The sequence below is a fragment of the Salmo salar genome, chromosome 03 (assembly GCF_965601325.2).
Source record: "Salmo salar chromosome 03, fSalSal1, whole genome shotgun sequence".
Lineage (NCBI taxonomy): Eukaryota > Metazoa > Chordata > Actinopteri > Salmoniformes > Salmonidae > Salmo > Salmo salar.
The window spans coordinates 28,624,467-28,765,914 of record NC_138293.1 but is presented as its reverse complement, the minus strand read 5'-3'; the positions used below and the strand labels follow the sequence as shown (position 1 = coordinate 28,765,914).

The 141,448-nt window shown below is 42.8% G+C and overlaps 3 protein-coding genes and 1 pseudogene across 7 annotated transcripts; 2 read left to right on the top strand and 2 right to left on the bottom strand.

The window, feature by feature from the left end:
* The first annotated feature begins 2,906 nt into the window (after positions 1–2,906).
* Positions 2,907–6,658, top strand: LOC123741835 (myosin-7-like; annotated as a pseudogene).
* A 21,581-nt stretch (positions 6,659–28,239) lies between these two features.
* Positions 28,240–32,060, top strand: myh7 (myosin, heavy chain 7, cardiac muscle, beta). The gene is given in 7 exon segments (NM_001141238.1): positions 28,240–28,263; positions 28,365–28,405; positions 28,731–28,943; positions 29,202–29,345; positions 31,236–31,392; positions 31,521–31,548; positions 31,804–32,060. Coding segments are annotated over 5 exon segments (612 nt in total). The 5' UTR covers positions 28,240–28,263; positions 28,365–28,405; positions 28,731–28,742; the 3' UTR covers positions 31,886–32,060.
* Positions 32,061–56,787: 24,727 nt separating this feature from the next.
* LOC106599272 (uncharacterized) lies at positions 56,788–99,634 on the bottom strand. The gene is made up of 18 exons (XM_082973084.1): positions 97,117–99,634; positions 96,167–96,345; positions 88,320–88,439; positions 87,661–87,747; positions 86,730–86,739; positions 85,868–86,502; positions 82,739–84,004; positions 69,590–69,972; positions 69,073–69,282; positions 68,576–68,708; positions 68,337–68,399; positions 67,448–67,692; positions 66,416–66,460; positions 63,343–63,435; positions 62,286–62,367; positions 61,965–62,080; positions 60,674–60,839; positions 56,788–60,404 (listed from the first exon to the last, which is right to left on the bottom strand). Exons 1-18 carry the CDS (start codon positions 97,125–97,127, stop codon positions 60,400–60,402), a joined length of 3,849 nt encoding a protein of 1,282 aa, XP_082829210.1. The 5' UTR covers positions 97,128–99,634; the 3' UTR covers positions 56,788–60,399.
* An 8,342-nt stretch (positions 99,635–107,976) lies between these two features.
* Positions 107,977–135,211, bottom strand: LOC106599276 (voltage-gated inwardly rectifying potassium channel KCNH2). Of its 5 annotated transcripts, XR_014391874.1 has the most exons (14): positions 125,475–125,891; positions 125,145–125,335; positions 124,199–124,348; positions 115,486–115,908; positions 114,881–115,277; positions 113,534–113,733; positions 113,088–113,340; positions 112,443–112,636; positions 112,188–112,287; positions 111,149–111,430; positions 110,655–110,856; positions 110,080–110,281; positions 108,916–109,545; positions 107,977–108,751 (listed from the first exon to the last, which is right to left on the bottom strand). XR_014391874.1 is itself a non-coding variant. In XM_045714693.2 (11 exons), the coding sequence occupies exons 1-11, from the start codon at positions 134,601–134,603 to the stop codon at positions 109,195–109,197; spliced, it is 2,721 nt and encodes a 906-aa protein (XP_045570649.2). In that variant the 5' UTR covers positions 134,604–135,211; the 3' UTR covers positions 107,977–109,194. The 5 variants fall into 5 exon arrangements, 1 of the variants encoding a protein (XP_045570649.2); XR_014391875.1 differs by lacking the exon at positions 125,475–125,891 and having other exon boundaries at positions 125,145–125,467; XR_014391873.1 differs by lacking the exons at positions 124,199–124,348; positions 125,145–125,335; positions 125,475–125,891 and adding an exon at positions 134,487–135,211.
* Between the last annotated feature and the right edge of the window lie 6,237 nt (positions 135,212–141,448).

Sequence of the window (141,448 nt, the reverse complement as noted above, 5' to 3'; positions counted from 1 at the left end):
GCCTGTAGTGATGATCCATGGCACGAAGCCTCTGGTGATAATCCATGGCCCGGAGCCTCCGGTGATAATCCATGGCACGAGGCCTCCAGTGATGGTCCATGGCCTGGAGCCTCCAGTGATGATCCATGGCACGGAGCCTGCGGCGACAGTTCCCAGTCCAGAGCTTCTGGCGACAGTTCACAGTCCGGAACCTCTTGACGTTTTATCACATGGGCTTTCATTTTAATTTCTACATGACAATTAGCCGAGATACACAGTCCGGAACCTCCTGAGACGGCCTGCAGTCCGGAACCTCCTGAGACGGCCTGCAGTCCGGAACCTCCTGAGACGGCCTGCAGTCCGGAACCTCCTGAGATGGCCTGCAGTGCGGAGTCTCCAGCGGCGGCCTGCAGTCCGGAGTCTCCAGCGGCGGTTCCCAGGTCAGAGCCTCCGGCGACGATCCATGGTCCGGTTACACAAAAGCGGAAGGATCAGCGGGCGGAGCGGGGGTGTGATGTGGGGTGGGCATTCTATGTTGCATATTTCTTTGTTGTGACCGAGTAGGGTTCCCAATCAGAGGCAGCTGTCTATCGTTGTCTCTGATTGGGAATCATACTTAGGCAGCCTTTTCCCGCCTGTGTTTTGTGGGTAGTTATTTTCTGTTTAGCTTATGTGCCTGACGGAACTGTGTGTTTTCGTTTTTCCCCTTTTGTTATTTTGTTTGAGTGTTTCTTGAAAGTAAATATCATGAACACTTACCACGCTGCGTTTTGGTCCACTTCTCCTTCAACTACAAACGACAAGGGTTACACAACCACATATTACAGTCTTAGTAGGTCATAAAAAGCCTTTAAAGATACATGTCTTTTAGCACTCAGCAGTAATGAAGAGTGTTCCGCCAAAACGGCACTCTTTCTGATGTGTATCTCGGCTAATTGTCATGTAGAAATTAAAATGAAAGCCCATGTGATAAAACGTCAAAGGTATAAAAAAGGTAGCAAATATGTGGCAAGCTGTGTGTCTGTTTCCACTGCGCAGGAAAATGTCCAGCATAGTAATGTTGGCCATCATGTATGCACCAACTGTACTGACAGCTGGTATCTGCATTTTAAATAGTAAATATTATTTTGTGAAATAACTTGGGTAAAGACAGTTTATTGCAAAATACACTGATACCTTCAAGTTTGATTGTTTGAATTGTGAAAAATGTCCATACAGTCAATATTATTCAACCCTAATGTGATACAGTTCTACATTTGACAAAAATATATTTCTGGATACTTGTCCACCTTTTGATACCAGCATTATAAACCAGCAGGCATACAGTATGTGATCAAGACATCAGTCTATGGTGGCTGGCAACGAGCACTCTGCTGGCAGGCTGCCCTCCAAAGTGATGGCGTGGTTCTGCCAGAAAGAACATCCTTTCCATCTGTCCTGCATCGTCCGCTACAAGTAGGCCGTATGATTTTGCTTGCTCTGGACTCCAGGGAAGTGACATATCCCTAGTTGATGATATTGGCTGCTAACATGAATGACTTTCAGCTCCAAATGCTGCTGTAAAACGCATTGTATTTCTGTAACCTATCTTGCTTTTTGAAAATGCATCATTATTTATGGCTGTAATGATAGGCTACATTTGCGCAGCAATTGTGCAAGCATGTTCGCATGTGCAGTGTGTACCTCTGGATTGTGGAAACAAATGGGCTTGGGAGGTATATAGGAATGGTGGGCTACAGTATTAATTACAATTTTCTATTTTGACTGGAATTGTTTTGGTCGTTGTTAATAAGTGCAGCATTTATTCCTATTCAAAATATTTACTCATCAGATTGTGCTACCTTCCCTTCTTCTTGCAATAATTGCTCAAAGAGTCTGTGACTGTGGTTGCGGGAACTTTGCCCCAAAAGGTCTGTGCATGGCCCGGGTTGGCAAGCACAGTGAGCATGATTGGCTTATGAAGAGTTCATGCCTGGTGTTCTAAGCAGATAACACTGAGGCAAGTGTTAATTTAAAGTTATTGCTCCCTTAGCTCTGCTATCATTGGACGAGTGAGAGTCAAGATTGTATTTCCTATGTAGCATTTCAGAGAGGAATGGGAATGTTCCAAATCACATTGCTATAAATAATGTAGAGTCATAATAACAAGATCATAGCAACACTTTAACGCAAGTGTATGTGTTGGATCAGCTAGGTGATTCAATCAGTCAATGTGACCTTTTCAAAACAAATAGTTGGATGAGTGATAATGAGGATTTACACCAGCACTGTCACATGCACATTCAGCTGTGAACGCGGCCATCCCTGCCGTTCCCCTTGGGTTGAGACAGATGGAGATATAGAAAGGTGGATGGGCCAAAATGAGACTTATATTAAACCCTAGATAACAAAGAAGATGAAAAGAGCAATACTGACAGTGACAGATGAAGTGTTGGGGATGGTAATGAGTGCTTGTATATATATGTGACTCACAGCATAGACATCTGCATTTCCCTGGATATTATCTCATACAATCACAATGGAGCTGTGGAATGCTGGCCAAGGGAGGTAGACAGACAACAATGCACTCCTCTGGGCAAGAGTGGCATGTCCCTCTGGAGTCAGGAGTAGTTTGTGTCTCAGTGGGTGATTGTGAGGTTTGTGCGTGTGTTTGTTTTGTGCGTAGGGGGGGTCATGGGTTACAGTGTCCTTGGCCTTTGAGGGCAGGGCCTACAGAGGTTATATATTTGATCTCCGCTATTGCAGGAATACAGTTCTGAAGCATCCATCCTTATCCACCTCTTAGCAGTGTTCAAGGTAAATTAACACTCCATACACTTTTATTGTGTGATTATTGTTACATACATCGGAATCTAATTGTATGATTTATTGCTATGCTTTTGACAAAGGATTAGTGATGTAATGAGACACGGGAATGTATGGTGGAAATGCCGAAGAAGTTTGTCCAGGCGTCCGTCACCAGCCACGAAGGCGACTCGGTCACTGTGCAGACCAGTGGCAGTCAGTGCCATTTAAGATGAGAGAGGACAATTTTTTGTCATGAGCATGGCCTTATTTCAATTACAGCATATTGGATGACTCATTTATATTTCATTCACCCAGCTCAATGTAACAGCGATGGGTTTAGGCTACTACATGATACTCAAATGTTCCTATACCCATCACGAGGTTGCTACAACCTAGCCTATGAATGAAAGTTTACAATGTAGAATGCACACAGGTTGAGAGACAAATTTGAGGTGTAATCATTAGTCCAACAGTTGCAAAGGAGAGTTTATTGGACAAATTCAGGTAGGTTTATCCCCGTTTAAGAAACGTTTTTCAACAGAATTGGAAAATGAATCACACGTAAACAGAGTTCACTCTCATAGCAGCCACGTTGTATTCCTTCTCGTCCCTTGTAGACTTCAGTGCACAACACAACAGTTGTATGTGACGAGGCGAAAAAACCTTTCCAAGCCAAACCACCACACACAGCCTACATCGTTGTCACCATATTAGTTAAAGTAACATCATAGTCAGCATAGCTAATAGAACTAACCTGTTAGTAAACCTGCTACAATCATGCAGTAAAGTTAGTGTACAGTCAGTAAATAGTTACACCGGCGGGCCCTGGTGGCAATACATTTCTAATACCAAAAGCTTACCTTGACTTGGAAGAGTTCCAGTGTTGTTTTGGAAGGTCATAGCCAGCTAGCTAACATAGCATCCCTCTGTTTGAGCAGGATGTTTCAGTACGCTAAACTAGGTCGCTGCATTTGCTAGCTAAGTAAGTAAAAGTGAGAAAAAAAAGACTCTTGCTTCTTCTTCATTTTGGAAGAAATGAATTTGTTCAAAACTGTTCAACTATTTTCTCTCTTTGAGTCTACTACTCACCACATTTTATACACTGCAGTGCTATCTAGCTGTAGCTTATGCTTTCAGTGATCCTTTCATTGGGTGGACAACATGTCATTTCATGCTGCAAGAGCTCTGATCGGAGGACGTCCTCTAGCCTGAAGTTGTCATAATTACTGTGTAAGTCAATGGAAGGGGGTGAGAACCATGAGCCTCCTAGGTTTTGTATTGAAGTCAATGTACCCAGAGGACGGAAGCTAGCTGTCCTCCGGCTACACCATGGTGCTACCCTACAGAGTGCTGTTGAGGCTACTGTAGACCTTCTTTTAAAAATAGTGTGTTTTAATCAGTTATTTGGTGACATGATTATATTTAGTATAGTTTTATCTAGAAAGTATAACGTTTTGAATGTTTTACAATTTAAATTTGTATGAAATTCACTGAGGATGGTCCTCCCATTCCTCCTCTGAGAGCCTCCACTGGTGCAGACCAAGAATGGGAAGGTCAGTGCTTTACTTCAAGTGACCAAGTTGAACATGAGCCAAGTTGAACTCATGCATACAGTACAAGGTTGATCAGAACAAGGTGTTAAAGTGATGAAGAGGTTAATAACTGTCTACACCATCTAATTTCTCACAGACTGTTTCAAAGGCTCTCAGAGTACACAAAAGAATCCTCGCAAGTTTGCCGAGATCACTGTGTTTCCAGTGGAGAATCAGGTGCTGGAAAGACGGTGAACACCAAGAGATTCATCCAGTTTGCAAGCATTGCAGCTAGTGGTGGGAAGAAAGATACAGCCGTCCAAAACAAGGTGTTCAATCTGTTACAGGTTTTGCCTGCATATTTTGACGATTGAGTGGTTCTGTAGCCAAGTATCTAATTATCAAGGCACAAGGTGAGACCCAAATGCAGACACAGGAGGCAGATGGTTGGAGTCTTACAATGTTTATTAATCCAAAGGGGTAAGCAAGAGAATGGTCGTGTACAGGCAAAAAGGTCAAAACCAGATCAGAGTCCAGGAGGTACAGAGTGGCAGACAGGCTCGTGGTCAAGGCAGGCAGAATGGTCAGGCAGGCGGGTACAAAGTCCAGAAACAGGCAAGGGTCAAAACCAGGAGGACTAGAAAAAGGCGAATGAAAAGGCAGGAGAACGGGAAAAACGCTGGTTGACTTGGAAACATACAAGATGAACTGGCACAGAGCGACAGGAAACACAGGGATAAATACACTGGGGAAAATAAGTGACACCTGGAGGGGGTGGAGACAATCACAAGGACAGGTGAAACACATCAGGGCGTGACGCTAATATGTGTTTCTGTAACATTCTAAGGAAACTAAGGACCAAATCATCCAGGCTAACCCAGCTCTGGAGGTTTATGGTAATGCCAAGACCATCAGAAATAACAACTCCTCAAGATTTGAGTTTCTGATAGATATGATTTATTTAATACAGCATTAATCACCTGAAAATAAACTAACAAACATTTTATGTTTTAGGTACATTTATCAGGATTAATTTTGACACTTTAGGAAAACTGGCTTCTGCTAAATTGAGACATGTCCAAAGAAAGTGGCTAAAAGAAATGTAATTTTCTACTGTTCTAAATCTCCTTCTTTCCAGACCTTCTGGAAAGTCTTGACACGTTTGAGCTGAAGGCTGAGAGAGACTACCACATCTTCTATCAGATCTTGTCAAACAAGAAACCTGAATTACTGGGTCACTACCACAATTAGATAACAGTGGTGCATTGACTACATTCATTTGGGTTGTGTAATAATGATGTAATAGCATGTCTACATTTGTCTTTCTATGTCTCTCTTCCCGCTCTCATGGGAATACGGAAACGCTGCTGGTGACAGCTAATCCATATGACTACACCTTCATCTCCCAGGGGGAGACAAGTGTTGTCTATTGATGACGCTGATGTTGGGAACAGATGTGTTACTTTACCATCACTCTGGCCCCTGAATTTAGGTATTACAGTCGTAAATTCTTTGGTTTGGGAAAACAAAGTGTTGTCTTGTTGAATTTCAAGCCAGCTTGTCATGTTGTCAATCCAAAAGATGGATTTATGTTGCATATGTCAAATAAACATTGTAGCCTACCTTGTTCTTGGTTTGAAATAATAATATCCACGATAGCAGAGCATCATTGCATCATGAAATATCGGTGTTGTTTTTTTCAGGACCAATTCTTACTTCTAAATTGATGTGCTTTTCTCATCCTCCACAGAGTGCTTTTGATTTGCTGGGCTTTACCGTGGAGAAGAAAAACTCAGTGTATAAGCTGACTGGTGCCATCATGCACTATGGCAATATGAGGTTCAAGCAGAAACAGTGCGAGGAGCAGGCAGAGGCTGATGGAACGGAATATGAGAGCAGGCTAAAAGCCAAAAGCATAGCATTGGATAGTTCTGTGAATCCATAGGTAGAGCATTACAACTCACTGATTTTCTTTCCCAGGTGCTGACAAAGTGTCATATCTTATGGGCCTGAACTCTGCTGACCTCATAAAGGGTCTCTGTCACCCAAAGGTAAAAGTAGGGAACGAGTGGGTCAAAGGGCAAACTGTCCAAGAGGTGAGTGATGGGATATTTCACACAGGGGAGAGCAACAAGTTGATGATGTGAGATCCTATATAGAGATTAGATAGCATTTTTCCATTCTAACAAACCACTAACTAGCAATTTTTGTTTGCTTATTGTCCTCTGCAGCTTGAAGGGTCCCTTGAGCAAGAGAATAAGGTGCGAATGGATCTTGAAAGAGCCAAGAGGAAATGGAGGGAGACTTGAAGTTGTCCCAGGAGAGCGTAATGGACCTGGAGAATGACAAACAGCAGCTAGAGGAGTGCCTCAAGAAGTAAGATTTAAGCCATAACAAAATATTACTATATTACTACTGCAAACAAATGCATAAACATTAATAAGCAATTTGTCTTATCGATCTACAAATGAAGGATTCCACTGATTACACAAGAAGGACTTTGAAATCGGTAATCTGATCTGTAGGATTAACAATGAACAGGCCATAATAATCCACCGTCAAAATAGGTTGAAGGAGCTTCAGGTAATGAAGTACAATGTCCTTTTTAACTCTTCAACCATACATACGGAAGAGGCTCTTGAAAAAGTACTGCTCGAGCCAAGGTGGAGAAGCAAAGAGCAGATTTAGCCAGAGAGCTGGAGGAGATTAGTGAGAGGCTGGAAGTAGATAGAGATCCAGAAACTTTGCAAAGACCTTGAAGAGGCCACTCTGCAGCACTAGGCTACAACTGCCACAGGAAGAAACAAGCTGACAGTGTGGCCAACCTAGGGGAGCAGGTAAACAACCTGCAGAGAGTGAAGCAGAAACTGGAGAAGGTAAAAAGTAACAAAGCTTTTTCCATTTGGTCACTGTTTACCTCTTGAATTTACCTCCTGAAGATTAAATTGGAGAAGTTGAGCAGAACTCTAGAAGACCAAGCCAATTAATACAGGACCAAGTATGAGGAAACCCAAAGATTCCTCAATGACATTACAACTCAGAAAACCTTCAATCTGGTAACGACAGGTAGAATAACTGCTGTCTCTGGATATTGCAATAGAAAAGCTGAATGAGGTTGTTGTGGAAATTCTTACACAGGGACACTCGAAGTCAATCTTAATATACATTTTTGTTTATTGTCAGCACGCTGGAGAGGTTCCAACCAACTCAATGCGCCGTAGTACACATGTATAATGGCTGTCTTTGGAGAGAGTGAACCAAGGTGCAGCGTGGTTAGTGCTCATCATGAATTTATTGAAGATAGAACACTATAAACACAAAAAACAAGAAACCGACAGCCAAAACAGTTCTGTCAGGTGCAAAACACTAAACAGAAAATATCTACCCACAAAACCCAAAGGAAAAACATGCTGCCTAAGTATGACTCCCAATCAGCAACAACGATGTACAGCTGTTCCTGATTGGGAGCCATACCCGGCCGAAACAAAGCAATCCCCAACATAGAAATACAGACATAGAATGCCCACCCAAATCACACCCTGACCAAACCTAAATAGAGACATAAAAAGGCTCTCTCAGGTCAGGGCGTGACAACATGTCAATCAGGAGCTCTCCTTGGGCAGTCCCAGCAGTTGTCTTATATACACGACTATACACAGACAAGTTATGTTTGCATGATTCAGCATAATTAATTAATCATTACCGTTTTGTTTAATTCAAGTGACCGAAAAATATTGGTTCATAACATGTGACAGACCAATACCTCACAAGGCTTCTTCTCTCTAAGCTGAGACCTTGAAACTGAGATATCTTTCGTCCTCAAAACAAGGTCTGGGCGTACTGCCAAATTGCAGTTACTGATAGTGAGGATTGGTTCAGTCAGCCACTTGCATGAACATGAAAATTGGTTTATAGAATAGCACATGAATGGAACCCAGAAATGAGTTATAAGAAAAGCACAAACATTAAAATTCCCATTACAAGGTGACAAGCTAAGGTTTATTCCTCAACCTGTTACTTTTTAGATGAATTTGGTAGACAGTTGGAAGAAAATGAATATCTTGTCTCAGCTAACCAGAGGAAATAATTTGTACAGTCAACAGCTTGAAGATCTAAAGAGACAGCTGGAGGAGGAAGTCAAGGTAATTTAGACAATACATTTTCTTTATTTGTGAATGAAGATACCCTCATCATAATATGAATGCCCTCTGTCCTTGCTCATCTCAGGCAAAGAATGCACTAGCCCACGCATGCAGTCTGTTCACCATGACTGTGACCTGCTTAGAGAGCAGTATGAGGAGGAAAAGATTCTCAGAATTCAGCTTGAGTTAAATCAGGTCAAGGCTGACATTGATCGCAAGCTGGCTGAGAAGGATGAGGAGATGGAGCAGTCCAAGAGGAACCTGCAGAGGGCCATTGATACCCTGCAGAGTTCTCTTGAGGCAGAGTGCCGGAGCAGTACTGAGGCCCTCAGGCTGAAAAAGAACATTTAGTGATACCTCAATGAGATGGAGATCCAGCTCAGTCAAGCCAACAGGCAGGCAGCTGACGGCCAGAAATAGCTGAAGAGCATTCATGCTCATCTGAAGGTCAATTAAAAACAGATTGCCATGCTGTGCCTAGTAGATACTGCTACAATGGTGCTATCTAAAATACTACAGTTTACTATAGAATACTACAATACTTACTAAAGAATTATGTAGCAAACTATAGAATATTATTGTTTGTTGTTGTTATTGTTTCCTGAAGGAGAAAGCCACACACTTATGTAAAAGACAATAAAACAAAAACACTTTAAGTAAATATTACAGTAATGTCCCCAAAAACACTACAGTAAATACTACAGTATATTACAGTCCAGAAAAACCCAACAGTACATTTTCACGCCTGCTCCCGCTCCCCCTCTCTGGCGCTCGAAGACGCCAGGCTCCCCAGCATTACTCACACCTGCCTTCCCCCGTCACGCACATCAGCAATTATTGGACTCACCTGGACTCAGTCACCTGTGTCATTACCTCTCCTATATCTGTCTGTTCCCAAGCTGTGTTCCCCGCTTCAGGATTAATTGTCGTATGTCGTTGTGTTACCCTGTTCCTGTCTTGGTCCATGTCTGTTCCTTATTAAATATTGACTCCCCGTACCTGCTTCTCTACTCCAGCATTGGTCTTTACAGTAAATACTACAGTATACCATACTACAGTTCACAAAACACTACAGTAAATACAACAGTATACTGTCCCCATAGGAGAACCCTGTATAAATGTATAAATGATTGGAGACAGGTGCAGGAATTCATAATAGGGGGGTTTAATACTCCACCTAAAATATACGACATGCCATGAAAAGGCACGGGGACGAAGCCCAAAACAAACACGTATACAAAAACACAGGAATGTAACCCAAACAAAAGAGCGAGGTAAAACCTGTAATAAATACACGGGACAAGACCCATAATACACTACAGAGGGCGAGACCCGTAATAACAAATGCACAACAATACACGGGACGAGACCCATAATAACAAGTGCACAATACACGCAGCACGAAAGCCAAAATAACAAAGCACAGGTACTCACAGACCAACGGACATGGGAACAATAACTGACAAGACAATTGCGAACAGAGGGCACATACTGTATATACAATTACTAATCAGGGGAATTGGAATCAGGTGTTCGTAATGAGACAATTCAGTGACTCCTAGAGGCTGGTGACGTAGACCTCCAAAAGGCAAAAAGGCCTCCTGCGGGGACAGGGGATGGAATAATTTTTTAAAACATTTAATAAAAATCTAGGACAAAACACACATCACAACAAGGGAGACACCACAACACTACATAAAGAGAGACCTAAGACATCAACATAGCAAAGCATCAACACATGATAACACAGCACGGTGACAACACAAGATGACAACAACATAGTAGCAACACAACATGACAGCAGCCCAACATGGTAGCAGCACAAAACATGGTACAAACATTATTGGGCACAGACAACAACACAAAGGGCAAGAAGATAGAGACAACATTACAACACGCGAAGCAGCCACAACTGTCAGTAAGAGTGTCCATGACTGAGTCTTTGAATGAAGAGATTGAGTGTTTGTTGCAGCTCGTTCCAGTCGCTAGCTGCAGCGAACTGAAAAGGAATGTGTGTGCTTTGGGGACCTTTAACAGAATGTGACTGGTAGAACGGGTGTCGTATGTGGAGGATGAGGGCTGCAGTAGGTACCTCAGATAGGGGGGAGTGAGGCCTAAGAGGGTTTTATAAATGAGCATCAACCAGTGGTTCTTGCGAGATGACCAGTTTACAGAGGAGTATAGAGTGTAGTGATGTGTCCTATAAGGAGCATTGGTGGCAAATCTGATGGCCGAATGGTAAAGAACATCTAGCCGGTCGAGAGCACCCTTACCTGCCGATCTATAAATGATGTCTCCGTAATCTAGCATAGGTAAAATGGTCATCTGAATCAGGGTTAGTTTGGCAGCTGGGGTAAAAGAGGAGCGATTATGATAGAGGAAACCAAGTTTAGATTTAACCTTAGCCTGCAGCTTTGATATGTGCTAAGAGAAGGACAGTGTACCATCTAGCCATACTCCCAAGTACTTGTATGAGGTGACTACCTCAAGCTCTAAACCCTCAGAAGTAGTAATCACACCTGTGGGGAGAGGGGCATTCTTCTTACCAAATCACATGACCTTTGTTTTAATGGTTAATGGTTAAGGTTAAGGGCAGAGAAAGCTTGTTGGACACTAAAAAAAACTTTGTTGTAGAGCGTTTAACACAAAATCCAGGGAGGGGCCAGCTGAGTATAAGACTGTATAATCTACTTAAAAATGGATGAGAGAGCTTCCTTCTGCCTGAGCTATGATGTTGATGTAAATTGAGAAGAGCATGGGGCCTAGGATCGAGCCTTGGGGTACTCCCTTGGTGACAGGCAGTGGCTGAGAAGCAGATGTTCTGACTTTATACCAGAGGTGTGGACTCGAGTCACATGACTTGGACTCGAGTCAGACTTGAGTCACAAATATGATGACTTGCAACTCGACTTTGACTTTAACACCAATGACTCGTGACTTGACTTGGACTTGAGCCTTATGACTTGACCTGACTTGATACCCTCCCCAAGCCCAAATATTAAAAATGATGCTATTAAATAGAGTGTGCAGCACATCAACTCTTCATTTAACGGATTACAGTTTGAATCGGACAGCAGCCAATGAAATTGTGCCAGCTGAGAAAAAGTTGTGCGTGCCAGTGCAGAGGAACGTTGCCGGGTGAATTCAGATGGAGCCCTTGGAAAGATGATACCCAAAATTATTATTTTCGGATATAAAGATGACGCCTTATCAACAAAAAACAGGTTGCAACTTGCAAAACATGCAGGAAGAAAATTACAGACAGAGGCGCAACAATTTCCAACTTTGTTCGACATTTGAAGCTGCACGAAGAACGGTAAGTAGTGGCTAATATAGAGGACAGCTATATATTTTATTACTTTACTGGTGTATCATGTAAGCTAACATAACATTAAGTCAATGAGCCTCCACACAGTCAGTCAGTGCGAGAATGTGATCATTGCACCCAAGATTGAGCTACAACTGGCTAGGCAGTTGGTAGCCTTAATCCTGCCTGATGTTATTGCTGTTCCTAAAACCATTGACATACGTTAGCCTACTGTAACCACACAGAGAGAGTGTGTGTGTGTGTGTGTGTGTGTGTGTGTGTGTGTGTGTAAGGCTGGGCGATTGTGTACCAGCCTACATCGCCGATTGCGCCCCATAGCGATCCTCGATAGTCTATCACTATTGGGGGGGGGGGGTCTTTCTCATGGCTACCCATGTATTTCCATGGAAATATAATGTTTATTTGGAAAGTAATAAATATATAGATATTTTTAAAAGCATTTATGATTTGCGTAAATGTAACATACTATTACTCTTGTTAAAAATATGAAATGGTATTACATTTGGTGAAGGCACATTATGACTTGTTTAGGACTCGAAATTTGACTTGATACTTGACAGTCTTGACTTGGGACTTGACTCTGACTTGCCTGTCTTGACTTGGGACTTGACGTGGGACTTGAGTGCTAAGACTTGAGACTTACTTGTAACTTGTAAAACAATGACTTGGTCCCACCTCTGCTTTATACTGTCAGCGTGTGTAAAAGAGGCGAAGTCAGGTGCAGGAGAGTAGCGTGATGTAAACAGGCGCACTTTATTAAAGTTCCAAGACGAGAGCACAACATAAATCAAATGTGCTCAAAAACATAGAACATAACAAATGTAAAGCGCGTAAAAAGACACCACAGCAACATGAAACAATTACATACAAAACATGATGGGAACCAGAGGGTTAAATACAAGTAGCTTAATTGGGGAAATGAAAACCAGGTGTGTATGGAAACAAGACAAGACAAATGGATATGTGAAAAATGGAGCGGCAATGGCTAGAAAGCCAGTGACGTCGGTCGCCGAACGAACAAGGAGAGGAGCCGACTTCGGAGGAAGTCGTGACATATACACTGCGCTCTTTGAGAGAGGTAGTTAGCAAACCAGGCCAAAGACCCCACAGAGACACCAATACTCCTTAGCCGGCCCACAAGAATGGAATGGTCTACCGTATCAAAAGCTTTGATCAAGTCAACAAAAATAGCAGCACAACATTACTTAGAATCAAGGGCAATGGTGACATCATTGAGGACCTTTAAGGTTGCAGTGACATATCCATAACCTGAGTGGAAACCAGACTGCATACCAGAGAGAATACTATATATAGACATCAAGAAAGCCAGTCAGTTGATTATTGACAAGTTTTTCCAACACTTTTGATAAACAGGAGAAAATAGAAATTGGCCTATAACAGTTAGGATCAGCTTGATCCCCCCCCCCCCCCCTTTAAATAAAGGATGCACCATGGCTGCCTTCCAAGCAATGGGAACCTCCCCAGAGAGGAGAGACAGATTTAAAAGGTCAGAGATAGGCAATGATAGGGGCAGCAACCTTAAAGAAGAAAGGGTCTAAACCATCTGACCCAGATGTTTTTTTGGGGTCAAGTTTAAGGAACTCCTTTAGCACCTCAGATTCAGTGATTGCCTGCCTTTGTAGCGGGGCAGAGGAAAAAGAGGGAGGAGCATCAGGGCTGGTCGCATTAGAAGGGGTGGGAGATGAGGAAATGTTGGACGGGCAATGAGGAATGGCTGGGTCAAATAGGAATCCTGACTTAATGAAGTGGTGATTAAACAGCTCAGCCATGTGCTCCTTGTCAGTAACAACTACATCATCAACATTAAGGAACATGGGCAGCTGTGAGGAGGAGGGTTTATTCTCCTGGTCTTTAACCGATTTCCAGAACTTCTTGGGGTTAGACCCACAGAGAGAGAACTGCTCCTTAAAGTAACTAACTTTGGCCTTCCGGATAGTCTGAGTGCACTTATTTCTCATTTGCCTGAACTAGAGCTAGTCAGCCTGGGTATGCGTGTGCCGAGCCTTTCGCCAAATGGAATTCTTGAGGCGGAGTAACTCTGCAAGATCACGGTTGAACCAGGGGCTGAACCAGTTTCTAATTCAAATTTTCTTTATGGGGCGTGTTTGTGAACAATACCACGAAAATATAAAAAAAATAAGGTCCAAGCATCTTCGACAGAGCTGATTCTATACAAATTTACAGAGGCCAGGTCATGAATGAAGGCTTGCTCATTAATGTTTTTTAGCAAGCGCCTATGACAAATCAGGACAGGTCGTTTCACTGAGCAGCCATTACGAACACAGGCTGTAAAACAGTGGTCATTACAGAAAACACCAGACTGATACCTATCAGGATTATTTGTGAGGATAACATCAAGGAGAGTAGCCTTTTCTCGGTGTTTGGAGTCATACCTTGTGGGATTGGTAATAATCTGAGAAAGATTTAGGGTGTCCCATTGCTTTAGGACTTGGTGAGGTGGTTTAAATATGTCCTAGTTTAGGTCACCTAGCAGGACAAATTCAGACTTAGTGTAAGGGGCCAGGAGAGAGCTTAAGGCGGGTAGGGTACAGGCCGGTTATAACCAGAAAGGTTAACAGTGTTCAAAATACTCTTCCTTAACCACTTCTCAGTAATGACCAACACATCTGGATTAGAGCTTCAGAAACCCCAGGCTTTTACGAGAGTAGAAATCAGTGAAGCAGATATCAGAGCACAAGTCAGAAATGGGGATAGCAACAGTAGATGGGCCAGGGTGTACATGCACATTTCCAGATTTCATCAGCAGTAATACAGTGGGGCAAAAAAGTATTTAGTCAGCCACCAATTGTGCAAGTTCTCCCACTTAAAAAGATGAGAGAGGCCTGTAATTTTCATCATAAGTACACTTCAACTATGACAGACAAATTAAGAATTTTCTTTCCAGAAAATCACATTGTAGGATTTTTTTATGAATTTATTTGCAAATTATGGTGGAAAATAAGTATTTGGTCAATAACAAAAGTTTATCTCAATACTTTGTTATATACCCTTTGTTGGCAATGGCACAGGTCAAACGTTTTCTATAAGTCTTCACAAGGTTTTCACACACTGTTGCTGGTATTTTGGCCCATTCCTCCATGCAGATCTCCTCTAGAGCAGTGATGTTTTGGGGCTGTCGCTGGGCAACACGGACTTTCAACTCCCTCCAAAGATTTTCTATGGGGTTGAGATCTGGAGACTGGCTAGGCCACTCCAGGACCTTGAAATGCTTCTTACGAAGCCACTCTTTCGTTGCCCGGGCGGTGTGTTTGGGATCATTGTCATGCTGAAAGACCCAGCCACGTTTCATCTTCAATGCCCTTGCTGATGGAAGGAGGTTTTCACTCAAAATCTCACGATACATGGCCCCATTCATTCTTTCCTTTACACGGATCAGTCGTCCTGGCCCCTTTGCAGAAAAACATCCCCAAAGCATGATGTTTCCACCCCCATGCTTCACAGTAGGTATGGTGTTCTTTGGATGCAACTCAGCATTCTTTGTCCTCCAAACATGATGAGTTGAGTTTTTACCAAAAAGTTCTATTTTGGTTTCATCTGACCATATGACATTCTCCCAATCCTCTTCTCGATCATCCAAATGCTCTCTAGAAAACTTCAGACGGGCTTGGACATGTACTGGCTTAAGCAGGGGGACACGTCTGGCACTGCAGGATTGAATCCCTGGCGGCGTAGTGTGTTACTGATGGTAAGCTTTGTTACTTTGGTCCCAGCTCTCTGCAGGTCATTCACTAGGTCCCACCGTGTGGTTCTGGGAATTTTGCTCACCGTTCTTGTGATCATTTTGACCCCACGGGGTGAGATCTTGCGTGGAGCCCCAGATCGAGGGAGATTATCAGTGGTCTTGTTTGTCTTCCATTTCCTAATAATTGCTCCCACAGTTGATTTCTTCAAACCAAGCTGCTTACCTATTGCAGATTCAGTCTTCCCAGCCTGGTGCAGGTCTACAATTCTGTTTCTGGTGTCCTTTGACAGCTCTTTGGTCTTGGCCATAGTGGAGTTTGGAGTGTGACTGTTTGAGGTTGTGGACAGGTATCCTTTATACTGATAACAAGTTCAAACAGGTGCCATTAATACAGGTAACGAGTGAAGGACAGAGGAGCCTCTTAAAGAAGAAGTTACAGGTCTGTGAGAGCCAGAAATCTTGCTTGTTTGTAGGTGACCAAATACTTATTTTCCACCATAATTTGCAAATAAATTCATTAAAAATCATACAATGTGATTTTCTGGATTTTCTTTCCTCATTTTGTCTGTCATAGTTGACGTGTACCTATGATGAAAATTACAGGCCTCTCTCATCTTTTTAAGTGGGAGAACTTGCACAATTGGTGGCTGACTAAATACTTTTTTGCCCCACTGTACAATCAGGGCACGGCAGAGAACAGGGAGAGCTCTGCAGTGTTGATTTATGACATTTGAATGTTCATTAGAAGGCAACAAGATCATATTGTACACAATTTCATCAGGTAACATGAATACAAACCCGGCGAGAGGTGGTTAGAATAGCATGGGAGGCCAAGAGTCCATGCTACCAATAGAGTGTCAGAGTCCCGAGTGTGGGAACAAACATAGTATGTCCCACGGTTGGGTAAACAAGCAAGTTCATAGTCAATAAAGCATGCAGGAGTCTTGAGGCAAATAGCATAAAGCACAAGAAAACAATATAACGACTTGGGGCTAGCCATTGTAAGTTCAGAGTCACTCGCCCCAACAGTGCATGTGTCCTGGAGGCGAGCGAAAACTCGGGAGAGAGGGGGGAGTGTGGTGGGGGTACCTGTACCAGACAGGGGGAGACAGGCCAGGGCAGACGGTGAACAGATCGCCAGGTGGAATCCAAGCAGCAGTGCAGCAGGCAATGGGAGTAGGTGTCACACCCACTTGGTAGAAGCTTTTTGTTCTGTAGGCAGATTCCTTGTAGAAAATGCCCAGGGATGGTCTCTGAACAGCGGGAGTGGGCTTCAAAGGCTTCTGGATTTGGGTGGGGTATTAATATCTTTAGGATGCCCAAATCCAGTTGAATGACTCTCTCCATTCCAATGATGATCTGAAAGAGAACATTGCCATTGTAGAGAGATGTAACAATCTAATCCAGGCAGTGCTTGAGGAGCTAAGAAGCTGTCTTGAACTGAGCTGAGCTGGCTGAGCAAGAGCTACTGGATGTCAATGGAGGGTGCAGCTGCTGCACACTTTGGTAAAGTAGAACTACTGACTATGGAGTTTCTACTTTAGCTATAGCTGAACATTGTAAAAAATATATATAGTTAGACATCTCTTCACCACACCCATCTTGGTTCACCCGTCAGTTCGTGGTGGAGGCCGATGCTTCTGATGTCGGAGTGGGGGCGGTCCTGTCCCAGCGTTCTGCCCTGGATCTCAAGCTACATCCCTGCGCCTTCTTCTCCCACCGCCTCAATGCCACAGAAAAGAACTACGATGTGGGGAATTGTGAGCTTTTCATGGTGAAGATGGCGTTGGAGGAATGGAGACGGTGGCTGGAGGGGGCGGAACACCCATTCATCATGTGGACCGACCACAAGAACCTGGAGTATCTCCGCACCACCAAGAGCTTCAACTCCAGGCAAGCCAGATGGGCCCTGCTGTTCACACAGTTCAACTTCTCCCTCTCGTACCGGCCAGGATCCAAGAATATCAAGCCGGATAAACTGTCCCGCCGCTATAGCCCCGCGGTTACCACCCCAGAGCCCGGGATCATCCTTTCCACCTCGTGCCTGGTGACGGTACTCAACTGAGGTATAGGGAATCAGGTCCAGGATGTGCAGCGGTCCCAGCCGAACCCTGGGGGGGGGGGGGGGGGCCCTGATAATCGGAGGTTTGTGCCTGACGCTGTCCGCTCTGCGGTCCTGGAGTGGGCCCATTCCTCCAGGCTTGCCAGCCACCCGGGCTCCCATCGGACCCTGGCCTTCGTGTGACAATGCTTTTGGTGGCCTACGATGGTTCCCGGATGTCACCGCGTTTGTCTCCCCCTGCACGGTCTATGCTCATAATATGACTTGAGTATGCCTGCAACACCCTTCCCTGCTCTGCCACAGGCCTATCTCAATTTGAGTGTGCCCTGGGGTATCAGCCCCCGCTCTTCCCGAACAGGAAGAAGAGGTCGGCATACCTTCTGCCCAGATGTTCATCTGCCACTGTCGTCGTACCTGGAGGAGAGCCCAGTCGGCCCTCCTCAAGACCACCTCCAGGTATCGATGACAAGCGGTATCGTCTTGGGCAGAAGGTATGGCTATCCACCCAAAATCTGCCCCTTCGGGTGGATTCCCGCAAACTTTCCCCCCGGTTTATCGGCCCATTTCCCATCTCCAAGATTATTATCCCCTCTGCTGTTCGTCTTCTGTTGCCCCGTACCCTCCGTATCCACCCCACCTTTCATGTGTCCAGAGTCAAACCTATGTCTCACAGCCCTTTGTCTACTGTTTCCATACGCACCCACGTGTTGAATGCTTGCTGACATTTTTAAGATGTTAATAATAATAATCATAATTTTACCATTTATAATATTTTCCTATTTTCACATAAATAAACAAAAGTGTATAAGGTTGTCACACCCTGATCTGTTTCACCTGTCCTTGTGATTGTCTCCACCCCCCTCCAGGTGTTGCCCATCTTCCCCATTATCCCCTGTGTATTTATACCTGTGTTCTCTGTTTGTTCGTTGCCAGTTTGTCTTGTTTGTCAAGTCAACCAGCGTTTTTGTTCTCAGCTCCTGCTTTTCCCAGTTTCTCTTTTTCTTGCCCTCCTGGTTTTGACCCTTGCCTGTCCTGACCCTGAGCCAGCCTGCCAACTTGTATCTTTGCCCCAACTCTGGATTGTTTGACCTCTGCCACCCTGACCCTGAGCCTGCCTGCCGTCCGGTAGCATTGCCCCACCTCTGGTTTACTGACCCCTGCCTGCCTTGATCTGTCTATTGCCTGCCCATGTTGGAATATTAAACCATTGTCAATTTGACGTGTCTGCATCTGGGTCTTACCTTGATTTCTGATAAAGGTAGGACATTACCTAGTTAATTAGCCAACTCTTACCATAGTCAGTTATCTATATCCTTGACTATCTCAGAGAGTTGGAGGGTGATGAGGCTATCTGAGATCCTGAGGTCAAGCACCCTTTTTGACATTGGCATTGGAATAAGGTTTGAGTTAGCAGGGAACCCGAGAGAGGCCAAGCAGGGGTGGACAGACAGAAAAGCCATGGGGTGTGGGATGGGCAGGAGGGTTGGGTGAGTGGGCTTAAGTGTTTGAAATGTGAGGTGATGATAGCTAAAATAGAGAGAGAGAGATAAAACAACTCTCTTGTTCTCAAAATAGAGCATTAAGGAAAGCTCAAGAGTCAGGGTGTCAAATTCATGCAATAAACCACCTCAGATAGTTAGGCATCTCACAATGCCATGCAGCATAATTACACTAGCAGCTGGTCTGTCACAATAAATCCCTATGCCACTCCGCAACAACAATACTTCTCGATTGTGGCTGTGTTTGATACAATGTTTTTGGAAAAGTGCCATTAAAACAATGTTTGAGTTTTTATGATAAAAAAATAATTTGGCAAACTTTATATAAATTGGAAATAATATACACTGAACAAAAATATAAAAGCAAAATTTAAAGTGTTGGTTCCATGTTTCATGAGCTGAAATAAAATGTCCCAGACATTTTCCATACACACAAAAAGCTTATTTCTCTCAAATTCTGTGCACAAATTTGTTTACATCCTTGTTAGTGAGCATTTCTCCTTTGCCAAGATAATCCATCCACCTGACAGGTGTGGCATATTAAGAAGCTGATTAAACAGCATGATCATTACACAGGTGCACCTTGTGCTGGGGACAATAAAAGGCCACTCTAAAATGTGTAGTTTTGTCACACAACACAATGCCACAGATGTCTCAAGTTTTGAGGGAGAGTGCAATTGGCATGCTGGCTGCAGGAATGTCCAGCAGAGCTGCAGGAATGTCCAGCAGAGCTTCTACCATAAGCCGCCTCCAACCATAAGCCGCCTCCAGTAAAATCTTAGAAATTGTTGCATGTTTCGTTTATATTTTTGTTCATTAAAGATCTGATCATCTAGTCCACACTCTTACAGTTTAATATTTAAGAAATAGTATAGCTGTTAACAAACATACAGTGTCTGGATCATGATAATAGAACAGCTAGATATATTATCTCCCTCTGCACCTGCAGATATCCTCATGCTGATAGCAAGGTTGGCATCCTCTAATAGGAGTATACAATAAAAATAATATTAATTTTATGTCATTTCATTTTGTGCATATTGATTTGTACATCATAGTCTCTCATAAAATACCATAGTGAAAATACTAAGTAGTCAGTGCCTGTTGGCGTCTGCAGAGGCTCTGTCCTGGTGCTGTTTGCTGTCCCTCGCCAAGGTTCTGTCACTTCTGTCAACACAGTGTTGTGGCCATCAGAAACTCCCATTGGAGAAACAGGAATCCATCAGCAGTGAACATGCTGACACCTGGTACAGTAGCTGTGGGGAGAAAATATCTGTTGAGGATTAGTGTACAGAGATGTATTTGATAAGTGATTAGGAAAAATAAATGTGGCATGACATGATGACACATTGATTGACATTTAAACGACTAAACAATCTAACATGTTTTTTTCCCACTATGGTCGCTATTGTTGCTATTCTTAAATAACATGCTTGATAATGGTGCATTTTCACACCTATCTGTGGTGACTTGTAGCTCCCTGCTATTAAAATATATGATAACTATTTGCCCTTAGGAAGTGTTTACAGATTCATTGCACTGCATTCATTCTTTGAGTTTGAGGGTATTTACAAGGCAGTCCTATAAAATACTTGCCTGGCTACCCACACTCCTTGCTCTGGCCAAACACTACGCCACGCCCACGGACGTTAGTTTCTTCTCTGCAATGACTTTGGATCTGAGTACCTCCCCGACCCGTCTCCCAATGTGAACACATTCGGGGCTGTCTGATTGGTTCAGAAACCGATGGGTTTAGCCAGAGCTAGAACACGTGGGTTTGAAAATGTGTCATTGGCTTTGATTGGTTACAGACGATCCAATCGCTGATTACTTTGTTTTGTACAATGCCCCTTGTGCCTATCGTCACCACAAACAACTTCAATGATGGCAGTCTCAGACTGAAGTATGTAGAGAATGACAGCAAGTATGGGTAACTTCATACCTGGAGTGGGTCTGAAAGTGGGCGTTGCAAAAGTAGTGGGTGGATCAACAGCGATGTGTGTAACATTACATTTACATTACATTTAAGTCATTTAGCAGACGCTCTTATCCAGAGCGACTTACAAAATGGTGCATTCACCTTATGATATCCAGTGGAACAACCACTTTACAATAGTGCATCTAAATATTTTAAGGGGGGGGGGGGGGGGGGGTTTAGAAGGATTACTTTATCCTATCCTAGGTATTCCTTAAAGAGGTGGGGTTTCAGGTGTCTCCGGAAGGTGGTGATTGACTCCGCTGTCCTGGCGTCGTGAGGGAGCTTGTTCCACCATTGGGGTGCCAGAGCAGCGAACAGTTTTGACTGGGCTGAGCGGGAACTGTGCTTCCTCAGGGGTAGGGGGGCCAGCAGGCCAGTGGTGGATGAACGCAGTGCCCTTGTTTGAGTGTAGGGCCTGATCAGAGCCTGAAGGTATGGAGGTGCCGTTCCCTTCACAGCTCCGTAGGCAATCACCATGGTCTTGTAGCGGATGCGAGCTTCAACTGGAAGCCAGTGGAGAGAGCGGAGGAGCGGGGTGACGTGAGAGAACTTGGGAAGGTTGAACACCAGACGGGCTGCGGCGTTCTGGATGAGTTGTAGGGGTTTAATGGCACAGGCAGGGAGCCCAGCCAACAGCGAGTTGCAGTAATCCAGACGGGAGATGACAAGTGCCTGGATTAGGACCTGCGCCGCTTCCTGTGTGAGGCAGGGTCGTACTCTGCGAATGTTGTAGAGCATGAACCTACAGGATCGGGTCACCGCCTTGATGTTAGTGGAGAACGACAGGGTGTTGTCCAGGATCACGCCAAGGTTCTTAGCACTCTGGGAGGAGGACACAAGGGAGTTGTCAACCGTGATGGCGAGATCATGGAACGGGCAGTCCTTCCCCGGGAGGAAGAGCAGCTCCGTCTTGCCGAGGTTCAGCTTGAGCTGGTGATCCGTCATCCACACTGATATGTCTGACAGACATGCAGAGATGCGATTCGCCGCCTGGTTATCAGAAGGGGGAAAGGAGAAGATTCATTGTGTGTCGTCTGCATAGCAATGATAGGAGAGACCATGTGAGGATATGACAGAGCCAAGTGACTTGGTGTATAGCGAGAATAGGAGAGGGCCTAGAACAGAGCCCTGGGGGACACCAGTGGTGAGAGCGCATGGTGCGGAGACAGATTCTCGCCACGCCACCTAGTAGGAGCGACCTGTCAGGTAGGACGCAATCCAAGCGTGGGCCGCGCCGGAGATGCCCAACTCGGAGAGGGTGGAGAGGAGGATCTGATGGTTCACAGTATCAAAGGCAGCAGATAGGTCTAGAAGTATGAGAGCAGAGGAGAGAGAGTTAGCTTTAGCAGTGCGGAGAGCCTCCGTGACACAGAGAAGAGCAGTCTCAGTTGAATGCCCAGTCTTGAAACCTGACTGATTAGGATCAAGAAGGTCATTCTGAGAGAGATAGCAGGAGAGCTGGCCAAGGACGGCACGTTCAAGAGTTTTGGAGAGAAAAGAAAGAAGGGATACTGGTCTGTAGTTGTTGACATCGGAGGGATCGAGTGTAGGTTTTTTCAGAAGGGGTGCAACTCTCGCTCTCTTGAAGACGGAAGGGACGTAGCCAGCGGTCAAGGATGAGTTGATGAGCGAGGTGAGGAAGGGGAGAAGGTCTCCGGAAATGGTCTGGAGAAGAGAGGAGGGGATAGGGTCAAGTGGGCAGGTTGTTGGGCGGCCGGCCGTCACAAGACGCGAGATTTCATCTGGAGAGAGAGGGGAGAGAGGTCAAAGCACAGGGTAGGGCAGTGTGAGCAGGACCAGCGGTGTCGTTTGACTTAGCAAACGAGGATCGGATATCGTCAACCTTCTTTTCAAAATGGTTGACAAAGTCATCCGCAGAGAGGGAGGAGGGGGGGGGGAGGGGGAGGAGGATTCAGGAGGGAGGAGAAGGTAGCAAAGAGCTTCCTAGGGTTAGAGGCAGATGCTTGGAATTTAGAGTGGTAGAAAGTGGCTTTAGCAGCAGAGACAGAAGAGGAGAATGTAGAGAGGAGTGAGTGAAAGGATGCCAGGTCCGCAGGGAGGCGAGTTTTCCTCCATTTCCGCTCGGCTGCCCGGAGCCCTGTTCTGTGAGCTCGTAGTGAGTCGTCGAGCCACGGAGCAGGAGGGGAGGACCGAGCCGGCCTGGAGGATAGGGGACAGAGAAAATCAAAGGATGCAGAAAGGGAGGAGAGGAGGGTTGAGGAGGCAGAATCAGGAGATAGGTTGGAGAAGGTTTGAGCAGAGGGAAGAGATGATAGGATGGAAGAGGAGAGAGTAGCGGGAGAGAGAGAGCGAAGGTTGGGACGGCGCAATACCATCCGAGTAGGGGCAGAGTGAGAAGTGTTGGATGAGAGCAAGAGGGAAAAGGATACAAGGTAGTGGTCGGAGATTTGGAGGGGAGTTGCAATGAGATTAGTGGAAGAACAGCATCTAGTAAAGATGAGGTCAAGCGTATTGCCTGCCTTGTGAGTAGGGGGGGAAGGTGAGAGGGTGAGGTCAAAAGAGGAGAGGAGTGGAAAGAAGGAGGCAGAGAGGAATGAGTCAAAGGTAGACGTGGGGAGGTTAAAGTCACCCAGAACTGTGAGAGGTGAGCCATCCTCAGGAAAGGAACTTATCAAGGCGTCAAGCTCATTGATGAACTCTCCAAGGGAACCTGGAGGGCGATAAATGATAAGGATGTTAAGCTTGAAAGGGCTGGTAACTGTGACAGCATGGAATTCAAATGAGGAGATAGACAGATGGGTCAGGGGAGAAAGAGAGAATGTCCACTTGGGAGAGATGAGGATTCCAGTGCCACCACCCCGCTGGCTCGATGCTCTAGGGGTATGCGAGAACACGTGGGCAGACGAAGAGAGAGCAGTAGGAGTAGCAGTGTTATCTGTGGTAATCCATGTTTCCGTCAGCGCCAGGAAGTCTAGGGACTGGAGGGTAGCATAGGCTGAGATGAACTCAGCCTTGTTGGCTGCAGACCGGCAGTTCCAGAGGCTGCCGGAGACCTGGAACTCCACGTGGGTCGTGCGCGCTGGGACCACCAGGTTGGAGTGGCAGCGGCCACGCGGTGTGAAGCGTTTGTATGGCCTGTGCAGAGAGGAGAGAACAGGGATAGACAGACACATAGTTGACAAGCTACAGAAGTGTTGTTTCTTGTATTATTGTCTCCTGTGTCTTTAGAGAACTGTTTCACTTTGATATCCTTTTTCTTCTGTCCTGATTTTCTCTTTCTTTTCTTCTGTTAACTAGATATTCTTTGTTGTTCTTCGTTAGCTAGCTAGCTTCTTCCAAAAGAGTCCCTAGCAACTGCTTAGCAACTGGTAAACAATTCAGCTAGCTAAGATAAATAACTATTTTTCATAAAATTGTAGTTTTCAAAAGCCTATCTTCTTTGTTTGTTGCTTGTTTTTTCTCCTATTCAGTCTTGCAGTTTTCTTTTGCTTTTTTCCGATGTACTTCACTCTAAAAACCATGTAAATTTCAATATTTGTAGGAGCTCATTTTTCAGCTGCTGCTGCTCAAATTGGAGTTCCGGAACACAGTACATCAGTGGGTGGATCAACAGCGATGTGTGTAACATCAGTGGGTGGATCAACAGCGATGTGTGTAACATCAGTGGGTGGATCAACAGCGATGGGTATAACATCACCGGCCATAGTCAGGTGCACCGCGGGTCAACTTAATGTTTACATAGTAGGTTAGGAGAATTAACGTAGCAGGTTAGGAGAATTAACATAGCAGGTTAGAATAATTAACATGGCAGGTTAGGAGAATGAGGTTAAGGTTAGGAAAAGGGTTAGGGTTAGTCTTAGCTAAAATGCTAGTTGCAGTTGTCAACATTCGACTCATTGTGTAGCCCAATCAGCTACGCAAAACTGTCTTGAGTGGCAACAAATCTTCCCAATTAGCAGATTCGCTTTCTATACACCCACTTCTGTTTATCCTCCCACTTCTGTTGACGCGCCCACTCTCAGACACACTCCATGTATGCAGTTATCCATGACTCAATGACAATGCAGAGCCGTCAGGCTAATAAAATACATGGTGTTGTTAACCTGCCAATATTTCATATAAGGTTAAAATGTCAAGAGGTGTCTGGACTGCTGTGAATAGGCCTCAAAGAGCACTCAGGAACAGAATGTTACAAGTGATAGGCACAATTAAGGGGTTGGACAAGTGGAATATTAAAAACCTTTGAGTGTATGAACGTAAATATATGTGTGTAGGAGGTAGGTATGGTGACTCATTTTAATTAATTCAACTAACTAAAATGCCCCATTTGCATCTAGCTGTCTTGTATTTTCTCATGTTTCCTTTAATCTGTGCTGGTTTGACTTTGGGCAGAGTGATAGGAAGGTCAATTTTATCTTCACAGGGTCTTTAGCAGTGGCATGGCATTTCTCACTTCAATTTGCCACCCTAACGCCAGCTGTCATTTGCAGGCCTGGGGAAGCTATCAGAACATAAATAATCTTAAAACTTGTTACCAGCACTTGACTCATCTTTAACCTCTTGACCTTTTGAAAGGCTGTGACGATTAGTGGAAGTTACTAACATTCTATTTTACTTTTAGTAGTTACATTTCATTGCTTTTCCTCACTTTGGGAGTACTTTATTCTTTTGATTTCTTTGACACGTCATCAAATGTGATGGACAGAATTCCCGGGATGTAAATATTTTGACTCAGATAAAACCAGCCATAACCCTGACCGTACACAGCTCAGCATTAACTCCACACCATAAATGTAACATAGCATATTGATGTGTTGTCACTGTCACTCTCTATTTATGTGAAAGAAACCTTTGTTGGGTATGGTCATCTGCTACAGTTGATCCTACACGTAGGTAATGGCTGGACACTGAAAGCTTAAAACCCACCATGACTCACAAGCTGTCCTCCTCAATCAGTGAGAGGCACTCTGCAGGAATTTGACATGGTTATCTTTGTCCTCAGACACAATGCCATGTCAACAAGACTGCCGTTAAGGGGAAAGAGTTTTAACTGGCTGTTGGTAGGTGATAATGGAGAACCTATGGAAGCCCATTCCAGTCAACATTTTGTTCATGCTATCTAAATGTTAGATTTTTATCCCAATTTTTTTTTTTACTTACGTATATCAAAATGTTAAGATAGTATTAACATAAACATCAACAAGGCCAATGACCTTGGCCTCGTATTGATCTGCAGTTACTGCCTCCGTCTCCATTGTGTATCATTATTGTTATCTTTCAGCTAAATCTAAAGCTTGTCACCTGTGACCGACCTCTGTCTGTGTTGCCTGACACTTGCCGCCTGGTTAATCTCGCTGCCTAAATGTTCTTTATTTAGACCGGCCCATTGGCTATTTTATATTGCTGCTTATGTTTCCACAAAGTCTATGGCTATGATAACAAAACACAATATGTTACCAATGTCGAACACGAACTCCTCTTAAGCCCTCTGGGAAATTGAAAACCCTGTCATGACATCTTTTTCTTAAATATCCCGTTGTGAAATCCAATATCTTCTTTTGTGTTTTCCAAAAAATACCGGTAGTCAAATGATTATCTTTGTGCCACGGTAAGACATCTGAGACATTAAATATTTGCTCTAGTTCTTTAATGCAGGGGAGACTGGGGGCAATTGTAACAGTTTTTATATTTTACTCTATTGCTCAGAGACCACTTGAACTAGGCCAGTCATTTTATGGATATAGGAAATTTACATCTGTCTCCTAATCATTCATACCACTTATATGTCTGTACATAAGATGGTCAAATCACAATATTGATTTTAATCCGAAATGTCCAGACTGGGGTCAAATGGAACACCTAAAAAATAAACCAAATAAATTAACTTCACTTCAAAAACATTAATGTTTATGAATTATCATATTATCATAGAAGTATGTAATGATTTTGCAAGAAATATGCATATTTCTATGTACTGTACATAATAATTACAGTAAAACCCATGTGTGTGCATGGCAATTCGATTCCTCTCAAAACATCTGAATAATCTCACATTGCCCAGATTATATCTGTTTACAACTTCTTTGACTCTCTACAGGACCCCAAGGCTATTTAAAGATAGTATTTCAATAATTAATGTATAATTCATACATTCTTTAAGTTAAAATCCCTTGTTTTCATAATTTGGCTGCTTGGCTCAGGGACATTTTAACAAAGCGTTACAATTGCCCCCAACCCAGCAGCCATGACATAACCTCATGTGACTAACAAGAGACAACAGTAGTGACACATGTCATTCATTAAAATGTGTAGTGATGAAAATTATGCTCGTTTGAATTATTGGACATTATTGCGCAGGGCAGTATAAGAAAAATACAGCCGGTGGAAAAAACGACTTTCACCCCTAAAAAACAAACATTTGCCCATAAAAATAATAGTGAGATGTATTTGGCTGTAACTTGTTAAGCAGGAACAGAACGTAAATGGGCATGCACAGTGTGCATTTCATCACTATAGATGGTTTCTGTTTGGAGAAATTCAAGGTGATACAATTGCCCCCTGTTACAATTGACCCCAGTCTACCCTACAATTACTAGCATCTGTTCATCTTATTTCTTCATATTTTTCTTTTCAAAACAGATTAACATATTGATAAAAATATATATATATTTGTTTTCTTCTTCCTTTAGAAAGGAACATTATAATTGTAATTTAAGTAACATCATTAAAGCAAGATCTGCTCAGCAGTTGGAAAATGTAGACCACCCAGCTGCTATCTGACATGTACATTTTCTATTTTCAGTTCAAGCTTTGAATTTCAGTTGAGATGGTATTGATTCCAACAATGCAAGTGAACCAGTTAGACTACAAGGGATTTTCTGTTGCAAGATTGTATAACATGAAATAAACTACATAATCTGCTATTTATGAGTGAATTTTGAGATTGCTGCCAAAATCCCTTGACTATTTAAAGATGGAGTTGACTTCCTCTCACTGCTTGAATATATTTATGATTAACTACAACACTCCACGAAGCACCTAATATGGAGCCTTCAGGGACACCCTCACTGATAAGACTACCTCTACCCGGTGATTTCTACAGTACATGGCTTTCCGACACTCATTAACCCCCACCACTCTTGTACCCCAACCAAACACAGACACAATAACATTCCTGGCCCCTGAGATGCATATCCATATTTGGCAGAGAGGTTTCATTTATAAAGAGGACACATGGTCAGGACCACAATAGGCCACCATACTACTGCAAGGTAAGACGTGATGCTGGAGCTATAATCTTCCTTTTTGTGTGAAGAAGGTGAGTGCTAGAAAGGGTGAATATGGTTTAAAATGTGTGTTTTTGTTTCCACAGGATCATTACCTGCATCAGTCTTCTATAAAGGGGTTGGTGTGGTAAGGGCATTTTAACATCATATCAGGGTGTTATTGATTCTGCATTAACCTTTGTTAAAATGTTTTATTTTAAATCAAGTCATACTGTTTCAGAAATAATGCCTTAGAATCAATTGAATACGTGGAAATCAGAAATGAAATAAAGTCATTCAAAATTAACAAAAGGAATAAAAAAAAATCTAAAACATTTTATTAAATTCTATTCTGTTATTTCAGTGATGACTGATATAATATGGAATAAATGGAAACCCGCAACAAATAGCTCTTTAATTTCTTTAAATAAAAATAAATAAATAATGGAGTTGATTTCCTCTTCTTTCTCTAGACACAGTAAATCATGGGAGACGCTCATATGGCGGAGTTCGGGCCTGCAGCCCCTTACTTGAGGAAGTCAGACAGGGAGCGTCTGGAGGCCCAGACCCGTCCCTTCGACATGAAGAAGGAATGCTTTGTGCCTGACACCGAAGTGGAATTTGTGAAGGCTTCCATCACCAGCAGAGATGGTGACAAAGTCACCGCTGACACTGCGAATGGGAAGGTTAGTAAGCTGTGAGAGATGCTCAACCAGGATTATATTTTAACAAAATATGACTTTATATGTAATATGACAACATTTATGCCAGAAACTACTGGATCTAAACACTTGTGTGTTACATTACTGTAAGAAATTATAATTGTGAAATCTAACTGTCTAATACTCTTTTTTGATGTACTGTTGGTGAACAACTGTTTTAAAATGACTGACAAATAGTTCAACAGTACTTGCTTTTGTGACACTGATCATTTCTTTTTACAGACTGTGACTGTGAAGGACTGTGATGTCCACCCTCAGAACCCGCCAAAGTTTGATAAAATTGAAGACATGGCGATGTTTACCTTCCTTCATGAGCCAGCTGTGCTGTTCAACCTCAAAGAGCGTTATGCAGCATGGATGATCTACGTGAGTTCACACATGCTGGATTTATTCTTAATTTCTTAACACTGTGGAATAAAACAAAGTAGATATTCTGACCTGAAGAGTTACTATCTCTAATAAATCAAAATCCAATTGAATAGTCTACCAGCCAAACACCCAACAAGCATTTTGTTTTTAAACCATGTTTTTGATATTTGCCACGTTTTTGGTATTCTTAAGACTCATACAGAGTATTCGGAAAGTACTCAGACCCCTTCCCTTTTTCCACATTTTGTTATGTTACAGCCTTATTCTAAAATGGATTACATTGTTACAAAATTGTCATCAATCTACACACAATACCCCATAAAAAAAACATTATTTACACAAGTATTCAGACCCTTTGCTATGAGACTCGAAATTGTGTTCAGGTGCATCCTGTTTCCATTGATCATCCTTGAGGTGTTTCTACAACTTGATTGGAGTCCACCTGTGGTAAATTCAATTGATTGGACTTGATTTGAAAAGGCACACACCTGTCTATATAGGTTAAATAAGTTAAATAAATGTTAAATAAATAAAAAGTCTATATCAGGTCCCACAGTTGACAGTGCATGTCAGAGCAAAAACCAAGCCATGAGGTCAAAGGAATTGTCCGTAGAGCTCCGAGACAGGATTGTGTCGAGGCACAGATCTGGGGAAGGGTATCAAACATTTCTGCAGCATTGATGGAACCACCATGACTCTTCCTAAAGCTGGCCACCCTGCCAAAATGAGCAATCGGGGGAGAAGGGCCTTGGTCAGGGAGGTGACCAAGAACCCGATGGTAACTCTGACAGAGATCCAAAGTTCCTCTGGGGAGATGGGAGAACCTTCCAGAAGGACAACCATCTCTGCAGTACTCCACCAATCAGGCCTTAATGGTAGGGTGCCCAGATGGAAGCCACTCCTCAGTAAAACGCACATGACAGCCCACTTGGAGTTTGCCAAAAGGCACCTAAAGACTCTGAGACAATGAAAAACACGATTCTCTGGTTTGATGAAACCAAGATTGAACTCTTTGGCCTGAATACCAAGCGTCACGTCTGAAGGAAACCTGGCACCATCCCTACGGTGAAGCATGTTGGTGGCAGCATCATGCTGTGGGGATGTGGGAGACTAGTCAGGATCGAGGGAAAGATGAACAGAGCAAAGTACCGAGAGATGCTTGAGGAACCTGCTCCAGAGTGCTCAGGGCCTCAGACCGGGGTGAAGGTTCACCTTAAAACAGGACAATGACCCTAAGCACACAGCCAAGACAACGCAGGAGGGGCTTCGGGAACAAGTCTCTGAATGTCCTTGAGTGGCCCAGCCAGAGCCCGGACATGAACCCGATCTAACATCTCTGGAGAGACATGAAAATAGCTGTACAGCGACGCTCCCCATCCAACCTGACAGAGCTTGAGAGGATCTGCAGAGAAGAATGGGAGAAACTCCCCAAATACAGGTGTGCCAAGCTTGTAGCGTCATACCAAAGAAGACTCGAGGCTGTAAGCAAAAGGTGTTTCAACAAAGTACTGAGTAAAGGGTATGAATTCCTATGTAATGCTATATTTCCGTATTATTATTATTATTATTTTTTACATTTCGAAAAACCTGTTTTTGCTTTTTCATTATGGGGTATTGTGTGTAGATTGGTGAGGGGGGGGGGAAATTATTCAATACATTTTAGAATAAGGCTGTAATGTAACAAAATGTGGAAAAAGTCAACGGGTCTGAATACTTTCCGAATGCACTGTATACCCAACCAATCTTAGATTCAACTGCACAACAATCTGGTTAGGCCAAGTATTCAGAATAATAAACGTAGGCCTAATATCATACTCTGTATTTTATCATACTCTATTAAATATGTACTTTCAGTTTTTCTATTTTGACTCCTTCCTGTTTCTACAGACCTACTCCGGGCTGTTCTGTGTCACTGTCAACCCCTACAAGTGGCTGCCAGTATATAACCAGGAGGTGGTCTCAGCCTACAGAGGCAAGAAGAGGAGTGAAGCTCCTCCTCACATCTTCTCCATCTCCGATAACGCCTATCAGTACATGCTGACAGGTAAACTCACTAAGATGACTTAGAATATCTTATTCAACTTTCACCCTAAAGATATTCAAACATTACGGTACTAATAATAGTGTATTCTTTAAAAAAAATATGTGACCTTGTCCTTATATCTATTTCAGACAGGGAGAACCAATCCATTCTTATCACGTGAGTTTTCTCTCCTTTTCATCAAGCTGAATTTGTCTATTTTTAGGTCTTACATTGTCTGACAGTGACATCAAAGTGTTGCTACTGTATAGAAGCTTAATGTGGCTGTATACTGTGATAAATGGATGGATTAATTGGAAAGTATTGCATTGACAAATGACATGTAAATATTTGTGTTATTTTAACTACCTCAATTTGGACTGTTGTGTTGATACATCTGATTAACAGTGGATAAAACATGCACTTTGAATTTAGTGACAGGCATCCTGTGATTCCTGATAAGAAGAAGGAACATAAAAACGCATTGAAGCCTGGTTTGGGGCTGAGGGCAAATTAAAGTTGAACAGTCAGTTCATGCCAGCATTGGTGGATAGAGGCAATACTAATGGTGATATGACGGGCCATGGCTTTTCACAAAAGCTGGTACGGTCTTACACAGCTCACCAATTGAAAAGGACTTGGCTGAGATCAATGAGATTGAGCATCCATGCTAAAATAAAAGCACATAGAGCTAACATTGTGTTTGCATTGGACTTCTTGCTCTTGTTTGATGTTGGGCGTCAGGAGAAAAGTGATATTATATCTTGAAAACTTGAATGTTGACATGCAACATTTGTGGGATTGTATCAAAAGTAGACTAATGAAGAATATACAAGATTTTTTTCTTGTATGGCTGGTTTTTAGGGGATGAGGGAATAGTGAGCTGAATTGTTGCACTTTAGGGTAGAGCATGGCTTAGCTGGTAGGGCATGGCTCAGATGGTAGAGCATGGCTCAGCTGGTAGGGCATGGCTCAGATGGTAGAGCATGGCTCAGCTGGTAGAGTATGGCTCAGCTGGTAGAGTATGGCGCTTGCAACACCTGGGTTGTGGCTTCGATTTCCACAGGGGACTAGAATGAAAAAAGTATGAAAATGTATGCACTCACTGCTGTAAATCACTCTGGATAAGAGTGTCTGCTGAATGACTAAAATATAAATGTAAAATGTACAGCATTCTGATTGCTCTGGAATCTTTTTTAATCAGTCAGAAGGCAGCCTTGAACCAAGTTATTAGTTTAATTTATTTCATGATGCATCTATGTTCAGTTCTAAAGCCTGGCCATTTGAGTGTGAATTTTTCATTTTGAGATACTTTCCATTTGTTTTGAGCCTATTTTACTGTTATATACTGTATTTATATCCTCAGCGGAGAATCTGGTGCTGGGAAGACTGTCAACACCAAGAGAGTCATTCAATACTACGCCAGTATTGCAGCTGTAGGAGGAAAGAAGGACACAGCCTCTGAGAAAAAGGTTAACTTGTTGAATAAACAGATAACATGTTCTCTAATGGCACTTTACCCTTCATTACTGTAATCAAAGCACTGCTATGAATACTTCCAGGGGACTTTGGAGGATCAAATCATCCAGGCTAACCCAGCTCTGGAGGCATTTGGTAATGCCAAGACCATTAGAAATGACAATTCCTCAAGATTCGTAAGTTTCTGTCCACAGACCATTGTGATCACACTACCATTGAAAACATACAACATATGATACAAGGCACATAATATATTCACTATGTATGTTAATTGTATGCCAAAATGAATGATTGGCTCTCTAACTTTTATTCAGGGCAAATTCATCCGAATTCATTTTGCTGCTAGTGGAAAGCTAGCCTCCGCAGACATTGAGACCTGTAAGGAATATTCAAATCAACTATCAACTATTCTCATATATACAATAATGTTAAACTGCTTCCTTCAATAAACTTTTCCGCCTTGCATTTTTACAGATCTGTTAGAGAAGTCCCGTGTGACTTTCCAGCTCAAGGCTGAGAGAGACTATCACATTTTCTACCAGATTCTGTCCCAAAGGAAACCAGAGTTGCTTGGTAAATAAAGAATACTGTCATCCATGTACTAACTAAAACATATCCTTGCTCGGACCTCACTGGATTTTACCGAATCTGACATTTCTGTTTGCTTTTCAGAGATGATGCTCATCACCAACAACCCCTATGACTACCAATTCATCTCCCAAGGAGAGACAACTGTAGCCTCCATCAACGATGGTGATGAGTTGTGTGCCACTGATGTGAGTAAATATCGATGGTTGGTTCATCTGGTGCCAAATCTGTTTTAACTATATTACCTTCATGTATTTATTGGTGCACTGGTAGCATACTATCTCTCTCTTTTTCTAATTTAGGAAGCTTTTGATGTCCTGGGCTTCACTCAGGAGGAGAAGAATGGCATTTACAAGCTGACTGGTGCTATCATGCACTATGGCAATATGAAGTTCAAGCTGAAACAGCGCGAGGAGCAGGCAGAGGCTGATGGCACTGAGGGTGAGGGGGACTTCATTAAGCAAACAAACCTCGATGTTGATGATACATCTTAAAGACAGTACGTTAACAAATATTCTAATGTATCATTTCATTTTATTTATCCTAAGATGCTGACAAAGTGTCATATCTGATGGGCCTGAACTCTGCTGACCTCATCAAGGGTCTCTGTCACCCAAGGGTCAAAGTAGGGAATGAGTGGGTCACCAAGGGGCAAACTGTCCAACAGGTGAGCCAGAAATAACTTATAACAAAGATCTGCAAAAAACAAAGAACTCAAAGCTCAATGTTAATCAGGAAAGGTTCATAACCATAACAAGAATGTTTTTTTTCTATTTCATTAAAGGTGAACTATTCCATTGGTGCACTGTCAAAGTCAGTGTATGAAAAGATGTTCCTCTGGATGGTGGTGAGAATCAACCAATCCTTGGACACCAAGCAGCCTCGCCAGTACTTCATTGGTGTATTGGACATCGCTGGGTTTGAGATCTTTGATGTGAGCTGAAGTGATATTCAATATGATACTTAAATCCCCCTTTTTTTTTACCTCAATCTATTAGTGATACTTCCAAGTTGTAAAACTAAGTTCACCTTTCTGCTGCAGTACAACACCTTTGAACAGCTCTGCATCAACTTCACCAATGAAAAGCTGCAACAGTTTTTCAACCACCACATGTTTGTGCTGGAGCAAGAGGAGTACAAGAAAGAGGGAATTGAATGGGAGTTCATTGACTTTGGCATGGACTTGCAGGCTTGCATTGACCTTATTGAAAAGGTAAGGAATAGTTATGTTTTTCAATAAGACAAGTGCACCTACACACATCTAAATGTTATCAGGTCATCAGTAACACTGCTCATATTTGTCTTCCCCTCAGCCAATGGGTATCATGTCCATCCTTGAAGAGGAGTGCATGTTCCCCAAGGCCAGCGATGCTACCTTTAAATCCAAGCTTTACGACAACCATCTTGGAAAATCCAATAACTTCCAGAAGCCCAGGCTTATGAAAGGGAAACCAGAGGCTCATTTCTCCCTGATTCACTATGCTGGTACTGTGGACTACAATATTTTCAACTGGCTGGTGAAGAACAAGGATCCACTGAATGAGACTGTGGTCGGACTGTTCCAAAAGTCTAACCTCAAATTATTGACCGTGCTCTTCCAGAATTATGCTGGAACAGATGCTGGTATGCAAATTATGAATTTTTATATAAACCAGTTCTGAAAGCACCTAGATCAGTCCTTTTCAATAGGCATTGTCCCAGTCAAATAAACCTAATAAGATAAAGTACATTTTTAAGACGTTATTTTATATCCATTGTACTTCTCAGCTGATGATAGCAAGGCTAGTGGAAAGAAGAAGAAGGGATCATCCTTTCAGACTGTGTCTGCCTTGCACAGGGTGAGTATGAAAAACAAATCAAACTGTGGTGTCTATTTATTCAGATTTACAGTTACATGCATGGTTTTATTGCTTCTACAGGAAAACCTGAACAAGCTGATGACCAACTTGAGGTCCACTCACCCTCACTTTGTGCGCTGCATCATCCCCAATGAGACCAAGACTCCTGGGGCCATGGAGAATCCTCTGGTCATGCACCAGCTGCGCTGTAACGGTGTGCTGGAAGGCATCAGGATCTGCAGAAAAGGCTTTCCCAATAGGGTCCTTTATGGAGACTTCAAGCAGAGGTATACAATACATAGGTTCAACTGAATTGGGAAACAGGTCCTCTTTTGTAATATGTATTATATTCAAGACTATGTAATACTTCAAATAGATACCGTATCCTGAATCCTGCTGCCATCCCTGAAGGACAGTTTATTGACAGCAAGAAAGGAGCTGAGAAATTACTTGGGTCTTTGGATATTGATCACACTCAATACAGATTTGGACACACTAAGGTATAACTTTTATGAGGATGATCATGCACAATATACACATATTCTGATGAAGAGGCAAATATACATAGATTTTCCAATTTAATATTTCCCTAAAGTGAAAGTGCCCAAATGTCATTAATTCATTCAACAATATGGGTTGATTCTGTATAGAGGTGATTTTGATATGCTCTACTTGAAATCCCTTTAAGGTGTTCTTCAAGGCTGGTCTACTTGGTCAGCTGGAGGAGATGAGAGATGACCGTTTGTCCCTCATTATCACTGGAATCCAGTCCAGAGCACGTGGTCTGCTGGCTAGAGCTGAATTCCAAAAGATTGTTGAACGAAGGTAAGCATAAACAGTCACAAATTACTTTGATATCTATATCGAATTCACATTGTAGTTCCATGCAATATCTGCTAAACTATATTTGTAATTGTTCACAGAGATGCATTACTTGTGATCCAATGGAATGTACGTGCCTTCATGGGGGTCAAGAATTGGCCCTGGATGAAGCTATTCTTTAAGATCAAGCCTCTGCTGAAATCTGCTGAGTCTGAGAAGGAGATGGCCAACATGAAGGAGGAGTTCTTGAAGCTAAAAGAGGCCTATGCAAAGTCTGAGGCTCGCAGGAAGGAACTAGAGGAGAAAATGGTCTCTCTTCTCCAAGAGAAAAATGACTTACAGCTTTCAGTTCAGGCGGTGAGTTAAATATATTCCCATAAATGAAGTAATTTGCATCAGAATTGTGATCCTTGCAATAATACTTGAAAATTGTCATTAAGCTAATGAAACCTTTCAAAATAGGAGCAAGATAATCTTTGCGATGCCGAGGAAAGATGTGAACAACTGATCAAACACAAGATTCAGTTGGAAGCTAAATCCAAAGAGCTGACTGAGAGACTGGAGGATGAAGAGGAGATGAATGCAGAACTGACCGCTAAGAAGAGGAAACTGGAGGACGAGTGCTCTGAGATAAAGAAGGACATTGATGACCTGGAGCTCACTCTGGCTAAAGTGGAGAAGGAGAAGCACGCCACTGAGAACAAGGTCACTATCACCTTCATATTTATAAAACAAATAAAAATGGTGTTTATGTTGTTGTTTGCTCAACCTACACTTCCTATTCACAGGTGAAGAACCTGACTGAGGAAATGGCAGCTCTGGATGAAATCATTGCCAAGCTGACCAAGGAGAAGAAAGCTCTCCAGGAGGCTCATCAGCAAACGCTGGACGACCTGCAGAGTGAGGAGGACAAAGTCAACACTCTAACAAAGGCAAAGGCTAAGCTGGAGCAACAAGTTGATGACGTGAGTACTTGATGTTGTATTGCGAGCAATAAAGGATAGAAATACAGCATTCGTGTAGCCATCAGAAGTTGAATGAATAAAATAGTAGTGAGTTTTATGATGATGTTCCCCAGCTTGAGGGTTCTCTGGAGCAAGAGAAGAAGGTCCGTATGGATCTTGAAAGAGCCAAGAGGAAGCTCGAGGGAGACTTGAAGTTGACCCAGGAAAGTCTAATGGACCTGGAGAATGATAAACAGCAACTAGAGGAGCGTCTTAAGAAGTAAGTTAAAAAAAAATCCCAGTTTATATCATTCATGCCTATATTTGTTAATTTGCAACAACAAAAAATGCTTTTCGGCCACAGGAAAGACTTTGAGTTCAGCCAGCTGAACAGTAAAATAGAAGATGAGCAAGCAGCTAACATTCAGCTGCAGAAGAAACTGAAGGAGCTTCAGGTAATGAATCATGTGTAATTGAATGTGTAACCATGAATGTGTAACCATGAAAATACACATTATTTTGACTTAAGTCACCTCAAAAGAATCTTTCAATCAATTTCCCCTCGCTAGGCTCGAATTGAGGAGCTGGAGGAAGAGCTTGAGGCAGAAAGAGCTGCCCGAGCCAAGGTGGAGAAGCAAAGAGCAGACTTGGCCAGAGAGCTGGAGGACATCAGTGAGAGGCTGGAGGAGGCTGGTGGAGCCACATCTGTCCAGATTGAGATGAACAAGAAGAGGGAGAATGAGTTCCTGAAGCTCCGCAGAGACCTTGAAGAGGCAACTCTGCAGCACGAGGCTACAGCTGCCACACTCAGGAAAAAACAAGCTGACAGCGTCGCTGACCTTGGGGAACAAATAGACAACTTGCAGAGAGTGAAGCAGAAACTGGAGAAGGAGAAGAGCGAGCTCAGGCTTGAACTTGATGATGTGGTCTCCAACATGGAACATATTGTGAAGTCCAAGGTATGGCCCCATTTCATTATCTGGTCTTTACGTTTCTCATCAAATGTGATGCATGATGGATTATTTAAAAACTCACATTTGTCTTTATATCATGCACTTTATTTCAGACCAATTTAGAGAAGGCATGCAGGACCTTGGAAGATCAGATGAGTGAATATCGGGCAAAGTATGAGGAGGGCATGCGCAGTATCAATGACTTCAGCATGTGTAAAGCTAGGCTGCAGACAGAGAATGGTAAGTTTGTTATCTCGTATGACAAATGATCATCAATATTAGAAAACAATGCCTTCCTCCACATGGATCAAGGCGGTGAAATTGTTCTTAACAATTTCGTAATTTACTTCACTAGGGGAGCTTTCCAGGCAGCTTGAGGAGAAGGACTCCCTTGTATCTCAGCTAAGTAGAGGGAAGCTGTCCTACACTCAGCAGATTGAGGACCTCAAAAGACAACTGGAGGAGGAGACAAAGGTGAGAGATAAATATGTTCACCCAAAGCTATATAATATACTGTAATCTATCACGTCATCCTTAGCTAATGATACAAAATGGGTGAAAATATTTGTCTTCCAGGCAAAGAATGCACTAGCCCATGCAGTGCAATCTGCTCGACATGATGGTGACCTGCTCAGAGAGCAGTATGAGGAGGAGCAGGAGGCCAAGGCTGAGCTGCAGCGTGGCATGTCCAAGGCTAACTCTGAGGTGGCTCAGTGGAGAACTAAGTACGAGACTGATGCCATTCAGAGGACTGAGGAGCTGGAGGAAGCCAAGTAAGAAATCATGGCAGTAATTTATTCACTCTTTTACTAAAATGTTCTCCAAAGAAAGATACTGTTTCTCTTCTAGCAGATAGGCTTTCTGTTTGTATTATGTTTCTTCAAAAATGTAAGACGAACAAAAAGTTTGTCTGATAGCTGACCACGCAGCTATTAGTAGGGAGGTAAAGTATCATCCAAGGTTCCTATGAAGCAAAACAAATGTCACTGCAGGCACCAAATATCTCCTGTTTATTATTCTTTAATCCAGGAAGAAACTGGCTCAGCGTCTGCAGGATGCTGAAGAAGCTGTGGAGGCAGTGAACGCCAAGTGTTCCTCCCTGGAGAAGACCAAACACAGACTGCAGAATGAGATTGAAGATCTCATGGTGGATGTGGAACGGTCTAATGCTGCTGCTGCTGCTCTGGACAAGAAACAAAGAAACTTTGACAAAGTAAACTCTTTAAGCCATAGATAAATATGCTAAATTATAGGTTCATGATCCTTTCTTTCAAATGACATTTTTGTTTGATTGTTTCCAACAGGTTCTGTCTGAGTGGAAGCAGAAGTATGAGGAGTCTCAGTGTGAGCTAGAGAGCTCCCAGAAAGAGGCCAGGTCTCTGAGCACTGAACTCTTCAAGCTGAAGAACTCCTATGAGGAATCTTTGGATCAGCTCGAGACAATGAAGAGGGAGAACAAGAACCTCCAAGGTAAGCTGTCAGGCTATCAGTATAGGCATGTATATATTTAATTAATGTCAACAAAGCAATCTAAATGCCACTGTATGGCCTTAACCTCACAGAGGAGATTTCCGACCTTACTGAGCAACTTGGTGAAGGAGGAAAGAGCATCCACGAGCTGGAGAAAATAAGGAAACAGCTGGAACAGGAGAAAAGTGAGATCCAATCTGCTCTGGAGGAAGCTGAGGTAGGTTCCCTCTGTCCAGAATCAAGTCATAATATATTGTACATACTTATACTGTATGCCTTTATAATAAACCTGAACCATTATGATCTAACAGGCTTCTCTGGAGCATGAGGAGGGTAAGATTCTGAGAGCCCAGCTAGAGTTTAATCAGGTAAAGGCTGATATTGAGCGCAAGCTGACTGAGAAGGATGAGGAGATGGAGCAGTCCAAGAGGAACCTGCAGAGGGCCATTGATACCCTGCAGAGTTCTCTTGAGGCAGAGTGCCGGAGCAGGACTGAGGCCCTCAGGCTGAAAAAGAAGATGGAGGGAGACCTCAATGAGATGGAAATCCAGCTCAGCCAATCCAACAGGCAGGCATCAGAGGCCCAGAAACAACTTAAGAGTGTTCATGCTCATCTGAAGGTAAATTATTTTAGGTCTATATCTGGATAGGAGTGTTGGCTAAATGACTAAAATGTAAATGTTAATTTAAGGAGCAATTGACTAATTCATTATACAAATGTCTTCTCTTCTAGGATGCCCAACTCCAGTTAGATGACTCTCTTCGTTCCAATGATGATCTAAAGGAAAACATTGCCATTGTAGAGAGACGCAACAATCTGATGCAGGCAGAGCTGGAGGAGCTAAGAAGCTGTCTTGAACAGACTGAGAGAGGCCGCAAGCTAGCTGAGCAAGAGCTACTGGACATCAGTGAGAGGGTGCAGCTGCTGCACTCACAGGTGTGAAAATGATTATTTAGGGTGCTTATTAATAGTATGCTACTGATGTATTGTAAATTTCCTCTGGACTGTCCCACTGTTTAACAGTGCAAACATCTTCCATCTGTAGAACACCAGCCTGCTGAACCAAAAGAAGAAGCTGGAGAGCGACACAAACCAGCTTCAGACTGAGGTGGAGGAGGCAGTCCAGGAGTGCAGAAATGCTGAAGAAAAGGCCAAGAAGGCCATTACTGATGCTGCCATGATGGCAGAGGAGTTGAAGAAGGAGCAGGACACCAGTTCTCACCTGGAGCGAATGAAGAAGAACATGGAGCAGACCATCAAGGACCTGCAGCACCGCCTGGATGAGGCTGAACAAATCGCCATGAAGGGGGGCAAGAAGCAGGTTCAGAAGCTGGAGAACAGGGTGAGTGTATGCTTTTTATAGTAGATGTACATACTGTGCATTAGAGCCATATGCAAAACAACAATAATGGACCCTGTTACATAGCCTAGATGTTATTTTTATGTTTTGACAGGTGAGGGAGCTGGAGAATGAGGTCGAGGGTGAGCAGAAGAAGGGTGCTGATGCAATCAAAGGAATTCGTAAATATGAGAGGCGGATCAAGGAACTCACCTACCAGGTGATCTTTTATTTATATTGTTGTTACCATGACAGGCATGCATAGATGTGTGCTTTACATCTACTGACTGCTATTCGCTATGGCTTCTATCTTTACAGACTGATGAGGACCGCAAGAATATGACTCGCCTCCAAGACCTTGTGGATAAGTTGCAACTGAAAGTGAAAGCCTACAAGAGATCTGCCGAGGAAGCTGTAAGTGTGGATCTTCTGCTTGTATGATAGTATCGGTCTCTGCTTTTGCTGTGATGCTTGTTGTGTTTCCGTGTCACAGGAGGAGCAGGCCAACAACCATCTGGGCAAGTTCCGCAAAATACAGCATGAGCTGGACGAGGCTGAGGAAAGGGCCGACATCGCTGAGTCTCAGGTCAACAAGCTGCGTGCCAAGAGCCGTGATGTTGGTTCCAAGGTTAGTGAGGCTAAGTTCATTTTCTGATTCTTGAATATCTTAATTTTTGGTGTGCATAATATAATTATGTAAAAACACGTGTTGTTTTAATTGTAGTATATCAATATCATAAGCAAAAGTGGAAAAATATTTTTTGTAAGTGACTATGTAAGCAGATGTAAAAATTAATACTGAAAAAGTCTTATTGGACAAACAAAATCATACCAAACCTGCATTCAAATATATTTTATTATAACAGTATTATCATAGTGCATCAGACTTTGTCAAGATAAAGCCTGTATTTGTCATATAGTATTTGTATTCTGTATTTGTAACGCTTGTTCGTAATAAGACTTTTAAGGTGAATTGGTGGTCAGTTGGTTAGTCAAAGTGATTCCAAATTACACTGTTTACAGTATTCTGTTATGAGAGATGGTTCCCATATTTAGGTCTTGATAAGTCTACACCTTTATATTGTGTTACTTACCTTGTGAAATGTTACTACAACATTTTAAAAGTACGTAGCCATCCAGTCTAACAGTTACAGTAAGTCCCAGTTATGTCCCTTGACACGTGGGATTGGTTTCCCCATAAATATGCAGCCTAGGTGATTGGTTAGTGATTGGATTAAGGAGGTAATGAGGATGTAGCTGAAGGCTCATCAACTGTTACACTTATGCGAAGTGACAAAATATAAAAATCGGGGTAATTTATCAGTGTTTTAAAATGTATTAAGTGACAAATCTAGGGCCTTATATTAAATAATCCAGGACGTCTGATTTAGGACACATTTTCATCATTGAACCTGCAATTGTTTTATCACGGTTGTGAAATGAAAACACAGAATAGTGTTGGGCACTGTAAAAACCCACTATTACTATCTACTAGGTAGACTCCCTTCACATGTAGATGCTTTTCGTTTTCAGAAAGTGGAAGTGTTTGTTCATAGGCAGTAGTTTGAAAACAAAGACACTATTATATTGCTATGGCAGGTTTGATTGAATACAGTCTAGATTTCCACTGTATCTATATAAAGCTTGACCAGTGCTTACCAATATCTTTTGATCTGTCTCTCTCTATTCCCTAATTCTTTATCATCACAGAAAGGGCACGATGAAGAGTGAAGCTCTCATATGGACCTCTGAAACCTTCTGCTGTGGTGAAGTCTTTCCAAAGCCCTAAAGTAACTCTGTATAATAAAGTCAAATCACAATCAGATTCACATCTATTGACTGTGTCTTTATTCATTGTATGTGAGTGATAGTCTCACTCCTTTCAAATAATTGTTGTTGTCATTATTGGTCATCAAAGCTTGGCAATCTGATTATTGGCATATATTGCTCTGTCATCATATTGATCTTCACTTGGTTAAATGTAGAACATTTTAACAAGGAGACTACCAATATCAACAGTTTACAAAGAAAAACTCTTGTCAATACATTCGTCAGAGCATTCGGAAAGTATTCAGACATTTTAGCAAATGTAGTAAAAATAAAAAACGTAAATATCACATTTACATAAGTACTCAGACCCTTTACTCAGTACTGTGTTGAAGCACCTTTGGCAGCGATTACAGCCTAAAGTCTTCCTGGCTATGACACTACAAGCTTGGCACACTTGTATTTAGGGAGGTACTCCCATTCTTCTCTGCAGATCCTCTCAAGCTCTGTCAGGTTGGATGGGGAGTGTCGCAGCACAGCTATTTTCAGATCTCTCCAGAGATGTTCGATCGGGCTCTGGCTGGGCCACTCAAGGACATTCAGAGATTTCCCGAAGTCACTTTTGCGTTGTCTTGTCTTGGCTGTGTGCTTAGGGTCATTGTCCTGCTGGAAGGTGAACCTTCGCCCCGGTCTGAGGACCTGAGCACTCTGGAGCAGGTTTTCATCAATGATCTCTCTTTACTTTCCTCCATTCATCTTTCCCTCGATCCTGACTAGTCTCCCAGTCGCTGCCGCTGAAAAATAACCCCACAGCATGATGCTGCCACCACCATGCTTCAATGTAGGGATGGTGCAAGGTTTCCTCACGATGTGATGCTTGGCATTCAGGCCAAAGAGTTCAAATCTTGGTTTCATCAGACCAGATAATCTTGTTTCTCATGGTCTGGGTCCTTTATGTTTCTTTTGTCAAACTCCAAGTGGGCTGTCATGTGCCTTTTACTGAGGAGTGGCTACCGTCTGGCTACTCTACCATAAATGCCTGATTGGTGGAATGCTGCAGAGATGGTTGTTCTTCTGGAAAGGTTCTCCCATCTCCACAGAGGAACTCTGGAGCTTTGTCAGAGTGACCATTGGGTTCTTGGTCATCTCCCTGACCAAGGCCCTTCTCCCTCGAATGCTCAGTTTGGCCGGGCGCCCAGCTCGAGTACGAGTCTTGGTGGTTCCAAACTTCTTCCATTTAACAATGATGGAGGCCACTGTGTTCTTGGTGACCTTCAATGCTGCAGAAATGTTTTGTACCATTCCCCAGATCTGTGCCTCGACACAATCCTGTCTCGGAGTTCTACCGACAATTCCTTTGACCTCATGGCTTGGTTTTTGCTCTGACATGCACTGTCAACTATGGGACCTAATATAGACAGGTGTGTGCCCTTCCAAATCATGTCCAATCAATTGAATTTACCACAGGTGGACTCCAATCAAGTTGTAGAAACATCTCAAGGATGATCAATGGAAACAGGATGCACCTATTTAATCGATTTCACAATAAGGCTGTAACAACAAAATGTGGAAAAAAGTCAAGGGGTCCGAATACTTTCCGAATGCACTGTATCTACTCTTCTGTTACCTTACCTGCTATTGTCTGCAGGAGCACGGTCCTGAAGCTGTTTCTCTCACCTTACACTGGCTAACTCACCCTCCTGTGGTGTCAGATGTCAGAGCTCTCAGACTGTCCACATGACCTCACTGCAGTATATAGAGAAAGAGAACTTAAGAATAACTACACTACCATTCAAAAGTTGGGGGTCACTTAGAAATGTCCTTATTTTTGAAAGAAAAGCACGTTTTTTTGTCCATTAAAATAACATCAAATTGATCAGAAATACGGTGTAGACATTGTTAATGTTGTGAATGACTACTGTAGCTGCAAACTGCAGATTGTTTATGGAATATCTACATAGGCGCACAGAGGCCCATTATCAGCAACCATCACTCCTGTGTTCCAATGGCACGTTGTGTTAGCTAATCCAAGTTTATAATTTTAAAAGGCTAATTGATCATTAGAAAACCCTTTTGCAATTATGTTAGCACAGCTAAAAACTGTTGTTCTGATTAAAGAAGCAATAAAACTGGCCTTCTTTAGACTAGTTGAGTGTCGAGCATCAGCATTTGTGAGTTCGATTACAGGCTCAAAATGGCCAGAAACAAAGGACTTTCTTCTGAAACTAGTCAGTCTATTCTTGTTATGAGAAATGAAGGCTATTCCATGGGAGAAATTGCTAAGAAACTGAAGATCTCGTACAACGCGGTGTACTACTCCCGTCACAGAACAGTGCAAACTGGCTCTAACCAGAATAGAAAGAGGAGTGGGAGGCCGGTGCACAACTGAGCAAGAGGACAAGTACATTAGAGTGTCTAGTTTGAGAAACAGACGCCTCACAAGTCCTCAACTGGCAGCTTCATTAAATAGTACCTGCAAAACACCAGTCTCAACGTCAACAGTGAAGAAGCGACTCCGGGATTCTCGCATGGAATAGCCTTCATGTTTGTAAGGGAATGTTGATCAGATGCATTTTTCCAAGTATAAATGTAAAGCATATTCTGCATGTCACATTTACGACAGCAGAACTCTGCCTGATGCCACACAATCTCTAAACAGACAATGCATGGTCATTTATGGTATTGTTCAAGAGTGCCAATGAACTAATAATAGGACCCCTCTGTGTCTTGGGTCTTTAAACCCAAGGCCAATGGAGTCGGGTTGCAGCAACTGGGAATGAGTTGGCTTAAAGTGTCATTGAGTAGCCAGGAATGGAATGTTCATCCCCTCAACAGAGCTCAGTGAAGGACCTTTGTTGGTGCAAAGGTTGAATGTTTAAATGTAGAATAACTTGAATAACATAGGGTCACAGGAGTTAACGAGTTCATTAAAAAAAGAGTAAACAGCTTGCTAGTAAACCTAACACCTGTTTTATGAACAAGATGCCCCCTATCATTCATATGTTCCTGAACATACATGACTTGCTGCACTGTGACTGAATACAAGTGCCCTAAAATGCCACAGCCACAAATACAAACAGAATAGCAAAGAATGGCCTAATCATTGTTGAAACAAACATACAGCTCATTACTTACTACATAGCTAGCTGGATCTGGTTTCTTAGGTTTCAGGATGGATCATGCGGTAGCAAAGTTGAACCTGCAGGTCAAAAATATAGTTATTGCTTTATGATAATAATTTCATTTATGATCACAAGCAGGTTCTCTAGAGGTGGTCCCTGATCAAAATTTCTTCCAGTAACTAGCTAGCTATCAAATATATAACCCAGACACTGCAGTCTCACTAGCTGACGAAACTCAACTCCACGATTTAAGATGGACTTGAGTGGCGACTCGTGTCAGCGGACAGGACCCCCGACATCACATAAAATGAAGTTTTTATAAAACCCTGCGGATTTCAAGACCAAAATAATAGCCCAAATTTACACATGACATGGTCCTTTTTTAAATTTTACTTCACCCAGTTGGACTAGCTAGCTAGTCTCAATAAATAGCTACTATAGCAGTTCTATTATGTTTTAAGCTTGTTCCGCCCAAAGAGAACTAAAACGCAAACTTGCTCAAGTAGCTAACTAACTTATATTTTAGTAAATCTGACTCAGAGATCTCAGTTTTTATTTTTCCTGGTTTTAGATTATTATTATGGGGGTCACAAATTACAATTGTTCATAGATAAACTATGACATTTTATGTTCTGAGTCCATGTTAATGCTTAAATCACATCAGAAGACCATTTTTTTAAGTTCTGGACATATACGTACACATTTTGATTTTTGAGTCTAATTCCCCCTTAATTGTGCGTCTGTTGTCTATCAACAATGACAAGACACCTGGGTCTGACAACCTGGATGGAAAATTACTGAGGATGATAGCGGACGATAATGCTTCTAATATTTGCCATCTCTTCAATCTAAGCTTACGAAAAAGTGTGTGCCCTCAGGCCTGGAAGAAAGCAAAAGTAATATGGCTACCCAAGAATAGTAAAGCACCCTTTATTGGCTCAAATAGCCAACCAATCAGCCTGTTACCAACCCTTAGTAAACCTTTGGAAAAAATGTGTTTGACCAGATACATTGCTATTTTACAGTAAATGAATTTACAACAGACTTTCAGCACGCTTATAGGGAAGGGTATTCAACATGCATGGCACTTACACAAATGACTGATCATTGGCTGAGATAAATTGATAATAATTTATGGGGAGCTGTTTTCCAGACTTCAGTGTGGCTTTTGACATTATTGATCATAGTCAGCTGCTGGACAAAACATATATGTTATTGCTTCACACCCCTTGCTATATTGTGGATAAAGAGTTACCTGTCTAACAGAACACAGAGTGTGTTCTTTAATGGTAGCCTCTCCAACATAATCCAGGTAGAATCAGCCCAGTCGTGTGGTCAGGTGCCACAAAGAGGGACTTGGGAAAATTACAACTGGCCCAGAACAGGGCAGCATGGCTGGCCTTTAAATATACATGTAGAACTAACATAAATAATATGCATGTCATTCTCTCTTGGCTCAAAGTGGAGGAGAGACTGGCTTCATCACTACTTGTTTTTGTATGAAGTATTGACATGTTGAATCCCCCGAGCTGTCTGTTTAAACTACTTGTACACAGCTCAGACACCCATGCATACCCCACAAGACATGCCACCAGAGGTCTCTTCACAGTCCCCAAGTCCAGAATAGACTATGGGAGGTGCACAGTAATGCTTAGAGCCATGGCTACATGGAACTCTATTCCAAATCAAGTAACTCACGCAAGCAGTCAAATCAGATTTAAATAACAGATAAAAATACACCTCATGGAACAGCGAGGATTGTACAGTCGTGGCCAAAAGTTTTGAGAATGACACAAATATGAATTTTCACAAAGTCTGCTGCCTCAGTTTGTATGATGGCAATTTGCATATACTCCAGAATGTTATGAAGAGTGATCAGATGAATTGCAATTAATTGCAAAGTCCCTCTTTGCCATGCAAATGACCGGAATCCCCCAAAAACATTTCCACTGCATTTCAGCCCTGCCACAAAAGGACATCATGTCAGTGATTCTCTTGTAAACACAGGTGTGAGTGTTGACGAGGACAAGGCTGGAGATCACTCTATCATGCTGATTGAGTTTGAATAACAGACTGGAAGCTTCAAAAGGAGGGTGGTGCTTGGAATCATTGTTCTTCCTCTGTCAATCATGGTTACCTGCAAGGAAACACGTGCCGTCATCATTGCTTTGCACAAAAAGGGCTTCACAGGCAAGGATATTGCTGCTAGTAAGATTGCACCTAAATCAGCCATTTATTGGATCATCAAGAACTTCAAGGAGAGCAGTTCAATTGTTGTGAAGAAGGCTTCAGGGCGCCCAAGAAAGTCCAGCAAGTGCCAGGACCGTCTCCTAAAGTTGATTCAGCTGCGGGATCGGGGCACCACCAGTACAGAACTTGCTCAGGAATGGCAGCAGGCAGGTGTGAGTGCATCTGCAGGCAGGTGTGAGTGCATCTGCACGCACAGTGAGGCAAAGACTTTTGGAGGATGGCCTGGTGTCAAGAAGGGCAGGAAAGAAGCGACTTCTCTCCAGGAAAAACATCAGGGACAGACTGATATTCTGCAAAAGGTACAGGGATTGGACCTGCTGAGGACTGGGGTAAAGTCATTTTCTCTAATTAATCCCCTTTCCGATTGTTTGGGGCATCTGGAAAAAAGCTTGTCTGGAGAAGACAAGGTGAGCGCTACCATCAGTCCTGTGTCATGCCAACAGTAAAGCATCCTGAGACCATTTATGTGTGGGGTTGCTTCTCAGCCAAGGGAGTGGGCTCACTCACAATTTTGCCTAAGAACACAGCCATGAATAAAGAATGGTACCAACACATCCTCAGAGAGCAACTTCTCCCAACCATCCAGGAACAGTTTGGTGATGAACAATGCCTTTTCCAGCATGATGGAGCACCTTGCTATAAGGCAAAAGTGATAACTAAGTGGCTCGGGGAACAAAACGTTGATATTTTGGGTCCATGGCCAGGAAACTCCCCAGACCTTTATCCCATTGAGAACTTGTGGTCAATCCTCAAGAGGCGGGTGGACAAACAAAAACCCACAAACTCCAAGCATTGATTATGCAAGTATGGTCTGCCATCAGTCAGGATGTGGCCCAGAAGTTAATTGACAGCATGCCAGGGCGGATTGCAGAGGTCTTGAAAAAGAAGGGTCAACACTGCAAATATTGACTCTTTGCATCAACTTCATGTAATTGTCAATAAAAGCCTTTGACACTTAGAAAATGCTTATAATTATACTTCAGTATTCCATAGTAACATCTGACAAAAATATCTAAAGACACTGAAGCAGCAAACTTTATGGAAATTAATATTTGTGTCATTCTCAAAACTTTTGGCCACGACTGTACACACACGTACACCTGGATAGTGTGCTGTAGTAGAGTAGTGGTTGGAGGGCACACACTTAATGTATAGTGATAGATGTTTTTAAAATGTATTTTAATGTTTACACATTTTATTATAATGTACTGTATATTACTGCTTTAATTTTTGCCGGACCCCAGGAAGAGCAGTTGCTGCCTTGGCAGCACCTAATGGGGATCCATAATAAATACAAATACAATGTGCCGGTTTAGTGATAGTTCTGTACTGCTGCAAATAAACAAGTTTGCAAATAAACAAATACTTGATATTTATTATATACTTCTGCCAGGAAAGCTTACTTTGCAGTTAACATTTCATTGTGAAGGTTTTAGAGAAAATATTTCTGCCAACCCACAAGATGGTTATCACATCAACACACGCAGTGCTAGACAAACACATGCACAACACTGACAGACAGGGGCAATATTGCTGGAAATGAATTGGCAGATGTTGTCTTAAGTTTGCTTTTTAAGACAATAGTGGCTAACCAGGGGTGGGATAATGTCAATGCAGCGTTGATTCGATAGTAGCTGGGTGCTTTCAGTGTCTAATATTTGTGAGATTTGTTTATCACATGTTTGTGGTGGAACACATGAAAATTCCATGTACTTTCAGAATTCCTTGGCGAGCTACTGGTAGATCCCGATCGACCAGTTGGTGACCCCGGGTCTGAATGTAGGCCATTGCTTCGCTTCCTAGCTGCAGCTAGTACTTACTTGGGAGAAAGGACAGAACATCATCAGACAGCAACGGCTCGCTGCACACCCTAGTAACTACACTGATTTTAGGAGGGATTCTGCGGCGCATGGCTGATTTGATAGCCTGCTTGTTAATGTCCCAAACTTGGCTATGGCCTAAACTCACCAAAGGTGAGCATGCGAGGAGTGTGTGTGATTCATTTTAGAATGCGTTGTCTTGAATTATAAATATATTCTTCCCACACCATTTTCGGATTTTTCATTGGTATTTGCTTTTGTCGCTCTGAAATCTGGTAGCAAATTAACTTTTAGGGTTTTTACTTTTCAAAATAAATTGAGAGTTGAAAAATGGTGTAGGCCTACATTACACAGTTGAAGTCGGAAGTTTACATACACTTAGGTTGGAGTCATTAAAACTTGTTTTTCAACCACTCCACACATTTCTTGTTAACAAACTATAGTTTGGCAAGTCGGTTAGGACATCTACTTTGTGCATGACAGAAGTAATTTTTCCAACAATTGTTTACAGACAGATTATTTCACTTAATCACAATTTAGTGGGTCAGAAGATTACATACACTAAGTTGACTGTGCCTTTAAACAACTTGGAAAATTCCAGAAAATGATGTCATGGCTTTAGAAGCTTCTGATAGGCTAATTTTAATTTTAATTTATTTATTTCACCTTTATTTAACCAGGTAGGCAAGTTGAGAACAAGTTCTCATTTACAATTGCGACCTGGCCAAGATAAAGCAAAGCAGTTCGACAACATACAAAAACACAGAGTTACACATGGAGTAAAACAACATACAATCAATGATACAGTAGACAAAAATAAGACTATATACAATGTGAGCAAATGATGTGAGATAAGGGAGGTAAAGGCAAAACAAGGCCATGGTGGCAAAGTAAATAAAGTATAGCAAGTAAAACACTGGAATGGTATAATTATAATTTGAAGAAAGTTCAAAGTTCAAATATAAATAATATGGTGCAAAGGAGCAAAATAATAAATAAAATAAATAAATAAATACAGTAGGGGAAGAGGTAGTAGTTTGGGCTAAATTATAGATGGGCTATGTACAGGTGCAGTGATCTGGGAGCTGCTCTGATAGCTGGTGCTTAAAGCTAGTGAGGGAGATAAGTGTTTCCAGTTTCAGAGATTTTTGTAGTTCGTTCCAGTCATTGGCAGCAGAGAACTGGAAGGAGAGACGACCAAAGGAGGAGTTGGCTTTAGAGGTGACCAGAGAGATATACCTGCTAGAGCGCGTGCTACAGGTGGGTGCTGCTATGGTGACCAGTGAGCGGAGATAAGGGGGGACTTTACCTAGCAGGGTCTTGTAGATGACCTGGAGCCAATGTGTTTGGCGACGATTATGAAGCGAAGGCCAGCCAACGAGAGCGTACAGGTTGCAGTGGTGGGTAGTATATGGGGCTTTGGTGACAAAACGGATGGCACTGTGATAGACTGCATCCAGCTTGTTGAGTAGGGTATTGGAGGCTATTTTGTGAATGACATCGCCGAAGTCGAGGATTGGTAGGATGGTCAGTTTTACGAGGGTATGTTTGGCAGCATGAGTGAAGGATGCTTTGTTGCAAAATAGGAAGCCAATTCTAGATTTAACTTTGGATTGGAGATGATTGATGTGAGTCTGGAAGGAGAGTTTACAGTCTAACCAGACACCTAGGTATTTGTAGTTATCCACAAATTCTAAGTCAGAACCATCCAGAGAAGTGATGCTGGACAGGCGGGCAGGTGCAGGCAGCGATCGGTTGAAGAGCATGCATTTAGTTTTACTTGTATTTAGGAGCAGTTGGAGACCACGGAAGGAGAGTTGTATGGCATTGAAGCTCGTCTGGAGGGTTGTTAACCTCTATGGGCTAGGTGGGATGCTTGCGTCCCACCTACTCAACAGCCAGTGTAATCCCGTGGCGCGATATTCAAATACCTCAAAAATGCAAAAACTTCAATTTTTCAAACATATGACTATTTTACACCATTTTAAAGACAAGACTCTCGTTAATCTAACCCCACTGTCCGATTTCAAAAAGGCTTTACAACGAAAGCAAAACATTAGATTATGTCAGCAGAGTACCCAGCCAGAAATAATCAGACACCCATTTTTCAAGCTAGCATATAATGTCATATAAACCCAAACCACAGCTAAATGCAGCACTAACCTTTGATGATCTTCATCAGATGACAACCCTAGGACATTATGTTATACAATACATGCATGTTTTGTTCAATCAAGTTCATATTTATATCAAAAACCAGCTTTTTACATTAGCATGTGACTAGCATGTGACTAGCATTCCCACCGAACACTGCCGGTGAATTTACTAAATTACTCACGATAAACGTTCACAAAAAACACAACAATTATTTTAAGAATTATAGATACAGAACTCCTCTATGCACTCAATATGTCCGATTTTAAAATAGCTTTTCAGTGAAAGCACATTTTGCAATATTCTCACTAGATAGCCCGGCATCACAGGGCTAGCTATTTAGACACCCAGCAAGTTTAGCACTCATTTACTATAAGATTTACTATAAGAAAAATGTTATTACCTTTGCTGTTCTTCGTCAGAACGCACTCCCAGGACTTCTACTTCAATAACAAATGTTGGTTTGGTCCCAAATAATCCATTGTTATATCCAAATAGCGGCGTTTTGTTCGTGCGTTCAAGACACTATCCGAAAGGGTAAATAAGGGTGACGAGCATGGCGCATTTCGTGACAAAAAAATTCTAAATATTCCATTACCGTACTTCGAAGCATGTCAACCGCTGTTTAAAATAAATGTTTATGCCATTTTTCTCGTAAAAAAGCGATAATATTCCGACCGGGAATCTGCGTTTAGGTAAAAAGAGGAAAGAAAATAAAGCACGGGGTCGACTTGTGCACGCGCCTAAGCCCATTGTCCTCTGATCGGCCACTTGCCAAACGCGATAATGTGTTTCAGCCAGAGGCTGCCTCGATATCATTCAGCTTTTTCCCGGGCTCTGAGAACCTATGGGAGCCGTAGGAAGTGTCACGTTACAGCAAAGATCCTCAGTCTTCAATAAAAAGAGCCAAGATGAGCAACAACTTGTCAGACAGGCCACTTCCTGTTCAGAATCTTCTCAGGTTTTTGCCTGCCATATGAGTTCTGTTATACTCACAGACACCATTCAAACAGTTTTAGAAACTTTAGGGTGTTTTCTATCCAAAGCCAAATTATATGCATATTCTAGTTACTGGGCAGGAGTAGTAACCAGATTAAATCGGGTACGTTTTTTATCCGGCCGTGTCAGTACTGCCCCCTAGCCCTAACAGGTTAACACAGTGTCCAAAGAAGGGCCAGAAGTATACAGAATGGTGTCGTCTGCGTAGAGGTGGATCAGAGATTCACCAGCAGCAAGAGCGACATCATTGATGTATACAGAGAAAAGAGTTGGCCCAAGAATTGAACCCTGTGGTACCCCCATAGAGACTGCCAGAGGTCCGGACAGCAGGCCCTCCGATTTGACACACTGAACTCTATCAGAGAAGTAGTTGGTGAACCAGGCGACGCAATCGTTTGAGAAACCAAGGCTACTGAGTCTGCCGATGAGGATGTGGTGATTAACAGAGTCAAAAGCTTTGGCCAGGTCAATGAATACGGCAGCACAGTATTGTTTCTTATCGATGGCGGTTACGATGTCGTTTAGGACCTTGAGCATGGCTGAGGTGCACCCATGACCAGCTCTGAAACCAGATTGCATAGCGGAGAGGGTGCGGTGGGATTCGAATTGGTCGGTAATCTGTTTGTTGACTTGGCTTTCGAAGACCTTAGAAAGGCAGGGTAGGATGGATATAGGTCTGTAGCAACATCTCAAGACATCAGTCAGGAAGTTAAAGCTTGGTCGCAAATGGGTCTTCCAAATGGACACGCATACTTCCAAAATTGAGGCAAAATGGCTTAAGGACAACAAAGTCATCACAAAGCCCTGACCTCAATCCCATGGAAAATTTGTGGGAAGAACTGAAAAAGCATGTGTGAGCAAGGAGACCTACAAACCTAACTCAGTTACACCAGCTCTGTCAGGAGGAATGGGCCAAAATTCACCCAACTTATTGTGGGAAGCTTCTGGAAGGCTACCCAAAACGTTTGACCCAAGTTAAACAATTTAAAGGCAAAGTTACCAAATACTAATTGAGTGTATGCAAACGTCTGACCCACTGGGAATGTGATGAAAGAAATAAAAGCTGAAATAAATCATTCTCTCTGCAATTATTCTGACATTTCACATTCTTAAAATAAAGTGGTGATCCTAACTGACCTAAGACAGGGAATTATAACTAGGATTAAATGTCAGGAATGGTGAAAAACTGAGTTTAAATGTATTTGGCTAAGGTGTATGTAAACTTCCAACCTCAACTGTAAGTATTTTCACAAATTAAACAACTGTAGTATATGCCCTTTCAAAGATTTTAATGAGCAATTATTCAAAGCTGGATTACATACCTGCTGGTGCCTACCTAGGCTGCTGGACCATAGAGACAGTGGAGGCATTCAGAGATACTGGCCAATGAGTGACAAACTATTGGTGGGAAGCATCTCGAGCATTCTCAAATTGATCCTGTGAGAGACAAACAGAGCCACCAGATCAAAAACATCAATGTAATGTGAAATGAAACAACATTTAGACTTTCCACTCTTCAATTCTTCTGCAAGCTATGTTTTCTCTCTGTTTTCTCTCTGTCAGGTTCAGAGGATCATCAGTGGTGAGAGAGCCCATCTGTAGCCTACTGGAGTCTGATAGGAAGACGACCACTGAAGAGACCTTCCAGCAGAGCCACCAATGACTGATCCAATGTTAGTCAGGAGGAGAAAGAGGAAGGAGGTAGGCAGTCCTTCTCTAAAAAGTGACCGTTATGCCACGTTGCCACCACATAAGAACAAACACCCCTAACAATAGTCCTCTCTGAAACCCAAGCCGTGTCAGTTTGCACACTCAAGTAGGACAGGTATCACACATCCCTGATGGCTTGGTTGGGGGACTTTCAAGGACATGACATTAAAGAGTGGGACACGGAGGGACGGACAGCAGGTGTATATTTAGTCTAGAGACGGGAGATGTGTGAACTCTAATAATGTTGTTTGAAAAGACAGAGGGTGGTTAAGTTACAGTCGACGTTGTGGGGAGACATGATTTCTCATTGGGTCACCTGTTACTATTGGTTGACACTTGACAATGAACTTTATTATGCATCTAAAGCTGGCCTGCTCAATCAGTGAAAGGCAGCCAGGAGGAATTTCACGGGTTTATCTTTATCTTCAGGAATAAAAGGACGGAAACTATTCCATGTCACCAAGACCTGGCAATACAGGGTATTAGGCTATACAGCTCTCTAGTGGCTGGCACAATAGGTTATAATGGAGAGGTTGACTTTGAGTGTCCTTCATCTGGCTGCCTGCCAAGATGCATTGTATCTCTACATAAGTGTCGTTATCTTATCTTGGCTAGCCACTACCATTTAATTGTGCACCGTGCTGATACTTCATGTGCACTATACTCTGTGTTCTTGTCTTAAAAAAAGTCCCCCCCTCCCCAACATTAAAACTATTTTCACGACCCTCCCATTGTACTGTGAAAAAAAATTGCACACCCTCCCCCCTCATACAATTAATTCAAAATAATGTTTACGACAACAAATAATTGGAGCAACCCTGTGTTTATTAACACGGATATTGACTTTGACACGTCAGCATGCTTTTGTGGCACAGCCGATGCCACGCAGGGCTATGGGCCAGAAGGTTGAGGTTTCGCTTACCACCATGGACAAGCTCACTTTCCCTGCCTGTTTCACTAGGCCTACACTACGATCAGAACCGGCTGCAGACAATGATCAGCTACTGCAGGTTGAAATTAGATTTTCAACATTTAGATTTTTATAATCATATAAAATATATGCAATGGATTTTCCACCAACAGATTTCTGTGCCAATGCACCACACAACCAATAAACAAAACATACCAACTTTGGGCACATCAATATCATGGTTTGGATTTTCAACGCCACAATAAATAGACTATGTCAATCTCCACAAACAGAAAATACATCCCTCTTTACCTTGTAGGCCTACGCAGTATCGAAGGCTTGGCTTGACGATCTCCGAATGTCATTAAATGGTCATTTTGGTGTTTTGTAACAGATGTCTCTTTCCATTCATCAATTGGCCACTGCACAGTTTGGATTGATTGATTTGTCAAACGGCAGCCAAGCATCGATCATCATGTAGAAGTATGAATACCCTGACTTCTGCAGAGGCCGTATCACAGTAAATGCTGCACGGCCAATGCAGACATCGGATTGACCATGCGTTGCCTTTTAGGTTCTAGGTGCGGGAGGAATAGCTGCTTGGATTGGAGAGGAGGTGAAGCGCGTGGCCATATTATTGTAGGACGACTTCGGAGAATGATGATCCCCAACAGACAGCGCATCCCAGTAAAATATTAAATAAAATAGAAGTAAAAATACAGCCAGACTGGCCTGCTACTATGCCTTTCTAGATCTTATAAACTGTAGAGAGTAGACCCACAACTGATACAAATGGAATGAAACATTCAAATCACAGGGCTTTTGTACTCACTTGAAAACAATAATGCAATTGCACATCAATTTTGAGTCTCATAGCAAAGGGTCTGAATACTTACGTAAATAAGGTATTTCTAAAAACCTGTTTTCTCTTTTCATTATGGGGTATTGTGTGTTGATTAATGAAGAAAGCAATTAATTTAATCAATTTTAGAATAAGGCTGTAACGTAACAAAATGTGGAAAAAGGGAAGGGGTCTGAATACTTTCCGAATGCACAGGTATGCATAGGTAAACCTGCAAAAGAGCAAATGCAAACCAGGAAAAAAACCGCACAACACTCCCATGTGCCCAATAAAAAAACACCCCCCTAAAGTAAATGTCGAACTGTCCCTAAGATAGTTATTTATGAAACTAAATGACAAAGTATGCACAAAAGAGAATTAAGTAGAAGAATAGGAAACATAAAGTCATAAATGTTTTGCTTGTCTTTTATTTCATGATTAATATTCACATCACTAGTTAACAATGAATCACAATGAACATCTCTTTCATACCAAATTACATTACTCAAATCGAAAGGGAAACAATTAACTCCTCTTATCTATGACAGATGTTTACAATCCATTGTCTTCTGCATGCTCTTATGGTGTGCACTATGGAGAATAATACACACTGCAGGTGTGCTCTAAGAAGAAGCACAGCTATGGGCTCCTTGATGCTTTACAGAAGCACACTACATAACACATGCCAAAAGACAGTTACTGTTAGTCTCACGGGGGGGGGGGGGGGGTGGGTCTGGACGACATTCAAGGGCTGTGTGTGTCAGGTGCCGCATGTGGGAGCTTGACCTTCAACCTATCCTCACAATGCCTGGTTCATGATTACAGTTGAGCACTCGATAAGCTCACCAGTGACACAAAACATTTGGAAGAATATGCATTAAATCGGATGATTCTTTGTTTCTTGTAGATTTCCGACATATAGTAAGTCTAAGTGTAAGAGGCAGATAAAAGTGTTAATTTATTCAAGCAAATATCAGTTTATCCACTATAGAGTTGGAGTGGGTAAAAGCACACCTAGACCATCCATTGAGAAGTTAACCATCGCTGAACGCTTAAGCTATTCACAGTCTGCTGCGGTCCCCATGCTGGACTCGACACACACTTCCTACTGTCAGTCAAATTTATATTGAGTATAAGTGTCTTATTGTGATTTTTACAACAAAGCAAAAAGTTCATACATATTATATTCATATCTTGCATCTTTAATATATTAAATTGTAAAAACATTCTTGTACTTCAGCCCTTTCTGAAAAAAGGCAGACTCCAGAAAGAAAACACTCTCCGGAAATGGGTTCATGAACGTGAAAGACATTTCTCAACATCCATAAAGACCCTAACATCAATACCTTGTTCTCCTGTGGTGATGAAAACATGTGGATGTCTATATACAAACGAATGTGTGAAGACTGATGGAAGGGTGGTGGTGCAAGTAGCATTTAAGCGTTGGAAAGGTGAGTGTTCATAAACGTGATGCCAAACAGGCACAAAGAGAACAGACTGAGCGTGAGTGACCACTGTACCCAAAGCATGACACCAAAGTCCACTAACGTGACCAGTGAGCAAGGTTACCACCAAGGAGACTAAAAGACAAATCTGTTCATCCAATCATGGCAACAGTTCACTCAAACATACTGTAGAGCTCAAACATGAAATGTACATGCCACTGTGCATTCAAAGTGCTTTCATCTGCTTTCATCAGTGTAAGGCTTAGTCTTCAGGAAGAATTCATTTCATTACAATTTTTTAACTAACCGTGGGAATGTTGGGGGAAAGAATACCTTATAAATATCATAAGGCGCTTTTGCTTTTCTTTCTCGGTAATTTGATGACTTGCTCTTTGATTATCTCTGCCATTGACGATCACTACTATTTCCTCCACTGCAGTGCACACACTCAAATAGATTCAGATTACACCCGACAACAACAAATACATCAAAGTAAAAGTGTTTTAGGGTGGGACACAAATATACTTTTTGGGGGAACTGTACACCTGTTACAGTTCAGCCTTGAGAATCTACAAGGCACAATTACACATTGAAATCTGTGGCCATTATCCCTCTTGTTGGAGTAGTGTGATGGATATCTCCAAAAGGAACGGCAATTTTCATACTCTAAGAGCCAAACTAGCAGTATTTTACCCGGGTGCCCTTGATCTTGATCCGGCAACGTACCACAAATCCGACAGACTCCACAGACGTCTAAATGTTGATCCCAAAATGAGACCATCCCAAAGATCGTTCAACTACTACACACACACACACACACCGGATCCTAAGTCATAGTCATGTAATGTTATACAATTCCATCCGCCATCCTCTTTACAAAACCGATAGCAAGTTAAACGGAGTAATTAGCTTATATATATATATATTGCTATATATATTTGCTTGGTTAAGCAATTGTGCCCTATTGTTACACAATAATGTCACTATTCACAGTGGAACCAGTAGAATAAGCAGCCGTTCAAATCAATTCATATTTAACAGTGGATTAGTTGAGAATAATTAAAATGTACAATTGTTACATTGGAGATCAATGACCATCTTTGTCCTTCACAAACGTCTCTTGATATTGACTTAAAATTGGATTTGGATTTTTACGATAATATTGTTAAATCTATCTAAATCTTGCTTTCCTTCAACATGGCTCTCTATTCGTCTTCCCTGTCCCAATGATTTGGCCGGCACTACAGACTTGATCGTCATTGGAGTATCTCCACTCTCCTGGTGCAATCATAGGCCTTTCCTCACTTTGTTTGCTGCCTCCTGCTTACTATTCTGTCCTGCCTCAGGCATCCAGTCTCTGTGCACAGACCCCGAGAGGGTTTTTTCTCTCTCTCTCTCTCTGACTGTACCGTACTGTAGTTTACATGTGCGAGTACGGGTGTGTAAGAGGAAGTTGTATCCTCAGCACAGACCACTCACTGTATTGCTTTCAGAGAGATGTAACAGTAAAGGAAAAAGGGTATATTGATGATTAAACAACATAACAACACATCAGCTCATTGTTACAATAATTTACGAAAACACAATACAGACTTTTTTTTAAAAGAGATGTTAAATATCCTACTGTTTGTAACAGCCTACTAGTTTCTTATTGTTGAGAGGGTTGTGTGGGGGGTCACAGGTTTACAGAAGGTTATCTAGACATACTGAATTGGTTAAGTGAGGGGGTGGCATATTAGCCGCTGTTCATTGGGATGACATGACAGTCCCACATGCTCACAATAAGGGGTGTTTCACTAATCATCATAATGTACTGTATAAGTGAAATCTGGGGTCCCTACAGTACAGGGGAGGGTATGCTCATCCAGAGGGTTAGATATGGTAAGGAAGGTTTTACATCTAGGGTTAGGCCTGTCACATACATAGCAGTGGCTCATTGTGATAGTCATACTAATATACAGTGCGACACTGTAGGTGTTTGTGATTTTGATCAAGACTGCACTACTGTACGTATAAGAACAGTGCTTATAGGCTGGAACAAAAGAAGCAGGCGCTGACATAACTACAACAGAACACTGAGGGTCTAGATTCTAGAAGGTTCACTCTGAGGTCATACTACTCCCCTTATATTACAGCAAGTTAAGCCAGGTCAATCCAGAAGAGACAAAACCCCACTATACAGAAATACCTTGCTCTATCTGTCTGAACTCTGGTCTCTAATACTTTAAAACTGGCTCTTCTGAGACCAGAAGACTAAGACAGATATTCAACGAGGGTAAAGAGTAGTGATGCGATACTGTATTGTGAGGTAAAAGGAGTAAGTTGGAATGTGCTAAAGAAGTCCTTGTCCTGCTAGCATTCAGTATTTTTCCCCCTTCCCCATGGCTGGGTGACGAGGGGCTGGGTCGGAGCTGGAGGGTGTGGAGGAGGAAGCTGGCGGACCCCAGAGAAACACAGAGAGAGGTGCTGCGATGGGGGTGAGGGGGGGGGGCTGCCAATCGGGGTGGGCCAAGAGATAAGGTCGGCGCCGTTGGTGGTGCGAGCCCGTGCGTTCTCGCGAAAGCTCAGCTTAGTAAGACTCAATCTGCAGGCAGATACAGACACAATGGAGAAAGACGGAGGGATAGGGGAGAAAATGAAGACGAGAAAGAGTAGAGGGGAGAGTAAACTGGTTAGACTTATGGCATAAAATAACGTACAAATGTTTTTGTACAGTATTTGTCATTTGTACCAAGAAAGCTAAAAAGTAGCCTACTTCACAACAATCAGTTATCTCTTATCTGAGCACTCGGCAACAGAGGTCTTCTCAAAGTTAAAGCTCTGAGAGTGCATGTTGGAGCAAGGGGCACCTACTTGTCTCAGGGATGCGTTTGTCCATGCCCATCGGGTCACCCCCAAAGGGGTTAGGTTGAGGCGTGGCCTTATTCCCGTTCTCCTTAGCCATGCTTCCTGCGCCTGTAGCTGGAGCTCCACCAGGGGGAGATGTTTTCCCTGCAGCTTTCTCTGGCATCCCCCCAGCCTGGAAACACACCAGCATTCTTTATCTGTTGTGATTCTATGAAGCGGTAGTGAGGCTGGGTAATCATTAATGCCATCTAGTGGACAAACTCCCTTAATGCATGATGACGTTGCTTGTTTTAACAGGATGAAATTACTCTCTGTATGTGGGCAACCAGCATGTTCAAATGAAACTTTTCCACCACCACAACCACAAAGATGCTGTGTTTTTGTGTTTTGCAATAAACAATTGCTTTATAACTTCAAGCTTTCTGGACAGGGCCTGTTTGGTCCTGTCCGGGGGTATCGTCGGATGGGGCCACAGTGTCTCCCGACCACTCCTGTCTCAGCCTCCAGTATTTATGCTGCAATAGTTTATGTGTCGGGGGGCTAGGGCCAGTTTGTTATATCTGGAGTATTTCTCCTGTCTTATCCGGTGTCCTGTGTGAATTTAAGTATGCTCTCTCTAACTTTCTTTCTTTTTCTCTCTCTCTCTCGGAGGACCTGAGCCCTAGGACCATGCCTCAGGACTATCTGGCCTGATGACTGCTTGCTGTCCCCAGTTCACCTGACTGTGCTGCTGCTCCAGTTTCAACTGTTCTGCCTGCGGCTATGGAATCCTGACCTGTTCACCGGACGTGTGACCTGTCCTAGACCTGCTGTTTTCAACTCTCTAGAGACAACAGGAGTGGTAGAGATACTCTGAATGATCGGCTAAGAAAAGCCAACTGACATTTATTCCTGAGGTGCTGACCTGTTGCACCCTCGACATCCACTGTGATTATTATTATTTGACCATGCTGGTCATTTATGAACATTTGAACATCTTGGCCATGTTCTGTTATAATCTCCACCCGGCACAGCCAGAAGAGGACTAGCCACCCCTCATAGCCTGGTTCCTCTCTAGGTTTCTTCCTAGGCTTTGGCCTTTCTAGGGAGTTTTTCCTAGCCACCGTGCTTCTACACCTGCATTGCTTGCTGTTTGGGGTTTTTGGCTGGGTTTCTGTACAGCACTTTGAGATATCAGCTGATGTAAGAAGGGCTTTATAAATACATTTGATTTGATTTGAATAAAACTTTCATGACCAAATCCTGGTTAGATAAAAATGTAACTGATTATGTGACTACAACAGAATGGTGACCTTACCTTGATTTGTCCATCCCCTGCCTCAAGGACAATATTGTCCATTGACCCCACCTTGGGCTTTCCATTTCCATTTCCATTACCATTGGCCTTAGCCTCAATCTTCACGTCTCCACCCCCTGTAGTGGAAACACGTTAGTTACAAGTAGGATAAGAAGATAATTAATTTGGTATAGGATGCTTCCCAATGGAACCCAATTCCCTATGTAGTGCACTACTTTTGACCAGGACCCATGAGGCTCTGGTCAAAAGTAGTGCACTATGTAGGGAATAGGGTGCCATTTGGGATGTAGATATATTTTCCTAAATCATTAGTCGTCTTACCTGGCTTGTGCTTGATGTTATCCTTAGAGCCACACTTGGAGGTCACTTTGCTCAAGTCCACCTTCTTATGCTGAATCTGGACCTGAATGCACGCAAACAAACAACACAAATGTTGAAGTATGAATGGCAAACATGAAACAACACCCACTCTGAAATTCACACACAATGCCTTGAATCACTCTCGCCCACCAGTGTAACACTGATTATGAAATTTGGATGGATAAAACACTGAGGTACTGTAAATTGGAGAAGTAGGCAATTTGAAGTATCCATTTAAAAATATTGTTTGTCACCTAATAAGAAAAATGCTTGTTGCAATGTAAAAGAGTGAGAGGCAGATAGAAAGCTAGTATCTCGTAGGCTAGTTAGAGGGGGGAGAAAGTTCACACAAACAGCACAGCACTCAGACCTAACATTATTCACTGAGTATAAAAAACATTAAGAACTTTCTATGACATAGACTGACCAGGTGAATCCAGGTGAAATCTATGATCCCTTATTGATGTCACTTGTTAAATCCAATTCTATCAGTGTAGATGAAGGGGAGGAGACAGGTAAAAAAAAAAAAGAATTCAGCCTTGAGACAATTGAGACATGAATTGTGTATGTGTGCCATTCAGAAGGTGAATGGGGAAGACAAAAGATTGAAGTGCCTTTGAACAGGGTATGGTAGTAGATGCCAGGCGCACCAGTTTGTGTCAAGAACGGCAACGCTGCTGGGTTTTTCACGCTCAACAGTTTCCCATGTTTATCAAGAATGGTCCACCCCCCAAAGGACATCCAGCAAACTTGACACAACTGTGGGAAGCATTGGAGTCAACATGGGCCAGCATCCCTGTGGAACACTTTCGAAATCTTGCAGAGTCCATGTCCAACTCAATATCAGGAAGGTGTTCTTAATGTTTGGTATACTCAGTGTATCTAGGCTGGTCAATAGGGCTGACCATAGAATTAGAATGACTAGAACGTTAGGACATTACTCTGTCCGATCGAGCATGTCAGTGGGATATGGGGATGGAGGCAGCAGCCACATGGGACCACCATGTGTTGTACTTACATTCCCTCCACCAGGGACATGCTTGATATTATCCTTGGAGCCACAGCGAGAGGTGATATGGCTGAAGTCCAGTTTTTTGTGGACTATCATAACCTACAAAACAGCACAGTAGCAGAGGGGAATGGGTCACTATGATGAGTGTAGAATTAGTGGAGGATGGTGGAGTATCAACCAGGATATAAAAGTGAAAGCAATTTGAAGAGCATACAGTATGTTGTTAACACTTACTTGCTCCTTGTAAGTAAAGTCAAGTCACACAACAGTCAGAAATGCTGGCTGGTCAGGCATCAGTATTTACATGCAAATGAGCTCAAATCCAATTCTAGATATGACTGAGAACTATTGCAGTGTTAATTTCTCTCACATACACACACCAAAACAGATATACTAGCCAGCCAGCTTTTCCCTGATATAAATTATTGATTTCAAAACATTGTCACACAGCAAGGGAACTTCTGTTCAGAAACCTTGAATGAAAAGCACTAGTCTGCTTTCTGCATTTCTTTTTTGCTTTGTATTCTGAGACGCCTGGTGTTTAGATGAGTTTGCGGCTCTGTGATGCAGGTAGCAGCACAGGCAGGCTGAGTCACCCTCTAAAACACACTGCCACAGCCAAGGTCTGTTAGTTCTCACTGCCTGCCACGCCTCCGTCATATATCACTGAACTCAACTCACAGGTGTTGGACAACCAATGGCTACATTACTCTGCTATATCACTTGGCTTATGTGTGCTGAAGCTTGTTTCTGTATTGCTTATCTTGCAATTTTTTTGGGCCCTACAGTTTACCCACCTGCATTGAAAGTATACAGTGGGGGGAAAAAGTATTTGATCCCCTGCTGATTTTGTACGTTTGCCCACTGATAAAGAAAGGATCAGTCTATCATTTTAATGGTAGGTTTATTTGAACAGTGAGAGACAGAATAACAACAAAGAAATCCAGAAAAATGCATGTCTTAAATGTTATAAATTGATTTGCATTTTAATGAGGGAAATAAGTATTTGACCCCCTCTCAATCAGAAAGATTTCTGGCTCCCAGGTGTCTTTTATACAGGTAACGAGCTGAGATTAGGAGCACACTGTTAAAGGGAGTGCTCCTAACCGCAGCTTGTTAACTGTAAAAAAGACATCTGTCCACAGAAGCAATCAATCAATCAGATTCCAAACTCTCCACCATGGCCAAGACCAAAGAGCTCTCCAAGGATGTCAGGGACAAGATTGTAGACCTACACAAGGCTGGAATGGGCTACAAGACCATCGCCAAGCAGCTTGGTGAGAAGGTGACAACATTTGGTGTGATTATTCGCAAATGGAAGAAACACAAAAGAACAGTCAATATCCCTCGGCCTGGGGCTCCATGCAAGATCTCACCTCGTGAATCAGCCCAGAACTACACAAGAGGATCTTGTCAATGATCTCAAGGCAGCTGGGACCATAGTCACCAAGAAAACAATTGGTAACACACTACGCCGTGAAGGACTGAAATCCTGCAGCGCCTGCAAGGTCCCCCTGCTCAAGAATACATATACATGCCCATCTGAAGTTTGCCAATGAACATCTGAATGATTCAGAGGACAACTGGTGAAAGTGTTGTGGTCAGATGAGACCAAAATGGAGCTATTTGGCATCAACTCAACTCGCCGTGTTTGGAGGAAGAGGAATGCTGCCTATGACCCCAAGAACACCATCTCCACCATCAAACATGGAGGTGGAAACATTATGCTTTGGGGGTGTTTTTCTGCTAAGGGGACAGGACAACTTCACCGCATCAAAGGGACGATGGACGGGGCCATTTACTGTCAAATCTCGGGTGAGAACATCCTTCCCTCAGCCAGGCTCATTGAAAATGTGTCGTGGATGGGTATTCCAGCATGACAATGACCCAAAACACACAGCCAAGGCAACAAAGGAGTGGCTCAAGTAGAAGCACATTAAGGTCTCCAGACCTTAATCCCATAGAAAATCTGTGGAGGGAGCTGAAGGTTCGAGTTGCCAAACGTCAGCCTCGAAACCTTAATGACTTGGAGAAGATCTGCAAAGAGGAGTGGGACAAAATCCCTCCTGAGATGTGTGCAAACCTGGTGGCTAACTACAAGAAACATCTGACCTCTGTGATTGCCAACAAGGGTTTTGCCACCAAGTACTAAGTCATGTTTTGCAGAGGGGTCAAATACTTATTTCCCTCATTAAAATGCAAATCATTTTATAACATTTTTGACATGCGTTTTTCTGTATTTTTTTGTTGTTATTCTGTCTCTCACTGTTCAAATAAACCTACCATTAAAATTATAGACTGATCATTTCTTTGTAACTGGGCAAACGTACAAAATCAGCAGGGGATCAAATACTTTTTTCCCCCACTGTAGTAAGCATAACTTTTTCCCCGCGACCGGCGATCAGTTTACCCACCAATTTTTTTTACCACTACATCACTGATTCAAATCGTTAACTGAATCATACAAGACTAATAGGACTGTAAAAAGGTTTAGGCTAAACTACGAAGTAAACCCAGATGAACATTAACAGTGCTATTGGTTGCACTACGAACTCAAAAACCATCCAGGGCCTCTCAAATACTCAAGCTCAGGGCTCTTCTAAATGTACCAGGTGCATGGGAGGACCAGCGAAGGACAACGGTCCCTGTGGTGTTCTGTTATTTCACGATGAGAACGTTTCTGTGCCAAACAAATGGGATGGGTAGTGCCGTGGTTGTAGAGGTCAGGTGAATAATGGCAAGGTCCTGTCTGTCTGTTTTTCTGTCTGTCTGTCAATTAAGCTGTGCATTTCAGGGGATACAGAGACTTGTCATACACTGTCCACAGCCATTCCACATTTTATACCGGAAAGCAACAGGTTTTCATGAAGAAGAAGAAAAGGTGAGAATGCGCATGAGTGAGTGTGTTAGAGTGTGACGTGTCTCTATTTATGTGTTTTTGTGTGTACAGGTAGGTTCAAATAGTCAGTGGACAAAAATATCCACTTATGTCATTTCCTTCAGTGTGATATCAGAGGAGAGAGAGTGGTTAGGCACACGGGTGAGAATGAAAGAGGGGTGTGTGATGATAGGGACTCACTTTGCCCGGGCCGTCTTTGGATTGGGAAGCCCCCGCCGAGGAGACCTGAGGGGAGACAACCACCCCTGGGTCAATACCAGGAGACAAGGCTGCCCTGGGCCCTGGGTCAGTACCACCAGTCAGGGCACAGGAGATTGTGGTGGTGAGTGTATGGATGGAGGGAAGTGTTCTGCTTTTCAGCTACACCACCTGTCTGTGTCACTGACGAGTTTCAAACCCAGGTCTCCTGCATGCCAGAAGAGTGCTTTGGCTCGCTAAACCAAAGCCTAGACATTGGCTCAGGGAGCCAATTCAACTCTTCAGTTCTCAGGCAAGATTAGTGGAAGTGTGTGCAGGGTTGGTACTGAAACTAGTATTTTTAGATCGTTTTTCAAGGGAGTATCCCTTATGCTTACATCACTGTGACAGGCAACCTTTTTGTGGATGGACACTGTCACAACCAATGCCATAGGTAAAGACTGGACATGACGGCTATTTTCCAAGATGATCATCTGTATGAAAGGATTCCTCTTTTCAGAGTGATCTTTATGAATACAGGTGACAGCACCTTGTATCAGTCGGTCAAATGAGTGACGGCGGCTGTCAGTTGTAACGTAGAGAGACGAGAGAGAGAAAATAGAGAAAATAAAAAGTTACAGAGAGGAAAAGGGGAGAGAACAGAAAGAGAACTACAGAAAGAAAAATAACAGTAGAATTAGGCAGATAGTTTGCTTGACATATTTTCTCTAGGGTTAGCACGCATTGTGCCACTATTCAGTTGAGGAGGCCAATAAAGATGGCAATGACTAATGAGATGGTATATGGTCTTGTTATATGGTAGCAGTGGAGAGGTGAGGAGGTTTTAATAATATGGAATTTGTATGATCATTTGCTTGTGAGAAAACCCCTGCTATGAATGGCATTAGTTGGCAGCATTCAAAGCACTTTAAATATGCTAATACAAAAATGTCTATGTCTCATGTCGGTCTTCTTAAATAGACCCATCTCCACAAGCTACCATGTACAGTACATCTCTATCCCTGGTTAGCGCACCTTGCCGCTGGTAGGCTGGTACTTCATGTTGTCTGTGGAGCCGATCTTGGAGCGCACATTCTTCAGGTCCGGCAGGGGTGTGTTGATAGGTCTGGGAGTCCTAGGTGCTCTGGGTACAGGTGGCTTCCTCTCCATAGCGGTCTGCTTGGGCACTGGGGGTTTGGTGATGCGTCGGCGAGGCTGCTCCCCGTTGGTGGCAGGAGTGCTCGGAGCAGTGGCGGAGGTGCGAGGCACCCTGGGCTTGACTGGGGCGGAGAGAGCAAAAGGACATGAGGAACCATAGAACAGTACCCTCTAATGGCTGGAGCTGAGCTGATCGCACACAACACTAACAATGATTTACTAGGAAACAATGGGCTGGAAGCAAACAAGTCCACAGGGAAGTATGAGGAACCACACTACTACTACCTACATACATACAGAAGATACTGTGGTCTCTGGTAGTTGGTTTTACAAGGCTGGGTCACCAGCCCCTGATTTGATGACTAATGAACATCTCAGAGGAGGAAACGACAGGATTGAGGGTTCAGTCAGTGTTTCCAGGAACTGGAGCTATTGTGGAGACACAGGCAGCCCAATTCTGATCTTTTTTTCACTAATTGGTCTTTTGGCTAATCAGGTCAGCTCTGAACAAGTTCTGATGTGAAAAGATCTGATGTGATTGGTCAATTCAATTACTGAAGAAAAAAAAGATCAGTAAACGCAGCCTAAGTTTCTGTTTCACACATACCCACTGTGTTTGTCTCTCTGTGTAGTCATAATGACACTGTCAGGAGAGATTAAAACAAGATGTCTGTCCTAACAATTTCAAAGAATACATTAAACGCCAGGGTGTTTTAGTTGTATACTGAGATACTTGGGTTAGATTGTGTAGGTTGGTTGTTGTTACTTGGTGTTGTCTTCAGCGTACTAGGCTTCTTCACATCACCTGGCTTGATATCAGTCTTGGGAACTGTAGGGTAGAGGACATAACCAAGCTCACCTTACATGATTTAGACTTGTGAACAATGTATTGATCTGGGGATGACCAATGAATTCTGACTTTGGGTTTTTGAATATCACCATCATCAAGAATAAAGCAGCTTAAAGAATGTAAGTTTGCACGGTACAGTTAGAGTTAGTGCTCACCGGTGTTGCGGCGCAGAGAGGGGGCACTAGCAGAGGGGCGTGGACCAGCAGATTTAGTAGTGGTGGTTGTAGAGGAACCATTCTTATTTGCCGTGCCATTGGCCTTTGGCACAGGAGGACTGTTTTCCGGAGTCTGAGTAAGCAAACAGGAAATCAGAGAACGGTTGGTGTGGAAGAGAGCGCTGGACTAAGAAGAAAGTGATTAGGAAATGAGGGGAGCAAAGATTGGAAACAGAAATGAGATATTGGAAATGTACAGTATGCTGGGGTTTTCAGGGAGGTGATAGACAAGATTCAGTTTGTAGGACTACCCTAAATGGTGAAGAGAATGGACAGAGGTCATAGTGCAGGGAGTTGGTGGTCCACAAACTATGAGTGAGAGTCAGTAGGTGGGCAAGTTATACGGCAGAACCAAACAAACAGGAGGGGGACAAGGTGCCAACCACAAAAGGGGAGGCCAGTGAGAAGACACCAGAGGAAAGTGGGAGGGAACTCACCATGGACTTGGTGGCTTTAGGGGTTTGACTGGCAGCGGGCGTTGGCTGCTTGGTGCAAGCAGTGGGGGTGGTTGCCTTGGTAACGGGGCTTTTTTTATTGGCAGAGCTTGAGGTGGGGGAGGAACGTTTTGGGGGGCCAGCTGCGTCCCCAGTGGACAAAGAGGTGGGCCGTGTTTTGGCAGAGTTTGGTTTGGTTGACCCAACAGCAGGCTGTACAACAACGTCACATGATAAAGGAGAAAAGAAGCAAACCAAAAGCATACAACAGAGGACAGGCAGGATAGTAAAGCAGCAGAAGCAGCATTCACTAACACCAAATCATAATCAAACCAAGAGCATCAGCAGAGCAAATTGGCAGTGACGAATTGCACATAAGCATGTGCATACAAACACACACAGACACACGCATACACACACTCACGCACACACACACACTAGAGATGGCAGTGACAGTTGCGGAAGCAGCTTGCTGAGATGAAATGAATGGCAACATTGTCCCAGCCTTTCCTTGACCTACCTTGGCCTTGCTGTCTGGGCTGGTGAGGTCCTGCTTGCTTCCGTTGGTTGTTGGGGACTTTGCAGTACCTTTCCCAGCCAATTCGTTATTTTCAGCTTTGACCATCTTGTCAGTTTTCTCCCCATTTTCTTTCTTCTCCATCTTCTCATCTTTGTTTGTCTTCTCTGGCTTGTCCACTTTTTCATTTGTATAATTCTTCTCCGTCTTACGGAACTTCTCTTCATCTTTGAGAATCTTCTCAGATTTTGAGGTCTTGTCGGCATTGTCGACTTTCTTAGATTCATCTTCTTTCTCTTTCTTCTCCGTCTTCTCAAATATGTTCAAGTTATCTGTCTTCGGGAAGAAATCTGCCTTCTCTTGTTTGTCCTTATTCTCTGCTTTCACTGTAGAGAGACAAAAACAGATACAGTATTGCAGGTTTGCTAAATTTGTATGTCATATAAAAATACCAGAATTACTCTAAGGATCATATACAGGTAGAGAAACATTTCATATTGCCAGACTCGCTTTCAGCCATGAGAACGATCGTATCTTATAGTGTGTTATTAACCACAGATTCATACTGGCTTTAGAGCGAAAATCGAGCTACAACAATGCATCCTAAGAATGCCACCTAAGAATACCACCACCGTATGTGGACGACAGGACATTGTACATGTTGCGGCTGTTCAAATAGGCAACTAAATGTCAATCCTCTAAAATCCTCTGATTGATCGTCACAAAATACAAGCGTTCCGAATACTGCTGTCATATTTTACTCATATGATGATAATCTATCAGTGATAATATTTTGTATTACACCCCAGAGCAACTCATTGGTGTGGAAATAAGAGTGAGTTAACGACAGAGACCAGTCATGTCATGGTGGTGTGTAGTCTAGGCAGGGCCACAGAAAGTCAGGGCCGAGCCCAGGGCCGAGCAGGGCAGACAGAACAGCACATTGTTGGCATCGGCTCCTTATGTAACCCATCCTCAGTGACCTCTACAGAGAGAGAGAGGGTATGTCTGTAACGGCACCCTATTCCCTATGTAATTCTCAGGCTGTATCCCAGGGTAGCATTTGCGATACAACCCGAGAGAGAAAAACCAACTTGTCAAATGGATTAGGAAATGTGGGACAGATTAAGTTGGGTCAAAAGATGACCCATTGACGTAATGACTGAATCGGCTTTTCAAAGAAAATTCTGACCAATTAGTTGACTAGAGCATCAAAATTGAAAAAGACAGCGAGGGCAAATGGATTGTAAGTTTACGGTAGATAGATACCAGTTCAATGTGTCAGACAAGATCATGGATTTGCCACAATGGTACAAAACCGTGAGCCAATCGAAAAATCGATCAAATGATTGAGTACAGTATACAGGACTGGCCTTGTTGTGCCCATGGTTGGCTTTAGGAGCCCTGGTTCCAGTAACTGTCACACACTATAGACTAAGGCCAATTTTCATCAGAGCAGAGGGTCTAGGTGCCGGAACATAATTATAATAACTTGTACACAACAGATTGACTACAACTAAGCCCAAAAAATATTGTATTTAAAAATAACAGTAATTTCATACCTTGGTTACATACATCTCTTTTTTTATTTGTGGGAATACCTTGAAACAGATTTCCTGAATTAAACTAATTTTTAGCAGGATTTCTGGTGATTTTACATATATATATACAGTACTATACAGTACTAGTCAAAAGTTGGACACACCTACTCATTCAAGGGTTTTTCTTTATTTTTACTATATTCTACAAAATATGAAATAACACATATGGAATCAGGTTGTAACCAAATAAGTGTTAAACAAATCAAAATATATTTTATATTTGAGATTCTTCAACGTAGCCACCCTTTGCCTCCCAAACTGTTGCCACTAAGTGGCCTAGCCCGAACCATGAAAAACTGGCCAAGACCATTATTCCTCTTCCACCAAACTTTACAGTTGGCACTATGCATTGGGGCTGGTAGCATTCTCCTGGCATCCGCCAAACCCATATTCGTCCGTCGGACTGCCAGATGATGAAGCGTGATTCATCATTCCAGAGAACAAGCTTCCACTGCTCTAGAGTCCAATGGCTGTGAGCTTCGCACCACTCCAGCCAACGCTTGGCATTGATCTTAGTCTTGACTGACGCTGACGCTGCTTCCAGAGGCAGTTTGGAACTCGGTAGTGAGTGTTGCAGACGAGGACAGAACAATTTTACACTGTACACGCTTCAGCACTCGACGGTCCCATTCTGTGAGCTTGTGTGGCCTACCACTTTGCGGCTGAGCCATTGTTGCTCCTAGACATTTCCACTTCACAATAACAGCACTTACAGTTGACCGGGGCAGCTCTAGCAGGGAAGAAATTTGACCAACTGACTTATTGGGAAGGTGGCATTCTATGATGGTGCCACGTTGAAAGTGACTGATCTCTTCAGTAAGGCCATTCTACAGACAATGTTTGTCTATGGAGATTGCATGACTGTGTGCTCAATTTTATACACCTGTCAGCAACGGGTGTGGCTGAAATAGCCAAATCCACTATTTTTAAGAGGTGTCCACATACTTTTGCATATACAGTGTATATATTTTTTACTACAAACTTCAGGGGGCCAAAAGAAATCACCGCTTGTTGCCGACCTGTGCTATAGACTAGTATAGAGCTGTTCTGTATGCCTGGCCAGTGCTGTAAGCATAGACTATAGACTAATATAGAGCTGTTATGTATGCCTGGCCAGTGGTGTAAACATACACTATAGACTATAATATAGAGCTGTTCTGTATGCCTGGCCAGTGGTGTAAACACATTGTCACATAGAGCATGACTAACACACAGGGACATGATGGTGCTCATGATATTTTACTGCAGGCGACCAGCATCACACACACCAGACTCACGCATATATATACACGCATACACATGCATGCACCCACCCACCCCCACCCACAACACACACACACACACTACTGTATATGAAGTGATGATGCATATAGGTAATTTGCTAGAATTAGTAAATGTGTGCATATTGCACAGGATGTCTTTGAAATGACCTTGCATTATATAGAAACACACAGCCACATAAGCAGAGGGATTATTTTCCCATGACCTTCATCCATGAGGTAGAAATTACCCTTGTTACAGCAGGAGGATGCTGCCAGCTATTTCTGCTTGCTCCCTACTGTCGCTAGTTGAAGGATGCAGATGTATCATTGTCATGATGGTGTCTTTGTGAGATATATAGCGATAGGCTAGCTGTAGGTGAAAGAGAGCTCTAATACTGAGTGTACAAAACATTAAGAACAGCTTCCTAATATCGAGTTGCTTTTGTCCTCAGAACAGTCTCAATTTGTCAGGTTATGGACTCTACAAGGTGTCGAAAGGTTTCCACAGGGATGCTGGCCCATATTGACTCCAATGCTTCCCACAGTTGTGTCAAGTTGACTGGATGTCCTTTGGGGGGTGGACCATTCTTGATACACATTGGAAACTGTTGAGCGGGAAAAACTCAGCAGTGTTGAAGTCCTTAAAACACTCAAACCAGTGCGCCTGGCACCTACCACCCTACCCCGTTCAAAGGCACTTAAATCTTTTGTCTTGCCCATTCACCCTCTGAATGGCACACAAACACAATCCATGTCTCAATTGTCTCAAGGCTTAAAAATCGTTCTTTAACCTGTCTCCTCCCCTTCATCTACACTGATTGAAGTGGATTTAACAGGTGACATCAATAAGGGATCATAGCTTTCACCTGGATTCACCTGGTCAGTCTATGTCATGGAAGAGCAGGTGTTCTTAATGTTTTGTACACTCAGTATATAGTGCAAGCAAACTGGCTTCAGGCTCCAGACTGCTTGCTTGTTTAGTGTTATTGAATCTAAGTGTATATATGAAAAACACAGTAGTCATGCAATTTGAAAGCATCCCAAGAGTCCCCAGTCCCCACATGGTGCCACCAGAAATGACTACTTTCTGTTTAAATGGTTACCCAGACTCAATTTCAAATCCATCACACACCCTTCCTTTAGTGCTAGCCACTTGTTGGAGTGTCACTTGATGTGATCTATCGCTGAACAACACAGTTATCTGAAGAGATGGGAGTTTGAGATGGTAAATGAACCTCAGCATTTCAATAGAGATTGTTTTAGAAGCACATCATCCAAGTATAAATATACCAAAAACCACAACTTCTAGTTGTTGGTTTTTTAATTTTAATTTTATTTTTTACATCCATTCTTCTTTTGGCTCCTTCCATTTTCTCTTTCAGCACTCCATCATAGTTAAAACAAACAGCCAGCCCAGACGAATACCACTGGCCACTGATCTACATGGTCAGGCATCACAAATAAACTCCCAAATCTATGTACTTAAATCAGTGTACACCATTACATACATAACCAATGAGAGATAGAGGAACCAGGTCGAAGGTGTATATGAGCAACATGTTATAACGTGGTAATGAGAGCTAGTCCAAACACCAAGAGGAATAGGCCTCAAATCATATCAGTCACCTACCCTCAATGGAGCTTTTGGTATTGATGCTGTTGAAGGTTTTTCCAGTGAAGGGAACCGGCAGTAGGACACTCTCACTCTGGCTCTGTGGCATCCCATTACCAGTACCTTTCCTGGGGGGAGGGGAGTTGGGGGCCCTGACAGGGCTCAGTGGGGACAGAGGCGAGAGTGTGGGCGACACAGTCTTTCTCTCCTCCCCCACTGTCAGAGAGCGTTGCACAGCCGAGTGTGGAGACTTGAACCCCATAAGGTTACTTCCAGGTGAGGGCAGGTCCACTAGTCCGCCAGGCTGCACTGGGTACTGGGAGAAGTCAAAGCTACCCGGCACAGACAGGTGGGAGCAGTCAGAAATGGCGCGCCTCACGGTTTTGTGTTGCTGCTCGGTCCCTCCTCCTCGAGGTAAAGTAGGCCCCATGTCCTCATCACTGTCTTCAGAGAATCCTGACACAGTGCAGTTTCCACCCTTAGAGTAGTTGTCGTTGACAACACCAATGACACAGTAGTTGTCTGCAGGTGCAGAAGTCTGAACAGCAGGCTTAAGGCCTGTGTGGGGTGGCCCAGAGAAGGAGGGATTCCATACACAGTTGTCCACCTTTTTTGTGTTGGGGAACGGTGAGGCGTCATGCTGCACAGCAGGTGACACCCGCAGGGCTGCAGCTCCATTGGCCCTGTGTTCTTGACCCGGGGAAGAGAAGAGTTTCCCAGGGGAGGCTGGAGAGGGCGAAGAGGAGAGGGAATTTGTGGGGCTCTCCCAAGCACTACCCAGACCCAAAGATGCCCCGAGTCCAACACCCATCCTCCCTGGCACCTTGAGGTCAGACGACTCCACCTTGAACCCTGATCCAGATGAAGGTCCATCAAAGAGACTTGACAGCTTGTCCTCGTCGGTTAGCCTGGGTGCCCCTGGGCTGCCCCCGAAACCTTGTGGTCCCATCTGGTCCTGCTGCTGGTCCCAGCCCTGAAGGGCCTGCTGAGGAGACGCCATAGAGACAGAGGGCACCTTGCCCAGCTCAGTATACTCACAGCACTGTCCACCTCCACCACTCTGCTGCTGCTGATTGGAGAGAGAAGACATCCTCACCTCTCTCTCTCTTCTCTCCGCTGCTTCTAGATTCTTCTAGAATCTTCTAGATTCTTCTAGACAGCTAAATAAAGGAATCTTCCCTTGGCTGTAAGGAAGGCTGGTAATGTACTCTATCTGTGGTATTTGGTGTTTCTGTGAAGTACAGCCTAATTGTGTGCTGGTGTAGTAATTGTGTGTTTCTCTCTGTGTCTGCTCTGAACTGATCAGATGAAGCTGTGAGGCTGAACTGAATGCTGCTCCCTCTCCTTCTCTCTCTCTCTCTCTCTCTCTTTCTCCTTCTCTCTCTCTCTCCATTTCTCCCCCTCTCTGACATCACAGCCCTAACAGAGCTTTAGTCACATGACTCCACGGAACATATCCCCATTCGCTAGAGCAGATTCTCGACTCATGCCTTCGAGCAGTAAGCTAAGTCACAAACACACAAACACACAAACACACACACACACACACACACACACACACACACACACACACACACACACACACACACACACACACACACACACACACACACACACACACACACACACACACACACACACACACACAGAAACGAACGTCAATGACACACACACAAACTAATACACACACCCTCCCTTGGTGTCCTATAAACCGCAGCTCTGACTCCTCATTGACAGGCAGCGTGGCATTACATTAGAAATACAGAAAAGAGAGAGAGAGAGAGAGAGAGAGAGAGAGAGGCAGCTTTGGGGAATACAAGGCCAGTTTCCACTGCCATTCTATTTGAATGAATTTGTCCTCTCTGTAACAGCATCCATTAGCGCTACACATCTCTTCCTGGTTCTGGTGGTATAAATTTGCTTTCAATACTGTTCTGTCATCTCCAATTCTTCACTTAGTTCCATGCCCACTACTGTACCCACTGCCCCTCTCCTCCACCCTGCCTTCCTGCCCCCGTTAGGGGCCCTGGGTGTGCATCTCTGGCTCATAGCCCTGCCCGGAGCATTTGACTCTTTTGTTTATTGTGTTTGTTGTTTGTGGACTTGGTTGTGGACACTGTGTTCCTTCTGTCTGCTGTTGCCACATGCTGTGGGCTACTCTGTTAGGACGGTATTGAACGACTAGCTTCGAAAAGAGTGTGCGATAACACTACATTGACATGCAGTATAGCCTTAAAACCCCCCCGTGTTCCTAGTTATAAACACCTCATCCAGACCTGTGTGAACTGAATTCACACCCGCCAACCTTCTTCACACCAACACCCTGTCCAAACGTTCACTCTACCATCACTGGTTCAGTCCTGTACTAGACCCCTCCCTCATCGCAATTGTCGTGAAAGGCAGGCAAAAATAATTCAATCTCTGATGACATCCCCCCCTTCCACCCCCCTGCCACCATCCCACCTCCAGCTGCATGAGGAAAAACTAATTCAATATAAATGATTGAAGGTGACTTAATCCCCCCTAAAACAGGGGATAGTGAAAGAGGGAATGCATTGTTCAAGGAGTACAGTACAGTGGGGTTGATATGAGGGAAATGCTGAACATATTGGAATCACACAGGACATTGTCAACGTCTGAGATCATGTGCTGCTAGCACAAGCGATATTAGATTTCAATAATATCACATTTTAATTCACACTGCAAAGTCATAATGGCAATTGTTCGAGTTGATCACATAAGATACTAATGCACTGACGCAACACTCAGATAAGTATACGAATGCACTATACTGAAGCCTCACTGGTCAACATATTTCCCAAACAGCAGTGTTTTCTACAGCCCTACACACAATATTAGGGAAAAGTTAGACAACCCACTGCAACACGTCTGTCTATGACAACAGTCAGCCTCATTCCCAAAACAGAGCCCTTGTCTCTGTTCATTACATCATTCTAACGGTCCTGTTTCTCATGAATGGACATTGTTATGCAAGACCCATGTCCAACATATTCCTCTGTCTGTTTATGTTTACATCTCTTACAGAAAGATTACTCTAGCTTTAACGACACTTATAATCCACATTATTTTTTTAAAAATATTTTTTATTTATTTAACCATTATTTAACTAGGCAAGTCTGAAACTCTTAAGGATCCGCCCCTTTTTTCAATTATTCTTGATACCATTTGAAAGGAAACACTTTGAGGTTTGTGGAAATGTGAAATTAATGTTGGAGAATATAACACATTAGATCTGGTAAAAGATAATACCAAGAAAAAAACCATGTGTTTTTTTGTAACATCATCTTTGAAATGTAAGATAAAGGCCATAATGTATTATTCCAGCCCAGGCGCAATTTAGATTTTGTCCACTAGATGGCTGCAGTGTATGTGCAAAGTTTTAGACTGATCCAATGAACCATTACATTTCTGTTCAAAATGTCGTATCAAGACTGCCCAAATGTACCTAATTGGTTTATTAATAACTTTTCAAGTTCAAAACTGTGCACTCTCCTCAAACAATAGTGTGGTATTATTTCACTGTAATAGCTACTGTAAATTGGACAGTGCAGTTAGATTAACAAGAATATAAGCGTTCTGCCAATATCAGATATTCTTGTTACTTACAACATCATGATAATCACATTGGCGCACATTATCTCAACTGTTCCAATGGTGGGACACCGATCTGTAGAGATCCTTAAGAGGATTTATTAAGAACAAATTCTTATTTACAATGACGGCCTACTCCAGCCAAACCCTAACCCATTAAACACAATCTCATATAATCGTCATGAAAAATACAGAGATCTGCACAAACAAACATTGCACAAATCATTTCAGTTCAAGGCCAAGTATGATGTTAAATATCTAACTGCAGAGAACCAAACATTTTCTTTTTTGGAAATAGATCCCCTCTCCACTCCAATTATAATAGCCCCCGATGCCACTATGAAGCCACTTTCCATATGTTCCAGTGTACCATTCTCTGTGTAATATGTCTGTGTCCAGTGTGAGTGATATTATTAGTGATATGTCTGTGCCCAGTGAATACCAGTATAACAACCAATTATACTGAGCACAATCACCTCATACCATAACAGCCTTTGAGCAGAGAGGAAGTATGTCAGAGAATTCTATTTCTGGAATCCAACCTCCAGACTGTCACACCCCATTTTTTTCATCTCAGCAGTCCTAAGTTGTTCCATCTCCACGGAAACCGCCTCCCATATCCATGGCAACAAGCACCCAGTCAAAGAGAGGCTGCTATGACGTGGAAGGACGAGAGAGAAAAGGCAAAGGAAGGATGGAGAGATGGAGAGGGAGGGAGGAGGCTCCGAATGAACACAATAATAAAGAAGGGATGAGGAGAAGTAGAGGTAGGGACATATAGAGAGAGGACTCCAAATGATGGAGAGAAAGGACAAAGGAAAAGACGGAGGGAGGGAGACTCATCTCACTACACTCATCCCTTCCCACGTCTTCCTTGGTAGCTTACGATCCATCTTGTGGAATGACAACAAAATTGGGTCAGATGAAGTCAAATGAAGTGTCACATCGAAGGAAGTATCAGAGTCATGAATTCACACATCTGATGGTCCAGCGGACTGATCCGGATACACTAATTAAACAAAATCCAAATCATTCTGCCAAATTATGCCCCTTAACGAAAACGGGGTAAAAAAATTGGAAAAGCTTGAGACATGGAAAAAGGCCACACTGGCTGAGTGGAGTTTAATATTGGCTTTGTAGACATCATTTTCCTGGCTGAGAAGTCAGAACACATAACCGTGAGGAAATGCAGTGAGCTGTCTTTCAATTCATTCCTGTAATAATCAATGAGCGTCGCCAGAAATGTTATTATTGGAAGCTGTTTTTTCGAATCAAAATGATCAGAATTGTGAATATATTTGCAGTATGATATGTTTTGATCATAATGATCAACCTTAGTTATTAGCTATCATAGTATAATTGATCTAGTTTCAACAACAATAATATTGCCCATATGGGCATAGTGACCTGGTCAAATGTCTGAACCCTTTTTAAGACCAAAAGCTCATACCAATGTTTAGCATTTGAGATGACTGCTATTGTTTTTCAAGTGTCCTCGTTTTGATCCTGCTATCATTCAATATTTATGTTCAGCTTCAGGCCTATTGTACTGACAACATGAAATCTTATTCTCAATCCAAGATCCAAGCACTTGTTTCCACAAGAGGAAAGTAATTACATTGATATTCTCTGGTTTGAAGCTTAAAATCAATTAAACGTTCTATTCGGGTTATCATGATGACAACTTATCTAGTTTTCATTATACTGAAAAGTTTTTTCGTTTTCATATTAGTGTGCTCTTTTAGATAGCGAGTGGCTAAAAGTAGGACTGTGGTTCCCAGTGATGCTGCCGCAAGCAGAATCTTCACAGGTGTGTTCTCTCTTTATCATTCTGTAATATTCATGAGGTATCTTCAGCCAGCTAGACCACATTCACAGCTACAGATAGAACTTTGATATAACCACCAGTCATTTATTGAACCACCAGATGACGGCCCCATTGGTCAATTAAAGGTGAATAATGCAGAAATCGCTCTCCCATTTCCTGGTTCCTAAAATGTCAGATTATGTGACAAAACAAGCAAGTATAGTGTGTGGCATCATGTTACCATCTAAACCGCTGTGAAATATATTTCCATAACCAAAAACATTGTATTTTCAGTTGTTTGAAGCTGGTGTACAAAACTGAAAGTAAAAGACGCAAAAACTAAACTTAAGAACTGGAAGCATAGAAATAGTGCACATAGAACAGCTCAATCTGTTCTCAGACTAGCTTTCAATGAGAATGACAGATCTATATCTCACATTTCTATGTGAAGTTGGACGGGTCACCCAAAAAGTTACATATTGCAGCTTTAATAAATCATGAAAAATAGCGTGGATTTTCAATCTTATAAACAACACTAAAATAGCACCTGTCCTTTTACTTGGCTTCAACATATATGGTCCAGTGTGATGATATTCACTGTGAAACACAGAATTGCACTTAAAACCGACAGCATGATGATGAAGTATTTACTGAAAGGTACCTACGACGTAAAAACATAAAGACAGCACTGCCCGTCTCAATCAGTACCATAGTGGCGACTTTGGTAGCTATATGCTTTGCCAGGCTGGGCATGCTCTTTTGGATGGTCTCTTTGTTTAGCTGGTGGCAGGATTGTCTGTGCTCCGCTGACCAGAATAATGACTATGCAGCAGGGCCAAGCAGTACCAGTACACAGACCTTTGGTGGAGTGCTGTGATAACCCTGACTGCAGTACCGCGCCGCACAGCCACTGAGCGTCTACCTCCCTCTGCCTACTGCACACACCCTGATCACTGGCTATAAAAAGACAGGTTGTGTGCTTTACGTAACTGCAAAAAAAGTCCCAGCCATCAATATTGCATTAGGGAGAGGAGGATGGAGAGAGGGAGGGAGGGAGGGAGGGAGGGAGGGAGGGAGGGAGGGAGGGAGGGAGGGAGGGAGGGAGGGAGGGAGGGAGGGAGGGAGGGAGGGAGGGAGGGAGGGAGGGAGGGAGGGAGGGAGGGAGGGAGGGAGGGAGGGAGGGAGAGAGAGAGTTGGGGAGGGTGTAGGAGAGGGGGTATGAAGAGAGAGAGAGAGAGAGAGAAATGAGATAGAGAGGAGAGCGAAATAGTAAGAGAAAGAGAGAGAGGAGAGAAAGATGAGGAGAGAGAGAGAGAGAGAGAGGAGAGAGAAAAATGAGAGAGAAAGAGAGAGAGGAGAGAGAAAGAGAGAGAAGAAAGACAAAGAGAGAGAGGAGAGAGAAAGAGGGAGAGTAAGAGAAAGAGAGGAGAGAGAAAGAGAGAGAAGAGAGACAAAGAGAGATGAGAGAGAAAGAGAGAGAGATGAGAGAGAACGAGAGAGAGGAGAGAGAAAGAGAGGAGAGAGAAAGAGAGAGAGGGGAGAGAGAAAGAGAGAGATGAGAGAGAAAGAGAGAGAGGAGAGAGAAAGAGAGAGGAGAGAGAAAGGCAACAAAACAGAGAGGCTGCTAGGGGGAGAGAGTGAGGGGGGGGAGAAAAACAAAGACAGTGATTGAGGGAGGAGGATGTGGGGTGAGAATACAGAAAGGCCAGCAGAGGCCAGTCCCTCACTGTCCCTCCACACACCAACCCGCCTACCTGGTCATCTGTTAATTACCCATTAACAGCTGAATGGGATGAATGGGTTGAGTAAGGGAATGTGAGGGGTGCAGACAGACAAGCAGTATGCTACTGACTTCCACCATTTGTCAACCAAAAACACCTGTGTCATCCAGGAAGGAGGAACAGCGAACCTACAACAACCTTACACACTGCCCGTCTGGCAATTTAGGAAAGTGACAACCTAGCAGTCCTTGGAATCTCCAACCAAGACAACAAAATGAGAAGGACCAACACAGGACAGTCTCTGAACTATGGCAAACTTACTCTCAACCGAATGAGCAAACTAGAAAACGTGCCAGCTTTTTCCTGACATGGAATATATCTAACCAAATGTGAGACAGGCAAAGTACAAGAAATGTTGAAAAGAACAAAAACCTGTGGCAGACATTTGGCGTAAATAGGAAAGAAATAAACACTGGGTTTCCCTTCATATTATTCCACTGATGAGAAACATCTAAATATTCTCAAAGGCAACAATGGCAATGTAACTCACCTATTTAGCATCATCATCGTCATCATCATCATCAGAGCCATCATCAGGAGATACAGTACACATGGGGGAGAGAAAAGACAAAACATAGCTCACAGTTATTTCAGTTCACTTACATGATAACGTCCACATCAAGCAATTCACAATTTGAGTGAAAATCTGTTTTAATATCTCCAATCAAATATTGCATGAAAGTAAAATGTGTATTTTTTTAAATGGTCAAATTACATATCTAAGGATTCTAGCCCGGGATCACTTTGAGACACTCAAAATGGTTCTGAAAGTGAATTCACACACACAAGTGGGAAGAGAATGTGAAAGAAAAGCTGTTAGTGACTCCTCAGTCAGCTTAGGCAATTTGAGGAACAAAAGCATCATTTAGTCAAGGGGAAAGCAGCCTCTTGAGAGAACGAGAGAAAATCACACTGCAAACCAACATCCCTTTGATTAGTGAAGAAAGGTTGACTCAATGTCAAAGAGTTAGGGTATAGAATTACTCGTTGCAATTTAGGATAGCGGCAATCAGGGGGGAGAAGGCTAGTTACTTCTATCCCAAGGAGAGTGGAGTCACTCGAGAGTCACACAGAGAGTAATCTACAGAGACAGTAGAGTCATTAGTATATGATTACAGTGTTAGAAAGGAGAGAGATAGGCGATAAAACGAGCTGGGCCGGTCAGCTGACATGATCAGGCAGGTAGACAGACACATAGCAATGGATATGCTATTATAATCATCATCATCATCATCATCATCAACAGTGCAGTACTACAGAGACAGGCCAGACAGTCAGTTAGGTAAGAGGGACCCAAGGCCCAGTCAGACACAGTCAGGTTAAAGAGCAGTGTAATTAGTTAGCATGTTATTACCAGTGCTATTAAACACATAATGGCCGAGCAACAGCAGGCCCAGTCCACAGAGAGAACCATGCACTATAATGTCATCATTCACCCCCATACTGATAGATATGTCCCCTCTTCAGTGTCACCAACCTTCCAGCAGGGGGGGCTCTGGCAGCGGTGGCTCCTGGTGCTCTGTGAGTGGCAGTGTGGTGGGGATAAAGGGCGGGGCTGCAGGGTTGAGGCCTGAGCCCACTGCAGGGCGGGGACTGGGAGTGTCGTGACCAGGCTGGGATGAGTGGCTAAACAGTGGAGGAGGAGTGGTCTGGAAAGAGGAGGAGGTGGTGGTGTTTGGAGGAGGGACCTGGGGTGTGGTGGTCTGGGACTGGGGCTGTGAAGCAGGAGTGCTGGCTTGGGGGGTCTGCAGGGCAGAGTCTAGGAAGAGGAAGGTCTTCGAGACCTGGGGGCTGAGAGCCGGGGAGCTCTGAGGGCCCAGCTGCTTCGGGTCAGAAGTAGACGACATGACCTCAGGACGACCATGATCAGAGAAAGACTTTGCCGCCTCATCCTTCTTGGGAGGTAGAACATCTTTAGTGGCTAAGGGAGGGGGCATTTTAAAGTCATCAATACACATGGGTTCATAATGGAGGGCAGAGGCAGTGTTTTTAACGGGGGTCTCAGCCTCCCAGTCCATGTTTACCTTGGCAGGGGAAGGTTGCTCAAACATGTTAAGGTTACTAGTTAAAGTGTCTGTAAGGGCAGGGTCTGTGGTGAGGATGTGACTGGGTTTGGGGTTCTCAGTGAGGGGTGGGGCAGTGGGGGTGTGAGAGGGTTTGGTGTCCTCTATAAAACTGCTAAAGGGGTTAGTCTGGGGTCCGGCTACTAGGGAGGAGATGTTCTCCAGGGTTGAACTTAAGGGACCAGAGGCATTTGCCATTGCAGACTCCAAGGCCACTGACGCTTGTGTGGCATGAGGTGTCGGCCCCCACTCCTCTGGGAGCTTCATCCTGCTCTTATTCTTCCTGCCCCTGACCCTACCCCCACCCCTCCCTCGGATCTCACACTCCCAGCTCTCCTCCTTGCTCGGGGAGGATGGGCTCAGAGGGCCGTCTGAGGCTCCGCTCTCTGTCTCGCCCTCCTCCTCCTTTGCATCGGGAGCCTCCTGCCTGTCCAAGAAGTCATACACCTCCTCCCTGGACCTCCTTTTCTTCTTCTTCCTCTTCTGCTGCTTGCTGCTGCTGTTGACCCCTTCACTCCCCCTCTCGTCCCCAGAGCCGGTCTCCTGGCCCTGGGAGCCGTGGGGGCTGAGGGGGTCGGAGTAGGGGCTCTCCTCCACTGAGTTGCTGGAGGAGAGGCTGAGACCCTCTGAGGCTTGCAGCCTGGATTCACCACCTGCCCAGGATTTTGGGTTTGTCCAAACTTCTTGATGAGCAGAGAGGAGGAAGGAATGTCACTACCCATAGTAAAGACCATAGTAAAGACCAATAACCAATTGCCAATCCTCTCCATTCATTGCTATGTGTAAAATCAGGGTATATCTTATCTGCTCTAAGAAATTCCGACCAAAATGTATGAAACTCAACCACTGAGTAACATTTTTTCTTATTAAACTACAAATAAAAATGATTCAATCAATTGTGTGAAATAAAATTGTGCCTTGAGTTTTGAACTGATTAAGTTAAGTTAAGTCATATTGACACGACCTCCACTATAATTTATTTACGGCCTGGCCAGTAGGCTTATAGATGTGCATTTTAGGCTTATGGATTACATGTTAGTCTGAAGAGGGACAATTTTTTTGTGTGCACTGCTCCGAGCTTGCAGCTGATTGGGTGTGATTCTCTCTGCCGGGGCGGGGCAGGGGGAGAATGGAGATTGTACTGAGACTGAGCAGTGTGATGTTTACTGTACACTCGACAGCACATCGCATGAGCGGATGAGCAAATTAATCCATGTACAAGGAACAGGCAGACTGCATAACAACAACAGAGGCAGGTCACATAGACAAACACAGACAAACAATGAATCAAGAGGAAGGGGTCATGTGACATGTGGTACCCAGTACAAACAAATACTGAGGAGGACATTAGAAGTAGACAATATTTACATCAAATCATAAATATATGAAAGATACGGTACACACAAAAACAACATACTGCACATGCCCTTTTTTATGTTGTGATAAAGACATAACAAGGCCAAAACCTCTCTGTGTCCATTAATACTGATGGGTAGTACCATTCCAATACTTAACACGGCAGGGCAGAGAGAAATGAAAAATAATGAAAAGCTCCTCTCCCCTCTCTCACCCCAATCGTTAATGATAATGTATTTTTCATCTAAATAGTGTATCGCTGCCCTCTTCTCTAATTGATTGATGTGCTATTTTCCTTAATGTCCTTCCTTCCTTGATTACGTGTCTATGTCAAACAACATGTGCAGGAGATCCGATTATCATTATCATCTACGTTTCATGCAATATTGGCATTTAAAAAGTGAAGAGAGCATCTGAACCCAAAGCCTCAGTTTGGCCTCATGACAGAATGCACATTACTTCTAGTCTATGTGGCTTCCTCACTCAGAAAGCAATATTCAAGATGAATATTTAAAGATACATATTTTATATATGTATCTTATTTTATATATGTATCCATATTTTATAAATGTATCCAAATATAACGGAGCACTTCAATGAGGACTTTGATGCGGGGGGAGGGTTGTCTAAGAATTTTTTTCTTCTTTTTTCCTAATAAACAAGGTTAGGAATCCTCACATAATTATTATTGCTTCTCAAACAAATGTTATAAAGTTACAGTAAGATCTGAGGTATTGCGTAATAAACTAAAGAGTTGTGTGATTTGAACCTTATAATTTATGCCGGAGCAGCACTGGATTTCTGCTCTGATGGCCGCTACACGAAAATAACCGTTATGTAAGTAACAACTAATACCACTAGCTGGCTATTAACTACAAGTTCTGCATTAGTTTGTAAAAAAAAAAACAGTGGCAATATATCTAAAACGTTCCCTTTGGATTACTAAGGTGCTGGCACTTTGAGGAACCCTCTAGAAGAAGTGACGGTTATAGTTTACCCTGTTCATGGTCACATTTTAGCTCTATCATCATCAAAACCTATTGGATTTCCTGACATTTGATACTGTGTTTTACTGTAACTGGTGACTGGACCTCTGGACATCCCACCCAGGCCCCCAGTTGAACTGCTCTGTGTGAGACAACCTCTTACCTGTGGCCCGGGGCAGAGGGGTAGTGGTCATTGGGTTTAAAGGGGGCCTGGGACTGCTTGGGGGGCTGAGGCAAACAGAGGAGAGGCCTTCTGAGGGTAGCCCATAAGAGGCATGCCTGACTGGAATGGAGCCATGCCCTCCACACCTTCTGAACCCATGTTCATGTTCATGTTCATATTCATATTCATGTTCATGTTCATATTCATATTCATGTTCATGTTCATATTCATATTCATATTCATGTTCATGTTCATGTTCATGTTCATGTTCATGTTCATATTGATGTTCATGTTCATGTTCATGTTCATATTCATGTTCATGTTCATGTTCATGTTCATGTTCATATTCATGTTCATGGTCATATTCATGTTCATGGTCATATTCATGTTCATGTTCATGTTCATATTGATGTTCATGTTCATGTTCATGTTCATATTCATGTTCATGTTCATGTTCATGTTCATGTTCATATTCATGTTCATGTTCATGTTCATATTCATATTCATGTTCATGTTCATGTTCATGTTCATATTCATGTTCATGTTCATGTTCATGTTCATGTTCATATTCATGTTCATGGTCATATTCATGTTCATGGTCATATTCATGTTCATGCTCATCATCCCTGGCTGGGAGAAACCTGGGAGTGGAATTAAGACAAACAGGTTAATACTATTCTATTATGTGTTATAACTACTCTATTATACAGGTTATTACTACTATATTGTGCTATAATACACAGTGATAAGCACTACATGTAAGGCTGGCACAATTACCGTACTACAGTATAACCGTGTAATCGACGGTTAGCCTATGGGTGAAGACCGTCGGGAAAATGAAAGAACCGTCATAACCTAACATAACTTAGTCATCCAAAGGGAACGTTTTAGATATATTGCCACTGGTTCCCTGAGGGGGAGGACGAACAGCTGACTAAAGACGGGACGGTCGGGCATTCGTGCGGTTGAGTCCGTTTCTTCCATAACATGGACTCTTAACGTGATAAAACTTTGTTGCGCCTTGCTGAAACAAGCAAACTCTGGCAATTTGACCGGTAAACTCATGGGTACACTAGCAATAGCTGCCTGGTATTGTGATGCAAACATTTCCATGGTAATGTAGAATGGTCATTCAAATGATGTTAACTGATGTGGCTCATGCAATGGATTGTATTTTTGTAATGCCAGTTGAGTTAAGTCAGAGATATTAGAGAAAGGAGGAGATAGGAATCCCATTGGGTAATGAATGGAGAAACGTATAATGCCACACACAGCAGACTGTCAACCAGTCGCATCCACGTTGTCATGCTGCGTCATGCGGTAGCTAAGCTAATCGTCACGCAATCCCTTCTTAAAGTCAGGGTATGAGTCTAGAAACATGCCTATTTTCCTTGAAAGTAGGCCAACGTAATGTCACGATTCCAAAGCTATACGATATTACAGAGAACAAGTTGATTATCTAATTTCTCTGAAAAGATTTGTAATGTTGTACTTCTTGTTCATGGGATTCATGCTAATGTTGGGTTTTTGAGCAAGCACCCAATTGACTCCCATTCACTTCTTGAAGGAGTGCACCGCCACGGCCCATCGATGACGCATACGCAACGTACTCAATGACCGTAAATACGATTCCAATTCCAATGTGCGTAAAAAAAAAAAAATGTATATATTATATATTTTGTAGGTATTTTGTTTTCTATTCGAAAGGTTATTTCAGTGACCGCGGTCATTTGGCTCTGGCCAAATACCGTCATTCCTAATTACATGGCCGTCACAGCCCTAACTACATGCTGGTGTTACATAAACACTTCACAGTATTATTAAGCAGTACCCATGAAAGAGTCTGGCATGTTGCTGTCCTTCATTCCTTTGTTCTGGTTCCCCTCACCAGGCATTCCCATCATACTAGACACTGGGCCTAGAGATAAGATGGGGGGGGGAGAGAGAGAGAGAGAGAGAGAGAGAGAGAGAGAGATAGACATCAGACGTCAGTTACCAATACCAGATTAGTACACAACAGACACAGATCAATAGCCAGTCTAAACCCCCCCCCCCAAAGGAGAGAGCAATATCATTCACAATCACACAACTCATAGTTAGCTATGAAATATGAATGTCCAGACGGTTAGAGAAAACAGCAACACGGAGACAACAACAACAGCCTTAGTTAGATGCAGGCACACGTTTAACTAGGTGTCCTGCAACACTGTACTGCCCAATTTACATTCCTAAGAGTGCCCGGGCTGTGCCAGGCATACTTGACAGGCAGCTCTAGGTAACTAGACAGCTTAATATGCCACAGAGGGATCTTTAGCATCTAAGGCAATTGATGATAGGGATAAAAAAAAAGACAATTACAGTAAAATAGAATCAAATATAGAAACCATGGAAACCTGTCCTTTCACAAAATGCCTTTTCACAGGGCATGCCTTATCACTTGAGCATACATAAAACACTAGAGGAATTCAAACCGGGGGAAAGAAGCTTCACCTGAAAGGTAGTCAGCATTGAAGGCAGACTGTTGTCCAGTTGGACAGGGACGCTTCTCTCCCATTGGTTCCTGCCGCTGCATCCCAGTCCCCATCTGTCCTCCTGGCATCATACTGGAACCTGCAATGACGAGGCAAAAAAACAGAACATCAACATCAGGACTGAAGTGTTAGAGATAGGAGCAAGTGACTAAGTCGTGTGACCAATGTTCCGTCAAAAAATTTTCAGTACTGAGCAAATTTCAAGTCTGCTGAGGGCAAACTTGACCATTGTGAAAATTCGGTGCAACAAGCGAGCGTTTACTGTGAACACTGAGGCTGTACCTGCTTTAAGTTACAGTTATAACAGTGGTCAAGTGGGCTACTGTGCCTATTTGATCATAACGTAGGCCTACCAGAGTGGCCTACCATCAAAAACAATGGAGAAAATGCATCCCATAACATTTTAACATGGAAATAGCTGTTCTATCATTCAGCCTACAGTAGCAGCCAATGTGTTGTGTTCAATGTAGGCTTACATTCCATGAGACTTTTGGAAAAAATCATGCAGGGCTTATCCACTTGTCCTTCAGACCAGGTGACTGAAAATGTTGTCGTTTAATGCAAGAAACCACTTTACAGAATACATTCATTATTATTTCCATACCATTATTACAGAGAATCAGACAAATTATTCTACCCTCTGCCTATTGGCTACTTAGCTTATTCAAGCCTGTCTCAAAATATAACACTGTCCCTTAAAGACAAAAAAAAAAGCTCTTTACCTGACTCACTTTTCAAAAATGTCTAGAAATGTACACATTTTATGCTCTTTTAAGAAGGAATCACTCCACCATTGCTGACTAAAAATTATTTATAACTGGCTAATAACTCACTAACTAGCAAAGGATACGAAAAAATGTGAACACTTGGCTACATTCAGCTCTCGCTTTGATCTCAAAACAAGCGCACCTACTCACGACCATTCATGCTGTAAACACAGTCCAGTGCAAAGTGAATGGCACAGATCCATATATAGCAATGGTCTATTTGCATATCAGCCTACTGCAGCTCTGATTGGTTATGCAGCACTGGTCTGTTTAGAGTACAGACTGATTCGTGCTTGTCAATGCAATGGAATCCTACTCTGATGCGTTCTGCCTACAACATCTCTTGCCTAGTTTGTTTCGGTATGTTGCATTGAAAGTGGCTAATATTGTGTTGATTTGATCACAATTCCCACAGTAAAGGGAGACGTTGATAGTGTTAACTAAAGGCGAAAACTCGAGAAAGTTAAGTGAAGTTCAATCTCTTGCTTCTCTGCTGATATTTCTTCTGCACGGCAGTCCCGGGGGTACTGCACAACTGTGCACACTTGCAGCTTAGCTAACATGCATGTGACCATGTTAAGCTAAAGTAACTAACTCTGTTGCCCCTGTCTAATATTAAAAGTGACAAAATTGACCAAAGGTGATGTTGCTTTGGGGGCTTTAAGACATTTTTTTTATTGTATACTATAATTCTGAACTACTGAAAAATATGGTAACTTTGGTAAATTACCAGTAGATTTGCAACCGTACCACTGACAAAGCTTGCAAGCAGATTTGCCCTCCTGGTTTCAATGTAGGCTACAGTGTCTTTCATAAGTATTTGGAAAATGTTCCATATATTTTTGCTATACTAGGCTACTCTACTGGTCACCGTAGCAGCACCCACCTGTAGCACGCGCTCCAGCAGGTATATCTCTGTGGTCACCCCCAAAGCCAATTCCTCCTTTGGCCGTCTCTCCTTCCAGTTCTCTGCTGCCAATGACTGGAACGAACTACAAAAATCTCTGAAACTGGAAACACTTATCTCCCTCACTAGCTTTAAGCACCAACTGTCAGAGCAGCTCACAGATCACTGCACATGTACATAGCCCATCTATAATTTAGCCCAAACAACTACCTCTTCCCCTACTGTATTTATTTATTTATTTTGCTCCTTTGCACCCAATTATTTCTATTTCTACTTTGCACTTTCTTCCACTACAAATCTACCATTCCAGTGTTTTACTTGCTATATTGTATTTACTTTGCCACCATGGCCTTTTTTGCCTTTACCTCCCTTATCTCACCTCATTTGCTCACATTGTATATAGACTTATTTTTCTACTGTATTATTGACTGTATGTTTGTTTTACTCCATGTGTAACTCTGTGTTGTTGTATGTGTCGAACTGCTTTGCTTTATCTTGGCCAGGTCGCAATTGTAAATGAGAACTTGTTCTCAACTTGCCTACCTGGTTAAATAAAGGTGAAATAAAAAAAAATAAAAAATAAACTCTATAAATGTTTAGTTATATGAACTCCACCTCCAACAACTGATAAGCACATTGAATACAGCCCACCTGGTCTAAAGTGTCAGTAGATGTCTGGCCTAGACTAATAGGCTACTCTAATGTGTCTCAGGGTGCTGTCCCTAAAAGCATCCCTCTCTGGAACACAGCAGAGGGGTGACAGTGACGAGAGGGGACAGTACAGGACCGTGGGCCATTACTATGGTTACGCAACCGACCAACCAGACGAGAGCATCTGAGGTTCTGGCGGCAAACCCTTTCCCGTCTGTGTCATAACTGATTGACATAAAAACCTCAGCTAAAGCTTAAATTCCAGCCTAGAGGAACTCACTGTACTATCTGGTGTTTATTCCTGTAGGGCTCTGCAGCTTTACCAGATCATTCGGCCCATATACATTCAAACACACACAACCCCAGAGAAATCATTGCATGTCAATCTGACCTCTTCTGCTTGACTAGATGCAACTTAGGTGATATTACAAAACTAAAGTCATCCATCAGTGTGTAGAGTCAGATACTGTGTGATATGTCCTGCAACGAGACGTACAAAATACCAAACGGGGAGAAATACACACACACACACCAATTTCTAGTGTTAAATACCAGCACAGCTTTCATGATAAAACAAAGATATCTGAAAGAGTCACGTGAGGGAAGGTGTAAGTCCCAGTATTTTGTGTTGCTCAGCAACAGCAGCCTCTGGGGACCATCAAGGTGTTGGTCCTCTCCTATGTACGTTCAATGCAGCACGTCCGCCTCCCCTCAGAACCCTTAAGTGGAGTTATGCCAACATAGCCCAAAAACCACATCCCCACCGCCCCAGCAACACCCTAGCCGGGCTGGCACGGTGTCTGACCTGACATCAGTCCTGGCACGCAGAGCATGGCAAAGACTTCCCTGGCATAGGAGCCCAGAGTTTCCTATACCCCAGAGGATGGCACGGAACCAATGGAACCAGGGCTAACAATATCACACTGGTTTTAGAATACACGCACAACATCAGATCAGACAACAGATACAGTAGACTGCAGTCAGAGCTCTCACAGTCACAGTTAACTATAAATAGTTTCGCTTCGAAAGTGTTGTAGGCTACACTGTATTATTTAGGTCTCTTGTCTGGTGCAGTATTGTATGATACCTCAGAAAGTAAATACGGTCCAGGCTATTCTCGGTTAAATTGAAAGGGACACCTAAATTATGTGTTTGGGGAGTTTGAACTCTCTGGTTTCAGAAGTGAACTACAAGGGATGTCCTGGGATCGCTGAGGGAGCTAAACACCATATGGATATTCAAGACAAGTAGCCTTTCAGAGGGGAAATTAGGAGCCCAAACTGCAGGCAGGGAGATAAAATACAAATATCCTGTTATGACACAAGGGTCCAGGAGCAATAATAACAATAAGAGAATAAAACTCTTAAAAGCAGACGCGCCGTGAGGTAGTTAGTGTCCAGACCAAAAGACTGCCAAGTCATGCCGAGTGCAATGGCTCCCTCTGTACTCTGCCGGAGGAGTCACAATGACCTTCCTCGCTCTCCCTCACTCCATCAGCACAGAAGCATGTCTGCTAGCCTGGTACTTACGTAAGGACACCCTTACGTAAGGTGCAGAATGGAGGTTAAGCAGACGTTTGTTGATTTCTGTTTTTAAACGGTAACTAAATAAGGCTGTGGTTGTGAGAAATGAATTGTAAAATACGCTGTACGTGACTGACATTCATGAGCGTGTTAAATTCCTGCGGTTCACAAGGATGAAGGAGGGAGTTGTGTTGTTTATGTAGGAGGGATGGAACGCCCTCCATGGATTGCTAATGGACCACTTATAAAGTACGGTGTATGTGTTCTGTGACTAATGAGTTTACACCCACACTGAATACACAAGTAATTAGCTTACACCAGCTGTTATGGTATAGTCCCAATAGGCTGTAGGTGAATGACACATAGGCCTAACGCTGGACATAACACATAAGATAATGTTCCAGGGGCTATTTCTCATTTCTAAGACATTGTTCGAGGGCTATTTCTTGGAGGCCAGAGAACTGATAAAGTCCATCATCTTCTATCGCCTCTATCGCCTGACAGGGAGTCAGCCCCAGCCTCAGCTCCAGACGGTCCCTGTGGGGTTGATATGCACTCGGCTTGTCAAAACCTCTCCAGTGCTACGCCACCATTTGGCAGGCACACCCAGCTTCAGCCTCCTCCACCATGAGAGTCGTGTTTCAGCTGCATACATATCTGTTCACCGGTTATGGGATAATTGGTGTAGCAAAAAGAGAAAACGGCATCATTCTCATGATAATGATTACCGCTGTACAGTGAGAGGAGCTGTTTTGAATTCCCTCCTGTATACATATGGCTTTCTCTCATTTTGTGTTGCTGTTTGTCATAAGCATATGTAGGCCTGATCTTTGATTCTTTACTACAAACAGATGAAGGGAAAAGCCAAATCAAAGTATCCAATTCTATATGACAACTACATATGACAATCGACAAAGTAAACAACCAATGACATTGAGATTGAAGGATGTTGGGGAAGGAGGGAAGGAAGGGGGAGGATTCTGGGAAAGCCTTTAATGATTGATGAACACAGCAATGACTTTGTGTAGGTCAAGGAGAGGGGGCAAAAGTTCAGTGCAAGATGAATTTGATAGCACTGCATGACAACAACATGAGTTGAATCCCTTTACTCATGCTAAGATGATAGACTGATACAATAACTTAATATAGTGTGTATTTTCCACTGACATTTTACACACAAATATACATTATCCTTCTTGTCTTTCATGGTAGTGTGGCTTCAGTTCAGGGAAGAACGCATGTTGAATTGTCACTACAAATCAGACATGCTAAGAATATTGACTAGATCCAACAGAAGCTAAATCTGAGAATTGTTTTGAAAAAGTACAGTATTTTTTTTTACTTACAGTATCAAAGAAGAGGATTAGTGTACAGTACGTGACTGATAAGCAGCAAATGCTCTCATATTTCCTTGGGAAAGTCTTGATCTACACAGCGGCTGACCAGAGCCCTCGCTCTAAAAGCATCAATCATTATACAGTACAGAGGAGATGCTGAAATCAGCACACACACACACACAGATCTGCACTGCCAACACTGGTGTTGTGTCTTTTTGATGAGCCAGAGCTGTTTCCTCCTTCTGCTATTGTTGATGTTCCAGCATACTGCAGTCACATGCTAACCGCAGAGCCTCTATCATGCAGCACACTGCTGGCACTAGCCAACATGCTACATTGTACACTGTGTTCTGTATGCCCTCCTGAAATAAACCCCATACTGTAGCGTAGGCTAAGGATGTTGATTTATCTTAATTAGACATAATTCAATTAAGCAGCTGTGTGGAAAAGCTGACGTCATATGTGTCAATCAACTCCACTTTTAAAGAAATCAATGTGTTCAGTTCGGATTGACATAGAGGTCATAAAGCCTCAGAAGTCAAAGAATACCACCTTTAATCCACCCCTAATCCTAATCAATTGTTTTGACTGAATATGCATGTGAATATTTACAGTTTGAAAGCAGGATAATTAACATGCAACCGATGTTGCCAAGACACCAGAGGAGAGGATGTTCATGGCCCGGGTGTTAATTGACATTGCTGTGTCCTGACTTGTGCATGACTGAGTTTGTTATATTGCTCCAGTCAGGACTATGCTAATGCTGCCCTAATGCTGTCTTCAGGCTGACACTTCTGGAAGTGACATGACACGAGGGGAGACAAAGAAAGAGAAGGAGTTTGGGAGAGATGGACAAAGACAGTGATAGTCATCTAGATGGAGAGAGGGCGAAAAAGAGAGAGAAGTAGAAAGGGAGAGGGGGAGATCGAGGTGAGAGAGTGATAGATGGAGAGAGAGAGAGGGAGAGAAAGGGAATGCTCTGAGTGCTCGGAGTCTGTCTGTCTGAGGTATACTGAGACTGTCTGTGGTTAGAGAGTTGGATCTGAAAGAACTGACTGTCTGGAAGGATATTATATCTGGAGTGGAGGAGACTTATCGCTCTACATTTGAGCTTTATCATATTACATATCACATGTATTAGCTGGCTACGTTACTTTGAGGAGCAGCATCCAATGGTAGAGTTAGGAAAAATAATCTTCATTCTCTGAACTTTTTGTTTTATCGTTTTTTTTTCTCTCACTTTCTATGTTGTTATTCCTGTGCAAATTAGGAATTGCACTCTGGGGCTAAAATACCAATTGCCATTCAACATAGCCAAAAGAGGATGATTCAGCTGTGAAAATGTGCCCTTGCAACACAATAAACAATTACAATGGGGGGTTAACCACAGTGACGGGAATGGCCCAAAGGAGTGAATTTCCCCAAATGCTCATGACAGAGTTCTTTCTTGGTAGACGGAAACAAACACAGAAGTTTTCCAGTAGCCAAAATATTTTGGGGTGAAATTTCTCTCAGATAAAATCAGGGGGAAGTTGCCACCCAAGATGAAGTTCAAGTTCAGAAAAAATCTGTTCACAATAACATCAGTGCACAATACCACTGAATCAGAGATCCCAAAGACTGCCTAAGAAATGGAGTGAGTTACAAATAATATTTTTTAAATACATAAATTGTCCCTCTTTGACTCCGCTCTTTGGTTCAGGTTGACACACAAACTGAAAAGGCAATTCCACCACTTTTCAACCTAATATTCATTGTCTCCAGCACCGAACCAGTGTCTAAATACTGTACGTGTTAAAAAGAAACGAAGCTCCTAAATAATCCTTCTCTGTGACATCACAGGGTAGGATTAAACATACAAAAAACTATCTTTTCAAAACGTGCAAAACTTCCTAGCTAAGGGGATGGTGTTTTCTTTCTCCCCATGTCACCACGAATCTCATAGTGTTTGAAAATCACTGTTTTTAAAATGCTTTAACTTTTTTTGGGACGATGTCATCGTGTAGACATTTGTACTTTTTTCTACAAATCATAGATATGCTCCATTTTCACCTATATAGACACAAGCATTGTGCTGGAGATCATCAAAATGAGGTTCCAAAGTGGTGCAATTGCATTTCAACACAGTAGGATGGCAGCTACAAACCAAAACAAACAACACATCCACACACACCCACGAGAGTGCGGATGCACACGTTCACACAGGCACCCACACACACACACACGCATGACGCACGCACACGCTGTGGCAGGAAGAGAGTACAGTAAATAACAGGCGCTGGAGAGGGTGCGTCTGTTCCTGAACACATGTACTCACACACTACATGATACATATACTATACGGTACACACAATAGCATATGTACATGATATTGCATGCATATGAGATAAGGATAATCTGCATAGATATAAAAGAGGGGTTAAAGTGGAGGCAGGGAACTCACAGATTGTCTATCCTAAAGTTGTAAGCAGCTGGCATTCAGGTATACGTCACAATAATATGCATTTACTGAGCAGAAGAATCAGCTAAATCCTCTCCTTGGATTGTCTCTCTGCTGCCCCAATTCTCTATGGGTTTTCCCATTCCCACAAAGCCTCCATCCATCCTGCACCCCAGTTTACCTTTACCATCCTTCCCATCCAGCAGAGGGCGGTAGTCAGTCTTTCCCACAGTCTCGCCTACTTTGTCATCAAAGGTCTCTTTCTCCAGGGAAGCCATGAAGTCCCTCCTCACCGGGTTGTCCGGGCCCAACTGGGGCGCCCCATCCGTGAGAGCGTCATGCAAGCTCAGGTCCATGGTCCTGGGGAGGGAAAAAGGAGGTTAGAGGTCAGAGAGTATCATCATCATCATTCACATCATTACCCTCATCAGTGCAAGGTTCGCACTAACCCCATACTGCATTTCTCTATAGCCGTATACTGGTATGGAGGCCCACTAGTCAGAGCTCATAATGATGGCTGATCTTGGCTAATGGATGTCACCCCACTAAATCCAGCTGCAGTCAAACCACTGTCTCTCTACCATGGGGGGGATTCAGTCCAAAAGGTCATCTCTTAGTGTGTGTGTGAGGGGGGTTGAAGCCGAGGGGATATAGCCTAGCTGACAGAGACCATCCCCCAGCCCATAATAAGAACAGGGTTTGGCAAAAAACTTACCGAGGTTTATATTGCTAGCCAAAACACATGGGTCTATGTGGTGTTGTTAGACACAGTGGCTCTGGGAAGAGACCAGCACAGGGTTATTCTCCAGGGGCCACACTTCCAAATGTTATTTCGTTCGAAGCCTGGGTGCCCGAAGCTAGCATAGGGCCCATGCAAAATTGAACAAAGACAGAAAAATAAAAAATGGATGGAAATTATGTCACCGTCATCGCATTCAGTCTCCCCCTGCAGCCTCTGTCTCTCCCACATCCTCTCTCCCCCTAAAGACACAAGTGACACAAACAGTACACCACTGCAGCTAGCTGTCTTCACACTACACCAGTATCCACCACCACCACCACCACCACCACCACCACCACCACCGCAAAACAGATAATCAACTAAGCCTATTCAGGCCAACAGTATATTACCCCCATAACATGCTGTGGTTTTTGTAGTTGCGCTGCAGATCTCAGAAGACAGCGACAGGCTATGATATGAAAGTGATTTCCAGTCGCTGTTAGATCTGATAGCCGGATCAGTGGAACTGCAATAAAGACATCCTGGAACTCCGCCACTGTGTCCTAAAAGGCAGAGAAGCCATTCGGGAGTGCCGTCTGAAACACGTACAGCACCCAATGAATGGAGAGTACTCACTACATCAAAGTGTCTGCAAAGAAACCTGGAGGGTGTACGGTCTAAACTGTGGAAGTTAATAATTACCCTGGATTATCAATTCAAATGAAGGTGAAAGACGGTAGTTATTGTTAATTTGTTGCAGGACAGCCTGTTTTTGTCTGCCTTTAGCGATCCAGCCCTGCTTGCTACAGTACAGTAGGGGATAGAAGCATCCAAGCTTTAGTAAGAGGGAGGCCATTCTCCTCTCTTCACAGTGCACCATTTACTCCTCATAATGAGTGTATCTTTGTGAGACAGACAGCAAAGCTAATACATATGTTGAGAGCTCCCAAACACACAACTTCATTATTTTTTTCCTCCCGTCCCGTCCCTTCAACTCACCCACTCTCTCCTCCTCCAGACACGAACAAGCGATGATTGTCCTATTTCTACACAAACACACACAAACAAACACACACACAGACACAGACACAGACACAGACACAGACACACACACACACACACACACACACACACACACACACACACACACACACACACACACACACACACACACACACACACACACACACACACACACACACACACACACACACACACTCTCACAAAAATATCTTCATGCTGTCATTGTGCACCAGCATGCAGATTTGCGTACGTACAGTGTTTGTTGGCCATGATTGAAACTGTGCACCATTGTTTTGAGGAGTACAGTTGGACTAGTCAGATTACTACATTGACACACTGTAGCAGCCCCTAGGAGAGAGAGAATACTGCGTGACACAGAAAACTCATCAGAATTCACACAGTCAAAAATAACGCATTCCGGCTAGGACCACAGCAGGGTGTCAGCAGTGAGCGAGTAAAAAAATAGCTAGATCACAGCTCAGCTTTTATGCATCCATCCAAACGTTGGAAAGACGTTTGTGTGATTATTATGCAAGGACATGCAAACATTAGATGAATAATCCTCCAACAGCCCCTGTCTCCTCTACAATTCCTTTTCTACAAGTTCTGCTTACCTTACCTGTCTTTCTTCTCCACAATCCTTCATGTTCTCTGATCCCAATTCTAAGGTCATCATTTTCAGACCCTCTTTCTTTACCTTCTTTCTTAAAGGTTTTTTTTTCATTCAAAGCCTTAATTCTCTCCACCTCTAACCTCTTTTTGACTGTAACTCCATTCACCCACCCCCTGGTGTTCAGACAGCTGTTCAGACGGCTGCATCCCCCCAGTCTGACCGCTACATCTGCTCTAACATCTCCCCAGTTTTGAGTGCAACATCGGACATTTCCCATTTAAAACGAAGGAGCATAATTCTGCTTTATGCTCATATTGAGTGTAAAAGCCTGGGAGACCAGCTGGTACTGCTGCATGGGGATTAGTGCTAGCTAGAGTCAACCCTAGTCCCCACGTCCACATGCAGCCAGGACCTGTTATATTACACTCAATCCTTCCCTCCGTCTGTCACGCAATCATCCCCAAAAACCACAGCAGGCCTAGTGTAACACACAGCATAGCCTAACACAGTACAGAGTAACAGAGAGAGTGGGCCTGGGCTAGCAGCTTGGCAGGGAATCTCTGGCTTTATCCTGCCATCCAAAGGGGGGTGGTGTTTCTGTTTACACAAAATGCTCTCAGTAAGCCTCATTCGCCCCTCATATTCCCATACGTTAATTCCCCCGTTTTACTGTAAAAGGCCTAGTAATCCAATAGTTATGGTCACCAAGCAAAATACTGTACTGTGTACTCCCCCACTTTATTGGCAGATATGTATCTAACCTCTGACTGCCAACACCAGGTGACTGACTAACACAGCAACACCTACCTACAGACTGTTGATCTGTTGCACTAGGGTTGATGACAGGTTTTGTCCAACTGATTAGAACTGAGTTATTAGTAGTATGAGTCACCAGATTACAGTACTATTGGCCATTCAGCTCTAGATCTGTATATGTTAAAGTGCAGGCAGTGCTGCAAGAGCTGAGCATTATGGGTCTTCGACTCAGTGGACCATAACAGTGATAATATCAGTGCCAGAGCACAGTTTGAAAGATAAGCACAGGTTAACTAGTCACTAACTCAAAAGGTCAAAGGGCCTTTTCTACTATTACACGTTTTGTTTTAGCTTGTGGGTTATTTCATTTGGAAAACAGGTGCAAACTCGCAGTTCAAGCACAATATTCAACATATCTCATTCTTTATAGTCTCTTTCATCAAAAAAGCTCAAAATAATATAATTCCGTAGAATATAATTCAACAAGTGACAATTATTATAATCTTTTTTTTAACTTAACCTTTATTTAACTAGACAAGTCAGTTAAGAACAAACTCTTATTTTCAATGATGTCCTACCCCGGCCAAACCCAGACGACAATGGGCCAATTCTGCTCCGCCCTATGGGACTCCCAATCACGGCCCGTTGTGATACAGCCTGGATTTGAACCAGGGTGTCTGTAGTGACGCCTCTAGCACTGGGCTCCCGAGTGGTGCAGCGGTCTAAGGCACTGCATCTCAGAGCAAGAGGCGTCACTACAGTACCTGGTTTGAATGCAGGCTGTATCACCCATAGGGCGGCGCACAATTGGCCCAGTGTCGTCCGGGTTAGGGGAGGGTTTGGCCGGGGTAGGCCATCATTGTAAATAAGAATTTGTTCTTAACTGACTTGCCTAGTTTAATAAAGGTTTAATTAAAAAATAAATAAGAATAGCACTGAGATGCAGTGCCTTAGAACGCTGTGCCACTCGGGAGCCCAATGCTGATACAATCTATTTATTTGATCGTATATCAGATTATCAGTCGGCAACATTTGAGCTATTTCTAAAGATAGGCTGTGGCGTGCATGAAGTAATTCTCATTTTATTCAGCAGGGATCAGATCTATTCGATGGTCTTGGTCTGTGGTAAAGAAATGTTTGATGCGAAGCTGGCACCACTCTGGATCTCAAATCAGAAATGACCGTTTCCTTTTAAAGTCTTTATCTTGATTTCATTCGTGTGATTTATGTAAAGCAGATACTCTCTGTAATGTGGTGTTATTACGTTAAGTGAGGGGGCTGGTTCCACGACCCAACAGGAATTTACTGTAATGTCAGGGAATAAATAGTAGTTTGTTTATGGTTACAGTGATCAACCTTTTCTTCAACACGAGTGTGTAGTGGTCTCAGATATCCCTTAATGTGTTAATGTGTTGCCAGGTCTCCTAGAGTTTGTCATGAGTCAGCGTTTTTATATCTCTCACATGCATGATGGGCACCATCTCTGGTTACTGCTGACATAATGCTTTGTCGCCCTGTCTCATCCTCTCAGGGGAGACACACACAGTCCCTGAAAACAGTCAACCAGTCAGTCACTCAGTCATTCAGTCAGGCCTTAGTCAGAGCACAGCTGTGTGATCGGTATTTACCCCCAGTGTGGACACTCACCTAAATCAACTGACTTGAGGACTAGCTGTGAGGTGTGTGTGTGTGTGTGTGTGTGTGTGTGTGTGTGTGTGTGTGTGTGTGTGTGTGTGTGTGTGTGTGTGTGTGTGTGTGTGTGTGTGTGTGTGTGTGTGTGAGCGTGTGTGTTAGTGAGCTTGTTCGTGTGTGTGTGTGTGTGTGTGTGTGTGTGTGTGTGTGTGTGTGTGTGTGTGTGTGTGTGTGTGTGTGTGTGTGTGTGTGTGTGTGTATGTGTGTGCGTGCTCATGTGCGTGTGTAAACTATAAAGGCTGCATGGGAATACAGGGTCTCAGTTCGAACACAGAAGACAGTGATACAAGTGGTAGGCTATTGACTCTTTGCTCTTAGTTGAACTTTCAGGGATTCTGGCATTTGTGTTGCTATGTAAACTGCCAGGAATTGTAAATCCCTGTTTAAGTATGCTGAGCTGAAGATGGGATGTGCACCTGACACAGTCCAGTCCATTACAATGGCTCCAGACCCTGGAGTTACTGACCTGCTGGTCCTCCACTCATTGTAATCAGTTCTACTCTCTCATTTAAACTCGTATTTTTGCTCCTCTTGGAAATACACACACGTATCCTTCCTTAACAAAGTCTAGCTTTCAAATTACAAATGTACAATCTCTTAGAGAATCATGTTGGATTCATGAACAAGAAGGTATCTCAAAATATATAGCAATGTTTTCAGATACCTTCTTGTTCATGAATCCAACATGATTCTCTAAGAGATTGTCACAGTAAATAACTCCTCTATTATTTACTGTGACACTAGCAATGAGTAACAAGTGTAGAAACCACCTAACTACACGGCTCCTTGACATTAGTCATCTAGGAAATATTTCTCCAAAGAATCCATTTTCAAACTGAGCCATAGTGGCATCTAATGGGGATGACATCATTCACTCTCCCTTTTTCTACTCCCTTGGATTCTTCTCAAAGGCCCTGGCTCCTTGCCCTCCTCATATAGCACCTTCACATTGCCTCTATTGTTAAGTTCTCTGGTGATGGGAAGCCAAGGCTACTGTGGAAAAAAAAGAGGAGGGCTGGTGTCCTCATAGATCACAGTCAGTGGACAGCATCTCATGGTGGAGATGATGAAGATGGTTTATGACAGGAAAGCTAGACATCACCACAGACCAGCAGACCTTGACCTGACACCAAGACCACACAGCGGACGAGGAAGCCGCACACCAAGGCATACTGAGCTTCCCCCTTCAACAAACATATGTTGTCACTTTGGATTTACCTCACTTTGCTCTCAAAGTGGGGGATCGTTTTTTACGTAAAAAAAGCCCGTTTTCATTTCCCACTGAGGGGTTTTCGTTTCAATATCCTTTGGTGACTGAGGAGGAGCAATGGAATGATGGACTAGATGGAACAGGAATAGATATTAATATGTAGAATTACTAATAATATCCAGCAAACTGTTATGGCTTTCTTCACTTCAAACAGTCTGAATGACAACTTTAATATTTCACTGCTCTTCTGTGACTGACAGCGTCATTAAATAATAATGATAATATACAGGTCTCTAAGGCTGTGTTTACACAGGCAGCCCAATTCTGATGTTTTCACTCATTTGTATTTTGACCAATCAGATCAGCTCTGAAAAATATCTGATGTGAAAAGATCTGATGCGATTGGTCAAAATCAGTGAAAAACATCAGAATTGGGCTGCCTGTGTAAACACAGCCTTAGAGATGTTGTCTTTCATGTTCAGGCATCTCTACTCCACAATGAGATCATGGAATCTCATACTCCTGCAGAGGCTGTTAGATCACTGGACCCATGCAGACATTTGAGACTGAAAGTTTGGTTCTATATTGGTATTTCGTACAAAGCAAAGCAAAGCAGACGTCAATACATCACTGGAGTGCTTTTCACTGTACCACACACCTCTACTCATAGTACCATTGCAATCTGTATGGTATGACTGTCCGGCAAGTCTTTGGGATCGGCCTCTGCTTTGCTTTGTGAACCTTGATGGACAGACACGCTGCTGTGCTGTGCTGTCCCAGTCCATCTCGCTCTGTCTCTCATAATCTGTTGAGGATTGCACTTTAATCCCATCATTCCAGAGGACTGAGAGAGATACATTTCATGGCATGCGTTAGGCCATCTCTACTAATCCAAGCATGCCTGTCTACTTGTCTGTCTGTGCCATAAACAGTCATTGGTGATCATGTCTGTTGTCTGTCTACCCGGTCCATTTATCTATAGTGTGTCTTTGTCTGTCTGTCTGACTACATAATCGGTGTTGTGTGACAAGGAGCAATACACCTGAGAATACAAATCTAAACAAAGCAAAGTGCATGGTCTAAGACGACTGCAGGACAGTACAGAGGGCATAGTTCACATGCATACAGAACCATGATTGCACAACACACAACAGGCCTACCTACATGCATGGTACGGCTGCAGTCAAGAGAGAGGGGCGCTACACAATACACATTGACAGAGAACAATGTGTCCTAATCCACAGCACAGATACAGCATGGAGAGGAGACATTGTGTGGTATTCGTCGTTTCCGCAGGGATGAGCCTTCTGGCAGTGCACTCTTTAAGCATCTATTATTGTTATCTTGATGAATTATATTGTCGAAGCTGCATAATATCACATTTACGCAACGACGATCAATGTCAGCTCTGTTGGCGTGGACCTATATGCGATGCGTTGGACACCTGTCTACAATCAGCATCCTTTGGCCTTAACTCAACTGCGGCACCACAACAAAGAGAATGTTCTGCATTGGTCGTGGTGGGAGTGAATCAAAGACGCCCACTGTGGACAGGTAAACATTAATTTGTGTACATAACGTGATATTGTATCAACAATGAATAGGGTGCATTAGCATCAGTCAACCAAACTGGAACTGTGTATATTGTGCATATTGTACGCTTCTTGCTACGTAATAAACGTGTAACCATTCATCAATAATTACTACATCCCTGGGGCATGGAACAATCTAGCAAAACACGCAAATATTGCAACCCAGACAATCACCAGACCTGTAGTATTTCCGTCAATTGTCATTATTCATAATTTTACTCACCCTATGTTGTCTCTTTTTGATCAGTTCTCAATGGTTGTCGTGGATGTCGTTGGTTGAAGTCTGTTCCACCTTATCATACAGTGCGCTTCACTCACTGACCGCAGGAAAACAGCCCACCTCCTTCGCCCCACTCAGCCTATCACAGTCGAGAAATGCTGCCGTGTTTCGTTTGATTCTCTATGTTTGACGCAGAGATTGTCAGCGGTGCACATGATTGCATCCACGCTCAGGATTCGGCGCCGCGCACCGGTCCTGCATAGATGCCGCCCACATCTGTTGAAGGACAGCTGTTGTGATTGTGCAGAATGAACAATCGTCTCCATCCCTCCACCCAAGTGACGAAATTTGACCAATCATCGTTAACAGTAGATAACAGTTATGTTTACACTGTATGGGCACGATACGTAACCTACTGAATGGCAATATGGAGGCAGCTCTCAATGGCAGTTGCGTATTTTGCCGCTAGTCTTACTCAAATATATGCAAGGATAGCCAACATTCCGTAGTCTCTCTGTTTGTCATCACAATGGAAACATAGCCTGTCTCTCTCAGCTCATTATTATGAAATCTAATTAGTGTTACAGGCTCATGTGTAACATTAGCCTACTCTCCCGGATTAATGGTCTGCAGCTGTGTTGCTTTATCGTTGGGCATGTTGCCCTGACCTCAGTGACACAAAGAAAAACCTGTCTCTCTCGGTTAATGAGGTAAACAAAGTCAGACCAGCCAGGCTTTAAAACATTGAAGACCATGACCCAAGAAGAGACCTCCGATCCCATCCCACTGCTGCCATCCAAACAGATTCACTTGCTGTGCTGTAATGCAGTGCTTCCTATAAGAATAAGAGGTTACTGGTCTCATTTGATTTGGAATATAATCCCTGGCCATTGTTGGACCAGCCAAATCTAAAGTGCCTTTCATCTATAGTTATGCTGTTGCTGTTTATATATAGGCCTACACCTGTTCCCCTCTGACTTTGGTCTTGTCCATCCATCATGGACTATGCATGATATACAGTTCCTTCAGAAAGTATTCCGACCCCTTGACTTTTTCCACAGTTTGTTACGTTACAGCCTTATTGTAAAATTGATTAAATAAAAAATATTCCTCACCAATCTACACACAATACCATATAATGAAAAGTGAAAACAGGTTGTTAGAAATTTTAGCAAATTTATTTAAAAAAAATTAAATACCTTATATAAGTAATTATTCTGACCCTTCGCTATTAGACTCGAAAGTGAGCTCAGGTGCATCCTGTTTCCATTGATCATCCTTGAGATGTTTCTACGACTTGATTGTATTTGTCTTTATTTGTATTTATTAGGGATCCCCATTAGCTGCTGCCAAGGCAGCAGCTACGCTTCCTGGGGTCCAAACACACCAAAGCACCCACATTACATATACAACTAAATATAAAACAGTGAACTACGTTTGCACTGAATGAGCTAAAGATAAAATAGTACATCATATAACATCCCTACACCACCATATATCCACAACTCAAAATATTCAATATCAACATACAACAATATCACAATGTGTGCGCATGCATGTGTCTGTACCTTTGTGTGTGTCTCTTCACAGTCCCCGTTGTTCTATAAGGTGTATTTTTACCTGTTTTTAAATCTGATTCTACTGCTTGCATCAGTTACCTGATTGGAGTCCACCTGCAGTAAATTCAATTGATTGGACATGTTTTGGAAAAGTACACACGTGTCTACATAAGGTCCCACAGTTGACAGTGCATGTCAGAGCAAAAACCAATGAGGTCGAAGGAATTGTCTGTAGAGCTCCGAGACAGGATTGTGTCGAGGCACAGATCTGGGGAAGGGTACCAAAACATTTCTGCAGCATTAAAGGTCCCCAAGAACACAGTGGCCTCCATCATTCTTAAATAAAAGAAGTCATTGTAGAGTGGCGACACTTGAGCATGAAAGACCAAATGCACTGTAATATTGCTATGTCTTTAAATCGCTTCATCAGAGGAGGCTGGTGAGTATAGATATAGGAGAAAAGGATCATTGTAATGGCTGAACAGAATGAATGGAACGGTATCAAACAGACCCCTTGACTTGTTACATTACAGCCTTATTCTAAAATTGATTAAATAGTTTTTTCCCCTCATCAATCTTTATGACAAAGCAAAACCAGGATTTTAACATTTTTCACAAATGTATTAAAAATAAAAAACTTAAATATCACATTTACATAAGTGATCAGAACCTTTACTCAGTACTTTGTTGAAGCACCTTTGGCAGCGATTACAGCCTCAAGTGTTCTGGGGTAGGATGCTGGAGAGGTATAGCAAGATGCAGTCTGAACTGAAGAAGTTCATTTTCAGTTTGCCATAGAGGAGAGGCCACCAGATACTGAAAACCTATCTACTTGTTACTCAGTTGTGAAGTGAGTAAACAAACATATGAGAAGAGGAGACTCAAGTTTCAAGTTTTATTAGTCATACAGTATGCATGGGATACACATGGTATACAGTACATTCAGAAAGTATTCAGATCCCTTGACTTTTTCCACATTTTATTATATTACAGCCTTATTCTAAAATAGAATACCCCATAATGACGAAGCAAAAACAGGTTTTAAGATATGTTAGCAAATGTATTAAAAATTAAAAACAGAAATATTACATTTACATAAGTATTCAGACCCTTTACTCAATACTTTGTTGAAGCACCTTTGGCAGCGATTACAGCCTCGAGTCTTCTTTGGTATGACGCTACAAGCTTGGCACACCTGTATTTGGGGAGTTTCTCCCATTCTTTTCTGCAGATCCTCTCAAGCTCTGTCAGGTTGGATGTGGAGCGTCCTTGCACAGCTATTTTCAGGTCTTTCCAGAGGTGTTCGATTGGGTCAGAGACATGACATTCAGAGACTTGTCCCGAAGCCACTCCTGCGTTATCTTGACTGCTTTGTTCTGTTGGAAGGTGAACCTTTGCCCCAGTCTGATGTCCTGAGCGCTCTGGAGCAGGTTTTCATCAAGGATCTCTCTGTACTTTGCTCCGTTCATCTTTCCCTCAACCCTGACTAGTCTCCCAGTCCCTGCCGCTGAAAAGCATCCCCACAGCATGATGCTGCCAGCACCCTGCTTCACTGTAGGGATGGTGCCAGGTTTCCTCCAGATGTGACGCATGGCATTCAGGCCCAAGAGTTCAATCTTGGTTTCATCAGAGCAGAGAATCTTGTTTCTCATGTTCTGAGAGTCCTTTAGATGCATTTTGGAAAACTCCAAGCTGGATGTCCTGTGCCTTTTACTGAGGAGTGGCTTCTGTCTGGCAACTCTACCATAAAGACCTGATTGGTGGAGAACTGAAGATATGGTTGTCCTTCTGGAAGGTTCTCCCATCTCCACAGAGAAACTCTGGATCTCTATCAGAGTGACCATCAGGTTCTTGGTCACCTCCCTGACCAAGGCCATTCTCCCCCGATTGCTCAGTTTGGCCGGGCGGCCAGCTCTAGGAAGGGTCTTGGTGGTTCCAAACTTCTTCCACTTAAGAATGATGGAGGCAACTGTGTTCTTGGGGACCTTCAATGCTCCGCAGATTTGTGCCTTGACATAATCCTGTCTCGGAGCTCTATGGACAATTCCTTTGACCTCAAAGGGGTCTGAATACTTATGTAAATAAGGTATTTCTGTTTTTATTTTGAATACATTTGCAAAAATGTATAAAAACCTGTTTTTGCTTTGTCATTATGGGGTATTGTTTGTAGATTGATCAGGATTTAAAAAAATATTTAATCCATTTTAGAATAAGGCTGAAACGTAACAAAATGTGGAAAAAGTCAAGGGGTCTGAATACTTTCCGAATGCGCTGTATATATATATATATATATATATATATATATATATATATATATATATATGACCTCTGTAATTTCAAAAGGGTATCTCAGGACGTGATAGTGACCGGCCATTTTATGAGTTACTGTAGATTTGCATAGGCCTTATTTCCAGATCAGTGTAGGGCTTTTGTCTGAAGCGTATACACAGTCATGAATTCGTATTTAATATCTTTCCACAGAAAGTCATATTGTTCATGTTTAGTAAAACCCATATGAATAAACATGGGATAAAACATGTGCATTGGCCTGTTTAATTGGCCATTTGTTTGAATAGCTTCAAGGTATGACCCATACACAAAACAATACATTTCTTGTTAATCTTTTTATTCAAGAGTAGCATTCAAATGTTCATTATCAAAGTTAAATCAAACTACACAGTAACTCTATTCAATTGATACAATAAATACTGTACCCTGGCCAAAACCTGCAACCAGCAATAACTGTATGTGATATTTACATTATAGCCCTACATTACAAGCTACTTTCCCTGCAGTAATCTATTTCCCAGAACTGGACAGTAACACAACTATAACAATAGGATAAGTAAGGGTACTACTTAGACTGACAATGAATCAATAAACCATAATGATAGATTCTTTAAATATATACAAATGCATTTTCAATAAATCATTCAATCTAAATATTTTATAAAAGAAGTGACAGAATATTTTAGTTTAGGTTGTAACACATGCAGGTCCTGCCCTTAAATGTGTAAACAGTGGCATTTTAGCAGTGGCATTACACTTGGCTTTGCTTGTTACAGTAACTGAGTAGTCTGTCTTCTGCAGTCAGAGAGAGAAGGGAGGTGAATGGTCCCAGTTGGCCAGCCTGCATCATGGAATATTAATGTGTTCTGATAGATACTTCATTCAGTAGACTATATCATCATTCTGTAATCCTCTGCTGGCCTGGGATTGGATATTATGTCATCATTCAGCGCGCCCGCCATCTCATTTAACATCTAGGCTAACTCAAGGACAAAGGAGAGAAGAAACCATATAATTTACACCATGATAAGAGAACAGAAAAATTGTACAGTTTGCATATTGCAGGCTAATATCTTTCAGAAATTCAAGGACTTGATATGGATCCCAGAATTCATGGCTTTTACCCATTGAGCCGGACCGCCGGTACAGCAACATCAGTAGACCAGTGAAACTTAGCAACAGCTCTCCCATCACAACTACACAAGACAAAACAGAAAGTAATGTTAGACCGGCTAACACTCCAGTTGACCCCTACATGGAGACAACAAGGACATATAGAGACAGATATTGACTAACAACAACAAATATGTTTCCATATACAATACTGCAAATGGTAGTATACATCTGTGAAAAGTAATGCTTTGAGGACCATAATAACCAAAAACTCTTCTTATCCGAAGCCCAAGATATTGTATTTCAGGAGCAGAGAGGGAAGCAGTTTGGATATGTTTCTGTTTGACTACATCCTCTTCTGACTCCATGTCCATAAACAGTGAGACTGTTAGTGTTACACATACAGTGCCATGGATGGCCCCTAACTCCCAGGGTCAGAGCTGTATCTGTGTGCAGTTGTCCAGGGGCTCTCCAGGTCCAGAGCTGTGTGTTTCCCAGGCAGGGAGAGCCGCCGCCGGCCATCCGAGGGCTCTGACTGGGCCAATCCTGTCCCTGACCCCGGCACTGACGCTGAGAAGCTCCCATGTTTGACCAGGCTTAAGGGCACAGTATCTGGATGGCTGGTCAAGCCCAGGGGTTGATGCTCTGGGTGGATGCTAATGCGAAGAGGCTGTGTCTGGGGGAGAGTGTTCAGGACTGGGGTTGGCTCCATACTGTGCAGAGACTCACAGGACTTGGAAGGGCTGTCGTCAAAGTCTGTGTCGACCAAGAACTGAGGTAAAGAACAAGAGTGAGAGGTGAGAAGAATCATAAGATGATCTACAGTACACAACTACAGAATACCCTCTCAGAGTGAACATGGAAACATACAAGTGGGATAATTGGTTGATATACAGTAAGCTAGATAAGACAGACTGATCAGTTGTTTGCTATGGATCCAGACTAGTGATGATAGTCCCAACCAGCTGATGACCTACATCCAGAGGGGGTTAGACCAGACCACCTGGTGGGCTTAGCGGATTTCCACCCAACATCCTAATGTTAATGATGTCTTTAACCCAATGTTTTTGCACAAAAACAAACGCTCTCAAACCAATGTGCTGCTATCACACTGATGACACAACCGCAACTGCACTGCGTGACCTTAATATCAACAAAGAATGTCAGTATGTCAGTAAATCAACTGCACTAAATTGATAACCAGGTTCAATCTAAAAACAATCACTTGGAAGATGTCTTTCATCAGCCAAAATGCTTTGATGGTCCCACATCATTGTGCTCAGTTGCAAATTGTGGTATACAGTACCTGCGAGAAGGAGGCTAGGGTCTCTGAGTCCAGTGGTGAGGCAGGCTGCACCAGCCTTTCTGCAGGCCTAGGGGTGAGGGTGGGGGTGACAGACGGTTCAGGGTAGGAGGACACTGTGCTGTAGGCCGGGGGCACCAGCACCATCTGTCTCTGGAGCAGCTGCATGATGGCCCCGATGTCTGTTGACATCCGTGACTCCAATCTGAGGGATCCCAGTAGAGTAGTCAGAATCTACAACCACATCTTCAACCACAGCTACAACCACAGCTACAACCACAGCTACAACCACATCTACAACCACATCTACAACCACAGCTACAACCACAGCTACAACCACAGCTACAACCACAGCTACAACCACATTTAAACCTCAAGCCTTCCATCCTTAAAGTACCCAATGTCACTATTGTAAATAGTTATTGTAAACAGTATTTGTGTCATCTTATTATCGCTCAGTTAAAGGGAGACAGCCTCCCAACAGCAAAGGTTTGGGATGTCATCGACTGCGTCCCAAATGGCACCCTATACCCTGGGCCCTGGTCAAAAGTAGTGCACTAAATATGGAATTAGCAGACCTGTAGAGCTGTCTCTGCAGCAGGTCCAGCCTGTTCTCTAGCTCGCTGCGCTGCCGTCGGTTGTTGCTGCTCAGGGCAACGTTGCGAGTGGGAGGATGAGGGGGAGGGGAGGGCAGGCTGTGGCAGGGTACCTCCTGATACTGCTGCTGCTCGCGGCTCTCCCCCCAGAAACTGAAGATGTTGGAGACACCTGAGATAGCCCCTGATAGAGAGTGGAGGTTAGACTGACAGCTAGTCCAGCTCATCCAATATCTACATCAGACGAATACAGTATACTGTACTGACATGAATAGCAGCATGTGTGGCTATTATATTGGTGAATCAATGGAGAAAAATAACACCACTGAGATATAACACAAAGGCTAAAGTTTTGTATAAAAGTAGTGCTCATGAATGGATTGTATGTTTAGGCTGGGTTTCTGTACAGCACTTTGAGATATCAGCTGATGTACGAAGGGCTATATAAATAAATTTGATTTGATTTGATTGTCTACCTGAGATAGCGTTGCAGGTGTTGCCAGTTTTCTGGTTCATCTCATCTTCTGATGCACTGCTGATGTTGAGGATGGTGGTTTCACTATAGGGCATCCCCATTAGTGAAGTTGGTTGTACAGGGCTGGTTAACACTGACTCCTCATCTCCGCTGGAGTGGGAAGGAGAATAAACTGAGTTCCTCAGCCCCTCAAACTCTGTGTTCTGCCCATCTCCCTGGTCTCTGGAGCACTGGCCTCTGGCCCTGCGGACAGGTCTCTGGGATGGATTGGTCTCCCCTGCATCTGTGAGGCAAGGCAGAGAACGCAGAAAGTTTGTCCCAAATGGTATCCTATTCCCCATTTAGTGCACTACTTCTGACTAGGGCCTATAGGGTAGTGCATAGGGAATAGCGTGCATCTTGGGAGGCAACTAATCACTGAGTATACCAAACACTAGGAACACCTTCCTAATATTGAGTTGCACCCCCTTTTGCCCTCAGAACAGCCTCAATTCGTCGGGGCATGGACTCCACAAGGTGTCGAAAGCGTTCCAAAGGGATGCTGGCCCATGTTGACTCCATTCTTGATACACACAAGAAACTGTTGAGCGTGAAAAACCCAACAGCATTGCAGTTCTTGACACAAACCGGTGCACCTGGCATCTACTACCATACCCTGTTCAAGGGCACTTAAATCTTTTGTCTTGCCCATTCACCCTCTGAATGGCACACCTACACAATCCATCTCTCAATTGTCTCAAGGCTTAAAAATCCTTCTTTAACCTGTCTCCACCCCTTCATCTACACTGATTGAAGTGGATTTAACAAGTGACATCAATAAGGGATCATAGATTTCACTTGGTCAGTCTATGTCATGTAAAGAGCAGGTGTTCTTATTGTTTGTGTACTCAGTGTGGATAGAACAAACTTAGAACAGTCTAAATTGAAGCAAGTGTGATTAATGCAAATTGAATGGGTTTAACCAAATCAAACTGAATTACACAAAACAATCTGATCTAGCTGTGTGCTAGTCAGAGTACTTGACTAACAGGGTACCACACCTCTGTCCAAGCTGAGAGACAGTTTATGTCTGGGAATGCGATGGTTGACTCCACCATGGTCAGAGTCCTTACTGCTCATTGAGCCAGCAACTGTGGCAGTCTGAAAAACAGTGAGAAGAAATAGAGTGATTTCTTTAGTCAAAACATTTCAATTCCAACAATCAAATATAAAGATAAGAGACAGCATATTCCTCTGAATCTCACTTTCTAGCAAGGAATTAGTGACCGAATTCTTTAACAAAAAATCCCACTCACATCCCGGAGGTTGAATGTGATCTCCAGGTTCCCCCAGAAGTAGTCAGAGAACTCGGGATACATGTCCAGCACCTCCAGCATGTCCTCCCTGTGGATCTTATGGAGGTCACAGTAGGTCAGAGCCCTCACGTCTGCATTGGACTTCCCTGGACGGGCATACATGTTAATGGGCTCACCGAAGATGTCATTCTTACCTGCAGGAAGGAAATGAGAGATTGTTTACTGGATGTAGCTACAGTAGATGATACCATATCTATTTCAAATATGATCCAAATGGATATATGATATGCTTCAGATATTGTGGATATTCAGAGACAATGTGTTATTAGTTAATAAGTAATTCACTTTTTCTTTCTATTCATTTATAGTGATTTACAAGGTTTCCAAATGGATGTGATGGCTCATATTCTTGTGACTAACCCATAGTAACCACTAGATGAGGATGTTACGCTAAACATTGTGGAAGGCTATGAGGTATATCAAGGAGTGGAGGAGATGAGAGAGACTGGGTTGAAAGCCTCTGCAACAATATACAGGTTAAAAGCCACTGCTTTAGGATAGGGCTGATATTACCAAGTCAAGTCAATTCAAATCAAGTAAATCTTTATTGTGCCATATGGAAATGCAGTTTAGATGATATCCTACCCAGGATGGCCACCACCACATCCCCTCTCAGGATCTCTATGGAGCCACGGGAGATGAAGTAAAGGGCTGAGATGATGTCACCGGCGTGAACCAGGGTGTCGCTTGGCGGTGCGTGGGTGGTCTTAAACCTCATGGCCAGGGCCCGCAGGCAGCCCTTAGTGGAGCCCTTGAAGGCCTTACAGTTCTCCAGCAGGGTGCGGTTGAGGTGCAGGCAGATATCAGCCTGCAAGCACTCTGGGAAGCCCTTCAGCACCTGGACAACATAGAGGAGTGGACAGACATCAGTTGGTTTGTCTTTTGTGTCGACCACTGTGTGTTGCCTTTTTACAAGTACTACTTTGTGTCCATTTCGCCACACTTAAATGACCAGAACAAGTGTGTGTGTGTGTGTGTGTGTGTGTGTGTGTGTGTGTGTGTGTGTGTGTGTGTGTGTGTGTATGACTCACAGCATTCATATCAATGCCGTTAGTGTAGGACCAGGCATGTTGGAAGTACTCCTCCAGCCGCTGCCTCAGTGGGTTGGGGATCTGGTGGAACCGGATGAATTCCCGAACCCGCAGCATCTGGGTGTGGTAGCGAGCCGTGCCGGAGTAGAGCCGCTGGATGATGGCTGACACGTTACCAAAGATGCTAGCATACATCAGAGCTGTTGATAGACAGAGAGAACAGAGATAGAGGTCTTGGCATATTTCCAAAAAAGAAACATGTAACATTACAATCCTAGGAAAACATGATGATTTTGTACATGTACGGGGCTGTAGTGGAGCAAGTTGAGAGCTTCAAGTTCCTTGGTGTCCACATCACCAACAAACTAACATGGTCCAAGCACACCAAGACAGTCGTGAAGAGGGCACGACAAAACCTATTCCCCCTCAGGAGACTGAAAAGATTTGGCATGGGTCCACAGATCCTCAAAAGGTTCTACAGCTGCACCATCGAGAGCATCCTGACTGGTTGCATCACTGCCTGGTATGGCAACTGCTCGGCCTCCGACCGCAAGGCACTACAGAGGGTAGTGCGTACGGCCCAGTACATCACTGGGGCCAAGCTTCCTGCCATCCAGGACCTCTACACCAGGTGGAGTCAGAGGAAGGCCCTAAAAATTGTCAAAGATTCCAGCCACCCTAGTCATAGACTGTTCTCTTTGCTACCACATGGCAAGCGGTACCGGACATCTAATCAAATGGCTACCCAAACTATTTGCATTGACCCCCCCCCCTCATTTTACACTGCTTCTACTCTCTGTTATTATCTATGCATAGTCACTTTAATAACTCTACCTACATGTACATACTGTACATGTAGGTATATACCGGTACTCCCTGTATATAGCCTCGCTATTGTTATTTTACTACTGCTCGTGAATTATTTGTTACTTTTATTTCTTGTTCTTGTTTTTTTTTAAGGGTTTTATTTACATTTTATTTTTTAACTGCATTGTTGGTTATGGCTTGTTAGTAAGCATTTCACTGTAAGGTCTACACCTGTTGTATTCAGCGCATGTGACAAATAACATTTGATTTGATTTAATCAAAATGTACAGCTGTTTATATTATTAGATACGATACAGTAAAATGAACATCCCTGGGGGAGAATTGCCTTGGGCAGTGGGCACGAGATGTGGCTGTCCAATAGGTTGAACAGATCCCACAAACATAATCCATAATTACACATTGTCCATTCATGTGTTGTCAAATTTCAAATCATGGGTTAATAGAGGCATAGCGTGTGTACATAGCGTGTGTATTAAGCAAGACTTATTTGTGTATTGACGGTTTATAATTGTGACTTACAGCCGATGAGCATGACGCAGATGGAGAAGATCTTCTCAGAGTTGGTGTTGGGTGAGACATTTCCAAAGCCCACGCTGGTCAGGCTACTGAAGGTAAAGTAGAGCGCTGTCACATACTTGTCCCTTATGGAAGGGCCTGACCCTGGTATAGTCTGATTGTAGGGTTTTCCGAGCTGGTCACCCAGAGAGTCCAGCCAGCCAATCCGGGCTGCTCCTGCACGCTCCACATTACCAATGGCGTACCAGATGCAGGCCAGCCAATGAGCTATGAGGGCAAAGGTACACATGAGGAGGAATAGGACGGCCGCTCCGTATTCAGAGTATCGGTCCAGCTTCCGAGCTACGCGCACCAATCGCAGCAGCCGAGCAGTCTTCAACAGACCAATCAGGGTTGTTGTCTAAAACGGTATGAGTCAGAAAGAGGTCAAACACAGGTCATTCACACATGCAGAACACATAGCCATAAAACCAAACTTGTTTAATTATTATCACCGTGTCACTTTACTTAAGAAAGAAAAAATAAATATTTGCACAGATTCTTATAACAGACGCTCACAACAGCATTCGGATAGGTACAATAAGACCACTCCACCCTGATCTCCTCACCTCTTCTCCAGAGCGGTATATGAGCAGGTCAAAGGGGATAGCCGCCACCATGTCTATGAGGAACCAGCCTTTGAAGTAGTGCACAGCGATCCGCTGTGACTGGCTGACCACCTCGTCATTGTTGTTGACGTACGTCGTCCTGAAGTTGATGATGATATCAATAATGAACATGACGTCCACGATGAGGTCCACCACGTTGAGGGGAGAGCAGGAGTAACCACAGGTCTGCATGGCCGCCCCCTCCTGGTCACTAAGGAGAAAGGCCGCGGAGTAGGGGGTGAAGATGGCAGTGTAGATGACCAGGAGAAGGATGACCCAGTCCCACACCGCTTTGAAGGGGCTGTAGTGCAGGATGGTCCATTTATGGATGCGAGGGGTCTGGAGCTTGTACTCTGGTAGGACATCTGCACCTAGTGAGAGGACCTGGGGAAGGAGAGAAAGGAAATGTGACTGACTTTGCTGATGAGACTGAAATCAAAAGATGGAAGGGTGTTGAATTTGATGACCATGAAGGAAACCTGTCCTCTAAAAACGATATGGTCCAACAGATTGGAAATATGCTTTTTAATGTAGGCCGGTGTCATCATTTACATTTTGGAGGATTTTACCTTTTTTTCTACTTAAAAGCCACTTAAAATTCAAGTTGTACCAATGAATAGGATGGGAGCACACAAACAGTGGGTAATTGAGCGTAGCCATTAGGCTTCAACACAACTACTTGATTTATTATAGTGCAAAAAAAAAGCAAAGGAGCAAATGAAACAGTATTGCCCTTTTCATGTAGCCAACTTTTGGCCAGCTAATAGCCTAACCACAAATCAAGCAACATTACAGGCTAAATGTTAAAATGTTGCTGTGACAATATAGATCAAATGAAGATCCTACAACAGGATTTGAACGTTTAGAGACCATAATGTTGCTTGATCAGTGCTTAGGCTTTTAGCTGGCCAAAAGTAGGCTACATGAAAAGTGAAATACTGTTAATATAACCGTGTGTTAGTGTGGGCGTTCAGTGAATTTATGTAAATCACGAAGCTCATCTGCATTTCCTGTGGTGCAGAAAAATTCTCAGCAACCAAAGAGTGATCAAATTAAGATCCTATATCTGTACATATTGAAATCAAGATGACAGCGTCAGCCCTGAGTTGGCCCTAGTCAGTGATTGCGGTCCAAACACTTAAAAGACACACCCTATCCCCTCAGCCCTCAAATTAAGTGGACACTTCTGATGACGTATCATGACATCTGATGAGTATACACTTGCAGGGCAAGGGGCGAGGGAGGGAGGAAGGAATGATTTTTAAATGGACCACCTTTGGCCGGAAATTACTCCAGCCACCCAAGTCATTGACTGTTCTCTCTGCTACCGTATGGCAAGCAGTACCGATGTACCAAGTCTGGAACCAACAGGACCCTGAACAGCATCTACCCCCAAGCCAAAAGACTGCTAAATAGTTAGTTAAATAGTTAACTAATAGCTACCTGGAATATCTGCATTGACCCTTTTTGCACTAATCTCTTTTGACTTATCACGTACTGTATGCTGCTGTTACTGTTTATTATCTATCCCTTCTATCCCGTAGTGACTTTATCCCTACCTACAGTATATGTACATATTTACCTCAATTACCTCGTACCCCTGCACATCGACTCAGTACTGGTACCCGGTGTATATTGCCAAGTTAATGTTACTCATTGTGTATTATTTTGATTTGATTTAACAAGAGACTGGAGTTGAGGAGCAGGTGGCTCCAGCCTTCAGGCTTCTGCAAAGAAAATATGACAGATGAAGTTAAAGAACTGTACACACTTATGTGATGGTATGTTGACAACTTCTTAGAAATATCATCCCTTCGTGCATGACACCTGGATGACACCATAACATCCCTATAATGTCCCCATAACATCTTTGCAAACTGTAGTTCCAAAGTGAAGACCAAATACGAATGGAAATAAATTACAAAGATATGAGCCTTCTGTGTACCATGCATCTTCAACTAAAGCACCTTGAATCACATGACCGGCATTAGCCCTAAGCCCTGTGGTTATTGTTTCTTTGTATGATATCAAAGCCAGTTACAGAACATCTACACAACAAAACAGTGTACATAAGGTAAACTGAAACAGTGTGACAGTCAGAGTACTGAGGACTTCCAATCAAGCCCTAGCCGTTCTAATGTTTATCTCACCGACCAAACTCTCCCCAGCCTCTCAATCACTCACCAAAACCCAATCAGAACTCACTCGAGTATGGGCTGTCTGACACTCTCTGGGGAACTGCTGGTCAGGCTCATGCCTCCACTGTAAATGACAGAATTGTAAATAAATAAATGTGTATTATTGCCCAATTCCAGAAAAGAATAGTATACAGTGCATTCAGAAAGTACTTAGACCCTTGACTTTTTCCACATTTTGTTACGTTACAGACTTATTCTAAAATGGATTAAATATTTTTTTCCCCTCATCAATCCACACACAATACCCTATAATGCCAAATCAAAAACCTGTTTTTAGATATTTTTTTTTGCAAATGTAATAAAAAAAAATAAAAAACGGAAATATCACATTTACATAAGTTTTCAGACCCTTTACTCAGTACTTTGTTGAAGCAACTTTGGCTGCGATTATAGCCTCGAGTTTTCTTGGGTATGACGCTACAAGCTTGGCACAGCTGTATTTGGGAAGTTTCTCTCATTCTTCTCTGCAGATCCTCTCAAGCTCTGTCAAGTTGGATGGGGAGGGTCGCTGCACAGCTATTTTCAGGTCTCTCCAGAGATGATTGATCGGGTTCAAGTCCTGGCTCTGGCTGGGCCACTCAAGGACATTCAGAGATTGGTCCCGAAGCCACTTCTGCGTTGTCTTGGCTGTGTGCTTAGGGTCTTGTCCTGTTGGAAGGTGAACCTTCGCCAATTTCGAGTCTCATAGCAAAGGGTCTGAATACTTATGTAAAGGTATTTATGCTTGTTTTATTATATACATTTGCAAAAATAAAAATAAACTTTTCGCTGTGTCATTATGTGGTATTGTGTGTAGATTGATTTTAGAATAAGGCTGTAACGTAACAAAATGTGAAAAAAGAGAAGGGGTCTGAATACTTCCCGAATGCACTGTATGTGGACATCCCTTCAAATGAGTGGATTCGGTTATTTCAGTCAAACCCGTTGCTGACAGGTGTATGAAATCGAGCACACAGCCATGAAATCTCCATAGACAAACATTGGTAGTAGAATGGCCTTACTAAAGAGCTCTGTGACTTTAAATGTGGCACCATCGTAGGATGCCACCTTTCCAGGTTGTCAAATTTCTGCCCTGCTAAAGCTGCCCCAGTCAATTATAGATGCTGTTATTGTGAAGTGGAAATGTCTAGGAGCAACAAATGCTCAGCAGCGAAGTGATAGGCCACACAAGCTCACAGAACAGGACCGCCGAGTGCTTAAGGGCGTAGCGCATACAAATCGTCTGTCCTGATTCAGAGGGGTTGGGTTACATGCGGAAGACACATTTCAGCATCACTACAGAGTTCCAAAAGGCCTCTGGAAGCAACGTCAGCACAAGAACTGTTCGTCGGGAACTTCATGAAATGGGTTTATATGGCCGAGCAGCCGCACACAAGCCTAAGGTAACCATGTGCAATGCCAAGCGTCGGCTGGAGTGGGGTAAAGCTCACCGCCATTGGACTCTGGAGCAGTGGAAATGCGTTGTCTGGAGTGTTGAATCACACTTCACCAACTGACAGTCTGACGGACGAATCTGGGTTTCTACATGCTACATGCCCCAATGCATTGTGCCAACTGTAAAGTTTGGTGGTGGAGGAATAATGGTCTGGGGCTGTTTTTCATAGGTCGGGCTAGGCCCCTTAGTTCCAGTGAAGGGAAATCTTAATGCTACAGCATACAATGACATTCTAGACGATTATTTGCTTCCAACTTTGTGGCAACAGTTTGAGGAAGGCTCTTTCCTGTTTCAACATGACAATTACCCTGTGCACAAAGCCAGGTCCATACAGAAATGGTTTGTCAAGATCGGTGTGTAAGAACTTGACTTGACCGCACAAAGCCCAGACCTCAACCCCATTGAACACCTTTGGGATGAGTGGAGGCTATTATAGCAGCAAAGGGGGGGGACCAACTCTATTCATGCCCATGATTTTGGAATGAGATGTTCGAAGAGCAGGTGTCCACATACTTTTGGTCATGTAGTATATATATACAGTATACACACAGAGTATACCAATGAAAAGGAGGCGCAGGGAATTAAATTATTATAAATGTATTATTTTCATGAAATTAACACAGAGTGATTTACTGAATTAGGCATACAGTGATGATTTTAAAAATACAATTAAAAAGACTGCATGGGGGCTTTAACATCCACTGTAGCCCTATAGACTGCTTCACACAATGTACATACACATAAAGACTCTAAAAGCCAGAAACATGAAAACATGATTAACTTATGTTATATTTGAATATTTACCCTGCTCATTACATACCAGTCAGAATGAGAAATGACAGCAGATCCGGAAAAGGCAGCAAAACTGGTAGCTAGCAAACAAAATTACATTTTGGGCTGAACACAGAACATACAATTTTCCTCACCTACGTAATACACATAACCGCAGCACTAAATGTCTTGCTATCGACGTCCCAGTTGACAAGTAAGACCATGTTTAATTTATGTTTCTATTCCTGTATCTATGCTATGATTACCATAAACAACTTCACACAACTGGCACTTCAATCATATCCTTTCATGACTGGTACTGTGAATTACTGGAACATATTGAACTTTCTAGGTCACCAACATGATGCGCATTGACATCTATTGACACATCTCCATATCAATGTGAATTTTTAGTGCGAGAAAAAGCTTCAACCACAGATTCTCCATAAAACACGTCTTATTTGATCAGTTATATTTTCACTCCAGTGTCCCCCTAGCCTCGTCCGTAGGGCTATCCCTGTCGCCCTCATCACACGACCTCCATCACAGGTGAACTCAGCTCTCTCTCCTCTTGCATCTTTTCAAATATATTCTACAGTGTATTCTAAGGAGGACAAAAGCTCCTGGGATCCTCCAGGGAACTTTGCAACTGGGAAATGTGCTAAATGCATTGGAACTGGGACAATCGATTCCTTATTAGGCTACAGGATGTCAAGTAAGTGCACATATGTGTTTCTAACTTTAGGTTACGTTGTGGTTTGAAGCAGAACGGCAATGCTATGACTGCTTCTGCCTCCGAGAGAAAGAGAGAGAAATAAAGAGCACACGGGGGTCGCTATCTAAAAAGATGCCAAGTTTTTCCACATTGTTACATTACAGCCTTATTCTAAATTGGTTTAAATCAAATGTTTTCCTCATCAATCTACACACAGAGCAAAAACAGTTTTTTAGAAATGTTTGCACATTTATAAAAACTGAAATACCTTATTTACATAAATATGTCAGAGCGAAAACCAAGCCATGAGGTTGAAGGAATTGTCCGTAGAGCTCGAATACAAAATGGTGTCGAGGCACAGATCTGGGGAATGGTACCAAAACATTTCTGCAGCATTGAAGGTCCCCAAGAATACAGTGGCCTCCATCATTCTTAAATGGAAGAAGTTTGGAACCACAACTCTGCCTAGAGCTGGCAGCCCAGGCAAACTGAGAAATCGGGGGAGAAGGGCCTTGGTCAGGGAGATGACAAAGAACCAGGTGGTCACTCTGACAGAGCTCCAGAGTTCCTCTGTGGAGATGGGAGAACCTTCCAGAAGGACAACTATCTCTGCAGCACTCCACCAATCAGGCCTTTATGGTAGAGTAGCCAGACGGTAGCCACTCCTCAGTAGAAGGTACATGACAGCCCGCTTGGAGTTTCCAAAAGGCACCTAAAGGACTCTCAGACCATGAGAAACACAATTCTCTGGTCTCTACCTACATGTACATACTACCTCAAATAACCGGTGCCCCCACACATTGACTCTGTATCGGTACCCCCCTGTATATAGTCTCGCTGTTGTTATTTCACTGCTGCTCTCTAATTACTTAAGATTAAGATATAAAAGTATCTGTATTTTTTAAAACTGCATTGTTGGTTAGGTGCTCGTAAGTAAGCACTGTAAGGTCTACACCTGTTGTATTCGGCAGATGTGACTAATAAAATTTGATTTGATGAAACCAAGATTGAACTCTTTGGCCTGAATGCCTAGCGACACATCTGGAGGAAACCAGGCACCACTCATCTCCTGGCCAATACCACCCCTGCGGTGAAGCATGGTGCTGGCAGCATCATGCTGTGGAGATGTTTTTCAGCGGCAGGGACTGGGAGACCAGTCAGGATCGAGGGAAAGATGAACGAAGCAAAGTAAAGAGAGATCCTTGATGAAAACCTGTTCCAGAGCACTCAGGACATCAGACTGGGGCGAAGGTTCACCTTCCAACAGGACAATGACCTTAAGCACACAGCCAAGACAACGAAGGAGTGGCTTCAGGACAAGTTTCTGAATGTCCTTGAGTGGCCCAGCCAGAGCCTAGACCCGATCAAACATCTCTGGAGACCTGAAAATAGCTGTGCAGCGACACTCCCCATCCAACCTGACAGAGCTTGAGAGGATCTGCAGAGAAGAATAGAAGAAACTCCCCAAATACAGGTGTGCCAAGCTTGTAGCGTTATACCAAAGAAGACTCGAGGCTGTAATCGCAGCCAAAGGTGCTTCAACAAAGTATTGAGTAAAGGGTCTGAATATTTATGTAAATATAATATTTCTGTTTTTAATTTTTAATAATTTTGCTAACATATCTTAAAACCTGTTTTTGCTTTGTCATTATGGGGTATTCTATTTTAGAATAAGGCTGTAATGTAATAAAATACTTTCTGAATGTACTGTATACCATGTGTATCCCATGCATACTGTATGACTAATAAAACTTGAAACTTGAGTCTCCTCTTCTCATGTTTGTTTGCTCACTTCACAACTGAGTAACAAGTAGATAGGTTTTCAGTATCTGGTGGCCTCTCCTCAATGGCAAACTGAAAATGAAGTTCTTCAGTTCAGACCGCATCTTGCTATACCTCTCCAGTGCTCTTTCTAGATTTGGATGAAGTATTTTTGCTCTGTTTATTTCGCCCAAATTGAAATTAAGTGATTTGCGTACTTTGGGGGGTTTGGGAGATTCAATCAGTATCTCTACAGAGATTTGTCATTCGGACTGATGCTTCCGAGAATGGAACCACCAGCCAATCGGATCCCTGACACCTCCACTCTCTGTTCTGAATCCACCCTGAGTCCTTCAGCATCTCCTGACTCAAACCCTGACTCTCCCCTTGAAGTAGGTCAGAGTCCTTAGAAGCCGTCCAAGAGCAAGAGGGGTGGGGCCTTCATCAGCCTCCAACCTAATCAACACTCTAGATTTGTCCACCCAGCTGTAACAATGCATGACCTAATGTGCATCCAAAGGCTGTGTCCCAAATGGCAATCCTATTCCCTATATAGTGCACTGCTTTTGACCACAGCCTTATGGGCCCTGGGTGCACATTAGTGTCCTAAATGAGTAGGTTGACATTTGGGATGCACCCGAATACAGATGACCACTGATATTCTACTTCAACATTCTATTTCAACAAACACCTGACTTGGGTTCTCATGAACTGTCCTACCCTTGTGAAAACATCTTCTCCCATTCTCCTTTATGATGTGCCATATCGTTATGACCAAAGTGAGTAATATAACAAGTCATATTTAGCCACTCTGGCGTCGGCAGATTTTTGAGTGACAGATGTGGCAGACTGAGGTGTTATTCTATTCTGTTCTATTAAAGTTAAATATCTTCACTCTAAGTTTCTGATATGGACCAATGTTGGAAACCAACTGAAACATCAGAAAAATACAGAGACAATAAACATACAGGAGGGTAGCTCTACAGGAACAGGGTTGGAGACCCCTGTGCAACATGGTCTTATGCTGAGCCACACTGGCTGCGTTTACACAGGCAGACCAATTCTGATCTTTATTGCACTAATTGGTCTTAATCACATCAGAACTTTTCAGAACTGATCTGATTGGTCAAAGGACCAATTAGTGAAAAAAAGATCAGAATTGGGCTTTATCCGGCTTCAGTATACTGGCAATGGTGTTTGGCATGGTGGGCTGGGGAAGCTGAGACTCTGTGCTTCTTCTCCTGTCTGAACGGCCAGCTGGGTAAGATTCTGCAGAAAGTGGTGCATGGCTTCTTAACCACCAACTGTTTGGTCCTCTTGCAGAAGATTTGCTGGTTCTGCACATCTCCTGGAAAGACATGGTTGTGGTGTTAGCATTTTACACGCCTTTGTTGGTAAAGGTGTCAACCGAATGGGACCGGCTAGCGTATTGTTTAGGGACAATGGGTGCTGATTTTGAGAGGAAAGATCAGTCAATAAAGTTAGGAGGGCAGTTTTTACACAGTATGAATTGTCGTGTATGATAGAATGAGGAGAAATGGCATCTCTCAATTGTTGTCATACACAACAATACATTTACTGTCTAAGCACAACCCTGCACTACCAAAATCCCCTTCCTCATCTCAAAGTACTGTCTGTAAACCTCCCCCAGCCCATTGACTGACAGATCATTCTTGTCAATAGTAGCCCTTTGCAGGGGCTTTTTGTAGACAGGTCTTTGTACTGTGTTTTGAGGATCTACAGAGAGAGGAATGAGGTGATTGTGTCATTACTGTTGTAGTCTTGATTGTATACCTTTCAGTGTCCCTTGCTGGTTTCTGTCCCAGAATCTTGTTGTGCTTCATAACCACAAGGCTTCCCCTCTCTCATGCTCGTGTACCCAAAATGCACCCGCTTTGGGGTATTTTTCAGCAAGGCACTGTCACTGGAATGACTCCAGATAACCTGAGTTTTACAAAGAGAAGAAGGGTAGACTAAATTGATTATATGGTCTGGAAGGAAGGTACTCTGTGGCTACCTCTAACACCATAACACAAACCATAAACACTACCTAATTCATGTTTATGCCATGCTTACTGTAAATATTAGCTGTCAGCTTGGAAGGACATCTTGGTACTAACAAAATACACAATTTAACCACCCCACTAACTGTATTGATCTCTATTAAACTGGCTAGCATAGCACACCTAACATAGACATTTCAATATTGTCAGCTAACATTTAGCTAACTAGCTTCACCAAATTGGCAGGAAGATTTCTAGCCAGCTGAAACTGACTGAGAACCAACTAACTAATCATAGGTGATTTATACACATTCATCATTGCTACCAACACAAAAACACAGTTTGTTAGCTATATCGACAATTCCCTTTTTAGTAACGGAGTGTTTTCCAGGCAAGGGTGTAATAGATGCCTACCAGATTGAGTTACTTTTATTTACTAACGTTAGCTAGCTTGTGTTAACGTCAGTCAAAGATATAATGAACCAACATGTTTACTCCGCTGCTGAAGGTAGCTAGCTACCAGTCTAGCAGTGACTACCATGGCATAAGTGAAATTGATTGACAGTGTGTATACCAAAAAATATAGCTATATGATTTAACTGATGGCTTTCAGAGTTCAATACAGGACTGTAACGTTAGCTAGCTAGTCTAGCTGGACTAGCTAGGTAAGTTAGCTAATGTTATAGTCCTGTATTGAACTCAAAGCCATGAGAAATCATAAAATCCAGTTAGGTTACCTATAATCGAGAATCTTCCGTTTTGTTGTGAAGGGGAAAAAATGGATGGTATCGCATCACTTCTCAGCTGTAGTCGAAATGGATTCCCCATCACATCAGTTCAGCCTGAGAATCCCTATGATAATCTTTGGTCATCGTAAGGGGCATCATTCTTGATATCTGCAAGCCACTGGCAGAATCAGGGTAAATCTCTGGTAGGCAGAATAGTGAAAGATAACACATTTCCACACTTGTTTGTAATTAGCACAGCCAGGCACAGAACACCTCACAGGCATGATGACAAAAGTTTCGTGAAAAACACACATTGTGAACAACAACAAAAATACTTGCCTTCAGGAGTTCTGAAATTGCTGTGTGTTGTTCGCTCAAAGTACACAATGCCATCATCAACGTTGCCATCTACCAGTGCTATCTACCTGAGCGGACCGTATCTGCATTCGCTATGAATGTCGGACTTTGTGGTTCACTATGAGCAGAGGAATACACAGAAAGTCGAAAACTTCCCGATTCTAGCTTGCGGTTTGGATAATTGTTATGTTTATGACAAAAAAGTAATGCTAATATAGTAATAATTATATGCCGTGGCAGAGCCAGGGTGAAATTCCACTTTAATTTCAACTAATTTACCCTATAAAATGGTAAAGGACATATATACAGTACCAGTCAAAAGTTTGGACACACCTACATTGTAGAATTATAGTGAATACATCAAAACTATGAAATAACACATATGGAATCATGTAGTAACCAAAGACGTGTTAAATAAATATACATATATATACTTAATATTTGAGATTCTTCAAAGTAGGCAAAGATGACAGCTTTGCACACTCTTGGCATTCTCTCCACCAGCTTCAGGAGGAAGTCACCTGGAATGCATTTCAATTAACAGGTGTGCCTTGTTAAAAGTTAATTTGTGGAATTTCTTTCCTTCTTAATGCGTTTGAACCAATCAGTTGTGCTGTAACAAGGTAGGGGTGGTACACAGAAGATAGCCCTATTTGGTAAAAGACCAAGTCCATATTATGGCAGGAACAGCTCAAATAAGCAAAGAGAAATTACAGTCCATCCTTACTTTAAGACATAAAGGTCAGTCAATACGGAACATTTCAAGAACTTTGAAAGTTTCTTCAAGTGCGTCACAAAAACCATCAAGCGCTATGATGAAACTGGCTCTCATGAGGACCCCCACAGGAAAGGAAGACAGAGCGTTACCTCTGCTGCAGAGGATACGTTCATTAGAGTTAACTGCACCTCAGATTGCAGCCCAAATAAATACTTCACAGAGTTCAACTAACAGACACATTTCAACATCAACTGTTCAGAGGAGACTGTGTGAATCAGGCCTTCATGGTCAGATTGCTGCAAAGAAACCACTATTTGCTTGGGCCAAGAAATACAAACAATGGACATTAGACTGGTCGAAGTCCAAATTTGAGATTTTTGGTTCCAACCGCTGTGTCTTTGTGAGAGTGTTGGTGAACAGATGATCCCTGCATGTGTGGTTCCTACCATGAAGCATGGAGGGGGAGGTGTGATGGTGTGGTGACACTGAGTTCAAGGCACACTTAACCAGCATGGCTACCACAGCAATCTGCATCAATTCGCCATCTCATATGGTTTGCGCTTAGTGGGACTATAATTATAATTTGTTTTTCATCAGGACAATGAACCAACACACCTCCATGCTGTGTAAGGGCTGTTTGACCAATAAGGAGAGTGACGGAGTGCTGCATCAGATGACCTGGCCTCCACAATCACCCGACATCAACCCAATTGAGATGATTTGTGATGAGTTGGACCGCAGAGTGAAGGAAAAGCAGCCAACAAGTGCTCAGCATATGTGGGAACTCTATGACTGTTGGAAAAGTATTCCAGGTGAAGCTGGTTGAGAGAATGCCAAGAGTGTGCAAAACTGTCATCAAGGGAAAGGGTGGCTACTTTGAAGAATCTAAAATATATTTTGATTTGTTTAACAATTTTTTGGTTACTATAGTTTTGATGTCTTCCCTATTATTCTACAATGTAGAAAATAGTAAAAATAAAGAAAAAACTCTTGAATGAGTAGGTGTGTCCAAACTTTTGACTGGTACTGTATATAAAAAAATATGGTGTCTCCAGCTCTATTGATCTCTGAGTAATTAGGAAAAAAACGAAGTGTTACTTTACTTTCATCCCGGTTCTCCCCTACAGTATGTAAGACAATATAATTACAAAATTATATTATTTCCTGTGTCAGGGGATTGACATATTTTTGCAGTGTATCACTGACATACAGTAGACAATGAACAGGGTATTGTAAATGAGAGAATACTTCCAACATCCAAACCTCTATTTCTCTTAAATACACTCTTAAAATAAAAAGGTGATATCTAGAACCTAAAAGGGCTCTTCGGCTGTCTTCATAGGATAACTCTTTGAAGAACCCTTTTGAGTTGCATGTAGAACCCTTTCCACAGAGGGTTCTACATTGAACCCAACATAGTTATACCTGGAACCAAAAAGGGTTCTCCTGTGGGTACAGCCGAATAACCCTTTTGGAAACATACCTTTTTTCTAAGATTGTAGGACATGTCCTTTTGTGGTAGAAACTTCTAGTCACAGTAACAAGTGAGCACCTCTGCTTTGCACTGCACAGCACAGGGGAAGCCCACTTATCCAGGATGCAATGAATCTTCCTGCACAAGGGCCCCTGGGACATGGGATTCCATTTGCCTGGCTGCCTGGACATGAGGTGCGTTGTGCTTTACTGATTGAGTATGGTGTTCAAGGGCACTGTTTTGCCAAGATGTATGTTGGTTCCTTGACCGGAGAAAGTCCCCTACTGTGCACTCTGTGCTACATATACTTGGTTATGTAGCAGTCTTTGGTTATCCACACTATAACTCATCTGTGTCTCATAAGAACCATTTCTCTCTTTTTTTGGACAGTAGGTGTACATATTCACCTGTGTGAGCCAATACTGGATTTATTTTCAATTCACCAAGCTTTACAGCGAAATGCTTGTCTTGTTTCTGTTAACACTATGGATGGATTAATGACTTGCCGAGGACAAAACTAAACACTGTCTCTCGCCGACTCATGACTCAATTCCAGCATGATGTAGTGCTAGGAGTTATCTGTTTACAACATCAGATTCCTCCCCGTGTCTAATGGCCGCTCCAGGGTGAAGTTTCTCTTAGATACAGATCTGGGATCAGCTTCCCCTCCCCCAATCCAAACCTTAACCATTTAGTGGGAAAAGGCAATAATTACCCTAGAAAAGCATATAGGGGCAACTTTCCCCTAATCATCGGATGGTCACACAGTTTCGCGGGGCCCACCGCAAGGTCCAAGGCCACTACTTGTTTAATTGTTTTATTTTTTAATGGGGCAGAGAGAACAATATGTGACCTACCGGTTTGATTCGGTCTTATGTAGCAACATTTTAAATGGTGTTTTTTACATTGGATAAAAGTAGAGACTCAGAGCTAGAAAATGGTATATCATACACTACAGTTGAGGAACAATGGGAAAGTAATTCTGCTTTGAAAATTGATAAACTTGTAACCTCACTTTTAAGAAAAAGGCCTTTGATTGTTTTGGTACACCAATTGGAGAGCTCTTCTTTGTCTACACCCATTCAGCATCGGTCACACCCTCTTAAGCTTTAGCCCCACCCATCTCTTTAAGGGTTGATCCGAGCGTTCTGTCCTAACAGCAGCAGTCAAGCACCCAAGCTAACTGGCTAACGTTGGCTAGCTTGCTAGCTTCTTCCAGACACAAATGAGAGAATAGCTTACTCTGACCATTTTACTCGCCATAGCAAAGCTGGTTAGGCTGTTTTTATGTAATCTAGGGCGTCGGTGACTGCAATTGTGCTGATGGCAACAATTACTTTTTTTGCCAACGTTTACTGACATCGGCCATATTCAATGGGTGTTGAGCGTTCGTAAATTTGTCAGTTATTCTGCGCTCTGGCACACTCAGACGAGAGTGTTCTGAAATCGGAGTAGATAGCCAGAGAGAATTTATGAACTACGTCTATCAACAGCTGTCGCAGTGACATCATGAACATTTTATCGAAATTAATACTTGCATAGTGGAGTCTTTTGTTAAGACATGTAGCTAGCTAGCTAAACAATGAACCTTAATCGCAACTCATGATGTTACTAGCCTGCATGAATCTGCAGGTAGCTAACCAACCATTTCCAATGTTAGCTAGCTAACATTAGGCTATAACTAACAAAGCAAATGGCTCTGAGATACAAATAATTTTACTACACATATTATACACGTAACATTAGCTAGTGAGCCAGCCAGCTAAAGTTAGCAAGCTAGCTACTTTTTGACAAAATTAGAAAAGTGTAATATCGGAAAATGTAGCTAGCTAGACTATCTTACCCGTATACATGGATGGACGCTTCTCCCTCTCTGTCATGGATGCCATGATTGCCCTTAATTTGAAGATGTAATCCGGTGACAGGTGTTTTCTCCATCTCCTTAGCTATCATACTCTAATTACACTGATTTCAAAAGTTTCCTGAAACGAGTCACATATGCAGTATTATAGCTAATCTCATGCTATTTTGTACATTTTGCCATAAGGCTGAGAGATGTTGCTGTTGCTGTTTTAGAGCTCAGGGATTCTTGAAAAAGGGACAATCTCAACTTTTTTCCCACAAATATTTGTCTTATTAACAAAATGTAAAATCAATATTTTGATAGGCCAAAGTATCAGCTATCACACCATGCAAAGGAACAACCTCCTATTTACAGTGCATTCAGAAAGTATTCAGACCCCTTGACTTTTTCCACATTTTATTACGTTACAGCCTTACTCTAAAATGTATTAAATATTTGTTTTTCTTATCAATCTTCACACAATACTCCATAATGACAAACCACATTTTAAAAAAAATTCACCCAGAGAGGGGGGAGAGGGGAGCTGGTGGGAGGTTCACTCCCTGTTGTAAATCAAGGAGAGAACATCCCTCTCCAATGTTCACACAGGAATGTTCTTTGTCTACACAGACATTTTCCTGCCGAAACTCTAACACATTCTAAAGTGAATACTGGAACAATATTTCTAACATAGAACTTGGGGAATGGTTAGAGGCGATCTAAAGAATAATAATGTCATTTTGGTTGTTATTTTGTGGTTGTTATAAAGGAAATATATATTTAGGTTGTTATAAAGGAAATACTGTAACTTGAAAAGTATATGAATGAAGTTTCCATCCTCTGCGTTGTATATGAAAAATTATGGAAGTGTTTTTGTTAAGAGAGAAGTGCATTTACCCTATGCCTGTCCACTGTGCACAAATGGTGTAAAACGCGCAGGCTATCATCACAATCTTAGCGATTTATATTCCTATTGCAAAAATAGTTGTAGGCCGACTGGCTGACAATATGCATGCGTCTTCTTGTTCCATCCAGATCCAGATGAGCGCGATTGAATCATGTTCCCACCACCAGACAGGCGCACTCTGTCAATAAATAAAAGACCTTTCAGTTACTCACCAAGTGTTGTTTTATAGAAGGACGATGCGTCTGTTGTGGTTCAGTGCAAATGAGTCTATAATCTTCTGGACATCCAGGGCCTTGGTTCTTTCTGCGTGTATGGACAGGCAGGAAAGGTTTCTGAGTCGAGTGCTTGCCCAGTATTTCATTCTGTATATCATGATGCGTGTACTTAGCATCTCTAGTATTATATGAGATTTTCTGTGCAATTGTTTTGTCGAATTTTCCTATGACCTGTAAAAGTTCAAGGAAGTTTCCCTAGTTGACAGCCATGTGGTTTTCTGTGTCTGTCACGTCCTGACCAGTATAAGGTTAATTGGTATTGTAGTTTGGTCAGGATGTGGCAGAGGGTATTCGTTTTATGTGGTTCGGGGTGGTGTGTTTTGTTGAAGGGGCATTTGGTTTAAGTATTCCGGGGTTTTTGGGCACTGTTTGGTTTTCAGGTATTCTATGATTTGTCTAGTATGTCTGTTTCTATGTTTGGTTAATTGGGGTTGGGACTCTCAGTTGAAGGCAGGTGTTGTCTATCTGCCTTTGATTGAGAGTCCCATATATGAGGGTGTGTTTGTGTTTGTTATTTGTGGGTGATTGTTCTGTGTTGAGCTTTATGCTTTGCCAGACTGTTTGTTGTTCGTTCGTTCGTTCGTTCGTTCGTTCGTTCGTTCGTTCGTTCGTTCGTTCGTTCGTTCGTTCGTTCGTTCGTTCGTTCGTTCGTTCTAGTTCTTTGTTATTTTGGTGTTCATTTTGTATTTATTAAAAAGCAAGATGAGCATACACATACCTGCTGCGTTTTGGTCCTCCTTCACCGACGACAACCGTGACAATGTCTCCTCTCTGTGAAAGTCCCTGGTATTCAGTGTAACACAATGACTCCACAACTGCTCTCATATACCCTCTGTTCTCTAGGACTATTTTCGAATGTCCATCACTTAGAGCATTGCATATTGTTGAGCCAGACTCTTTCTGAATAGTCCACTCATTCCACGCTGTCATTGCATATTTATGCTCCACACTAGCATTGTGTCTTGAACGAACTTGTCGCCTTCTTCCAGTTCTGGTAGCCATCATGGGTAAATGCCGCCGTCTCTCCACCATGGTTTCCTGGACATTGAAAGGGGCGGAATGCAAAGCAGAAATCACGGGCCTTTGAAGTAGAATATTCCAGCCATTTGTAATCCTCATACCATCTACGATTGAAGTAGCGATCCTGCTGTCCAACTTTTGTGGCTGGATAATGCCGAAGAAGAGGGCGCCTTGGTTCTTCAACGGGTGACTGGCTTAAATCAGAGGGAGTGGTGGCTGTGCTAACAGTGCAGCTAATGGTGGCTGTGGAGCAGCTAGCAGTGGTGAACTGCTCTGGTGCTCCCTCACGTCATGGCTCACAAGTTTCTCTCTCCAACTCATCTTTCTTATCTCCCTCTTCTTCTTTGGCCCCCTCGGAGACAGTGTCTGGATTTTACATTTCTATCCGCACTCTTCTCTTGATCAGAAAACGGTCCATTGCAACGGGGTGAGATGGCGACTAGCTAGCTAAAAGTTAGCTCACATAAGGTAGCCTAATGTGCCCGAGCACACACACCCCCCCCCCACCACACACACACACACACACCCACACACACACACACACACACACACACACACACACACACACACACACACACACACACACACACACACACACACACACACACACACACACACACACACACACACATCATAGAGTACATGCACACGCAGCCAGGGATCTGATTGGGAACAGAATGGCTGGTTATTAACTTTTACATATTTCTTTATTAAAAAATGTTCAAAATACTAAAATGCTTGAGGGGGCTTAACTGGGGCTACGCAGATTTGTGACGGGACTAAAGCCCCCCCTAGCCCCGGTGTAGCGCTGTGCATGGATTAATGAAAGTAAAGTCACAACACTAAATAAGGTCCCACAGTTGACAGTGCGTGTCAGAGCAAAGTACAGAGAGATCCTTGATGAAAACCTGCTCCAGAGCGCTCAGGACATCAGACTGGGGTGAAGGTTCACCCTCCAACAGGACAACAACCTTAAGCACACAGCCAAGACAATGCAGGAGTGGCTTCGGGACAAGAATGTCCTTGAGTGGTCAAGCCAGAGCCTGGACTTGAACCCGTTCAAAGATCCCTGGAGAAACCTGCTGTGCAAGGACACTCCCCATCCAACTTGACAGAGCTTGAGAGGATCTGCAGAGAAGAATGGGAGAAAGTACCCAAATACAGTTGTGCCAAGCTTGTAGGGTCATACCCAAGAAGACTCGAGGCTGTAATCGCTGCCAAGTTGCTGTTAAAGGGTCTGAATACTTATGTAAATCTGATATTTCAGTTAATGTTTTTTTATAAATGTGAAAAAAATTCTAAAAACCTGTTTTTGCTCTGTCATTATGGGGTATTTTATGTAGATTGAGGGGAAAAAAACGAATTTAGTCAGTTTTCGAATAAGGCTGAAATGTAACAACATTTAGAAAAAGTCAAGGGGTCTGAATACTTTCTGAATGCACTATATGTCAACTCCGTCAGACACCATAAAATGCATTTCATTTTTACAATAATTGTTCAATAATTGTTTAACAGCCTTTTTTAAAGGCCTTTATTGTTTACAATGAGACTGTCCTCCTATAGCTCCTCTCACCAGCCTCCACTGGTGTAGACTAACACTGAAATGCTTACTCGTTTAGAACAAGCCCCTTAAGTTGATTGTCATTGTTTGTTGAGTGGCTTTTATCCAAAAATAACCTTTGAGAATGGTAGTCACAACAGGATGTAACATAACACGAACTGATGTTAGCGTAACAGACTGGAGTTAGAATAACAGACTGGGGTTAGAATAACAGACTGGGGTTAGAATAACAGACTGTGGTTAGAATAACAGACCATGTAGCTTACTATATTAATGTACTGATGACATTACAATATAATATTACATAAAACAGGCATGCAAACAAGCAAATAATGTACGTATGCACCTGCTCAAACACATAAACACATGAATGCATGCGTACACACACACACACACACACACACACACACACACACACACACACACACACACACACACACACACACACACACACACACACACACACACACACACACACTGTAGTATAGCCCTGGGTAACTGTTTGTTGGCATTTGTACAGGTAAATACAGCTTATGACCAATAATCCTATCACAAGTAGAGATACTCATGGATCACATAAACACAAAACGTTTTTTCTACCGGCCAAACCCTCCCCTAACCCGAACGACGCTGGGCCAAATGTGTGCCGCCCCATGGGTCTCCCGGTCACGGCCGGCTACGACAGAGCCTGGACTCTTCGACCACTGTGCCACTCGGGAGACCCTAACACAAAATGTTTTAAATTCCAGTAAAACACACCAAGGAACGCCACAACCTGTCTGGATTGAATCTAACCTCCACAGACTGAAGCACACTGAATAGGCTTTATACTGATGTACACTGTCTGGAACCATATTCATTTTCTGACATAAACTGTTCAAGCACCCTGTACAGTAGAGTAAAAGAGCAAATTACCAAAACAATTCTTACAAATAACATAATACGCTCTACAGTATACACTATTGAGGTAATACAAAGATAAAGTAGGCTGATGCACATAGCAAAATAATAGTTGTGATACCCCTTCAACAGCAATTAATGTGCCTCTGTTTAACTGAACACTAATCCCTGACAGACCAAATGCTAAAATAGAAAAGCCCCTGAAAGTTAGGATGTATTTGAATGCCCTTGTTCTCTCCCAATAGTGCCCGTGGTCCCATGCAGTCTCACAGCCAGGTCAGAGTCCGACTACTCACCTCCTGAGCAACGATGCTGGAGATGCGGACAGCCCTCTTCACTCGTGTGTTCCGGCGCTCGTTGCTGGCCACTGGCCCCCCGTCCTGGGATATACTGCCCCTTCCACTGAGGGACATGGTGGATCTGCCCTCCTCTGCCTGCTCTTTCCTCCACACAGCTGCTTGTTATCCTCCCAGACTCATCTCCCCAATCTCACAACCCCGTGTCCGCCCCTGGGTGAGCTCACACTCACAGGCTTTGTGCTTCTCTGTGCTGTGAATCCACACAGGGCTGTTTAGGGTTCCGTCAAACTGAGTCCAAAGAGAGCTAAACAAAATGAATGCTCCATCTGTGTTATTCGTCCTGTCATCAACTTCACTTTAGGTCTTGAACCAAAGTCCCCTTTTTTTCTCCTGCTAACGTTCCTCGTCTTAATGATCTGACGTGTCCCCAGGAGAAGAGGTGCTCCGGTGCGGTTCCACCTAATGAGAATTGTTGTCAGTTCATCTTCATGGTCTTCTCCCATTCTTTTTTCACTCTACCGCCTCCTATTCTCCCTTGTTCAGTATGAGTATCAATTATGTCATGTCCAGAGACAGAGAGCTCTCCCTCTTTCTTTCTCTCCCTCGCTCTCCCTTGCTCTCTCTTTCTCTCTCACTCTCGGAGTAGTCTTCGCTCTACTTTTTAGTTTTGAGGTGCCACTCGCCCTTCCCTCCATCTCTCTCCCCAGCCTCTTGTCTTTTTCTCTCTCTCTCTCCCTCTCGCTCTCTCTTTCCCCTCCTCTTTTTCTCGCCTCTGTAAAAGCGCTGTACCACTCAGGATCAGCTGTAATTGCAGCTGGCTCTGTCTCCTCCTCCTCCTCCCCTCTCCTAATTTCCACCTCTTCAGTCCATCACCAGGCCAGCTGCAGGACTTGATTGATTTCCCCTTTCCCCAAATAAACACCAACAGACCTCCATAAACCTTCTTTCCCTCCCTCTCCCCCTCAGTCACACACAAGCTACATATTGAATTACATTTGTTAATGCGCTTAAAAGAAATGAATGGAAACAGTGTTAAGGTTTTAAAATTGAAGATATTTTGCATCGCCTTGTGGTTGAACCCAAAACAGCAGCGGTGATACTTCTGCATCTGATACCTAGTAGCTAGCCTTTCACTGCACTGGCCCATTAACCCTCCAGCTGCTAACATGTGGTTAACAGTCTCTAAGCTGATTTGCATAGGATGTTGTATGTTAAATAAAATAATATATTTTTGCCTCAGAGACGCCAGAGACTGTAGAGTAGAGATTGATTCACCTTCTCAACAGTATCTAAACCAATATTATTTGCAACATCTTGGCTAACTTAGGCATGACCTTGGGCACACATAGTTACTCTACCAATCTAATCTTTTATTGACGCTGACAAAACCGAACCTCTCCTTTACATACCACTAAAGGCGTCCGCATGCTTCCCAGCCGAAACAGTTTGGTAGAGTTCGTGCATATGTTATGATGACATTTTGTGAATTTTTTGTGAGTTTTGGACTTCGGTGAGGGTTTTTTCGGCTGTTCAAGAGAAGGTCTTTTAAGGGAGTACGCAGCACATTCGTTTGGTTCGGCTAGCCGAGTTCGGCGAGGCGCCAGCTGAACTGAAGCATGCTGACGCCTTAAGTCTTCCTTCTTGGGCTGAGAGACTGGGATAGGGAGAGATTGAATATGTCCGTAAACACTCCAGCCAGCTGGTATTCCATGAATAGGAATATATATATAATCAACAAATAGATAATCAATCAACATAACTTTGCAACATCTTTTCCCTCCAATTCACATAGATTTTCTGACTCACTTGTGTTAAAAACAGCAGCTTTCCAAAGTATTGAGATGGCAATCAGTCTGTGGGGCATTTATTTAAGCTTAATCTTAGCTGGAAAGTATAGTGCTGGGATTAAACAATCAATCCAGTTGATAAAGTGACAGAAGATCCAGTGGGGCGAGCCCATGCTTCATTACACTCCCATACCATGTGTGACCTTCCATAAACCAGGGGCTCACCTTGCATCAGCGTCACCACCCGTCAATCCAGCCTCTACTGTCTTCCAGATAGTGTGACTGGGGGCTTTGTTATTTATGACCTTGCCCAGGGGAGTGAAACCCTCTTTATTTTTCAAGTATTGTGGTGGCAGCATCATGTTACCGGCAGTGACTGGGGAGTTTGTCATGATCAAAATCAATATGAAATTACCAAACCCCAATAAAAGTTAGAGGAAACCCTGGTTCAGTGTTCTGAATACCTAACTCTGGGATAGAGTTTATTTTTCAGCTGGACAATTACACAAATGTTAATGCCAAAGACACACCAGAATGGTTTTCCAATAGGTGTTGAGTGTTCCTGAATGGTCCAGTCTCAATCCTAAATGAAAATCAGAGACAAGGTTTGAATTTTGCTTTCCATCAGTGACTCCCAACCAAATTTGCTGAGCTCGAGCAATTTTGATAAAAACAATGGGTATATGTTGCTCTAAGAGTTGGCCAAGTTGGTAGAATCTTATTCAAAATGATACCCAGCTGTAATGGCTGCCTATGGTGCTTCCACCAAGTTTTTACTCTGGGGTGTGAATACATACACAATCAATTAATTCATTTGGAAAATGTTCTATAACTTTTCTTTCACTCTGATAATGTGGATTAGGTTGTGTACATCGGTAAGAAAAAAATCAAATTTAATAAATGTTTAAATAAAATTTGAAGGCAGCAAAATGTGAAGACTGTGCGAGGGGTGGGTAGACTTTCACTAGACACTGCCACAAGAGGCAGCTGAGGGGAGGACGGAGAATAATAATGGCTGGAACGGAGTGAATGGAACGGTATGAAACACATGGAAAGGTTTGCGCTGAGCCTCTCAATCAAAGGCAAAGCTTTTGAGAGAATGGTTTAAACTACTATGCCAGTATTTCAACAGTGGTGTAAGCTCTAAATTCACTGGGTCTTAAAAAAATTACCCAACTTTTACTCATAAGTATTGGACATTTGAACTAATGGTCAACTATTGTGCTGAGTAGTACTGTCAGGAAATTGAAATGAAACAAAATGCTGATGATTAAACCGACTATTGTCTATGTATCACAATAAAAGCCCACAAAAGACACACACATCACATAGCTGAACTGTTTGCCAGATCAGAACTTTACTTTCACAGAGACAAAGAATACTGGGAGATAAGAAAAGCTGTATCCTACATGCTAAATGTGTTACAGTAAAATATCAGATGTTCAGCAGTGAGTCTGCAGTACACAATACTCTGAATTCTGCTTCTGCTTGCTAAAACTAACTATTACCTGAGTGACTCACTCGAGTAGATACATAATCTAACATGATCAAATTGACCTGGGTTTAGAAATAAAATGTGTGTGGGGAGATATTTTCCATAAAAAAGAAAGCCGTTAGCTATGTGGGCTGTCTGGGTGGGTGTTTTCCCTCTAGCAGGGTTTGTTTGTAAAGCCTATGGGTCGTCGCATGGATGATATAACTGTCTACACATTCTGATTTTGTGTATGTGGGTGGTGAGTATAGGGCTTATACTGATGTTGTCATATGCGTCAAAAGGGACAGACCAAAGCGCAGCGTGTTGAGTGCTCATCTTCTTTTATTAGAGTAACGTGAACACTTAAACAAAAAAATAACAAAACGACACACGACAGTTCCCTAAGGTAACATAGACTATACGAAAAAACAACCACCCACAACCCACAGGAAAAAAACAGGCTGCCTAAGTATGGCTTCCAATCAGAGACAACGAAAGACACCTGCCTCTGATTGGAAACCATACTCGGCCACACATAGAAAATGAAAACTAGAACAAATCCCCATGAAACAAACCAACCCCAAAACACACAAAAACAACACCCCCTGCCACGCCCTGACCATACTACAATGACAAATGACCACTTTTACTGGTCAGGACGTGACAGATGTCATTTGATGCTTGATAGAGCTTGTAAAAATTAAGGAGTTTCCCATAAGTATGTGAGAGTCTGCATGTTTGACACAGTCCATAAAAAGAACCAAAGTTATTGCAATGGAAAGAATGACAAATTTCCCTCCAATTCTTTTTTCAACAGCAATAGGCATCCAGCTGCTATGCAATGGCTCAGTGCACAGAAATAACAGTTCACTTGCATCTCAGCAGGGTATATTCCTCTCCTTGATGGCAATTCTCCTCTAGGATATGCTTTATCAGGGACACCCTGGAGTTACAACCATCTACAATCTCATCTCAGGTTCTAGGGTTTTTCTGCATCAGCTATATCTGCAGAGTTAACAATGTCACTGAAACACACTCAGTCCCTCCAACTCAGTGGGCATACTGGGTGTGAAGGTGACCCATTGTTCTATAACTTCACAGGCACACAGGGTTTTCCCAGAAGGGCCATTATCTATCTCTCATCTTGTGCTCAGGCTTGTAGCTAAGGGAACAACAGTCCACATGACAGAGTGAGTGGTGGTGGTGGCCAAATAGTTAATTTTATGATGAGTTCTGAATCTATGTTGCCGTTGTGATTCTCTGCAAGGATTTCCTCAATCAGATAGGCTTTACATAAATTCCTGTGTGTATATATAAATACATACAATATTTATAAGCCATGCATGTATGACGTTATAGTAAACACATGTTACAGCTTCTCTATTTTTCAGAGAAAGCCAAGGCTCTAGGGACAGACCAAGCTAAGGCTAGGCAGCATCACAGAGGATGTCATAACAGTGGCAGCTGTTTCCAATAGGCATGTGAGGTATTCTATTCAGTGGTTTTCTGGCTGTTCAAAGGTAATCTCAATAAAAGTGTTTTATTTTTATCTGGCTTATGCGGAAGTGGCATAATGACATGCTACTTTATATTAAAGGTCTTTATGTACATCATGTATATTACCTTTTTGGACTTAGTCCAGGACAGTGAAGCATTGAGCTTCCATTTGTAGCTTTTAATTAAACCCCAGAATAGCAGAGGCAATCACTTCAGATGAATTTTCCATAACAACAACATCATTATTATCTGTGACTCAATCTTCCTGTCAACACTGTACATATGTCAGGGACATAACATACGATGGTGTAGGATACTGTACTGTACATAACATTCAATATTGGATTTTCTCAGAATACACCTACAGTACTGAGGTGGCATTAAAAGAGAATTCATGTAATATAAATAATCTGAGGGGTTGTTGTTTGGTACAGTACTACCTATGCTATGTATTATTTGTTGATAGTATAATGACCCGTCCCAGGAAACCGATGATGTTATTAAAATGCTCCAAAAGAGAATTAACTACATGTCATATATACAGTATGTGTACCCTCCATCCACTACCTGCATTCATATACATCTGACCATTTGCCCTGAGTAAAATATTCCATCTTTGGGGGGCACTGGAAGAGAAGGCAAGGTTGTCCGTTACTGTACATGACATAGTACCCCCACACACAAACAAGCCAATCAGCAAAAGTCACAAGGCTTTTTTGATATTATTTTGATTATTTGAGTATTGCATTGAGTTTTCATCAAGCAAAGCTAATATTTTCATCGTTATGGTGTCTCTTAACCAGTAAATCTATCCCCATCCACAGTAACACACCAGAGAATTGCTGTGCGCTGTACAGGTTGTAAATAAATACTATGCGTGCATACACCAGATGTCCCTAGACCTATTTAAGCTTTGTAGTAGTAAACAAGCCCTCAGCACACAGATTGATTTTTCTGCTCCGGCCCTTCCTGCAGTACAGTATTACTTATCTGTATGACACTGGACTGTCTCACTGACTTGTAACTCCAGCCAGGCTGTTCTGTTCTGCCTCACTGGGATAATAAGCCCCACTCTGAATATATGTATATGGGAGAGAAGTGCTTGGTTAGCAAATTATGCTAACAATTCATTGAGTACGGTAGGTAAGCTAGATCTATCTCACTGTCGATGGAAGCACTGTTATAGTAAGTGAAACTGAGGCCATAAGGAGGGATTCCTTGTGTTTTTGAGTCTATGCAACACTGTCACCGGCATAGTTTTACTGGCTATAATAGATGTACTATATTTTGAGACTAAGTGTATTCTACTCCAGTCATTCTATTTGTGTCTTATATCTTGTACAGTAAAACATATGATTAATGAGCGTGAGGTAAATGTGAACTACTTTCCTGCTAAAGCCCTGCTCAACATCTCTGAAAACCTGGAGGTTTCCATTTTAGTTTACTAAGTCCTTGTATAAGTTTCTTCAACCATAGAGGAGCTCTGTACTTAAGGCTTACTGAAGTTGGCAGAACAATCAGTGAACACCAGACAGATAGGTGACTCACAGTAACTCTGAATGGAGCGCTGTGCATGCCTGCAAGTCACATTATGTTGGTTTGCAAAGTGTAATTCCTATTGGAATCCAGCCAGAGTTAGGATATTCAGCAGTTGGACTTTTTAATCACCTACAGCCTGCATTCAGAATGACTGTCAGGGTTAGGAAAGTTGATAAGAAGACTACCTAAACCATTCAAACTGGAACAACCATTTTTGTAGCAGGTGCAATAAAGCTAACTAACTGGTTGGATTAGTTTCGAAAAATGTATGTTATGTATCTTTTTGTAGCTTAAGATTATTCAATCAATGTACATGCAAAAACACAGATATTAAAAACTATCCTAAAAAATGTACCTGCAGTAAAGCATGCTGGGAAATATGAAAGTGATGGCCGTGGTTTTGATGGAACTGTTTTACTCTCCACAGTGTAAAACAATAACTCTGATTATTAACACCAACACTAGGGGTTCTTATACACCACTGAGTGTTAATTGCACTCTTACAGAGTAAATTAAACTGGTAATCTAGTGGTTAGAGCATTGGGCCAGTAACTGAAAGGTTGCTGGATCAAATCCCCGAGCTGACAGGGTAAAAATCTGTTGTTCTGCCCCTGAGCAAGGCAGGGGCACTGTTCCCGGGGCGCCGAAGACATGGATGTTGA

Excerpts from the sequence above, each read along its gene's own strand:
- LOC106599272 (XM_082973084.1), bottom strand. Across the intron at positions 69,283-69,589 it reads GCCCAGACAGCAAGGCCAAG|CCTGCTGTTGGGTCAACCAA; the intron begins GTAGGTCAAGGA and ends GTTGTTGTACAG. Across the intron at positions 62,368-63,342 it reads ATGTCCCTGGTGGAGGGAAT|GTCCAGATTCAGCATAAGAA; the intron begins GTAAGTACAACA and ends GCGTGCATTCAG.
- LOC106599276 (XM_045714693.2), bottom strand. The coding sequence starts at position 134,603 with ATGTCCCTCAGTGGAAGGGGCAGTATATCCCAGGACGGGGGGCCAGTG. Across the intron at positions 110,282-110,654 it reads CTGCAGAGACAGCTCTACAG|ATTGGAGTCACGGATGTCAA; the intron begins GTCTGCTAATTC and ends GGGATCCCTCAG. Across the intron at positions 109,546-110,079 it reads CCCTAGCCTCCTTCTCGCAG|TTCTTGGTCGACACAGACTT; the intron begins GTACTGTATACC and ends TCTTTACCTCAG.